This window comes from Pleuronectes platessa, chromosome 15 (genome assembly GCF_947347685.1).
Source record: "Pleuronectes platessa chromosome 15, fPlePla1.1, whole genome shotgun sequence".
Lineage (NCBI taxonomy): Eukaryota > Metazoa > Chordata > Actinopteri > Pleuronectiformes > Pleuronectidae > Pleuronectes > Pleuronectes platessa.
Window position 1 is genome coordinate 16661037 of NC_070640.1, and position 144179 is coordinate 16805215.

The following is a 144179-nucleotide window of genomic DNA, read 5'->3' on the forward strand; positions in this document are numbered from 1 at the left end:
AGTGGAGACTCTGAGCTAAAGGTAGAAATATTTGTTTGAATAAATGATGCATGTATTTAAGTTCTGTCCACCCCATGTTAGGCAGTTTCAGAGAGGTTCATTCCTGCTGCAGTACTTTTCTCCACAGGCAGCCTGCTGTGCACTGACAGTCATTTTCTTTAGACGGAATTTCTGTGCAAATTGGCCTGTTAGTTGTTACTTTCCAGCACGGTGAACAGTGAATGGCTAAAGCTACAGTATATGTAGATTTTTATTTCTGTTGCCGACATGATCCAGTTCCTAATCCGTTTTAATGTCCGTTAACAATGAGTGTGAGAAAGAGTGTCACTTTTTTCCCCTTTAAATTAGTTCCATCAGTGTCATTGTAATGTTCCACACAATGAGATGCACTATCAGCTTCAACCTTGCTATGACACCAAGAGTGTTTATTGTTTAATCCCACCTCTCCCTGTGAGGGAGAAAAAAAACCTCAAGGATTTTTAACAATAGAAGGACACAGAGTTCTCTTTTGTTTGGTTAAAAAAAAAGAAAAAAGAAATGTCCTATGAATATCAATGTGATGCTTTTATGCAAATTGTGATCTCTGTCGTGCGCTCGGTGTGAATGACCACCTCTGGGGTAAGAGCTGCCTTTTTGTAAGCCAAATAGGCTCATAGCCAATATATCACCAAAAAGCAAATATGCTTTTAGCCTAATACATCATCTTATTCAGGACTCTATATTCATCTTCTGTCATATAAAATTATATCAAATGTCTGAGACACTAAATACACTAAATATATTCTGCTCTCAAACTTGAACCTGTGCTAGACTGAAGTTTATAGTTAAAAATACATGATTTTAAATGCATTTTACACAGCAACAGTAACAATTACTCACACTTACAGATGCTGAGTAATGTTGGTTTTCACGCGTGTATTATGAATGTGACAAAAGTTAAAGATTTATGGGGAATAAAAAACAACACATTCAGCAAAGGAGTGTCTCAGACCTGCATGGCTTTTACAGATCTCAACAAACCTTGCTGCTGGTTGGTCTAACTAACAGGTTGCACTGTGGGATTCTGTTATATCTTCACCTTCACCTCCTTAACAGCGGGTTACGGACAAAACTCATATTGAGTCTCTCAGGATGCCAAGTCTGCAGCTGCTGCTGAAACTATGTGGCCTTCATCATCATGGTGAACTTATTTATCTCTATTTTGTCCCTATCTATCATTATTGCATTTATTTACTTATAGAGGCAAAGAGGGTTGTTTGCTTGGTAAGCTGATGGGTGTTAAGAAATAAAAAATGGTCTCATAAATGACTATTTCTCTTGCAACTCCCATCAATCTTATGATACAAGATTTTTCTTGTGAATGTACTGTATCACATTGACACCCATATTATACCTAAAAAAAAAACTACTACACCATATGGAGAAATTTAGAGTTCACAAACAGGTTAATTAGAAGGGAGTCCAATTTTATATTTGCAAAGAATCCGAAATGGCTTGATAACAATAATAATAAAAGTGACACCAAGTAAAACATAAATCTATAAAAAACTGCCTTAAAAATACATTTACTAATTGTTTGGCAAAATTTGAGCATGACCACCCAAGAATTAAATTACAATAATAAAAAAACTGAATTAGGTTAAATCAGGTGGATGAGGTAAGATTGAAGTAGGTTTTAAGGTTTGGATTAAAGGATACTGACTCAGCCTGCTGTATTTTTATTATAGTGTCAAAACACCAACACTTCATAAAGTATGCGGTTCTCTGGGCTGTGGATTTAAATAGACATACGTGTTGAGTGATCTGATGTGACACGGTTAATTTGTGTTGGTGTTAAACAGTTTTTAAGCTTCAAAGTTTTAACGAGATAATTTACCAGGCTCCATTTTCGGCACCAGCACAGTTTAGATTTAGAGTTGTATGTCTTCCTGTATAGTGGACGTATGAAATTAAGTCAAATATAAGACTTATCGTCAATCATTGCATATGACTAAATAGTGGTTTGCTATCAAACCATCACAAAAACAGTCTCTATTTGTCTGTTCTGGACAGTTAATATGCAACTAAACTAAATACAGAATCATGAGGCGGTCAGGATGACCTGAGACCGAAGTACGGTCGTCAAAAAAAAATGTAATACAGGCTTACATGAGGAACTGTTACCTCATTGGACAAACTACTACTGTTGCGTGAATGTGGCCAAACATTCAACAGCTTCATACGCACAGGATTTCAGTTCCCATGTCCGTATTTGTTTGTTTACTTCCGTTTTTCATAATTCATATTCTTTTTCTGCCGTTGTAGCCACCAAATATAAACACCCCTCCCCTTGAAGCTCTGCTGCCGGTTGGATTCACAGACAGAGACTAATGAGTCATTTTGACGTGAGGACTGGCTGGCAGTGGTCCTTTGGGGACGCGGAAGGGTTGAGGAGGGCAGATTAGGGTCTGCGCTCACTCCTCCTCTCAGGGTCGAGCTTCCTCCGGGGGGGGGGGGAGCAGTAATGCGTTGAGATGCGAGAGATTGGCTTCCCCGGGGATTTAGATGTAATATGACAGAGCACAGTGGAAGGGGAAGGCGAGGGCGCTGACTGCATTTCCCCACAAGAGAGCAGGGGATCGCCTCTGGCTTTCATATGGCCTTGAATGTGGTGAAATTTGGCTTGATAATCCCTTATAACACAAACAGCAATTTCCACTCCACTTCCATTATGGTCCCCGACTTCACTTTGTCATATTCAACACGGTGTGGCACTATTTTAGAAAGAATGACAAAGCGTTGATATAGCACTTCCTCTGCAGGAGATAACCTTGTTCTCCTCGAGATATATTAGGATCACACATGTTTGTCCAGAAACTCCTTGGAAACTTTGAATAATGCAAAGAAGAACACTATATCTGGTCATCAGTTCCTTTACTGCCCCAAGGTGGGCAATTCATTAGGCAGACAAGGATCCGGACAGGCAGAGTTACCACACACATACTGTACAAACACACAGAAGGCAAGCAAATGATGTGCAATACATCAACAATATGAAAATGTGAAATTTCACTCCATTAGATAAATAAATAGTGCAAAACCCATTAGCTGCAGTGGAGCTGTTTCTGCCGTTTCTGCCATATGCTGCCGCTCCATCATGATTTCAACTCTATTTTCCCCAGATCTTAAAGGTACATTGCAAAATTTGAATGAAAACAAGACTAATCCTACAGCAAATGTATCATTTCATAGTAGCTGTTATTTTAAAGCTTTGTTTAAAGTTGCATTACAGGAAGTTTTCCTAAGCCTTCTTCCTTAGATGTTAACGTTGCACATTTGATATGGTGTTGTCTTTATATTATTTGAAAAACTGCGTTAATACTGATTACCATGATCATTTTGGTATCTGTTATCGTGATATTGGCTGATGAAATAAACACAAGTGAGTTTTAGATACCAAATAGGACTTTTGATTTTTACTCTTTTAGAGTCTTACATGTTTTCTTTGTATCTAAATTAAAAATCTCGCCTCAATTACAACAGAACTTCATGCTCATAACCAGAAAAAGAATTACCGCCAAATGATGACTCAACCACCCAATTAGAAACTTCAAGTGACAATGTCTGTTTGAAGTTATAGGAATGAAAGAACGTCTCATTCGCTACAGTCTGTTTTTATTTTTATTTTGATCAAGACGACAGCTTTGATGACAGGAAACAGGGCGGGTTCAGAGGTGCGGAAACACAAAGCAGGTCAGCAGCCTTGAAAACAGCGAGGAACAGCTTGTTAGTCAGAAACATCACTTGAGGCTCCCTCTCATCTTGTTAGCGCGCCCATGTGAAGGAGGATGATTGGCAGCCTACACAGCTGGAAGTTGGTTTTAATTCCTGTTATCGGCCGAGAGGAGTTTTATTCCTACGGATAATCTGACACGGCTTGGTCGCCTCTGACGTGCTCAGATGAACACGTTTTTCACCGGTAGCTTCACAGAGTATCAGTGGTGTACAAACAAGTGGGAAGTGACAACAAGCGAGCAATAGCACCATCCTCGTGGAGGTCATTTGAGTGAACTGCAAAGTAAAAGCTGGAGCCCTGGGTGGGTTCATATTGCCATATAATATTATCCATACGGACATATGTAGATGTAACACACTGTAAAACTACATAATTACAGGTCAAAGTACAAACAAAAACTTTTAAAGATTTTTTGTTTGATTTTACCCGTGCTCTCAGATATAATGTCATCGATATCTTTTATTTTTCAATTAATAGGAAAAAATTACAAACCACAGCTGACTGTCTTCTCACTACAGTGCAATATTTTCTTCAAGAATGTAGTGGAATTAAAGGGATGCACTCAAGTATAGAGCACAACTGATTAGTGCATTAACCCATTAGTCAAAAGACAGAATAATGGAATGTATAAAAATAAATTCTCATGACTGCATGCTGAATATCTTTGGAGGATGTTGGTCAAACAGAATCAAGCACAATCATACATAAAGTGAAGTTAATGACACCTACAATACTGTTTTAATTGCAGTTTCTGTATATTTCTGTTACAGTATTGAAATGTATAATTTATTATATAAGCTAATGGATTTTGGTCTCTTATTAAAAAGGTTGCTTGATGACCTCACTTATAGTTCAATAGCCGGGACCAAACTGCAGTATCCATTTATGTCCAGCAGATGGAGGAAAAGAGTTGTTTGGATTTACTACAGTGTCACATTCAACAGTTTCCTCTGTGAAAACCATGGAAACTGTATCACGCTGTCATAATAATAATTTTTCATTACTAAGACAAACACCCACATATGTTTGTATCAGAACAATCCAATATGAGTTTTGATGAGATTTATTTGTGTCGGTTCTTGTGGTTGTGAGAAGTGATGTTTCTCTTTTGGCTGATGATATAAATACTGACTTTGAGATTTAAACTTGTCTCCACTTATCTGATTCATTGATTGAAATAGATAGATTTTTACTAGTACTGCAGAAGGTTTGTTTATGTAGCGTAACAGCAAACACTCTCTATCCATCATCATCATATTGCTAATGCCCACGTTGCTCCTCACTGAAGTCATTTGTCTCTGTCGCCCTCGCTGACCAGGTCCGTTTTATGGGGCATATTGTAGGCTGCTATTTCTAGTTGAACAAATATTCTTACCCGGCTCTGTGATTCTCTGGCCTTTCCCTCCTCCACAAACACACAGCTTTATGGCTCCCAGATGGATTCAGGATATTAACATTCCGATCAACATACACACTGATCTTCCTGTCTGCCAACCTTTTATAACTCATTCATTTAGAGCAACAAGTTTTTTTTTGTTATTTTTTAAAAGATGTTAAGTTTAAGAAACATAAAACGAAAGTATTCGGCTACTGTGCATGTGACTTCAGAGCCAGATGCCCTTCACTGAACTGCCTGAGGAGACTTTTGAAGGGTGATGACTTTCTCCCACATAAATCCAAACATTAGTGCGGCTGAGTGACACAACCTCTGAGTTAATCCTGTTATTGTCTAATCTCTTTAGTCGGCATGATGAAAGCTTTGTTTAATTCTTAACTGGTTTTCATTCAAGGAGAGGGAGGTAGTTTTGGCTGCTCGGAAGTGAACCGTACACTTTTATTTAAAAGAAACCATTGACTCATAGTATTGTCACGTGACAAATGTTTTGGAAGAGGGATTTTTACTGCAATGGCGGAGGACACAGTGACACAAGGTAAAACTTTGACCGAGTTGATGATCTATAGAGCCTCACAATAGTTGAGATATTAAAGCAATATTTCACACATGTTAGGGCCGTTTCTGTGGGTAATACACACTGATGTGATTTGGAAAGTTCCCAAAGCGATTACAGCAACAGCATCAGCTGCAGCAGGTCAAGTTACAGCATCACAAGAAAAGTGTCATGTAGATTAGATTTCATCATACCAGCTCAAATCACTCTTCTCTGTATGCTTCCACAACCTGCTTCAGTGTCTCTGGCGTTGGTATGTAGGGGGTGTGGGGCTGGAGAGTTCGGCAATCTGTGACTAACACCAACCATGTACTCACTGTACATCAAATACAAGAGGCTACAAAAACAACAGTGACAATGCTCATGCAGGTAATAGATTAATGAATGCACTGCAGCAGGACTAGGAAAACCATTTTCCTTTCAAGTCCCATTTCAACTTTTACAACATTCTTAGAAGGCCGCACATGTAGTCAATAGCAGAGAAACAAACTTCAGTGTGTCCTCAGTTAGGGAAAATCCTTTGTTTGTATAGAAGTCCAGTAGGATGTTGTCCCCACTGTGGCTTAATGTAGTATTTACCTGTCAGGCTTCCTCTTCTTAGCTTTTAGTCACTATATAGTCATAATCTACCTTCCTGCTCTATCACTTCCTCGTTAGTATAGTGGATAGTATCCCCGCCTGTCACGCGGGAGACCGGGGTTCAATTCCCCGACGGGGAGAGCATAATCTTTTTCAACATGGATGCCAGGATTAGGAAGAAAACCAATCAGATCATTAAAGACCCCTATACCAAAGGCATAAACTGTTTTGCCTGCTGCTGACTGGCCGATGGTACCGCAGCATCGGGGCCCGCACCCACAGGCTCAGAGACAGTTTCACCCCCATAAGACATGTAAACTCCTCCAATCTGCAATAACTCCACTAAACCAGCATCTTAGCATATTTGCACTATTGCACATAATTGCACAATTGTTTTTTCTTCAGGTGTATATATATATATATATTTAGATATATATGTATTTTATTTGCTATTTCGAAGTTTTGATACTCGTTTTGGTATTATTTTATTCAATATTTGTTTTTGCCTGTAAATATTCTGAGCATTGCTAGAAGAGAACCTGTGACCCAAGCATTCCATTGCCAGCGACTGCTTAATGGAATTGTTGTGCAATTGACAATAAACTTTTGAACTTGAAACTAGTGTGTCTTGCTGTGTCTTGAGAAAGCTGCTTGTTGGACTCAAAAACTCCCCTGAAGAGCTTTTACTTTAACCAAGACCATTTCCCCTTGTAACTATGGAGAACCATATTTTAAAAATAAAAAAAGAAATAAATGTATAAATAAATACAGAAATAAATAAATAAAAAAGGAAATAAATGAATTAATACAGAAATAAATAAAAAAATACCTTAATAATAACAGAAATGTCAAAATAAATGTCTTAAATATATTTGCACATTTATTTATTCCCTGATACATTTCCTTTTCATTTGCAGTGTCCTTATGCTAATGAGAAAGGCGGGCCTAACCTCAGTCTCGAGCAGGATTGGTCAACTGAGCTACACACACAGCCCCTGCGCTCCGCCACATACTCGCTCAGAGACACGGGCAGTGACTTGAGCTCTTCACCGTGAAAAAGCCGGTTAGTGACTTTGTAGAACAGTGGAAACAGTGGAAACACAGAGCTTCTCTGGTCACATCTGCTCAGAGATCAGCGGCTTCATGATCAGAGCAGAAGCTGCAGGTGGTTTGTACCGAGCTGGAGTTTCTGTTTCCTCCTTCTCCTCTCGGCTCGCTCCTTGTGCTCAGTACAACACGAGACGTGACACTCACAGTCAGGACTACCGACACCTAAATCATCCCAATAAAAAATAACCTTAACTAACCTGTGAACTTGAACTAGTTCATTTTAAGTGTGAACTGGCTCAACGCTGCAAACAGCTACTGGACACCAGTCAGCATTGAGAGGCAGACGTAGGGCTGGATCATTACACTCCTGTGACCAATCCTGCATGAGACTGCGGTTAGGCCCGCCTTTCTCATTAGCATAAGGACACTGCAAATGAAAAGGAAATGTATCAAGGAATAAATAAATGTGCAAATATATTTAAGACATTTCTTTTGACATTTCTTTTGTTATTAACATATTTATTCATTTATTTCTGTATTAATTAATTTCCTTTTTTTTTTTTTTTTTTTTTTTTTTTATTTCTGTATTTATTTATACATTTATTTATTTATTTATTTTTACTTAAGTCATGTATGGTCCTCCATAACCCTCATCGTAAAAAAAGGCGAACAAACACTGTCATTATTATACATCATATTTAGATTTATTTATTTATAATTTTTTCTTATTATACTATATATTTGAAAAACTGTGTTAATACTGATAACCGTGGTAATTTTGATATCTGTAATCATGATATGGGCTGACTAACACAAGTAAGTTTTAATTACCAAAAATTACTTTTGATTTTCACTCTTGTAGATCTTTTTGTTTCCTACATTTTTACTTTGTATCTAAATAAAAAATCAGAACTTTATGCTTATATCCAGAAAAGGAATCATCACCAAACGATGACTCAACCATCCAAATAGAAATTTCAAGTGAGAATAGTTATCTTACATCTCCTCGTTAGTATAGTGGATAGTATCCCCGCCTGTCACGCGGGAGACCGGGGTTCAATTCCCCGACGGGGAGTGCACGATACTTTTCAAAATGGATGCCAGGATTAGGAAGAAGACCAACCAGATCGTCCGGGACCACCCACCCGTTGGTTTCTCCAGAATGAGAATGAGGCTAGTATTGAATTTGTACATGGAGACAATAATCCTTATCGTAACAAAAAGCGTATGCACTGTTTTTATTATTCTTCATATTTAGATTTATTTATTTATTCTTTTTTCTTATCATGTTTGTCATTTGACTGATATTGAATAACATTAGATTCATATTTTATTCGATTGATCTTGCATTGTTAATTTGACTGCTCTGTCTATTTTGGGCTGATTGTCTAAATATTCCGCATATTTAGTACTTTTGCAAATTAGCCAGTGAAAACAATTATTCTGACTTTGGTGTGTTCATGTGCTTTGAAGCTGAATTTGAAAAACTTTTGACGTCTAAAAATGTGTTGTATTCTCAAAATCTCAACTCCTCTTTCCAACATTTGCTTCATAACAAAGAGAAAACAAAAAGGACCAGGTGTGACAGACGTATAAATAAATAAAAAAATACTTTAAAGTGCCCCGTCTCAATTGACTGTGGGGAGTTAGGGAATTGTGAGGGAATGACAAAAGTGCAACATTTGACAAGTTGACATAAAAGCAAATATTTAGAGCTTATGATTTTTTAGACGTTTTTAATTGTTTTGATTTAGTATGTATTTTTTTTTCAATTCAATCCCAAATATTCTCTTTGTTTTTCCAGTTACTTTAGATATATGTCCTTGGCAGAGACAGTTTATATGTGTATATCCTATACTGAAAAGTCATACAAAATAAAACAAATTCTGACTTGAGATGGGGTTAAAATGAATCTTCTCAGGTAGGAACACAGTTTTCAGATTATTTCCGACATCACACAAATAGTAAACAACGCTGTTATGAGTATTGTTTTAATGATGAGTACGTCATAGGCCCTAGATTCCCCGCTCGTACACTAGAGGGGGTGATAAGTGTTTATGTCGGCATATGTCTATGAGAGGAGGGAGGGAGGGAGGAGAGAAAGAAAGAGCGTGAGAAACACAGAAGTAAGTTCACACACACATAAGGAGGCTCTGAGGAAACACAGGAAGACATCAGTGATGTGGGAATAATAACCTGATGCCGGTCAACACAAACCATGTGAGGTGAGTGGACATCTTTGTTTTTTATGTGGAGAATTTAGACTGAATAATTTCATTTCACTGAGATGAAGCTTCATGCAAGAGCTGAGGTTTATTATATAGATGTGTGTATGTGTTGCTTGGAGATTCATCCCTGTGTTATTTTCTTTGGTTGCACATTCACAGAAGATTAGCAGGTAGGTAGGTGGGTGGTTTAGTCTGGACTCTGCAGCACTATGCTGCTCTATGCTGTTTGTTTAGCATTTCTGAAAGTTATTTGGACATTAATATACTTTTGGGTTTGAGATATGATGTAGTTTAAATGTTGTTATTGTGCATATTAGTATCTTATCATAAGTTTTAACCCAAAGTGAGGGTGCCAGGTTTTAACATACAGTAATGCTGGATGGAGAGTTTACTTAGGGTTTTCTTGTTTTCGTTTCATAAGGCAAATCTTTGTTTTATATATCTTAATTTATACGTATATTAAAATAGTATTATAATTGTTTGTATTTCCAAACCCAGTTCAGATAAAGGCCTTTCCTTTACTCCATGTGTGTGGTATAGTGCAAGAGCATAAGGCAAAGATATGAGTATACTGTGCACCAATCATGTAACTGGCCACAGAGGATTTACCATATACTGCTCTGAGCAGTTTTATTGTTCACGTTGTAACATGATTCATTTACATTACTCGGCCACCTCCTTTTGTCCTCCTGGGCCGGATGTATTGCCACAGTGATATCTCACACTGTTGACTCATTCAACTCACCGGCTACACTTAATTTGCTGCTCAATGCTCTGGGATTTTTCAGAACCCCTGACCGTCGCGGGCTGATATGTTCGTTTGATATTGCCGGGAGCTAAACAGAAACATGTCTTAGAATTAGATTAGATATGCAGATGCACTTCTCATATATACAACTAAGACACCCATCTATGATCGCACCCCAGAGACTGTCTCCCATCTGTTCTGGTCTCGGGATCTTACTTGAAATCTGTGGAAATGCATCAGTTGTTTTGTTTTGAACTATATTAATGATGCATTTATACTTTTAAATCATAAATATATATATGTAAGCGTGTGGCCCATATGGAAAGTGCCAAATTAGTCTTTAAATATGCTGTGAATTGCTAACACGTGACAACATACATTTTATAACACTTTCTCCTCATGCAAAATAAAACGCTGCTTATTTAATGTCTCTGGAAAACAAACATTGAATTAATTATGCAATGGTCTCAGGTTCTCATCATGGTGCGGCAGTGTTATGTTTCATCATCTGGTACCACACAGCAGCAACAGAGCAAAATGATGTGCAGAGGATTATTTGCTTTGCTTTTATTTGAGCTTCATATTATAAATAGTCTCTGGCTCTTCATGGCCTGCATGTGAAAACCTGCTGCCTTGCCCTTGGAGCACCGAGCGAGGGCAGCAGGAGGACTGGGGACCAGGCTCCATCTAAACTGTGAACAAAGTTGCCATGGAAACGAGAAGTGTTTAGCCCTGAGGTGGAATCTATTGACTTCATTAAGAAAATCAAAACCTTGAAAGTCTCACGCTGGATGGTCAGGCAGAGCTGAGACAATGGTTATAGTTTGACTAATTAACAGATTGCTTTAGGAATCATCATTTGAGATGAACTATTTTAACATTATACACAGCCACTCAATCAATATACACATTTGTTATCATTATCAGATGCGTTGTAGCAATTGTTCATGTATTGCAACATGGCGGAGGAATTTAGTCCAAAAAGAGAAGCAGGAATGTTGGAATGTTCTAATACTTCTTAAACTATAAAACGTGTGTAGAAATACAAAATACTGCAGAAAATGGAGAAACAGTTTCCAAGGAAGCAATAATTAGAGCGATTGATTCGATTAACAAAGCAAATGGATTGGATTAACTCAGTAAATCCGTTTTGAAGTGGGCTTGCTGCGGTTGTCATAACAAGTATAAAGTTGTGGTTCTTTTTGATTCATACTTCATCAAACTTTTAAATTTTAGAAATGGATGTTTTAACAAGTCCACTGTTTTTGACACAACTCTACATTGGTGGATCTTAATGTTGTCATACTTCATCTATTATTAGATCTGAGTCACAGTAATTGTCGGAAAACAAAAGATAAAGCAGATCCTGAAGGAAGCGGAAATCAATACTTTTGCTGCTGTTTACGGTTACTGTAAATTAGATTTTCTTTTTTTTTATTCTGGATTGAGGCACCATGGAGCGGCTTGGTGGTACAGAGGGCAGGATCTGTTTCACCCCACAGCAAGAGGGTTACCTGTTCAATTCCCACTTTGGTCCTGACTGCAGTCGGAAAGTCAAAATAATCTAATTTCCTAACAAGTATTCCTGGAAACTGATTGAGTTAGGAAAGGAGAAAATCTGACCCTACTTACACTCTGTGATTGTATTTATAACAGAAGAAGGTGAAGTGTGCTGTAAGCCGACAATTCAGGAAAAGTTTCCTGTTAAAAACTAAACGAGATATACTAATGAAAGATGTTTTCAGTTCATACAAAGGAAAACTTGAACCATCATTTACTCAAAAAAAAAAAAAAATGTTTAGAATAAAAACAAAACAAACTGAAATGTTGAAATGATCAGATAACATGACGATCAATATGAAAAAAAACGTACATGGTTGGAGAAAATGTTTATGTATGTGCATTTGACAATCAGGGGATTAAAATAAAATAATGTTTGTATTTAGTTCTAATGATGATATTTTGAACTATAAGTTCAAAATGCTTCCTGATCACTGTGACTCCTGACTGGACAGATATAGATGTCTGTTTTTCTGGTAGTCAGCAGGATTACGCAAAAAGTACCGGACAGATTATGACAAAACTTGTTGGAAGGAAGGGCCAGGGAAGAACCCATTACAGGGGGCAGATCCAGGATTTTTAACATTGTCAGATGGGACGTTTTTAACATTTACCTTGATTAAGTGAACTACTGGGCTTTGGTGAAAAGATCCACTAGAGGGCCATTCTAGTTTGTCTCTGTATGTGGGCCCTGTGATCCGCATCAACCTGTCCAGTGTGTGCACCGCGTCAGGTCAGCGGGGATTGGCTCCAGCTCCTTCCTCCTCAAAGGGAAACTGGTATTGGTGATGGATTGATGGATGTGACAACATTTACAACATAATAATATATTGTGGTATACAGAGGTATAATAATAAACTAGTTATAAAACCATGTCTGCTTCCTGTTATAAATACGCAATTGGCGAATTTAAAACAACACTCGCTCAAACACACCAAAATCAAACACACAATACAACGTGTATACAAGCAAGACATGAGACATAGAATGACATCAGTGAACTCTATAAGTGCATATTAGTTTAATTTGATTATTATTGAATCTGCATTTATCACTGTATCCTTGGTGCAAGAAGGATCAGCTATGGCTTAGAAAGAGCATCTCACACAAAAATCTAGGTTATTCATAATGAAAATCGTTTTTTAATAATTATATGCATTTAAGATTAGATTAGAGTGACATCTGAACTCAAATCAATCTTTCGAAACAATTGGTGTTTTTGTTTGTCTGTAACAATTGAGATGTGGTCAAATGTCATGTCGGGGTTGAATGCATGGGAATCTTTTTCTTGTTTTAGATTCATGGGTTTACTTTACTCCTCTGACAGAATGTTTTATGTGTGTTTTTAAGATCTTGTCGTATAATGGCCTGACAGTCATGCACATTATAGTCGTGCTTTTAGAGGTTGGTTTCTCAGTGTAGGTTTTTTTTGTAGTTACAGGGACCATTCTCCTCCAATCTATGTCTATACAAAGGTATACTTTCTCTATTTCTCTTTGTTGTTGACCAACCTGGCAGAGTGTCAAAAATGTGTGGACCTCGACGCCACTTACTGCCAAAGTCCTTCAGGAAAAAGAGTTAAATGTATAACCTACGGAATATAAATTAACTGTGCCTCGTGAAAAACAAGAATAACCTGCTGTACCATGAGAGGAATCAGGGAATGTCTATGAATCTGATTAAGTGTTTGAATGGACATCAGTAGATAGATGTGTTTTAACCCCTGTCCATTTGTTTATTTGTTGGTTGGTCAGCAGATTTCCACAAACCTTGGTTGAAAGATGACATTGTGCAAAGAAAGACAACATTTTGGAAAGATGGACAATGTTGGTGTTGTTTCTTTTCTTACATTTTCAGGAAATTATTCAGGGATGATGAAAAATATGTCTTTTTTGTCTGCTATATGATCTTAAATAGGCAGAGAAACCTGTAACTACAACATATGTGTAGCTGAGTTAATGTGGATTCAGATTGGAATCAACTTGTCTCAATAGTTTTTGAACAATGTCCAAACGAATGTGACTTGGTGCAGAGGTTAAGGGGCCTGTTTGGCCTAAGTGGCGAAGGTATGAGCTCTACCGAATACCATTCTATTTTTAACATGTAAACTGATTAGTGGGTTTATACCACATGGTAATGAGCTGGAAATGAAAGGCAAGAATGTCGCTGTTGTTTTGTTTAACTTGGCAGATGTATTGAAACTTAATGGTATTAAAATGAGGTATGTCAATATGTCCATAAGAGGCTAAAGGGTGAGTGTAATGTGTGAGTGCTGACGTGAATATTAACTTTATGTAGTATTTTAATAGTTTCTGGCATCAGGCAAGTTTACTTGGATTTCAACAACAAGGCAATTCAAAGTGCTCCACATAAAAACACAACATACACAGCATTTAAAAATAAATCATTAGTTCAAAATGAGTCAAATACAGAATAGAAAATAAATAAATAAAATAAGATATAAAACTGGTAAAATAAAGAAATTTGTAATTATTTGATTTGTTATAGGGCCATGGGAAACTGGAAAGTCTTCAACATTGATTTATTAAGAGTTGCAGCATACCTGCAGTTCTCTGGGAGCCTGTTCTACGTATATGTGGAGCATAGAAACTGAACGCTGCTTCTCTATGTTTAGATTGAAGTCATATTCTCAGAGAACATTTGTGTTAAATTGACCTTATTCAGGCAGCTGCATTTAGGTAATTTCATTAAATGAAAGGAGGAGAAGTCCTTTTCTTTTAAAACAGACAGGTCACATGCCTTATGAAGCAAATTGTGATTTTTAAATAGAGTATACAAATATTTGATTGATTAAATAGTGAATTATTCAGATGATGACAGTTCTTCTCCTTCTTCACCAGGGACATCTTTGCCTCAGAAATGGCTGGGAAGAGCTTTGAGCTCAGTGATCTACTTCTGAAAAGTTTGGAGATACTTGGATGAAGAAGTTATTACTTCTTTTTGTTTTACTGGGATTCGAACAGTAGCACTGTTTCTGTGGCCTGGTGCCTGAGGAGGAGCAGGAGGAGGAAGGCACCATGATCTCCACAGCCCTCCGCTGGTTTGTCCTGGTGTTGTTCATCATTCTGACCATCAGTGGGAACATGCTAGTGTGTTTGGCTGTCGGGCTCAGCCGTAGACTGCGGTGCATCGCCAACTGCTTTGTGGTGGCACTGGCACTGACGGACCTGCTACTGGGCCTGCTGGTGCTGCCCCTGACTGCTACCGTGGAGCTGCGTGGTGGGAAATGGCCCTTCGGGGGAGCCCTTTGTAACATCTACCTCTCGCTGGACGTCATGCTGTGTGCCTCCTCCATCCTGACCCTGATGGCGATCAGTGTGGACCGATACCTGGCCATTTCAGCTCCGCTCAGCTACTCCCGGAGGGTCACCCCACTGACGGTGACGCTGGCCCTCATTGCCATCTGGGCCGTGTCGCTGGCCGTGTCCTTTGTGCCCATCCACCTGGGCTTGAACACGGTGGACTACAAAGTGCAGCACTTGGACTGGGGCTTGGGGGATGAGGACAAAGAGGGACGCTACTGCCAGTTTGAATGGAATAACAACTACGTTCTCATTTATGCCTTCGGCTCATTTTACCTGCCTCTGCTGCTTATGAGTGGAATGTACCTTTGCATATTCAGAGTGGCACGAGAACAGGTCAGTGTTTATTAACATTCTGTAAAACATACTGAGGGGGGATGTGAAAGGTCATAACTCAATGCAGTGCATAACCTTTTTCATCAGTCTGAGGCTAAAATAATTTTTTGATTTTGTATTAATGATAAAACCTAAACATATGATTCACATATTTTCATATTCCTAAACTTTTTCTCCATTGATCCGTCCAGGTGCGGCGTATTCGTGCTGCCATGCCGTCATATCCACGCACAACGACGACCGCAGCCCTAGCCCACGAGCACAAAGCCACAGTGACCCTGGGAGCAGTACTGGGGGCCTTCATCATCTGCTGGTTCCCTTACTTTACTTTCCTAATCTGCATGAGCATAAAGGACAAGACAAATCCTCCCAACACGCTTCACTCTGTGATCCTGTGGCTGGGCTACTTCAATTCAGCCCTGAACCCCATCCTGTACCCAGCCTTCAACAGGGATTTCCGCAGGGCCTACGGAGACCTGCTTCGGTGCAGGGGACATTCTCGCAGAAAACTGTTGTTCACCCGCTTGTTCGTGCATAAAAGACTGAACTTAACTAACAGACAGAAGGTGATGCAGCAGTCGGAGACACGTACGGACAAAGTTATGAAAGGAAATGAGGGGAAGAGCCTCTCCCTTCATGAGAGAAACGGTATCCCTGATGAGCCGTGGTGAAATGCTGGACTGTAGACCTGCAGGAACTGTCAATACAAAGTCACTACTACTCACAGTCCGAGTCTAGCTGAGCATTTTTGGTGTTTAGTGTATCGTGCCAAAAGATGACACAGTTCATGTAAAACCCAACGCACAACATCATGAGTGTTTTTTAAGTGTATAAGCTGAATAAAAGCTTGTGTGTAATATAATAGGTGGCCACTATTTTCTTGATGACTTTTCCAGTAATGAAAAGTCACAGTTTTGAAGTGACTGCTTATTAGAATGTGTAAAAAGCAAAGTGTAGACAGAGCACAGCAGAGTGGAATGAATGGATGACCAAGTAAAAGTAACGGCAAACTGCGCAGAGGTTAAAATGTTGCATATTGTTTATTTTGCTCGGGTCCCAGCACTGCAGTGAAAGTGTGTTCCTGGAATGTTCAACACATTAACTGTAACTCAATAGAACATCCATTCTTCAAAATAAAGGTGTATTTTTTTGTTATTTATGTGTGCAACATGGTCCAGGGTTGTTGCACTGATAAAACACATACAGTTTTTCAAAATTGTTAACACACGTTTTTCAAAAGTATAACGGCTTTCTCAAAACTGCACACAGACAACTGAAAACCTCACACACAAAATGCTAAACCTGACACTCCCTTTGCAAGATGACTCTTTGACATCAAATCTCTTAACTGTTCACAAATTGGAACTCTTGTTTTCATTTGGTACACACAGCCATATTTTCAAATGACACACACATACCATTCATTGAGTACACACAACTAAGCATTTGCTTGCACACTACCAAGCATTTACAGCACACTGAAGTGCAAAATTGAAAACACAATCATCAAAATGGAACACACCATATGAATGACAATGACTCTGGAGAATGAGCCATTTCTCCTTTTGTAAAATGTCTCAGTGTAGGCTCCATGGCCTGGAGCAGTGGGACCCGGTCCTGTGGGTTCCGTTCATATACCTTCCACCTCCAGGCTGAAAATAATTCCTCAATGGGATTCAGGAAAGGAGAATAAGGTGGAAGGTATAGAACGGAAAAATGTGGGTGGTCCTGGAACCACTCACGCACTTGAGCAGCCCGGTGGGCTCACCTTGTCCCAGATGACAACGTGATTGATCCACTGTGGGTCATCTGTCTGGTCAGGTGGTACCAGCAGGTCATGCAGGCCATCCAGGAAGACGAGGAGACGGGCAGCGTTATAGGCCCCTAGGTGGGCATGACGGTGCAAGATCCCATGGGGATTCATTGCAGCACACATTGTGATGTTCCCACCCTGCTGGCCGGGGACCTCAACAATGGCCCGCTGGCCAATGACGTTTCTGCCCCGTCGCCTCCACTTCACCAGGTTGAATCCCACCTCATCAATAAAGATGTTCTGGTACAACACATGAGCTGTGTCATGCTCCTGGATCAGCTGACACAGACAGCATGAGAATGCAAGTTACAGTATGGACACAGAGAGGTCACCACAGTGGGCTACACTGAGACACTGTAGAAAAGGAACAATATTGGATACAGGTACAATACATGCATGTGTCAGTGCTGAATGTATGGTACTTACAAGCACAGCTCTCACCGTAACTCCTTGATGTGGTCTGTGTTCCGTTCAAATGGGACCCTGTACACTTGTTTCATCGACATGGCATTCCTATGAAGAATACAGTCCAATGTAGAGAGGCTGACGGTCTGGACGTTTCTAAATGTAGCATGGTCAGCCAGGATCCTAGTTTTTATTTGTCTGAGTGTGATAGCGTTGTTCTCACGAACCATATCTACAGTTTCAGTCTCCTGTTCGGCTGTGTAAATGCGGTGAAACTGCTCAACAGACCTGAATGTTTAGAGATTTGAGTATTTGTGTGTTGTAGGTTGATGCTTTGAGATTTTACTTGAGAAGTGTGTGCAACAACTGAACATATTGTGTAGTGTTTTGACAACAAGGTGATGTGTAATTGACATCAGAGTGTAAAGAATGAAAGTCAGAGTCTAATGCAGATAAGGGAGTGTGAAGTAGTGCCAAATTGGGTCGAGCGATTGGTACATGAAGTGAAGGTTGTGCAAATTGTGCAGAATTTTCACTTTTTGTGAGTTAACAACTGAGAAAAACTGTAAACAATCATGTGTTTGCACACCTGATGGCTGTGTTGAACCAATTGGCTCATAGGGGTGGTCATTTGACAGTCAGTGCTTAGGAATTGCAAGGAAGTGACATCTTGATATACTTCTGTATCTAATGTATACAAGTGTGTTTAGGGTTTTGCAGATCACTGTGTGTATTGTTTTGCAAAAAGTGTGAAGCTGACATTGTGCTTATAGTGGTGCAGATCTGGGCCCATGTTTTGCTCCTTGAGTGTCAGATTTTGATAATTGTGTAATTTTGATTGTAGTGTTTGTGCAATCGAAAAAAACTGTAATTGCTTTTATTTATTTTTGCATATTAATTTACAAATTCAGTAATTTCTTGCATAAGGCAGAATAATAAAATGTATTTGTTTAGTTTAGTTTGTAAAAAATAGTTTTGGGTAATTTGATCTAAATTGTTTGTATCTACTGATAATTTATAAATAATTTAATAAGCATTATGTACATTTATACATTTGATTTTTATTCTTTAAATTGAACGTTACATCAAAATGTACGTGTTATGTACAGTATATGGTAAAGACAGTGATAGAAAATAGAAATAAATGCTACTGAGATTATTATTCAACCAGTAAAAGGTCTGAAACTGGATGTGATCACACATTAGCATTAGGGACATGTGCAGGTCCATTGATATATATGATTAAAATGCAGCAGAATAATTTGAACTGAGGAGAAGGGATATTATAATTTTTTGGGGAATCACTTTCGGTACTGACTTCAGACCTAATATGAGCTGGAATCCATCAGCCGAGCCTCTGTGAATGGTTTTATTTAAGTGCACCAAGTCTGACTTTGTGCAGACATGGAAAAACAAATTAAAAGAGATTGGGATGTTTACACGCTGCTGTTACCACTGTACAGTGGGAAACATCACATAACTGTTGGCAAAGTGACTTTCCTGAGTCTCCATCGTTCTGTAATGTCAGTGACAAGACTCCAGGAAATCTCTCTGAGCCAAGAAGTAAGTGCAGCGCATGATTAACCACAACAGACTGTTGTCTCTGCACTGACCTGGACCTTCTGCCTCATGGCTCCACTAACAAGAACTCAGAGTTATGAGAGTGGTTTTAATTTCCATGCAGGACAAACAAAAGATTAACTTTTGCAGCCGCAGTGTGAATTTGCCTTATATCACGATGCCAAGCGATGCAATGCATTATACATTATAAGTCCTTATTCTAACAGACAAGACACCATTTAAACTTCATTGTGCTATTAGTGTTGTTTTTTTATTGACACTACACACACAATATTCAATATAATTAATTTCACAACATTTGCAAAATTTGTTTGGGATGTGCCCATGTTACAATGAATTAAAGAAGAGCATTCCCTTTCAAAAGACGACAAAATCAAACAGTATTTAAAAATGGTTGTCACAAAAAATTGAAAACAATACATTTCCATATTTTATTTGCGTAGTGCATTTAAAAACAATGCTTTTCACATAGTCTACATAAATCATTACAAACTTAAAAATAAAGAAAAATGATGTTAAGTCGAATGCATGCATAGGCTCTACCCATTTAAACCTTATCAAACTGGGTTATGTGCTTATGTAAATGTTTGGTAATGAACAGAGAACTGCAGCTGAACCTGGACTGATTGTAGAAAAAAAAAAGAACCAAACAGAAACACAATATGATAAAGGTGATTTCCCCCAAGATAATCAAGCTATTACCTTGTTTTACATTGTCATAATGTATGAATAATAACATCACATTTAAACAATAACCTGTTGACAGAGGTGCAGATCAACGTCGGGAACATTGAGCGTGCGTCATCACACTGTTTACAAGTGTGTTAATCTAATACTGTGATTTTTCCATTATGTAAAAGACCCAGGCTGCCGTCTGTGAGTCATTTTCATTCGGGTTATCTCAGTTTACTCTCACATTATCTATATTACCTATGTCACAATTCTTCAGCAATACAATAAACAAAGTCCCACCTGCTGCACAAAGGGCATAATGTTTTTATCTGAATGTCTCTGTAATTAAGGTATCATTGTTTTGGTGAGAGTGCGTGTGTGTGTATGAGTATATGATGGGTTATTTATGGCTGAGCACAGAGCCAGGTGTTCACAGGGTCGAGTGAGGGTGAGCGTTGATGCTGAATCAGTGTGATAATAGTATGAGGCTTTGTTCACCTTGAGGGTGGCTGTGGCGTAGTGGACAGAGCGGGCTGTCCACTTGCCAAAGGGTTAGTGGTTTGATCCCTGGCTCCTCCATCCTAAGGCAAGACACTGAACCCCAAACCGCCCCTGATGGTTATGTGACGGATATATGATAGAGCACAAAGTGGTTGCCCATAGATGCACTGTATAAATGTGAGTGTGAATGGTTGTATGGCAAAACTATGAAGCACTTTGAGTGGTAGTCAAGCATAGAAAGCACAATATATTAATATATATATACAGACTGTTTACCTTTTCTACACTATGTGCCATTAACATGAGAATTTAATCAATAAGCATCATGCAATGGAATAAAGACAGAAGAGAGCAGTGGTAACCTGAGCTAAACATAATGGATGTATTTATTCATTGAATCGGAATATGTATAGCAAGGCCTTTGACCAGCCTTGTTTACTGAACAAACAGATTCATGACTTTATTTAGGATGTACCCTGCAGGTAATAATGCATCATGCTGTTGTTGGTGTCTGAGCCCTCACCTGCAGGACACTGTTATATACAATCGATTGTAATATGATATATGCTTTTAAAAGCAACCTGATAAATGTATCAGACTATAGCAGCATTAGCCATTGGGTATTTCTTTTGTCTTTGAATGCAGAACACCAAACAAGACCAAATGAATCTGTTGATGTACAGATGTCAAAACAAAAACATATTGAATATTTTGTACTATTTATGTATTTAACTACTTTGTAGAGATGTTGCAATGACACCAAGTAGACTACATTTTGGTTTTAGTTCAAGTTAGCCATGAATGAACATCGGCCTAACCAACAATTTAGGATTTAGGAACCAAGAGGGGCTAGAATTAAAATATTTAATCATGAAAACGGTGAAGACATGAAGCCGAATGAGAAGGTGCACTGATGTGGGTCATAGTCTGAACTCAGAGGCAAATCACTGACAAAAAGCTCACTGCTGCCAACAAGTTCTGTAACAATGGTTATAGACTACTACTGCTGGGCCAGAGGCACGTCGGTGAGGCTCCTCGGCAACCGACTGGAGAAGCCATTGAAATGGAAAAGTGGAGAAACAAAGGAGTATTTCTCGAGGGGCCGCAGACCCCGAACAAACCCAGAGCTTTGGGTTGAGGTATTTTGTGAGAGTCCTGTCTTGATAATCTGACATTTGCAGTAGAGGAGACACTGGGCCCACAGCCCCTGAGTAGGTTCATCAGGCCAAGGTGGGGCTCAACTAAGAAGAACTTCTACATTTGAAGTGGTTCATCTCAACTGACTGATAGATCACATGAACATTTGTCAGTGAGTGTGTTCACAAAGATATGCAGCCCAGCCTGAGGTGTCCCTATGGGGTCGTACTGGAGCTTCCATCGAATAGAACAGTATGGTATTTGATGGTATTTATATGTCCACCAGATGGCAGTATAAAACTGGATTTGCACAGAAATGTTCTTCTCACGGCCTTTTTTCTAGCCTGGATGCCAGACGAATTTAGCCCCGCCCACAACAGATTTGGTCTGGCAGTTCGACCAAAAATGTTGTGGGCGGGGCTAAATTCGTCTGGCATCCAGGCTACCTTTTTTCCTCAATTGTCACCGACTGCATGGCCTCAAGGCCTGTTGACAGTGGTGGATTATTCTGATCATTCAGATTATAATACAGGATAAAAGGAAACTTAAAATAATGGGGGGGACAAGATCCACTGACATTATGTCTGGGTAATGACAACGATAAAGTCATTGTTGGAACATGTCATCAAATGTTTGGACTTGGAGTTTAAGAAGTTATTAATATTCATTAGAAACTAGTCAAGTCTAAAAGAAACGGAAGCGAAGTAAGCTTTGACATTTTGGACATTTTAGAAAAGGTTCTGAAAACCCCTTACATTTAATAAAAGTGTAATTTAAGGAGATAGTGGAGTTGAAATTTAAGGTTGAATACTCATCACCTCTGGTGGCCTTCAGGTTATGTAAAGATGCATTAAAGCTCTCTTTTAAAAATGCCAGTGTTTGGCACATAGACAAAGCCGGACGACTTAACAGCAACTCAAAAGTAAAGTCAAATTATCTTGATTGCCCCCTTGTAGCTGGCTGCCATATATATTGTTAACCCTGCTTCTTCCATGTGAGTGGAATGGACATGGACCAAACTAAAAAGTCAAAGTAGATGTTAAATTCATTTTACTCAATGATGGTCTCTACTTATTTAAGGTAGTTATTTATATATATATATATATTCCGCGGTGCGGTATAGCGGACTATGTATATAAAGACGGATGGATGGATGGATGGATATTCCATTTCCGTAAATATACATAGATCCAGCTAAATCCTTGACTGTGGACCTTTGAGATGCATATATAGGGAAAGGTGTTTAAGCAGAGCGGCAGACTTTTGAGGAACCTACTGATAAAATAAAATAAGAAGATGATTTAATTAGCTTAAGAAAATCCCTTCAATAATTTGGATTTTTGGAAGATGTACACGTGTCAGATTTGATTGAATAGAATTGATCAGAAATTACTCCTCTGGTCACTTCGGTTTGTGCATCTACACATTTATATACTGTAAGTATATATACTTCTTATCATAGGAATGTGATAAATGTTTTCACATCAGCAGCTGAGTAGGAGGTGAGGTGGGCAGTGAGGTTGAGAAGCTTTAATAAATATTATCTCCTTCTCTGGTTTTCTCCAAAGACATTTGCTCCTGCATCGAAGGGCCTTGAATATACCGTCTCTGTATGTAACTGACGGCTGGCTGGTGTCTGTGAAGTCACACATCCTAATCGTACCCAGTGGACCTGAACAGGTCTAGCATCTGCAATGGATAATTAAACAAATTTCTTCTGCAGACTGCACGGAAGCTAGTCTTGTGGAGCTTTGCCAGTTGGTTGGAAATAACAGGAGCGCGTATAAATCACGTTTCAAATTTTATTACAGTGGCTGTTGCCTTTTGCGTGTCAGGTCTCAGTTTTCTTGTCTTTGAGCTCAAACTCCTGTGGTGTATATCTTTGCCTTTAAGTCTGCTGCCATAAAGTCTTGCAAAAGTAACAGATACTTTACAAAACTCTTCAGTTTGAGAGAAGAGATCAGCGGTTTCACCTTGATATTTTGTATGGCTTGGTCTCAAAACCCTGAGCTCGCACTCTAATAACCCCTGCTTGTGCTTAGATTTGTTGTCTATCGCAGCGCTTGCACTCAGATTTCCTGCGCTCCTGCCACAGCTCTTCTCCTCGTGCTCTTGCCACTTCTGTGTGCGCGTGAAACCTCTGCTCTCAGATTTCTCCTCTGCTCTCAGATTTCTACGCTGCTCTTGTATTTTGTCAAAGTGTCAAATTCCCCAACCAATAGAATGCCAGGTGTGGATGAATGAAGTGGCCCCTCCCTCGTTGTGGGTGTGTTGGCTTTACTACAAGGTTGTTGTCTTTTTTTCCTCAAGCACACCAATGGGAAGCCTGGTTTTGAGTAAAATGTGCAAAAATTGACTGACGCCATAAATAATAGATCGACAAATTTATATCATCATGTTGAATTGTAGTAAGTTGGTGCTGCCTTAGTTTTTCATTGTGTTGTCGTCTCACAACTCAAAGCCAACCTCATCTCCGACGATCCATTTAAATGCGGTTTCCGCTCACAGCAGACCTCAACATCACTGCTCTCTGCTTGCTTAAATTTTTACTTGGTGAAAGGGTGAGGTATGGGCCAAGGTATGTGCTTTAATTAGTGCTCTTCTATAGTTTCAATTTGTAATATGCGACATGAAAAAATGTGTGGCCATGTAAGCTGAATATTACAGATAAACTTCCCTTTTACTAGACTTTATATTAGTTAGCAGATTCCACAAAATACACATTACTAACATTATGTTTGTGCCCTTATGTTGCTATAATTTTGATTATTGTGTTCCGACTGAAACCTAACATGTAGGTTTTGTCTCTTCCTACATTCAATTTAATCTACTCCAGTAAAAAAATTTACTGTTTGGTTTCAGCAGGAACATGTCCCTGTGTGTGGGTTGAGAAATACTGTCATACAAAAGCAACTTGTCACCTCTCATCGTTCCATGTGCAGATGACTTTTCTAAAAAAGAAGCTGCAGGAGCAGATTTGTGTGAGCGCGCTCGGTGCAGAGGCTCGATGAATGTAGGAGGCAACTCATGAGCTGTGTGCTGAGTGTGTGTGTGTGGGGGGGGGGGCAGCTTTGTGGCTGCCTGTTTTCTTTCTAACAGCACTGAGCAGTCGACCCTGGAGAAATCTAAGGCTTTTCTCAACAGGCTTATGCAAATGAGTGAATGAACTATGGGTATGGCTCCCAAAGCGAAGCAGTTACTATGATTAAAGACATGTAGCTTTTACTTGATTAATTCTCAAAGAACTCCTTCTTGTTTCTTCTACTCAGCTTCACTATGGCAACAACAATATTTGAAAGTAAGAGCCAAAGGATTTTTTTCTAAATTCAAATACCATGGTTACTGGACTTTTTCATATCGGCTAACTGCGCTTTATTTATTTTTTTCTTTCTACTTACCTTCTTTGGCTTCTCTATTAATATAACGACAAATGTGGCAGGATATTGATCCCAACATGATCATCAAGTTTGATTTAGCTATATAGTTACATCCTTCTCCAATTCTATCAAAAACATTGGTTATTGGAGACTCAAACTATCATAAGTTGTTCGACGATAGAGTTGCTGTACTGATTATTTGTTTTTGCTACTTTTTTCTTTGGTTTGGTTTGTCCAGTCTCTCTAATTGTTTTGTTTATGTTTGAGGATTTCATTTTAATCACGTTAATGTATTTATATTGTTTTAAGTGGTCATTTCTTTTTTGTCATCAAATCAAAGTGGATCTGTCACGATGAAATATCGAATGGATACGCTAGGACATATGTACTGATGGATGTATATCATGTTTGTAGGTGGCTCAGGATAAATATCTAATATGCTTAATGATATAATGACATGTAAATGCTTTGGGGGAAGCTTGCGACTGTACATGTGTGTTGACACTTACCATTCCTGCTAATGGTTTCTATAGAGAGTGGATATGGTTACATAGAGTAAGTGGTTGAGCAAATGGAAATGCCTTCTATTACAGTCTGGTGCACAAAGTGTGAAACATGTGTCATATTCAAGTACAGCTTTAATGTACATGGACTTTACTTGAATTTTTAATGCAGCTGAACAGTTCAGCTATATTACATACCAGGGAGATATAAACAAGCGTATAAGATACAATACATTGTGTTCGTTCACAGTTTAGACGTCTGTCTTCTAAAAAATGTTATCTGATCAAAATATTAAATTGTTCCAACTTGTAGAAGAAATTAATTTGTTCTCCTTTTTTCTCGCAATAATCATCAAACCTCAGATGTATCTTGTGACCCTTTTGGAGGAGGCCCGACTCCACTGCACTAAACTATATTGAACTTATAAACTAGCTCTTTTCTCAACAATCTAATAAAGTTATGCATTTGTTTGACACTTTTGACATCAAGTGCATTTTAAATGCAGGACTTTTCTTTATAAGTAAATACTTTCCATCAAGGTTTTCAGGTAGTACTTCAATTGTATTTTTAACTACTTCGATAGAGATAAAAATGATGAATGTCTCTTTTTCATTCTTCTTCCCTCGTCCATACCCACATCTCTTCATTGTCTATCCATCATTCCTATACCACATCCCTTCATCCTCCTTTCCTCAGCCAGCCACATCCCTTCTTGCATGTCATTGTATGCATTATCATGGAGGGGCCTGTAATAAGCTCGGCTGGATTGATGCCTGAGACAGAAACGCACTGAGTCTCCCTGCAATCCTCCCAGATCAGACACATCTTCACCTCAACCCCTTCCCTCAACCGACATTCAATATTCCTTAACATCCAATATACCAGTTTCCATTCAAACCTTTAAATCACATATTGTTGTGGTGTTGTCTCTGCTCTCAAGCCCTTATAAAATTCCAAAAACTGAGTCAATGTGCTGACACGATGAAAAACTGCTTTTCAACTGTTTCTATTCCCTCATTAACATTTATAATTTAACAGTAATTACTAATCCTGTACATACTTATATTGTTCTTGACAGTGAGGCCATGCTGCTATTTTTACTCCACCACTTTGTGAGTAAAGTGCTCCTCCCCTGGGTTCGGAACAGGATCGTGCCAACAACCACCTCAAGTCACGAAAGCTGTAAGCCGCGTTATTCCTCTTGCTTTTTTTTTGTATACTTTGTTTTACGTAACAGATTCATGACATTTAGGAAAGAACTATACTGCGTAGGACAGTGAGACTTCCTAAAATGCCACGGCGGCAGTGAGGAGATGAGCCTTTGACTATTAAATATGGACAAGACAGAGGGTGAGCAGGAGGAAATAGACAGGGGAAGCTCTGTGTCATGCTCTCCCGGAGCATCTCCCCCAGTTCAGTGGAGTGAGCAACAATCTCCTCGAGCAAACCGTGGGCTTATGTAACCTGATTTGACCTGCTGGTTTCGTGACGGAGCTGTCTTCAGATAGCGTATGAGAATCTGACACAGAGCCTCCGGTTCTCTTTCAAACACGATACCCTCTCGGTTATCTCATCACCATAGCGACAAAACTATTTACTCAGGAAAGCAGATGTACTTACCCAGTAGAGATGCACTGATAATAATGGCAGTGATTAATCACTAATGTGGAAAGAGGCTCATTCTAAATTCATTTCTGGAGTTCCCTTCGCTTTTTTGCTTTTTTTTCTATTTATTTCCATGAATATATTCCATGACATTACAATACATTTCATTTACAATAAGTGCATTCAACCATGAGGGTACAAGATCAACAAGTATCGAGGAAAGTACAATTTTCTTCAAGAAAGCCAAACTACCAAGTGCTATAAGTAAGTGCCATTTAAGTGCTACTAAATTGTTCATTTAAACTTTAATTCAAGGTAAAGACGGAAGAGGTGTGTTTTTAAAAGTTAGCAATATACTAAAATATAGGTCAACTTAATTTATAGGAGAGCAAATATTTAAATAATGTATTCATCCATAAGTCAGTCACTTGATGCACTGCAATATGAAAATAGTTGTATCAACTTAGAAGATAGTGTAACTTGTTAACTTTATGTTGAATCTAACAAAATTGCTTACTTTGTTTTTGAAATAACTTAAAGCAGTGATTTTTTAAGTTGGTTTGCATTAATTTACAAAAACAAAAAAAAAGACTTTGTGGCAAACAAAAATGAATCTTAAATAAACATAATAAATATATATTTCAAAAAAAGACTGAAATAGATAGATAAATAATTTATTGGATAAAGACAGTTTCTGATGATTCGCCATAACTTCTTGCAAGAGGAGATGGTGATTAATATTACTGCTGTAGACAGAGACATATTTAATAATGTATTCCATAAGTATACTCAGATATGGATTTTCATAGGTTATTAATGTATAAATATATAGATATAGATATAAACAAGAGAGAGCATTTATGAACTAAACTACGTTGTATAAAAATGCATATTCTAATCTTTTATTTGAACTCTCTATGAACTTACTTTCATTTGAGACAGATTATTGCATTAATGTACAATTGTAAAACTAGAATTCTGAATACCATCAGCAAAAATTGACCTTATACAAACAAAGCAATACAGTTGGAAAAAGAGTAACTCTTTCATAAGTGGAAAAAACATATTACAGTAAGTGAATACAGCCTTGAATTTTCAAGATGTACTGATTCAATACAGGTGCTTTTTCAATATGACTTCTTGCAAGAGGACATATTTTAATAATACCCTGTGATAATGTCTATGGATTGTAAAGTAAAACGCTGCAGGCCCTATGAACTTAAGAAATACATTTGCCACCAAGATGTGGGCTCCAGCTATAAACCATGAACCATCAACTTTAACCTGATCCTTTTTATCTCCTTTTAATGGTGTGTGGAATTGTGTAAAGGCTCTGGAATAAGGTAGAAGAAATAGCTTGAGACTGCCCGAGAGTGAGGAGGCACCAATGTACGACAGGAGGAGGGAACAGAGAGGAGAGAGGGCGGGCACGCGGTGGTGGTTGCTCTCTGCAGTACAGATCTGCTGAGAGCGCCTGAGCAGAGCTTCTCCACAGACCACAGCCGCAGGGCTCCCACTGCAGAGAACAAGAGGAAACGTACAGGCTGGGAGGAAGGAACTGATACCTCTCAAGACTACAAGACAGAAGAGGAGACAAAGAGCAGGGGAAGAAACGGTTGATCAGAAGAAAAACAACAGAGGAGGAGGAGAGAAAGAAGTGGACAAGGTTTTACTGCTTGTTTCTTGGACATTCAATAATTTATCGTCTGACTCATTTTGCCTTGTGGAACACAACTTTGCTTTTTTTTTGTTTGATTGACGTACAGGACGGTATTTTTCCTCCAACCTCTCCAACTATCTGACTCCTTTGGGCAGTTCAAGCAATACCTGCTTCTAAACTTCACAGATGTGCGTGTGATTTTGTGTCTTTGGGCGTGCGAGCATCCTATTCTGACTGAGTGACAGAAACGAGTGACTTCACAGGTGAATGTGGAGGTGAACTGTCTGTTTTTAATCTCCAGTTGAAACTTCACTTTGATCAACTATCCCAATTCTTTTTCACCTTCACCTTCATCATGACGTATGTCACAAAAACTACTGAGACCGACTCCTCTTCGCTTTAAGGATTGTGCTCCACACAATAGCAACTTTACATCCTGAAGGAGCATCTGCAAGTTCAACCCTTTATTTTGTTTTAAATACACTGGAGGAAGCATTTTTGTCTGTGGTGAAGCCCCTGCCCCATCTGCCCCATCTGCCCCATCGGCCCCTGCCTCTACCTCAGGATGGCTGGCTGTACCAGACGCTGCAGGCAGGGGGTGGTCAAGTTAATCCAGTCCCTGCGGAGATTGGTCTCAGGCACCCTCGTAAAAGGTACTGAGGCTTTTTACTCTGACACCCTTTCACTCAGATGTTCATATACACACTTCCCATCTTGTGATTTGATACTATATAGGGATGTGAGAGGACTACAGCTAACCTTAAATTAAGTATTAAGCTCTGCCGGTACAATCTACTGGTGTTGTCACACAGTGCAAAACTGCAGGTTATTGGTGCAGCCGAGTGGACAAGGTCAGGACTTAATTAAGAAAGTGTTGTAAAGTTTCCTTTGAGTTTATTTTACGTCGGCATGATTGCATCACTTCATTTCCTCAGATTTAGCTCATCTCCTGTTCTACCACATATCAACAGTGTTTTCCTGGATTCAGATCTTGTGACTGGGAAAGTCACTGAAGTTCAGCTTGACACAACTATTGGTGGGATACAGTGAATTGCAATGCTGGGAACAGCCAGTAGAAGATGGGTTAACTGTGGCCCAGACTCATAATGGGTCAGGGTTGTGGTTATTAGGATTGCTGACTGTGCAGGCCAGGGTCAGGAACAACTCTCACATTGATCGGTTCTGAGAGGGCCAAACTGTGCCAAGAAAATACTTCCCGTCATCACCACCGACACGTAGGTTGGGTCCGTGGATTCCTGCTGTTGATGCCAAACTCCTTACAGGTTCACAAGGATTGTCGACTTGGATTTGGGCTGAGAGAAAATGACTGCACATGCTTTTAAAAATTGTGAGTCAGTCTCCGTTTTTTAAACCATCAAAGAAGTAATTAAAATGAAAGTTATTGGAAAATAAGCCCTTGAACTAATATCAGTGTGATAAAAACAACCTGAAATGACAAGAACCGAAATTGTATTTGTAGTGACACTGCAGCCAAGAAAGTGGTGCTGACCAAAAACTGTAAACAGATGGACGGCACGGCAGCTCCCCAAATGTGAAGCCAAAGCATAAATTGGCCCCTGGTGGCAGGCTTGAGTATAGGTCATAAACCCCACCTCCTCCATGTTAGTGGATGGGGCATGGGCCAAAGTGAAATGTCACAGTAATTTTTCACAAAGCTGGTAATTTAAGGCCGCCCTTATCACACACTGATGTTTGTATAAGTGTTCATTTTTTCATTAAGTTTGGTTTTAATAAGTTATTTGATGATTAGCATACTAGTTAAATCATCAAGGAGTCACGATTGGTCAAGCAAGAGCACGGGCGGGGCCTCGTTGCTGCATCTTCATCCCCTGATCATTCTGTCTCTAAATGAGAAAGTCTCCATATACAGTCTGTTACAAACAAACTCACCTCTAACGCTTCAACCTCTTAGTTTGTGTGTGTGTTTGTATTGGTGTTTGTGTGTGTGTGGTGGGGGGGGGGGGGGGTAAAAGTTCATTTATGCAGTAAGTCATGTACTGTCCCATTTAAGATCTGGATGATAAGGTCATGTCCGCATCATCTGTATGAACCTCTTAAACATCATTTGTGACACACTCTCAGCCTCTCTTCAGGACAATGTTTGTGTTAAAGGCCTGAAGCCCGACTTTTTCCTCTTGACCTCTTCACCCTGTGGTTGAAAGTCTCTTTTCACCTGAGCAGCAAAAGAATAACTGCTGAGTCAGAGTGCGGCTGAGTGTCAGTCTCGACTGATAAAACACTGCAGAAAGCCCATCATGTCTTAAAATGTGAAAATGTACACACCCACACACACACACACACACACACACACACACACACACACTGTTCCAAAACACATAGTTGCTTACTTTCCATCTAGAAACATTTGGATCCTGTCACTATATAGCTGCAATCATTCAAAAGGCAGTCATATCCACTGACAGGAACTGATTTCTTACAGGGCCCAGCAGCCTAAGCACAGAGGCGGGCAAACCACCTTCAACAGAGAAAACAGCCAGGAAAACACATACAACCAGGGCTGTCATATTGTTTATTCAAAGGCAGTTAGGTAAGGTGGGCAGGGAGGTGGCAGGTCCTGTTCCATTGGTGGATGAGGGGGGCGTGAACGGAACTGGCAGGCAGGTGAGGCGACGGAAAGCAGGCCGGCAAAACGCTACAGGCTTAAAAGACATTACATTACACCACAGAAGTTAACTGAGAACTTAAATACACCATTCAAGAGGTCTACTCTAATGAGGTGAGCAGATGATCTGGCGAAGAGTGGATGAAAGGTGCAGGGTTTAAATACACTGCAGGGTAGCCTGTAGATGAGAAGCAGGTGCACAGCATGGAGGAGGAGGAGGAGGTGGAGGTGGAGAAGCTTAACCAGGTAATGAGGAGGCAGGACTAGAGACCGATCAGCTACGAGGCTGCAACCATGGCCGTAACATTATTTCCAGTGTAGCAAGCGATTTTGAAAGGGAAAGCTGAACCTGTTTTATTTTTAATGATCCTATTCACGCATTGCCTAGTTTCTGTCAAAAACATGAAACATGAATGCAACTGACAGTAGCAGCAATATCACCGCTTCACAGCCAAAGTCTTCCCCGTTTCATCTTCATACTGATGAAAGGAGCAGACTCTCGGACAATTGACACCTTGTTATGACTGTTAAAATCTATGGAACCTATAGGACACTTCTGGTAGTTGTCCAGTATTAATATTATATTGCATCATGCATTTTTCATCTGTTATTTCAAAGAATAAAAACAACAGAAAGGAAAGTGCGGTGAAAGCGAAGTGAGAGTGAAACTACAGTAGACACTCTGAACAGGAGAAGTTGTCTACTGTGCTATTCTGAAAGTAATGCTGCCTACTCATGGCTGCACGGGTTGACAATCTAGGTCATGCAACGCATCTGTAATGTCTAAAAACTGAGGGACTGTGCACCCGCCATCCTTTTACATTACAGATTATAATCTTTCTTGACTTTCTGCAAGGTGACTCGTTTTAAATAATTTGGGCTTTTTACCAAAGTAAAATTCCTTTAGAAGGAGAAAGAGGGAAACTGCTCTTCACCGTGACCTCCGCCTCTCTGGCGTTATTTGTGGACGGCTGCAGTTTTGTCCTCTGTGTTCTCAGAGGATGAGCAGTTTGTGAAATGAAGTGTGAATTTTATTGAACGTCTGGTCTCTTCACCCCCTAAATGTTTTTTTGTGCTTTGCTGATCACAGTTCATGGGCCTGACCTGTTTTTACTTCAGGATAAGATGGATTTTGCAGCACAGTGGCCATATCTTTATTTAACACTATAATTAAATTTCACTGAGTTATTGTCCTCTTGTCAAAATACCAAAATAGAAGCAGTGTAAAATGGGGCCTATTGACATTCTTTAAAGGTTTACAATTCATAAGGTGAAAAGAAATGTGTGTAGTTTTATAACAAAGCAAAAGTACACAGTGTATTGTACAGTTTGTGTTTCAAAGTGGGAAATGTAGTATTGTAGCTTCCTGTTGTAATGTATTTCTGATATATCTCCGATTACCTTGCTCAAGCTTTTATTTTTATTTCATTTAAAATGGATTGACACACAAACAGGAAAGCTTACAATACATTAAATATTAAAGTCCAAAAAGGCCTCAAGAAGCAACCTGAAAAAATATAAATTAACATAAACATAAATTAAAAATATTATATAGATACGCATAAGATATAATATATTTATTTTAAGGCTTTTGTGTTTTATTGTGTCATAATCTACTGATGGCAGTCTAATTGTTTCCATAAATGCAAAGAAACCCATTAAAGAACTAGAATTCCATCTTAAAAGTAAACTAATATGACAATTAGATGCATAACGTGAGGATATGAAGGCTCAAATAATAATTTCTGTTCCCCGTGAATATAAGAAGTTTGAGTTAAACAACAGCTTATTAGAAAATCTATATTTACATTGATGTTTTGTTAAACCAATGTTCAGGCCTGCTGATTAATGATGAATGACCCTGAGTCTAATGTAAAACAAAACATGCCAAAAGTTACAAACCCAGATTCTATGATGTTCGATAATAAGTTCACATGCTGAAAGATCTGGGAGTCACTGTGTATAATGAAATCTTGCAAGTTTTTGTTTGTTTATGTTGGATCATATAGATTGAGCCCTTAACCTGTGTTATAAGTACATTTTAACTATGTTCTTAATCAGATAAAAAACAAAAACTATGCTTGATTTATGTGATAAACAATCCATTTAATTGCAGTGGTCTTGTAAAGCAATATGCACCATGGACACTATTATGTAATCGTTGGGCACATTAAAGACAGATTCAAACTAGGGCTCTCAGTAGAGCAGAGTGTACCTCTGAAAGTCCCCTGAAATACTGCACCGAGCTTTACACACTCATAGATATCAGTCACCTAAATGTGCAGGGTTATTTTCTGCTGATTTGTGAATCATTCTTGGAGAAATTGGTGAAAACATCATACAACAAAAATCCCAATCTTGCAGATTTTCATAGTTTTTGCATAATCTTGCCGACAAACAAATCAACAAACCAACGGAGAGGGGTGAAAACCTCACCTCCTTCGCTGAGGTAACAACAGAATAGAAAAGAGTTGATTTCACACTGTACGAGTAGAGTGTGAGACGTGGCCTTTGTTCTCTCAGTGTGCAGTGGTTGCATTCCTGATAAAAAACCTTTCTTTGCACCATTTAATCCTAATTGTGTCTCCGAGCATCATCTCTGCACATTGCAGCAGCTATTGTATATGCATGGAAGAAGACGTGACGATATGCACATACATGCATACTGAGTTTTGCACACGCGAGCTATGTCAGGTAAGCCCCTCATCTCCAGCACCGATGTATCTGCAGTAGTTTGGTTTGTCGTGCACACTTGCCTGCACACACTTACAGTACATGCATATACATGAAGCGTGAAACTATGCGTGTTAACCTTTAAAAGGCTATTCTTACAAACTCTGAAACATGCACTGCATATGCATGTCCTATTAGTCATTATTCTGTCCTTTACACTTCTGTTTCACATTGTTGCTTTGAAAAAAAGAGAAGTATGTTAGTGGAGAGAGATTCGTTATGATCTGTAAGAATATAACAAACTGAGATATAATGAGAAACCATTTTTGTGGGGTTGTCTATGTTAAACGAGACGGATCCCAGTTCAAATCCCAGCTTGGCCGTGGTCGTTCTGTGTGAAGTTTGCATGTTTTCTCCGGACGCTCCGGCTTCCTCCCACAGTCAAACACATGCAGATTGTGGCCTGGTTGAATGGAGACTCTAAACTGTATGTTGGTGTAATGTGAGAGTGAATTATTGTTTTTCCTGTCATACACTGGCGACCTGTTCAGGGTGTGTACCAACTCTCCCCAAATGTCAGCTGACATAGGCTCCTGGTACTCCCGCCCCTTAAAGGATAGTAGAGTAATAGTAGATAAAGGAGGGAGGGATGGAGGGATTGATGGAGGGACGGAGGGACGATAGGACAAATTGAAAAAAAGTGTTTCCGGATTAAATTTCTTCTCTGCATTTGGATATTTTTCTTCTGTGCTTTGATTGTTTTTGTCAGAATGAGTTAGCGCGTAGCGTTAACGTAGTGTTGACCAATGAAATGATCTTGCCCCTAGAAAGAAAAAAAGTAAAAGCTCTATGAAACGTCGCTTTTAGAGGCTAATCCTACTAAACGTTAGCAAGCTTTAGGTACATTACCACACTGTGTAAGTGCATGGATTTTATCTTCTCCACATGAGCTGTCGCAATAGCGTTGGGTTTTTAGAAAAATGCTAGAATCTGGTCAAGCGTTTAACCAGGGCTTGGCGATATGCAAAGAATTGTACGACTTTTCAAATATCCATCAGTATTGATATATACAACGGTATAAATCAAAAGCTATTTTGGTCATTTCTGCTCCACTCTGTAAAAAATAATTTTGTCAGTCTGTAAGCAGCCACAGTATCTCCACACTACCAAACTCCTCAGACCCTTCTTCTCAACGATGACCTCTTCTTGGGCTGTGTCCGTTGGGTTGTCTTCTTCGTTACGCTGTCGCTCAAGTTTTCGTTAACATTACCTGTCATTTTATGTTTTATCTCGCTCCTGACGTGCTGGTGTGCACGGCTGCTGTAGCCCAAACATTAGCATGTATTCTGCTGCTGGGTGCTGCTCCTACACTCTGTGCTGTGTCCGTCAACCTTACCTGCCGTGGCTGTAACTCTATTTCAGCCACATGATTGGTTCGGGGCGGCGCTATTCTCATTATCATTGTATGTACGTGGCGTCTGTCCAAAAATGGATGGAATTAATTATTTCAACGTTGTATCGATCATGTCGAGGAAAGGTTATTTCGCGATAACTATCTTCATCATTTTGTCGCCCAGCCCTATGTTTAAATTAAAAATTGGAATTCGTGACCTTACCTTAATGTTGGTTTGAAACCAAAAGTTATTTTGCTCAATGCACCATCTTTCCTGTCGACTCATCGGAAACAGCAGGAGCGAAAGGTGAAGGCAGGAACCCACTCATCCGGACTCCTGCTGTACCTGTCTCTCGCTGTTACAAGTCACATGTGTCCTCTAAGTGCATAACCTTGCAGCAGGAGTCACAGCGTCCCACGCTGCAGCGGCAGGGTCACAACTCAACTCCTGCAGTACCACCATAAAAGTAATGTTCTGACCAAAACTAAGGCAGAATTTGTCCCATGCGCTACGCTGCATTTGTGAACCCAACTCGCTCCTTTCATTCTCTCTCCCCCCCCCCACCCTTCTTTCTTTCTGCAGCTGTAAAAGCAGCACAAGGAGCTGAAAGTATGTGTCCCTGCTTTTAATTTTTTACATCGCCTCTCTACATTCTTTTACGTAACCGCCTCCTTCTAGATTTATTTTTACCTCTTGCCTCCTGTCTCTCCCGGGGTTTTATTCCACACAGTAATTCATTCCAGCCTCATTGTTTTACTGGTCTGACACAGAATCCCCTGTTGATACGGTACAGGTGAGGCTATTTGATGCAGTGGACAATGTGTTGACAGCTGAGTTGTGTGGCACTGAACTAAAGATTCTGCCCAGATCTCCATGTTGTTGCACTTTGTTAATTTTTTCCCCATGATGTATTTAGTCCAGAGAAAATTGTGCCCTAAAGGCTCGAGCAGCTGGTTTATTAGTAAGACTATACTCTGCTGCCACCTGCTGTCCAAAGACTCGCACTACAAGCTAATGATAAAGCAGTGAGAGCTGGATAAGTGCTCTGCAGCTTTGTCTGCACAGTGTTTCCTCAGCGTGCTTACTCAGAACTTGCTACCTTTTCCCTCTGTGCTCTGGGCGGCTTAGGAGAAGCAGGAGGGGGGGGTGGTCCACAAACCAAAAGGTCGGTGGTTCGATCCCCTTCTCCTCTATTCTGCATTGTCTTGTTAAAAGCTTTCAGTGGTCGATAAGACTGAAGAGCAAAGTGCTATATAAATACTGTGCATTTATAATTTACCATTTAAATATAATCACACGAGTCACTGGTATATTTTTTTCTCTGAGAATATGTGTTTTTTGTAACACGTATGTGCAAACGTTTGTAGACAGTGTGGGGAGATAACTGCACTTTTTTTTATTGAATATTGAATATTGAATATTTTATATTTTAATGTAACATATTAGGTTATTTTTTATTAAAAAAACCTAATAAAATTTGAGATTTATTTTAAACTATCCTATTCACATTACCCACTACTGATAGAAATGTATTTGTGATGACACATATTTAAAAATGTCCAAATATTATATTATTTTGTCCAACCAAAAATGTCCAAAATAATAACAATAGAAAACAAGGAAAAGTAGCCCAAGATGGTGACTTATTTATTTATTTTATCTGTGAATTTTCTTTAGTTATCTATTTGTGATGGTGGTGCAGTGGTTTGCACTGTCACCTCAGAAACAGAAGTTCTGAGTTTGAACCCTGGGCCCTGCATTTTCGTCCCACAGTCCAAAGTCAAGCAGATTTCATTATTTGCACATTCAAGGTCACATTTATTGCTGAGCTGCAATGACCCAAATGCAAACAATACCAGGAAGTGCAGAAAATCCAAGAATGTTAAACTCTGGTAAGAAAATAGGTCTTCTGACGAAGGAGAGAGAGACTAAATACTCAGTTGGAGATAAGGAGGCACAGGTGAAACACACACTAGAAGGGAGGCAGGAAACCAGACAAAAACAGAAAAACACACAAGGCAATGTAAGACAGGAACAAATATAATCAAAAATCAAACAACTGAAAAACAATCTTCAAGACTATCAAAAAAGAAATTAGTCCCTCCCCAAAAAAAGTTAATCAAAGGTCTAAAAAAGTCTTATACTGGAACATAATCTAGGCGTTTTGTTGCTCGTAGCTGTCAGTGTGAATTGTTGTATATCAGACTTGTGATACGCTGGTAAATAGTTCTAATATGGAGTGTGCAGATGATAGAGAAATGTCAAGGTGAAGAAGAGAGTTGTGGTGACCTAATGAATCTAATGGAAACTCTTATATAGACCAAGAAACAATGCTCAGCCCTGGAAGAGCCAGCTCCTGTCAGAGAGGAAGGAGAGATCATTTTACTTTATTTCAAATTATAAACCTTTACTTCTAATTGAAAGAATGGTTGATGTTCTCTGAAGGAAGTGCTCAAACGTTTTACTGAAGTAAATAAAAAATGTATTGAGATACAAGTGCAACATTAGCTTTTCTACTCGAGTAGAAGTAACTACTTGCTTGTGAATATATTTTTAGAATAAAAACTACTTGCTGAGCGTAGCCTATTCCCTAATGTCTAGTACATCATCATGGCTGAGTCTCTTCCGAAGGGGTTTCCTCAGTGATGCTGTTGCAGTGGGGTCTTATTTAGCAAAATGCAAAAAATATATACAACAAATTTATGTGAAACGTAAAGTAATGATGTACAAAAATATAGTGTCACAGAGTAGTACAGATATTTGCTGTTATATGTGGAATAAATTCTATGCTCCTTCTCTACGCCTGGCTGTTTGGAGAAAAACTATCTACCAAAGTAAAGAAAAGATACAAGAAAAATCTACTTTAGTATAGAAACCAAATAAATGTACTACATTCCATCACAGATTTCTTCACCTCTACCGGAATAATGAAATGAATGAAAGATGATCAAAGATGCAGGAGAGTGAGAGGATGTAAGAAATCCTGATGTCAGTGAATAAGAAAGTCATGCAGCACGTCTGACACACTTTTCACTTGTCTGATGGGAGCTGGCGTGTGAAGCTCAAGCACTTGGGACAAGAAGAGGGATTATCAAGTCAGACTCCAGCTCGGTGTCCTTGATGCATGTCACAGTACAGACTGATACGGTGCAGTAAGGCAGTTCCAGATGGTACACATCTGTCACATCTGGGATTACATGGGGTTTCTTCTTTAATCCTGTGTGTGTTTGTGAATGTGTGTCTATTTTTGTCATAGGGAGACAAATTTCAGATTAAATACCAATTAATTGGGGATGGCTTATGCTTTTTGGGACAAAAGTTATGTCCCCGGTGAAAGTTAGGATTAGGGCTATAGGGTGTGGGTCAGACTTTTCATGTTGAATGGAAGAGGATGTAATGCAAAAACTTGGATAAACTGTGGGGAGATTGTTTGAATTGAACTAAAGTGTAATTAATATTTTGTTGAAAAATTTAGGGAGAATACCTAAATGAGATGCATGTGGGTTAAAGGATCTGAGGTGGTGAAAGCCTATTTAAAAAATATATATATTTGATTCATGTGAATGTATTAGAATGGGGGGAAATTGATCCAAAAAGAAAAAGTGGTATGTGAAACTGGACACAAATACTTTGTGTCTTTATTAGAATGATCCATTATTATTAAATTATTAAATTACGTTTGATCAATCGGTGCAAAACAAGTTCTTACCTCAACTCCACGTTTGCAGCAACAGGACGACTTTATCCCTAACCTTGATCATGAACAATTCATGCCAAACCCTAACCTGACCACGTAACCTTAACCTCAGAAATGATGTTTTGCCTCATTAGGATCAGGCTTTGGTCCCCATGAGGTCCACTGGTCCTGACCTCATCTGTGTTTATGCTGGAAAAGACTTAACAAACAGGACATTACATTGATTTCATAAAGACTAACTAACCTTAATCATTCTGGCCTAACCATTTAACCTTAAAATAACCCTAAACCTTAACTTAACCTGAAACTAAAACTTACTTAAGCTAAACCGGTCTTTACCTCGAAATATAAGGATTCACATTATGAGGACTTATTCTCTCCCTATTCAAACAGCATTCATTAGACCAGGCTTAACTATGAGGTAATAAATATTCAACTTTTGAATGACTACAGAGTTCAAGCTCTTAAACCCATGATCTAACAACTCTTATGTCTGATATACTGTTATGCCACTTTACTCCTTTTACATGGCTGCTCTTGTAACGGCTCATGCTAAGGGATGAACGCAATTTTTAAGAAACAAGAACGCTGAAACAGCATTTTGGTTTTTCTAAAAGGCAGCGCATAAATGTTTTAAACCAAGAGAGGAGCCGTCACTTACACACATATAGACGGAGCGATGCAGAGAGAGCATTTACATTTCTGGTCTGCAGCCGGTGAATACTTATAAAGACATTCCCATCTTCTTTGTGTTCCACTCCATGCACCTCACACAGACCATAGCGGTTACTTTTATAGGAGCATCCCAGACACATTTTATCATCAGCTTCTGTTTACAGCTGTGAGTAATATTGTTTAAGCAGAAAACAACACTCATAAACACTTACCTCTTTTTCCAAACAGCCCTGTCTGATTCTTACTACCGAGCACTTGCAGGCTAATAAACATTAGTCGCGCCCACAGCTTTCCTTCCCCCAATCCACACAGTCGTACCATGAATATTCATTGACACATAATGTTCTTGTTTGTACCACAGTAATTCTCCATTGACCACATTAAGAGAGATGCTAGTAAAGATCGAGCACACACACACACACAGACAAGTGGGCAGCCTATACAAATATCTACATGCTCATTATGGTACAGATCATGCTTGACAAGGCAGAGGACGTATTTGAAATGGTAACGGACTATAGGACCCGTTATCACATTGTGCCGGGTGTGTGTACTTGTGTTAGTGGAAATGAAAAGACGAGTCATGATTAGGAGCAGGAAATAAGGATGAAAGACTGAATTGTGGAGCTCTGAGATGTGTCAGCTTTAAATGAATGTCCTTCATCTGATACCATTCACCTGTCACTGTTGTTATTACTGAATTAGTTACGAGCACTCCCCCATAACACGAGGGCACGAGCAGGAAGGGAGCTGGAAAGAGGGGGGGAAGGCTGACAGATGAGTAGAGTGAGGCACAGAAGAGAGGGAGTGGCGCAGAAAGGCAGGAGCAGCTCGTGTGTTTGGAGAGAGCAATCAGAAACCAAGAGAATCGGCTCAACGACGAGAAGCGTCCTCCAGTGAAAGATCTGAAGCCAGTGAGGAGATACAACCGGGGCAAAGCCCCTTTAAGATACAGAGCGGCGGAGGCAGAAGAAGACAGGACGACGACAGGAAAACTAAATCCTGAAAAAACAGCGGACTGTTACTCTCTGGGTTGTTTGACCAGGGCTGGTTTCCACGGTGACAACATGGGTGCAGTGGTGGGCACTCTGACCATGCAAACCAAGCAGAGGACAACGTCCAGAGGTACGTCGACACTGGTCACAGAGAGATGGAGAGAGGACAAAAGAGCCACAGAAAGACTAAACTGAGAGAAAAAGAAAGAAAGAAAACAGTCTCAACATAATAATTAAGATCAATTGATGTGTGTTTGTTTTTGTCTTTTTCTGTGTTGTTTATATGCACATTAAAAAACAACATTTACATGGATGTAACCAGTTGATACCAAACTGAATGTAAATGTAAAGTGCTGTAACCAACCGCATCAATGCAACATTCTATATCTTAGGTATAAAAAAAAAAGCTAATTTTTTTACTAGGAAAAAATATTTCCTCAAGGGAAGAGGCAGCAGGATTGTGATGAAGAGATCCAAGTCGTCCACTGACACTGAGCTGTGAGGTAGAGCGTGTGCTGTGGTCACGATGGAGAAATGACAGTGCCACGGAGTTGGATGTCCTTGAGAACCAAAGCAAAATCACTGACCCTGACTCTATCATTATGGTTGTGTGTGTGTGTGTGTGTGTGTGTTTGTGTGTGTGTCTTGTTTGCATGCGTGGGTGCCTGTTGGACGTGATAGGCGAGTGAGCGAGCGAATGCGAAACGGGAGGCGAACGGAGGGGTCCAGGCGAGAGCGTGCAAATTAACAGGCAGCTCACATATCATACCTCCCTGGCCTTATGCTTGAGGAGCCTGTTGTCATGGAGACTGGGTTGTAGGTGGGGGGGGGGGGGGGAGAGACATGATAGGAGAGTGTGAACAATACTCAGCCAGGATGAATGATGAATTTATAGCAGCGTGAGATAGAGATAAAATAGATGAGGCAGAAAACACAGCGATTAGTCTCTGACACCGTTGCAAGGGGGGGGGGGGGGCGATGCTTTGTGTTTGTTTTTACTCATCCTTGCTCTGATAAGAGTGTCTCGAAAAGCTATTGAGGAAAAAAAGGTATGCACAGGGGTCAACTTGTTTCTTTTTTTATCTCCATTAATGTTTGTGTTACGGTGCCAAGCGAGGAGAGGTATATGGCAAGATTCCCAGGAGGAAAAATGAGTATGGCAGCGCAGGAGAGTGGTTAGAAGGGTAGATCAAAGCCTGATACAAGTAACAACGTGTCTGTAAGATATAAAATAGTATACTGCAAACCCTTATGTGAAGAAAAAAGCCTTAATTCTCTTCTAAATGAAAAGATTTCTATCTGGATTCAGCGTATATGTCACCAGGTAAAGACTGCGGCTTCAGAATCAAAACACAAGTTTGAATGTCACAGAATAAAGTCCCTGCCATGAGCTCAACTGGTGTTGTTTCATTAAATGAAAGAAGGAAAATCATCTGTTTCATTTGCAGCTACAATTTATGTAGAGAAGAATATTGTCAGATATAGAAGGAGTAGTTTGACTTTTTGGGTAAATAAATTTATTCAAGTTAGCTTGGATTAGGACCAGAAATAAGTGGAAACCGCCCGGATTTGTCCATATCTCTCAAAATCGATTTAGTGACTGTCAGGGAATCTGTGACTTACATCTTTTGATGCCTTTAATATGCAGGAATATGTTTCTTATGTGTTTGGTGTTTTGGGTTGGAAGTTGCGATCATGTCTCTGGTAAACCTTGAGAGTTTGGGGGCGGCCTGACATGATTTATGGTGACCTACACTGCTTTCTGCTCACTCCCATTTCCTATAAACACTGAAATGCATCTATTGTACTTCAGGGTTTTGGGTTTTACTGCTCGCTGTACTGCTCTTCACAGCCAACAGAGCTATGTAGTAAATCAAGTGAATTAAACGTATTCACCACTGAGCACTTATTAGACATTCAGCCATCTTTCATTAAACATCAAGATTTGTCTTCATCAGGACGAGACTAGCGCCATGTGCACAATGTTTTCTTGTGTGAACACCAATTTGTAATATTTGGCCATATAAGTAAATACAATTTGACATAGGAAGGTCCATGAATTTATTGGATCAAACAAAGATAATATTATTAGGGTTAGTGGTTAGTTATCAATTACTGAGCTTTAATCATGCTTGAAGGTGGATCTTCTTTCCTTAAGACAGAGTCAGACCAGCTGTTCCTCCGTTTGCAGTATATCTTCTCAGCTAAGCAAGGAAGGTGTCACTTCACCATGCAGTGAGTGTAAGGTCAATCTTAATTAACTCTCAACAAGAAAGCAGATGAGAGCCCAGTACTTCAAGGTGAGGTAGCAAATACATCTTTGACTGCATGGACACCAATATTCGACTATTGACCCTATTCTGAATAAGACATTATTTTGATCAGGGTCTTTACATAAGCTGCTTATAGAATATTCCATTCATATACCTGTTTACGTGTTACAGAGCATAGTGCGACTATGACCCCCATCATTGTGTCTACTATTTCATTACGTCCGTCTACATTCCACACGTTTTAAACCACCAGCCTGAAATAGTTTAATGTATGATGCTATCCCTTTTTATTTTTCAATCTTTGTAACGCTAAGGACATGTGTCATCAAGCAGTTGGTAGCTTCAGTATGTTGATTTGGCAAAATGCAGTTTAATCTCCAACAGGATGTTATAATACAATTTAGACTTATACATGTATACAGAAAATGCAGTCAACATGGAAATGTCTTATTCAGTCTTATCAGGTTATTTTTTAATGCTGAATTTTGCACCAACAAAGTTGTGTTCATGCAAGTTGGTGTCCACTACCACCCATTTTATTAACTTCCCTTATGTCTGTATTGTTCTGAAAACCAACATGTCGATAACAGTCGAAAAACACCTTGTCTCTGGCGTAGCTTGGGGCGGGCCTTCGCGGCCGCACACCAGATGAGCGCGCTGAATCCAATCTGTTCCAGGAGCAGTTGGGCCTGCGGCGCTGGTGTTTTGTTGTCGACAGAGCCGTAACAGAGCTGTGGAGAAGCAGCACCTGACACACTCCTCTCATTATCTCCTTCATGTCATGGCGGGACACTTCCCTTCTGGCTCGTGTTGATGAGTGTTTGTGTGCAGAGCAGCTGTTGCACCATTTACGTCAGGGCTCCTGCCTTCAACACTGGATCTGTATCATCCCTTAGTTTTAATCAGAATTGACTGGTGGGATCCAAAGCTTGTTGCCATTAGGGTTTCAATTAAATCACGGATTCAAATACACTTCTCGTTTGCATGTTTTTCCATTAATCCCACATGATTTCCTATTTTCTCCAGACATATTGCAATATATTTCTGTCATGTGTTGTCTCCTCTCTTTTTTCTTCACACTCTGTCACCTCCATATCTCACTCCTCCTCTGATCAACACCTCTGGCTCTTTCTTTTCCTCACCTCCATTTGATTTCATCTGTTTCCGATCACACTGCTGCGTTTGGAGGAAAGCAAAGTTTTCCGGGCACAAAGAATACAGAGCACTTTTGTTTTTGTTTTTTGCAGTCATGTGATGATGTTTTTATTCCCAGGGCCAAAAATAAATGTAGATATAGTGTTTGACACCTTTTTTTCCCCTCCTCATCGAGTTCACCTAATTCACTTAGCACTGCTCTCATTTATCCTGTCTATCCATTTCCATGACAACAACCGTCAAGGAGCTTGCACCAGGAGCTCAGAGGAAGATGGAGGACGGATTGAGAGAAAGCAATTGACGTATGATCAGATGATTAATGTCAGTAAGCACTGTATTGAAAAACAACATATCTCTATATCTGTTGGGATATAATAATATTCTCATTAAAATGGCTGTGTGGGTATTAACATACATTTGGAGATATTAATTATGTCATTATTTCTAAATAAGCATAAAGCTGTAGCTTCAGAGAGAAGAAACATTGTTGAGCTATCACGAGATATACATCCCACAGAGAGACGTTTGTGGAATTAGTTTTATAGAGAGTATGTGTCTACATTCAAGTTTTTTTATATATGTAGAATATATCTATAATTATTCTAATTATGGCAAATTATCTCTAAATAATGGTAAAGCTATAGAGAAGCTTTAGAAGGAGCAAAGCTGTGCTTGTGATACTTGAGACCAATGTGCATGAATTGAATCTTGAACAATCACAGTAATTATTCCCCCACAAGGAAACAAATGAATCTAATTGCATCCTACTGTACAGAAATGATCGTTGCATTAGGTTCCGGCTGCATCAGGCTTCTGGGAACTGCTAAAGAGCGGATGATGGATCCCAAGTTCAGATTAAGATTGTCTCTGGCAGGTGATGCATGATTCAGGAGACAGTTTCAGTGTCAAGGATTAATCCTGACACCTGAATGAGTCATCGCCTACATCCAACTGGCAGGAGTATTACATTATATTTAATCTGCAGCTTTTCTTTTCTTTTTTTACTTTTTAAGGTTGACTGAGCCGCGGCCATGCGGACACAACTGGCCTTGCATGCATGTGAACATCTGTCAAGTCGTCGATGCGTCGCTGGTCAGCTGCGACAGTGGATTTAATGGGGTTTTGATTTATTATAAGAATTCGTCCAAGGATAAATCATAGTATATAGTTTGGATTTAAAAGCGACCACAGACCAAGTGTAAATCTGAAGCTCGGCCTCACCAATATAAGAGTTGACACTTTCATTTCATTTCTTCATCATCTGTGGCCTCTGTGAGGACAACTAAGTGTTTTCCAGCTAGGGTCATGTGGCTGTTTCCTCTCCGACATTTGCTCATGTTTGTGTACTCAGTCGTGTTTGTGTGCGTGTGTGTGTGTGTGTCTGTGTGGACTGTGTGCACGCAGCCGGATGTCAGTGATTTTAGTGCTGCCCCGCGGCTGGAGACAGTCACAGAGACGAAACCTTGCCCACAGCCCAACCATGACTCTTCACATCATTAACCATCATCTGTCTCCACAGCGCCCGACACTTAGCACTGTGTTGCCATTAATAAAGTCCCTCAACTCCTAAGGGGGGGATCTATTTGTCGAGCACACGCATACTCCTCTCGATTCCACTTTTGTCTCCCTATCTACCTTTTTGGCCGCTTCACTCGCCTGTGTTTCCGCGGCCTAATCAATTTCTTGATACATGTTTCCTGCCGGTCTAATTTTTTTTTGCTTTTGTTGAGTTTTTTCACTTTCCTGCATATTACAGTTTTTAAAGGTTGGGAAGAGCACAAGTTTAACAACGATTAAAGATGTCGTGACGTGTTTCTAAGTTATAAATATCTCCTGCTATTTCTATTTCGCCCTCTCGCTCCCCTGTAGATAGCATCGATGATGAGCTGGAGATGACGATGGTGTCTCACAGACCAGAGGGTCTCGAGCAACTGGAGGCCCAGACCAACTTCTCCAAACAGGAGCTGCAGATCCTATATCGTGGATTCAAGAATGTAATCACACACTCTCGGATTTGATAAGGAGATTACGCTTGAGATTACACACGAAAGAAAAAATTATACCTCGTGGTGTTAAATGTAAAGTCTGGTGATAACAAAGGTCACAGATATTCGTCATCTATGTCTGTACATCATTTGAATCCATCTAATATGTCAATCTAAACCAAGACAAACTATCCACAAAGTATTATTCACCTCATATGACTGAAAATTCAGACAAAACATGTCTTACCTTAAACTGGAATGTAGTACTTCAAGTTACAAGACTAACTGCCAACACAAGATTAAATACTGAAGTAAGAGATAATGAGACAAAGGTGTGACACATAAGGCTGCAGGCATAGGAAGCAGGACACAAGTGAAAGACCAGAGGAGAATTACAAAGTGCAACGAACGAGCCAACAAACCAGGAATGAGAAGAAAGTATCTTTACTTGGTAGAAAACTACCAAGACGCAAATCCAAAAAAACGAACTCAAGGAAAACAAAGTAAAAGTCCTTGAACACAAAAAGCTATGTCGGCCGACGAAGGTGCCCCTGCCTAGACTGTCCCATTTTGAAAAGCTCCAACGGGGGTGGCTCCTTCCTGGCCCGGCATATCCTCGGATTCGTTGCATGTCAGTGACGAATAGTTTTTCAAAAATGAAAAGAGTGCAAGGACAATTAAAACTTTCTCGGTGTGTCTAATGTCTGCTCAGTTGCTAAGAAACAGTGATAAGGGCAGGACATTTCAGTTTGGCCTTCGCGGTCCATCCCTCCCACAACTGAAGGATGCAGCCCCTGCATTGAGACACAGCCGAATAGTCCAACTAAATATCCAATGTACGAATAAAAAAACATGCTATGAATGAACACAATAACTTTTTATCTTTTGCAGCAGCTAAAAAAGATTAATTTGTGTCAGAGTAACATTCAAATATAATGCGATAAACAAAAGGTGGTAGTCCAGTGCTGGCTAAAGGGTCCAGTCACTTGGACTAAATAATTGTGGTATAGTAACAAACAGTAAAAAGTATAACAGTCACTGAATAATGTTTTAATCTTCTCCTCCACAGGAATGTCCGAGCGGAATGGTGAATGAGGAGACGTTCAAACACATTTATGCACAGTTCTTCCCTCATGGAGGTAAAGTCCGATGCTCTTGATCTGTCTTTGCTCTCTGAAGCTTTTTGAGAGCAGAAACCATCACACCCTTATGTTTCTTGTGGCTTTCAGACGCAAGCATGTATGCACATTATCTCTTCAACGCATTCGACACCACAAACAATGGCTCCATTAAATTTAAGGTAAGAAAAATGTGTTACCGTACCGTATGTTTTGAGAAGCTGGTTCCATTCCGTCTCACTGTTCTTTTTCTGTCGCTGCCAGGACTTTGTAATGGGCTTGTCTACACTGCTGCGGGGGACTCTGAGGGAGAAGCTGGAGTGGACGTTTCACCTGTATGACATTAACAATGATGGATACATAAACAGAGAGGTGAGACCGCGTTGTCACAGCGAATACAGAGTTTAGTCTCTGTGTCCCGCCGTTATGTCAACCATTCTTCTTTTCTTTCAGGAGATGACTGAGATTGTGAGGGCCATTTATAACATGATGGGAAAGTACACCTACCCTGCACTAAAAGGGGATGTCCCACAGCAGCACGTGGACGCCTTCTTTCAGGTTCAAAATGAAGTTAATCTTTGAAATGTCATATATTTGTGAACAGTGACAGGTTATTGTCTATCATCACACTCTAGTACCTTCTGTTATGAACCTGTCTGCCTTTTTTGAGACACTTTGCCTGGTTCTTAGATAAAGCTTATGAAGTTTTATGTCATTATTAGTCCGTAGTGTTTTGTTTCTGTGGCAAATTGACACACTGCCACAACAGCAGAATTACAACTCGTTGAATTAACATTTTGGAGAAGATTCACGTTTTGTTCTGTCACATTTTTTTTCCAGAAAATGGACAAAAACAAAGATGGAGTGTTGACTTTAGAGGAGTTCGTTATAGCCTGTCAGGAGGTACGTATTGTCCTTCATCTGTGATTCCCTTAATTTCCTATGTAACATGGAAAAGTTATTTAACCATGTGCTGCCAACTTTAAAGAGTCAATATTAAGTTACACTGAGGACTGTTCCCAGTAGTAGTAATTTTTTATGTAAAAAAAACATTGCATCTAATAGACGTTCATTCTTGATCTTTGAGAAAAAGTATATGCGACAAAATATTCTACTAAACTCAAACATTCACTTACCAGCTTTTGGAGCTGTCGAGCTCATCTCATTGTCTTCATTAGGTGAATTGATCACACAGTATTTCCACTCATTTCAAACTGGAATTTAATGCACATTTACATCATAAGAACATTATGTACATGTTAAAGAATTTGGAATATGTTTCAAATGTATATAATTATACAGTTCAAAAAAAACATTTAACTCACACACAATCAGGAACTAGTATTCGGCCCTTACTTTTATTACATTATATATTTATTGAAATAATGTCCTCGTAATTACTGTTATTATATTACTATTGTCTATTTCTACTTGTATTACTGCCTTACTCTATATACCTTACTGTATAGATAATGTTCAATATGTATAACTGGTGGGACAACACATCTTGCATGTTGCATCTTGAATGTTGAATATATCATGTTCACATGTGCAAGTTTAAACGAATATCAAATGACGTGAGAAATCAACGAAAATGGACTTAAACATTAAAACATTAACACCTCCTCCAGACACAGTCCTGTTCAACGGGAAAAGAGAAATGACTGATTTTGTTGAACATATATCTGCTGTCCTCGTGCAGTATTGCAGTGTCAAAAGAGCAGTATGAGTCAATTCCATCATTCTGTCACGATGACTCGTCTTCACTCTCTGCAGGATGAGACCATGATGAGATCCATGCAGCTGTTTGAGAACGTGATGTAGGCCTGAGACGATGGGAGACGCAGACGTGGCCAACGAAAAGGGGCTCGGTGTGGGTGCATGTGTGTGGATGCATATGTGCAATGCATCCGGTCCCTCCTCCTCTCCCCGCATCTCATCCAGCTGTCGTCTGGATACACACAGCCGGGGTAAAACCTTGCACACACGTGAATAAAGGGACTGGACTTGAATGCTTTTAAAAAGGGGGCTTTCCTATGGAGTTCCACCACACAATACAATACAGAGTGGCTGAGAGGCCTCGGACATAAACACATCACTCTTCTCGATTCCGTCTGGAAGATTGAAAATTGACCTGTTGCAGATGCATTACGAGGCTGCTCCCGACCAGCAAAAAGCTATTTGTTCAACCAGCAGAACTATTTGTTTCCTTTTTTCTTGTGGCCAAAAAATAAATGCATGCTTTTGCAAGAGCTTTTGATTTATCTTCAAATCTTTAGCCCTGAGGACTTTAGCCACGAGTGATATGGCATATTTCCTAATGTCATGTATTGGTTCCACCGCTGCAGTGACCTACCCTGTACTGTTTGTTTTGGCCTGGCTTTTGCTTTCTTGCTGAGTCAAATCAATGCTTGTTGTTACTAGTCTGTCTAATGCTTTCGGTAGAAAATAGTACGATTTCGAAAGCAGCACATTTCGTTGGGTCTTATTTGGTGTGTGAGTGTGTCTGTCCATCTCTGTTTGATCTAAGGTTTTAGTGAAAAAGAAGGAAAGAAGAAGTGGATCCATTCTTTTATATTTTCACCTGCTCTTTTGCTTCTTGTGAAGAACTCGATGTGTTGTCTAATAAAAGGTATTGCTGAAAAGTGTATAAACATTCGATGACAATGTGCAATTCTAAGATGTTAAATAATAGTGAAGAATCTTAAATCAGAAAAACCAATGACTTAGTTTTGCACTTGGAGACGGAAACAGGGATGTGAATAACATTTGTATATCATACCGATCTCTCGATGGTGGTCGCTGGAATGGAAACAAGCTTTGAGAAAAGTCGTGAGAAAGTTGCAAGGAAACACGAGTTATAGTCAGCTTTGGAATGTGATATTTGGAAGACGCTGAGGACGGCTCCATCTGTACATGTGAACAGGTTGTGCTGCTACCTCCCATCCGAACCGAATCTGTGATGTCACGCTGATGTATACAGGCGCTTGCAGCTCCATGCAGATGGTTTGCTGTGAGTCACGGTGCATCTGAAAGCACGACTGTGATAGAAAACTCACAAGGCTATAGTAGTTTAAGCTTTGAAATATGAATTGCTGTTCTTTTCGCCATCGGTGGAGCAGCTCAGAGTTGTTATATCTCACAATCTAAATGATGCTAAGCCATAAGATAATAAATATGTAAATTCTCAAACTGAGTTCTCTCCTTTATGCAAACGTGTATGCTTGTGTGTCCATTGGTCTATGGCCGTGTGTATTTATTCTGTGAGCTCTTAAGAAACTAGCTTTTCTGACCCTACAACATATAAAGTGATGATAATCATCATAGGAAAAAACAAATAAAAAAGTGGAGAAACATGAATGCTGATACTTCTGTAGAGGGATTACTTTTACCAGTATAAATGGTTTGATAGATATGAAAATTATGTGAATTATTGTAGTCCAATCACAACGTATAAGTTCTCCACTGACAGGCTTTCCTTTAATTCCATTTAATCCATATATCTGTACACATTAATGTCTGGTCAGCTATTCAAAGAGAAAGCCTACCAAACCATAACACCCCATATGCAGTCTACGAACAGAGACTCGAACTGGATGAAGCCGTTGCATTTAGTCTCTAAAAAACTACACCTTTTTCAGGGTACACATTTTCTAACATCAACAAGTGAGGGACAGAGCATATATCTGCCAAGGCCTATACAGTCCCCTTATGAAACCACATTTAAAGTCAAAAGATCTGGAATTTTATTTGGATCTGCACCAAATTGCACACACTCATAAATATCAGTCCCTCAAACATGTCATATTTTATTTTTCATTAAGATCAATGAATCAAGATAAACGTGTGTGTGTTTTGTGTGCTTTTCGTTTAGCAAAAATAGTGTGACTTTAGAAACTGCAGTAAAAAGTGGTGTATCTAATCTATCTACAGTATTTATCCATCTATCTGTCTGTCTGCCTATCTATGTATCTGTATATCTGTCTATATATTTATATATATAATATATATATAAGAAAATAAATAATGGCATAAAGATAAAATTGTAAAGTAAATATTGATAAAATAGATAGATAGATAGATAGATAGATATAGATAAAAAGCTATCAGATACTACAGTGCATATTATATATAAGTGCACATGTGGACTGTGCAGTGGCTTTCCCACACTTCCGCCCGCAGGGTGTCGCTGTGAGTCTCCGGCCTCTGCACTCAGCGGCAGCCGAAGAAGACAGGAGGCGGGACACGTGGGTTGGGTGATTAGCTAGTAACTAGTAGCTGTAGTAGTCGGTTACTCCTCCACCTCTGAGCAGCAGTACCAGACCGACTCTATATCACTATCCACATCCACAATGAACGGGTTAGACGAGGAAACCATGGCGCCACAGACCTTCCTTTACGGTGAGAATAATGTGTCTGTGTGTAGAGTTAGAGAGAGAGAGACAGTAAGATAGACAGAGCGAGCGTGTCCTCATCTGACTCCTGCTGCGAACACACACACACACACAGTCAGAACACGTGGGATGTAGCTGCGCATGTTTCTGTAACATGCCTGTTTTCATTTTAACACATGTATGATATTAACATATGTGCTTAATAGTACGTGTCAGTAACGTGTGTGTCCGTGTAGCCCCAGGTCCGCTCAGTCCCGCTCAACAACGCGGTCGAACACGTGTTCGATATCAACATGGCGGCGCCCGTCTCTCTTCCACATTGTTGATATTTCACACGTTTCTCTCCACCAGAATCTAAATCGTGTGTCTGTGGTTTCACCACCGTGTTCGTGTGATCGAGGTCGAGCTCGGGCTGAAGTATGAGCTGGTGTTTTTTTGGCTCGTCAGGTTAAAATCATCTCCGCATGGTTGAAACTCGCGAGGACCACGTTGACGTCTCCTCTCAAACGTCACTTTCTTTAGCTTGAACTCAATCCAGTCAGTGAAATCAGTGTTCAACCAACGAGTCAAATCTCCATAAAGCTGCAGGAGGATTGGATTGGCTCGATCATCTCCCAGTCTGACCTTATATGATGGGTTTTAACCAGAGGAGAATAATACGATTTAAAAACGCATACAATGTGTTTTTAAAACATCTGCTATGTTATAAATCATTTCCAAGCCTTGTTTAAAATGTATTTAATTTAAATATAAAGTAAATCGGGAACCTCATTTTGACAATTGTCTCCCAGGAGGAATATAGAATATTTTGAGACACGTGCTGAAACTGATGTATAGCAAAGTACTCGTTATACCTTTACTTCATATGTCATTCCATTAGACATACATTTCTTGTGAATTGACCTAGATACATATGTACCAGCATGAGTAGAGTCCAATTAAATGGTGTTTATATGCCATTGTTAAAACAGTAAAAACGTATTTTTCATGAAGCATCTTCAGTCTAACACAGTTGAATTTTCACCACACAGACGTGGTTTGCTGTGAAACGATTTTAAAGATGTTTCTCCTGACTTCCTTTTGACCGGGCCATGTGGAGATATTCATTATCAGTCATTTGTATGGCGCCCCCCTGTGTGCACTAGCAATACAGCACCTTACACTCGCCTACAGAAAAGTTTTTAAGACCGTGACGAATCCATCAGATTCATATGCCTCCACTTTCTGTTGTTGGGAAACTTTGTGTTCATTCATTAACTATTGTTTGAAATCTTTGTAACAGGCTGTGTGCTGGAAGCTGGAAAAGAAGTGTTGTTCAATCCCGAGGATGATGACTTTGAGCACCAGTTAGATCTGAGGATGGTAAGTACCCGGACATCCAATGTGGGAGACTTTCATAAGAAGAACAAACTAGAAAGACACTCAGTAGAGCGCATCGGTCTGCCAAGGCTCAACATGAATTAATGAAAACCACTGATTATTCCCTGGGAAAACCAAGAAGACAGGAAAAACTCCCTATCTCCCAATGATTAAGAAAGATAAGAGAATTTCTTCTCCAAGTTTCATGAGAACCTGTTTTGTGTTGAAATTATTAGTCGATTGGAATTGTAGGCTTAACCGGCAACTGTTTTGCAAATTGATAAATTCTCTTAACGATTATTTAAGAAAATATTCTGTTTCTGCCTATTTTTAAGTATTCTGAAGAATTTTCTTCTTTTCGTTATTTTATATGAAACCTGTTGTCTTTGTTTTGACATGTTGAAGGTCAACGACTGTCTTGTCTTCTAGAATATTGTGATGGTCATTTTTGTAGACCAGTCAAATAAAAAAAAAAGTGTACAGTGGCACCCTTTTTTTTTTTTACACAAAAACACCTGTTTTCTAAAGTATCAACAATTGATGCCCATAATGCAAGATCCAAAATGAGAGGGTGGTACTTAAGAAGATTGCTTTAGCACTTGTTGATCATGAGATAGCCTCTGGCCATAGAATCACAGTTCGTTCTTGTCGTCCGTAGGCCTGCGTTGACCCCGCCACAAAAGACGTACTTCACATGGTGGAGGTGGAAGGACAAGACGCAGAGGGTCAGAAAATTAAGGCAGCACTGGTTTCACTGAAGCCCTCGACCCTGCCCAGCGTGAGTAAAAGCCTTCTTGTCTGCGTTTGTGTACAGGCGCACTAAACAGACTCAACTGCGATTGGGGGGGAATAAAGTATATACAAAAATCTGAATTCTCGTTGCAGGTTTGTCTTGGTGGTTTCACAATCACACCTCCAGCGGTTTTCCGTCTCAAGGCAGGTTCTGGTCCGATCCACATCAGTGGACAGCACCTCGTCAGTGAGTATTTGTGACAAGAATATCAGGGTGTTTGACGTGTTTAGGAACGTGCACAGCCAAACCATTCTTCACCTCATCTATTCTTTTGTGTCTAAAGTGATGGAATCTGAGCAGTCTTTTGATGAAGACAGTGATGTAGAGGAAGAGGAGGAAGAAAATGAAGTCGCAACATCAAAGAAGAGACCTGCTTCCTCTCCTGCGGTCAAGTCTCAGGTTTGTTTTACAGCTTTTACAATCTAATTGTAGCTTCAGTTTCAAATCTGTCTCAGTTGAAATGACCACAACTCGTATTTTACCTCCTTCCAGAAAAAGATGAAAATGGAGATTGAGGAGGATGATGACGATGAAGATGAGGATGATGATGAGTGAGTGCCAGGGTTTCACATATTTGGTCAAATCTATTACAAACACAATGGGGTGCGCTATGGAAGATTAAAAACTCTCGCAGTTTTTGCCTGTGATAATAATACTTTAAATCAGAGTTTTATCATCAGATAATATTTTATATACATTTTGCCTGAACATCTTGACCCCCGGCAACAATTTAAGATTTTGGATCAATCTCTCAAAGTTTCTAACTGCATGTTGAAGTCGCTCCTCTTGGAACATTCAGCTGATCAGCTCCTCTTGAAGCCAACAGGTGTAACTGATATCAAGAGCTTCACCTTAAAGCATCTTTCAGCGTTTCTAACAGCAGCTGATTGTTGTTTCATGACTGACTTTGGCACTAAACTTGGTCGTCTTTGTTCATGCGAGCATTAATGGAATTCTGATGAGTTCAACTTTCCATTGAATCTGTTAAGACTGTGATACTTGATTAATTGGGGCCTGTTTTCTCTCAATGAAAACGAAACATGAATCTGAGTTATACCTGTGACAGGTTGTGGTGCAGCACTGGGGACAATAATTTGAACCAGTTCTGTTTCAAATTTCTGTTTTAAAGAAAACAGTTCACATTGAAGAGCATCTTGTCATGTGTACAGAGGATATTGTAGCCTCCTACATATGAATCACAGCCGCTTTAGAGAACTTCTCAAACATACACTTTTTATAATTGGTCAGACATTTAAGTGTGACTGTCCTTTTGCGCAGCTTTTCATTTTTTTTATCCTTATTGTTTTTTTCTCTCTTTCAGGGATGGTGATGATGAGGAGGATGATGAGAGCGAGGAGGAAGAATCGCCTGTTAAGGTAAATGAACAGATTTTAAAGTCACTTAGTAGCAGCTGAATAAACCGAAGTGTTCTCCCATTAAAGCTGCATGTGGTCTTTTTACAGGCCAAGGCAACACCATCCAAAAAAAAGACCCCTGCTCAGAATGGCAAGAGTCCCAAACCCACCACTCCAGCTAAGACACAGGTAACAATTCATACACATTAACTTATTATTATCTACTGAATAGTTAGTGTCTTATGAAATAAATGTTATATGTTCTCAGCAGGATAAGACCCCTAAAGGAAAAGGTACCAGGACACCTAAAACGCCAACAACTCCAAAGGTTATTCTCACAGTTCCTGAGATTAAAGCCAAGATTATGGAGGCAGTTAACAAGGTTGGTGTCGTTGTGCTTTTTTTTTATTAAAGTTAAACTAGTTTGATTACTGTGTGTAGAAGTGTTGAATTTAAATCCGTTCATGAATTGTAATGGTTTTCTTACAGGGAGTGACATTACCCAAAGCTCAGCCCAAGTTTGAGAACTTCGTGAAGCACGGCTACAAAGTCTCTGAAGCCAAGGTATGGTACTGAGTTAAAGTTGCTTCAAACTCTTCTTCCCTACTTATAAGGAACCCACTTGTTAACATTAATATATTTGGCATAACTACTACTCCCCACTCCTATCTATTAATATTTTGTCAATAGAGTAATAATAAACTATTTCTTTACAACTATTCACCACCAGGGTTACAATGTTTGTCATAAAATCTAGGTGCAAAGTTGGCAAATTATAGAAAAGCCACAGATCCCTTGTACACAGTTGTTAACTATCCAGTGTGTTCTGCTTTATAGACCATGTAGTTGTTCTTACCACCAGGGACCCACCTAATATATAATTCTCACAGTTGTAGAAACAAATTAAATACCCTAAATTATTTCATTGTGCAGATTTGGATTTTATTTTATATTGCCAACTCCACTCCAATCAACAGCCTTTTTTCAATGTGTTTATTTTGATTGTTTTCCCTTAGGACGTCGCGGATCTGTGGAAGTGGAGACAGACGGTGGCGGATGCTAAATAACAACCTACACAACAGTTTTATTAACTCTTTTTATGACTCGTTTATATCATCGCATCTCTGTAGCCAAACTCAGTCCCAACTCGTCGTCATGAATCCATAAAAAGTCTAATCCAGCCTCCGTCTGCCCTCCTGCATGAAGAGACTGTACAGGTAGTGATGTGGCTGGCGAGCGTGCCCGGTGATGTTGCATCATGTTTCCACCTCCATATTACTCACTGGGGCAGAGATATTATTTGGTTTGTTGAATAAACCCTGAGAGGAGAGACGTACAAATTAGCATCTTTGTAGATGTGTAAATAAATTTCTCGGTAGATAATTTTGTTTTTCTGGCAGCATTGAATGCAAAAACGATAATAAAAAAAACACATTTCCTAAAATGAAAGACTTGAAACCGGGCAGTTCAAAATAACTTCTTTTCAGTCAGTAAAACATCAGCTTTGGTGAATTATCACCAAGCACTTCAGTGAAAACTGCACTTTTTGAAATGTGTTGATTGTTTATGCTGCTGTGAGATTCCTGTAGTAAAGACCCCTTCACTTGCTTTTTTTAAGTTGGAAGATTTTGTCTGAATTCAAAGGTTCTTGCCATTTTCCTACATTTTACCGTCCGTCCATGGTTCACCATTTGGATTAAAACTCCCATCAACCGTTTTAGAGCCAAGAGAAACCAGAGCAGCACCTTCCACCTCTGCTCTCTTGGTTTATCTGCCATGACTACCGATATCCAACAGGCTAAAGTTTAAGTATTTGCTCATCAGGTGACAGACTGCATGAAAGAGTTTGTTTTTTGCATTGCTAAATCTTTTCAAACCAGATATTGCAGATGTGGAGATGTTCTATACAATACAAAAAATACACCTGACGTTATAATTAGCCCATTTCACTTGATCGTTTGAAGTTTAATTGATGGTGTAAGTGTTTGCATTTGGCCTGTTAGAAGCAGCTCATTCCATGTTTGCAAAAATCTAATGCTTTTGTTTGATTTAAATATGCTGTGGGTGTAAGCTCGCCGTCAATGAGATTGATTAAATAAAGGATCTGGCTTCATTACAACTGTTCTGTTTCTGTGCAGCGAGAATAAAAAGCTGTGGACATGTTGAAGACAAATCTGTTTATCATTTTACTGAACGCCTCCTTTTTAAAATTTCGAGAAGTTTCAATTCAACTTTTGATCCATCCAGTACCTTGATTTTGGGATTATATATGGTTATGTCCACCTACATATTTTGAGATACTATATACATAATTGTCCTTTTGCTTGTAGACAGAAGGCAACAGAATTTGTAGATTGAGAACCACGTGGACAATTGTGCTGTAGATTATGTACTGATATTCCACGTACAAGTACACATGAAATTAGTCCATCTTAAATTATTTGTATAGCCTTTGAGCTTGTATTATAACTTGTATGATTTGTCATCTCTGAGCTGTGAGTGTGTTTAGGGATTTAAAGGCTTCCAGTACTTATCCCTTTATTAAGTATCATGTTCTCGCAGGTTTGGGTTAGTCGACTGCAGATCAAGGGAGAGTGGCAGAGTAGGTCAGTAAGACCTCAGTTAACCCAGTTTCCCTGAAGGCATCGTGCTGTGTCACCCATAACACAACCCAGGAATGATGGAAATAAATAACTATCAAAAGTTAAGAAACTGCAAATCTACTAGGATTCTTATACAAACATACAAGACAATTTTTATTTAGCTCATACTGCACCCTTTTATATTCCGATATGAAGACATTTTTACAATATTACCAAGGATTTATTTAGTGTCAGAACATTAGAAACATTGACTGAAAACACCTTGCCTGAAAACAGGCAAGGTGTTTATTTTTATACAAACTGGATCTGCTTTGATTAGAGGAAGGGTTGCCTATTGCAGACTGGCACACAGTGTTAATGTGCAGGTTGTTTGCACTATGTGACCCTTGATCGAATGTTTTTTATCGCTGTGCAGTCATGTGACAACTGAACGGTCCTGTACTGTGTTAGACAGAGATACAGAGAGAGTGCTTGAGGTGGGAGAGGGTTGTTTTTAAATGCTCAGAAACTGCAGGTGTTTACCCATTGAAGAAAATCTAAAGATGTGTTTGCTAAGAGAATTTATTTCATTTTAATACCCTTGTGGAAGTGTTGTTCCTCAGTAAGATTATATAACAAAGATAATGCCTTTCTTTGCATAGGACTTTTAAAAACTGTTGTTACAGAGTGCTTCAAGAAGAAGACAATAAGTAACCATTCAATTTTGGTGATTCTTCAGAGATTCTTCATTGATCTTGATTTAAAAAAAATCTGAAATGTTGAGGGGAATGATATTCATGACTTTGTGCAATTTGGTGAAAATCTGAATAAAGGTCAGTTAGTACGTAAAATAATTGTCATAAAGGGACTGTTGTGCCTTGGAAGAAGTTAACATCAAGGACAGTATCTTTCCGTATTGCAATATTGTATATTGTTGCGTTTTTATATATATACATTTGCCTAATTAAAATCTGTATATAGGCACATTTTGCAATTTTGCAGTGTAACAATAGAGTTCCTGAATAATGAATTTATCACAATATAGATACAACCACAGAGTTACAAGGAAGAAGAAGATATTCTCTAAGTTTTTATGACAGTGGCAGAGACTTTTGGAAGAAACCATTAGCTTTACGACCTTTGTGATCTGGCCTGACAGGATGAAAGAGTAATGATTCATGAGTGGCAGGCAGAATGAGAATAAAGCAAAGGCAGAACTAGAGCAAGACATCCCTGAGTCTAATAAATCACGAGTATCCTAACCCAGCCTAGAGACACATGATGACAAAGTGAGTGGAGACGAGACACTGTGAAAAGACAAGGGAATACAAACACTTCTCTGTGATGAAATAGTACTATAACCCACATTGTGCAAGATCTTTAAAATGCTTTTGAGAGCAACATGAAACATACTATAGATAAACGTGCATCATATGAATGTGTCCATGCGCTCCATATATCGTCAATGGATGTCCAACTAAAAACAGTAACCTGTATCTACCACAAGGTGGCAATAAAACCATAGAAACTTTCATTTTGTTGCCAATATAAAGCTGCGTCTCATTCACTTACAGGAACATGGCTTCCAGCCAGAGAGAGTGGCTGTGAGGATTTCAGACTCCTGACTGAATATGATTTGTTGTCTGCTCAATTTCTAAATGCCAATAAACCTTTAGTTTGAAGAAAATGTGTTTGACGTAATGTTAAGACTGTCAGCTGTTCGAGTTCCAGAATGAGTTCGTGGATCTGTTTTCTTCAGCAATGTCGAGGACCAAAATTACGTAATGTATTAAAGGGATTTCTGTGTAATGCATCTGAGTGCAATAAATAAATACTTCAAGTCTCCATAGCTGACCATTAAGTTTTTGGTCACCAAGGGGAAATTTGATCCATGTACTTATTGTAGCCTCTTATTTACCTTTTCAACTGCAACACATACCTCCAACCTCCTAATTAACTTAAAATACATTTTATGAATTGTTTATTGTAAATCAGGCCAGATTTAAATAATTTCTTGTAAAGCTCCTTGAGTGGCATGGTGTATGAAACAAGATTAACTCTTGAATTAAGGACCAAAACCAAAAAACAGTGTATTTTTCACTTTTATTTTATGTACAACAAAAAGACAAGAAACACAACAAATCACATGTTACAAAGTTTTAAAAACTGAGAATTTGATGGGTGCAGTGAGAGTTATTGTAAATAAAATAAAAATTTTACACAAACAGTAATCATTGCAAAAGGAGTGGAGAAATGGCTTACATCATTTGTCACGCTGTTTGATATTGGCAATAAAATGGAATCAGTAAGTTGCAATTTATATATTCAAAGTTTCACGGCAGCATTTGGATTATAAAAAAAAATTGTCTGAACTTGTGAATGTCTTGTTCATATAAAGAGGGCACCAACATGGGAATAAATGGGAGCACATTGTTAGGCATGTAGCCTAAACAGGAATAAAATGGCTGTAGAGTTCACCACTGACGTATCTGATCTCTGGTCAGTGCATGCAAACTATTTTCCTAACACATTGCATTCTCCATTAATGCAGAGCACACTCTAGCATGCAGCATGTGAAAATATGTACTGCATACCGGTTGAACAACTTAGAGCATTACAGGGGTTAGCTGGATTGTGTCACTCTGCAGTTCCGGAAAAGGCAAAGACAGTGAGCGCATTTTTAGAAGTAAACTGCTTATATATTTAAAAACTTGAATGAGTCTGTTAAAATAATATTTCAGTAACATCACAGGGTAGCCTTGAAGAAACTAAAATACAAATTAAAAACAAACGGTACTGATTGCCACCTGCTGGATACATATTTTTCGACGTTGTTAAAATCTCAGAGTTGGTCAAGCACAAATGTCAAAGTGTCCTTTCATTGAATCCCAGTCCCGTTCAAACGTATTCCTTGCTGCTGGGGGGTCTGGAGATGGGATACTTCGGAGATGTGGATTTGCCCCGTGGGCAAGACGCTGCCAGCATGGCACCTCCAATTAGGGCCAGGAAAGCTCCAGCCCAGGCGATGAAGATGGCAGATCCAAACTCGTACCTTGAAAGAGATGTACAAGCATTAAAAAAAAAAAAAAATCAAAGCAAGTGGACGCAAATATTTAGATAGAAGGGATAGACTAGCATGTATGGACATGCTTTGCTCCCAGAACCACTGTTGTTACCATAGAGCAAAAAGCTAAATCGTGAATATACCCTTCCACTCACGGATTCTGTTCTGTGCAATCGATGAGCAGGCTTTTTTATGTGGGCGGATTTTGAGACTAAATAACCGCACAGAGTACACAACAACGAACTTGTTGCCATTGACTTACTTGGTATTGACAGGGGTGAAAGGGTTGTAGAAGGCCTGGATGATGTCGTGAGCGTACCAAGAGCAGGCAACAACGGAACACAAAGCTGTAAGAGTGAAGAACATTAGGACTGAAGCGCTTACAAATCAAGGGATAAAACACAAAAAGGAAATGATTAAATGACTTCTTACATCCAATCAGGACGATGATGCCTCCAGTCATGGCGATCTTGGACTTGCGCGCTTTGTCATCTCCTCCACAGTTGGTGCACTTCATTCCCATGCATGCTACACCCAGACCAGCCAGCGAAACGATGATGGCGATGATCATGAGGGCGCGGGTTGCCTGGAGGGCACCTGGAAAGGAGGGCGGGAGACGGTTATTCTGTTTTTCTGACAAATAAACAATCAACAACAGTCAGTTCATTGAGCCGGGGTGGGGCAAGTCTTAACAGGTTTTACTAGGCTAAATAAACTACAACACAACTATTGGCGTTTGAGTTCAAATCTACCATGATTTGTGACGACGACACTTGTATGTATCTAAAAGCCTTAATATTGTTGCAGAGTCGCTTTCATGCCCTTATAAACAGTCAGTGTTTGTGTGAAACAGACTAGCTTCTGTCTCTTGGGTCTCTTCGCCGCTCCCTTTGACAACGCAACACAGAAACTGGCTCTAACAGGAAGGCCAAAGAAACTGCAGCAGGGGGAGGAGGAGGGAAAGGGGGAGGGTAGAGGGGAGTGGGTGTGTGGGTTTGCAATGCGTGCAAGTCAGAAACCGGTTTAACCAGGTTTCAGGTTTCATTACAAGGAAGACACTCCCAATTTCAGGTGCACACAGGCCGCTTTTCAGCAGGTGGAAGTTTCCGAAATCGAAGCTAGGCTAGAATGTGAAGAATGTCCAAATGTGACTTTTAAATGCAAAAGCAGCAGTTCAGGGGTTTCGTTGTTGTAAACATTTTTTCAACCATTGTCCTGCGCTTTTAAAACTACAGGTGTGGGTTAGTAGATCCGGAGCAGGTATTTTTCTGAGTAGTGAGTCATTATTTGTGCACTTGCTCCATATCTTTACAAAAGCTTTACTCACACAATGTTTATCAGAGTTGTTTGTGTTCTTATTTGAAGAGGCGATAAAGACTCATTGTGCTGTAGATATTCTATCAGATGTTTTGATAAGCAAGATAAAAAAGAATATTAACAAAAACGACACTATTTGGGGAAAATGTCCATTTTGTGAGCTACGCCCCCATAGCCAACATTTTCTTTAGAGCAGTAAATGTTGATAATCAAATGTTGAATCGAGAGGAATCTGTATACAAAACTGTAAAAAAAAGGCACGTTATGCCTGAGGGCTCTCTACCAGTCATCTGAATTTGAAAACAACCAACCGTCGTGCTACTAGTGACCCATTTAACCACTGGTTTTACGATAGCAGACAGGAAGATAAAGAGTTATAAACAGTTGATGTTCCGTGTGCTTTTTCTTTTTAGTTCCTGGCCCACAATGAGTGTGCACTTAATGTTCAATTCTACTTCTGCACCTGAACAACCCACACTACCACATAAGCAGGAAGTACAGCCGACTGAACTCGTTTAAACTTTTCATTATGTGTTGCGCTCAAACATTTAGATTAATTCAACTAAATGCAATATATTGTATTTCATTGTGAAATACAAAGTTGAATATTTTCAACTCGTGAACCAATGCAACGAACGAATGGGTTTGTGGCCTGCAGGCCAAAGACAAAGCAACTGTCTGTTGAGGGGGGAGGCTGTGTTGACTATACAGTGATCCATACTGGTATTGGTTAACCTCCACCTGTGTAATTTAAGTCCCACAATGAGGTTAGCCACACATGCAGGAGGAGGAAGAGGAGGAGGGGTGGTGACTTTACTGGCTACAGGATAATCATTGTCCAGGTGTAAGAGTGATACACCCATTTCCACATTAAAGAGGAAATGGGTTCAAATTGAACATTAGTCTATATTTAAAAGCCGATATCCTGCAGTGACATGTTGGCGATCTGCTGCTCTGTGAAGGTGAGGCCCGATTGTGCGGCTTCAACAAAGTTAGCTGCACTTTCCGAGGGAATAAAAAGGGGAGTTAATATGTGACAAAACCGGTTAGTCAGAGCCACAGTGATCTGGTGCCACCATCACCATCTGTAGAAAATGGCCTCAAGAACAACACGTTACTGCGGTCTCTGGCCTGCCACACGCTAACTGGAGGCACACCTCATACAGGAAGCACAGTTTAAAGAAATCTGAAAGCAAAATAAAAAGGGATACAAAATATCCCGGAGTAAAAAGTAATAGATTAAAAGAGGCTGATGGATTAAGAAAAAAGAAAAAAAAATGTATGAAAGCTGAAAACAATAAGTTAAGGGAGTGAAATAATTTGATTTTGTAGAATTAATGCAACGAGAACTTTAGAGTTTGAACTACAGACTTTGGTCTTTAAAATCTGCCATGATAAGTTTCTCTTAGACAGAACATGTAAGACGAAGGCGCTCATTCAACAGGCCTGTCCACGACCTGCAATCCGGACAGTCTCCGTTTGGGACTTTCTGCTCCAGAGGACACAACTCTTTGAAAACCACTTGGACGAGCGGAGTTACTGACCGTTGAGCTGCAGTATGGAGTCGTACACCTTGCACTGGATCTGCCCGGTGCTCTGGAAGGCGCAGCTCATCCACAGCCCCTCGTACATGGCTATCGCCGTGATGATGTTGTCCCCGGCATAGGAGGACATCTTCCACTGCGGCAGAATGGTCCCAATGATCAGTCCAATGATTCCCAGCAGGGCCAGGGCGAAGCCCAGCATCTGCAGACCGGAATTTGCCATTTTCCTCTTCTTCCTCTGCTGCTTATTCTTCTTCTTCGAAAGGGAGTCGCTCACCTGCTGTGAAGGTTAAAACCCCCCACTCCTCTCTGGCTGTAGTTAAAGTCGCTGGGCTGCTCACTTGTTTACTTACTACTTACTACTCGTCTCTCTGAATCAAGTTAAAAGTTAAGATAGTTTTTATTCTCTTCCTCTCGGGAGCTCCTCGCGCACCTGTTCCTCTGCCGCACCTTGAATGGTTAGGAAGCAGCGGGGACGAGCTTTTTTAGGCGGTTTGTGTTGCTGGTGGGCGGGGACGCGCACGTAGTTTCGACTCATCAGGTCGTGGCGTCGAACACCTGAAGTATCATGATGTCAGAGTTAACTGAAACTGAACCATTCGAGACACCGTACACTCGGAGATACGTGTTCATCACATACAGCCTGTGGTTCATCATAACAAAAAGCAAAAACCACACTGTCTACAATAATAGCTTAATTTATACTGCACCTGGCAAAATAGCCGTCATTCTTTAATAAGATAATATTTATAGTATGTACATCAATTATAAAAACAATAACTTCAGTTAATAACTACTTAAATATGGTTTATAGTTTATAGTTAATTTGATTTTAAATGATGATGTTATATGGACAATAAAATCTCATAATGTATATAGTTATATATATAGTCATTCTCTGTCCATAGATACGAGTTTAAAACCGGGACCTTTACTTAGGAGCTAACATCTGTATTTAAACGAAACAAGAATAATAATGTGGCATTAATTGTGATAATTATCCATATCAACTGATATAAAGGTTTTTTATCTTTTATATTATATTCTGTCATTTTTTATCATACCGTCCTGGTAAAATATTTCCCAAATAAAAGTGGACACTTGAGCCAGTATTAGTAATTCACTGTAATGATTGTGAGATATATAGTAAGGAGAAAGTTTAAAGACATTGCACTACACATTATTTTTCAACAGTTACAAAAAAAACCTGTATATGTCAACGATATTAATGACACAGTACATATTATATTCAGGCTATTATAAGTTCAACCATAAGATAGAGATCAACAAGTGTTTTTAATGCTTTTATCTGTAGTACATGCATTTTCATAAATACAGCTTCGTGATTTCTCTATTTAGCTGCAGGCCAGTTATATTGCAGGTAAGCAGAGGCATATTAACCTGTTTCCCTAAAAATAAGTGGAGCTGCACAGAAGAGGAGCATAAGCAATTGTGTAGAATGGGAAATTACATTAACATAAACGAAAGTGGGATGTTACTTTTTGTATAAATATTTAATTCTGGGCAAAACACTGCATGATTGCAAAAGTATACTAAGCATTTTACTCATGTGAACTACTGACCTCAGACTTATAGGCTACTTTTAATTATACACAAACTGAGCAATAAGTATTTAACATGTTACTAAGGTCACAGGCTGACACAGGTATCCCTGTGTACAACAAAACTGAAAATGTATAGGCCATTTGGATATATTATATATTTAATAATTATCTAATTCATTTAAAGTGTTTCATCCTAAAATAATCTGTTACCCCATATTACCTATTTTGTCTTAAAGTTAAATGTGAACATTTTATGCAAATATCACATTTGCATTAATCTTACATTTGGTCAAACAATTTTTTTTAATCTTCAGTATAGTTCAGCGGAGGTGAACTGAACTACACTCTGCCATGTAGGAGGTACAGTACATTTTAAAGTGAGGGAAATGAACAAACGAAGCAGGATTGTCTCACGGACAGTGCAACACAATTCAGAAGCTGAATGTAAACTAAGGTTCAAGCTGCAGTTTTGAGTTTAAATCCGGTGTATTGATGAATTCTGTTTACATGACAGCATACAATACATCCAATTAATAATTAGTATGTGTAGGAGTACCGTAGAGTACTAAACAAAACTATCACTAGTTACCATTATTACTTGGGAAGAAGATTATGAGTCACGGTTTCCTGCTGATCCCTGATACTCCACTCACTAGTGAATGTATGCATGAAATGAATGGAACACAGACCACTTCCTTATACATGTGCTTCCCATTACATTTGCACTGTGGTCAGGACAATGAGCAATGTGTCTGTTACAGTCAGCTCCCACTTCTTACTGTGTTCATTGTCCTTTACTCAACACTTCCCGTAACACTTTTATGGTCTATAGCAGTCAACAAAAAAGAAAAAAAAGCAAAGAACTTCTTCTCCTTCAATCTTTACTGTAAATAATAAATCGGTTTTGTTACCAGTATTTTCCATTTGTTCATATTTTGCCTATACTTATTACTATCTATATATGTGAGCCAATGAAGCCATCTCCATTCTCACTACAACCACATATTATGCGATCTACACAAGGTGGAGCTCCAAGAAGAATTCCCGGAAGCCCACACTTGGAGCTTTCATTTCAGGAGCACTGTAATCTGAGGGCGAAGTGTGATCAGATTACGTCACTGGGCTATACAACATGACAACACAAGAGCAAACAAGGAAAACTTGGCACTTTGGCACTTTTTTGTCAGATAGAGATAATTTTTTTTAATCTTATTTCTGATTTCTCTCTGATTTTGTGTCTTAAGATTGTCTTTTCAAATTAAGTCTTTGTTAAATCTTTGACTGTGTAACACGGTTAATGTCAATCGAGTTGTGTCGTGTATGTAAGAATCATTTATTGTGTGCTGTACAGGTACGTTATGGTGGCAATTTTAGCCTCTGTTTTACAGTGAGAATCAATTCAGTTATTTTAACCAGTCAAAACAGTTTGTTATTGACCGACTGCTGCTGTCTTAGAAAACTTGAATTATGCCACAAGAAACAATTTGCATACACAAGCCTCGTAAACAAGGGCATGTGATTTTCTCACACTCGTTATACATTGCATGATCATGTCTCAATGTTTTCACTTGAGTTCAGGTTTTGAAATTACTATGAGACTTGCGCAACAAGGTTCATTTTTAGATTGATACCAACAGTCACTCTCTGAGTCATAGTAGAGGTAGGACACTGGAATTACATTGGAAAGATGTTTTTTACTTGCACATGTTTCTTGGCCAATCAGATGACTCATCTGAGGATGAAACAGATGACACTGACTCACGCGACTTCAGTGTTTGCACCGCTTCCCAAGGCGTGTCCGCACAGGTATTTGTTTATACTTCTGTTAAAGGTAAATCTTGAGTTTCAATGAAACATTTAACAGGAGACTTATTTTCATGGTCTGGACTGTAACACTTGATCTGAGAGGGCCCACAATCAGAGGAGTAGTAGAGGATGGTAAAAGTACAATTAAATAGATCAAAAATATACTCAAGTACAGGGTAAAAGTACATGAAAAATGTATTTAAGTTAAAAATACTTATGCAGCTTATTCCCTCATGTAACATCCAACTACATCATTACCTCTACCTACTTTATAGTCTGTTTAATAAAAGAATAGTACAAACTCTGTCATATTAATGAAGAATTCTGCAGATGATGCTTCTGAAAACACTGCATTCTCATTGTTATAAATGTCTGACCCTCGGTGGTGGCCTGTTCTGAAGCTTTTTCAGGAGTTTCTTCTTCAGTTGTGATGCTGCTTCTGCAAGAGGCGGGGTCTAATGTTATCATCTTTTCCCTGCCCACTCTGATTGGATCATTCGACCAACTCCCCTCTCATTATTTATTACTTTGAAAAATATTTAAAAAACAAACAAAACTATGTGAATATGTAGATGCAATGCATTGTTAAAAGAATGAAGTGTAGTAAAAAGTACATATATTTGCATATATATTTAATGGATTAAATGTGAAGAGTACCTAGAAAAATGACTAGGTACAGTAACATAGTAAATATACATTCCACTACATCTAAAGAACATTTGTTTTTAGGGAGGATTATGTACTGTATGTGTATTGGCAATGTCACTTTGTAAAATGATCAGTAATAATCAATCTTTTCACCCTGAAACTTAAAGTTATTACCTAATTAAAAGTCCCCCCATTTAATTTCTTTGATATTTGAGTAATGAATTTTAGCTTAACAGATTTTTTGCTCTGATCATGTTATTCAAGCCTCATCACTTCACTCTGGTTAAGTAATGAGTATCCTTTCCCCCTTTGTGCATTTGGTACCCATACAGTCGATGGTGGTACCGTCGGAAGGAATCAGGAAGCAGGATATAGGAGGAAAGTTTACATTAGAGATGACGGCCACTCTGAAACCCAATGCTGCCACCTACTGGTTAGTGTGAACAAGGGCCCATGCAGCAAACAGCCATTTTAGCTCCTGCTCAGTGACTGTAACAGAAGCACCAGCACTTTATGATATTTACTCCTGTGCATTTTATCAACTTATGTCAACAGTGCATGGTTACCATCTTATTGTCTTGTTTGAAATAATAACAATATTAAAAGAAGATTTAACAGAACAATTTGATACTGTATTGGAGGCAATATTGAATTTTATTATGGTTATAATGTTGACTAATGTACCTACATTATTCAAAATGTTACCAGTAATGTTCAAATCCAAATAAATTCTGAATTTTATTAAAGGTAATAGGATGCTTTATCTCGGTTGCTTTTAGTGTTATGTTGTATCTGCTTCACCTTTGGCCTTGCCTTTCTCTGCAGGAGCTCCAGAACGATGTATGACGAAGGAAAATCACACCGTTGGTCAGTTGGTTGTTTTTTCCTTCAGCTGTTTCTATTGGTCACTCGTACTGGATCTGGAATATTCATTGTAGTTTGCCTCTATAGATGTCCATTCACAATGGTGGAGAAGACATCAACTCACATGATCCCACGTTGCCTCACAACAAACTGTCTTTTATTATATTTCTGATTAAGAAACTCCTTGTGGCCAAAGCTATATATTGAACGTTTAATAAGAAAGTAATTATTGTAAATGGTCCTTTTCATGGCAAACATGTTTCTCGAATTAGCCTTAGCCATGACAACGTGTTATGAACAACAAATTAATTCTGTTCCCTATATTTTTAAGTTATTTTACTTAATACTACAATCGCTTTTCACTGTTATCTTTTGGTAGGAATTATTGATACTGAGGCAACATTTTTCATATTTCTTGACTTCCCTCAGCTGCACTTCTGGTGACTTTGTTAATCGTTTCACGGTTAATTCCCTCCATCTGATGCTGGTGTCAGTCAAAGAAAGATCCGTAGAATTGCGTGAAGCGAGGAGAACACTGGCAGTCAGTCATTGCTCAGAAAACCAAAATTAACATGCAAATGCTAATAAAGACTCCAAGGTTGAGATTTTCCCATATTTGTTCACATTTAGTATGTAAAGACGCCTGTAACGGAAACATGCGCATGCTGAGGGTAATTGGCTCCTCAAGCTATCGTGAGAACAACATTTGGCTTAATGCTTTAATCCTTATTTGCTGCATTAAGAAATATAAAGCTCCATTCAGTCTGAGTGCCGACTGCTCCGCTCTGTGTGGGTTTACTGAGAATAATCTTATATAAATGCATGCGTCATGCTTCCATGAGATTTGAGATGCCCCAGTAAAGCTCAGGGAGGATCAGAGTGTGGGAGAGAGGGCTGTCTGACCCTGACCGGGGTCACGTCACACAGGGGAACGGGTTGTGAAAGTCAGTGACAGCCCACAGCGCACCATAATCTGCCAGATCAGATGCTGCTCGACTCAGCTCGTTCCACAGTGCGACTCGTAGCTTAATTATCCCTTTCTGTGGGATATGAGCCCTTATCCATTTACCATGGTTATCACAGAGATATTGTGATGCCTAATTGACTGCTGGGTTGTGTATGAGAAATAATTGCGACTATTTATCCATCTGATAGGTTTTGGTTGAAAATAATCTTGGATCTTTGAAAAGAGAAGCTGCTTCTTTAGGAGATCAGACTGTTTTTCAGTTGGTTCTTCTCAGACCAAATAAATGACTGTCTAGGCTGAATGTGTTTGAAGTTTGTTTTCATGTTTTTCAACTCTGCATCTAGTTACCAACATAGTGTCCGCCTTATAAGATGTATGTATGTTTTACAAAATGTCAAGTATGCATTTGCAGCTTTCACTTTCATTGTGACATGCTCAGGTATTTGAGCACTTTTTCCTCCACCAAGGAGGTTTCGTTTTCACCCCTGTCCATTTGTCTGTTTGTTGGTTGCTTTGTATTGATTCTAAGAAAGATTACATGAAGACTACTGGAAAGATTACGACAAAACAGAAAGATGCAGAATGAGTCGAGGAAGAACCCATTCAAATTTGGTTAGGAACCGGATCATGCAGCAGATCCAGAATGTTTTATGTCAATTTGTTTAACATTATGTTTTCCAATAATTGCACTGAGAATAATTAATGGGTGGAAAATCTGGTATATTTAGTACACTGATATCTGCTGTTTAATTTGGTGAGGCGGATTTTATCAGCAGAGCTGTTGAAGTTTGTCTTTAAAGAGGGAACTTCGATTTCAGACTTTGTTTTATTTACCAAATCGAAATCAATGTTTTTTTTATTTTTCTCTTCTAGAGATTCTTTAATTCCATCACACTGCAGTGGCTTATAGAGAGGGTCCTCCACTTATCGGGTTTGATGGCTCCTTGGGCAAATGCTGAACTCTGCATGGGCCCTGGTGGATGTGCTGTCAGTGCAGACATGGTATGTGAATGGGTGAATGCAACTTGTGGGCTGTAAAATTTCTTGTAAAATTTGTAAAATCTTTCAGTAGTGTTGAGTAGTTGATAAGAATAGAAAAGTGTTATATAATTAGGGTCCATTTGATAATTTCCATTCACACTCTCTGTTTCTCTCTCAACCAGACGTGCTCTCAGGAACCGCCATTTAATTTCAAATGGAATCGGTACTCTGTAATGTCAAAGCTATTTAGTTCTGAGGTTGGTCCGAAACCTAATTGAACTTGTGAGCAGTAGTGTCAAAGGCCTTTAAAAATTGAAAGAGACCTTATCTTCCTCTTCATATTGCAGACGATTTTTACTCTGCTGCCTTTATTAGTTCCAAAATTCCATGTCTCGCTATTTGCTCCGAAGGCCCATTGGTCATTGTCCAGGAAGTTATAACCTCCTGCTCAATAAACATTAAAACTCCCATTAGTTACATTTTCTAATGTATTCAAACTTGTCTGCAGGGTATTTAAATTGGGGCGTTATCTTTTTTCATTTAATCTCAATTTATTTAAGTTTATTTACATTTATCTCTCTCTTTAACAATCTTTTATTAAATCTTCACTGCGTTTGAAAAATATAGTTTTTATATCAGTCCACCAAAGATGACAGTCCTCCTGAGGTGACAGGCAAAATCTATTAAAGTGCATATTTTGTAATTGTTTGCACGATTATTATAAACTACATCTACAGAGGCTGAAGGCAGAGTTCCTCGTCTTAATGGTCTGGGGGGCAAAACTTTTTCTCTACGTGTGGAACTTGTGACTAATGAGACGATTGTGTGAGTGAGTGTAGAGGGTGGAATAGTTCACTGCAGAGGTGGTGAGGATCCCTCATAATCCCACTGGCTCTGGCTCTGCTCGTTCTGATACCGAGGTCGAGCAGAGTGGTTGCATTCAGTTGGGGGTATAAGCCCATTACTCAGACAGTGAATGCACACCCCTGCTTTGGCCTCCAGGCTTCTCCTGGTTTCCAGGCGATTCGTACCAGACAGGGGCCTCTCACAAGCTTCAGGAGCCTATTTGAGGGGGTGTTACAAATAACTACTCACCTCTCCTCGCCTATTTTTCCTTCACATTTACATAGAAAGGAGAGCACACTGCTGTTTTGGTGGAGGATGAAAAGCACTGAGCCGCGGAGACTTCCCACTACTCTGACGGTTCCAGCCCTTATATACAGTCTATGGTTTCAGCACATAATGTAACCGCCTCGGTTTGAGGAAGCTTACACGCTTCTTTCTGTGCTAGCAGCCTGCATAGGACCCACATAGTCCTATATATGTTAGGAATATCTTACATGCAGCTCAGTGGAAGCCCTGCATATGTGTTAAGTGCCTAAAGTTTGCACACTGACTCATCAAAGATGCCTTTCCTGTGGGACCGGTACTGTGGGCGTTTTATTACCGCGCTGATGAAGTTAATTCCTTAATTATACCAGTTTCAAGCTTAGCTGAGCCAGGGTTTTTCGATAGACTGTCTTCAACCTTCAAAATGAAATATGTTGTGCTTTTTTTTTAAGATTCTTTGCACTACACATTTGGAATGAGCTACCACATAATCTCAAGCTTGATACCGTGACTCAGGGGCGTTGTTAGACCTGTTTAAGGGGGGCTGAAGCCCCCCTAAAATGTTCTTCAGCCCCCCCATATAATTATTGGGATTTTTTTGATGTTTTTTTATAAACTATTGTTTTACACATGGACAAGTTATTTATAACTCTAACATGCTACATATGTAAGTGCGATTCGTGTTTGTATGTTTTCTCCCCCTTCAAATTACAATCCAATAGCCTCTCATCATACTTAACAATAAAAGACCAGGCACTAGGACCTTGGGGAGTCTGCATCGCTGCTGCGCTGGCTTTCTCACTCTGCCAAGTAACGTCTCTCATCAAGACAGCAGGATTACAGCCAAGGAGTTTAGCTCATAGTAAATGATGCACGGAGTGAAATTGTAACTACAGGTAGTTACAGAATGTGGCTAACTGTAGTTGTTAACGATTGTTACCTGCTTCAATTTAGGTTTACTTGAGGCAAATGAAAGGGAATATTGTAATGAGCTATGTTAACACTAAGCTAGCTAGCTAGCTATTTTGTTAGAAAATGTCTCCAGTGAGCAAGAGTGTGAACGAGCAAAATTGAAATGTAAGAAATAACTATCGACAGCTCTCTATTCTTTGCATTAATATATATATCTCTAGTATTTTAAAACAATAATATCAGTGCCTATAGAATGTTGTTGTTTATAATCAGTTCATATTTGTGTTGTCAAATTTCACAATGACCCTGAAATTCTGTCTTTTTTGTTATCTTATACTGAATGAATGCAAGCAAAGATACAGAGAAAAATCACACTCTTTCTGATTGAACCAATCCATGAACTGTATGAAACATGGATATCTGCTGCGAGCGCAAACATTCAGCATCCTTAGGGGCTAAGCCCCCCCTTTCTTTCAATCCTAGAAACGCCCCTGCCGTGACTCCAAAGGGTAAGGTTAAGAATCTAGCAACAAACGTGACTACTTTTAACTGTCATTGTTTTTAACTTGTATCACCATTCTTTTTATTCTTTTTGTGCTGTAAGGATGTATATCTAAAATTAAACGATTTGTTCCATGATGCCCTAATGGAATCCAGTCTTCCTGGAAAATGAGCTCTTGATCTCAATGGGACTTATCGGTTTAAATAAAGGTTTGAATGGAAACAGCGCGGAATTAGTTTGTTACTTGCGTCATCTGTTTAATTGTACATTGAACACAAGCGTAGCGTGCTCTTATTGTCTTCGCCTCAGGGTGGCGCTCTCACACTCACACACCCACACACACCTGTATCCTGTCAGTCAGATTTTGGGTAGCGGGGCTACCTGCCCTGAAGATGGTGGGAAAACGCAACAGAGACATAAACAGAGGAAGAACAAGCCATCTACAGCCGAGGAGGATGGAGGAAACACCCGGGGAACCAGAGGGAGCAAATACACGGAGTGACCTGGAGTCATGGAGCTTCTTTGACCCTTCTAACACATGAGGACACTACAGAAGTAAGCAGCTAGCTTAACTTGACTTGAGTTCACCAAGTAAACTTCTCACTGCACAGAGGGAATGCAAAGAAGCAGCAGCGTGAGGGAGGTAAGACAGTTTCCTCTGCTGTCTGCTAACCTGTGTGTCTTCACACACTGTCTTTGGTTCATATTGTATTAGCATTAAACAGGTTGTTTGGCCAGTGACAGTTCGTGTCAGGTTTGGATTCTAAACATCAATTTTAATCTCAGCTGACCTGATTCTCCCCTAAGAGCCCCTGTCCTATCTTATTTTGAAATAAACCAGTCCCTCAGATACAATACTAACAATAAAAATGACAATTTATTCAGAGGTTTTGTTTAATAAGCTTTTTTTTATGCTTGCAGAAGAAACAATTTTCCAAATATATTCAGTGATGCTCGGTTTTCCCTCAAAGCTACATAGCTAACAGTAAGCAAGGATTGACTTTCTGAATCAGGGAATGTGCATGGCTGTTGGACAGACAATTGACTTAGAAGAACTCCTGACCACTTGCTCCTGTTAATTATTATTAAAAAAAAATCCTTAACAGGTGACAAAGAATTTTCACCTCACTCTTGTCCATGTAAACTCCCACATGTCTGCATGTGAAGTTTCAAGATATTTTACTGGAGAAAATTCAAGGGAAAGTCAGGTCATTTTTCATTATAGCTCTCAAATCTGGCTCATAAATATTATTATTATTTATTATTTAAATCGGTTGAGGTCCAGATACTGAGGTCACCATGAAAATTCAGATTAACCTTTCAAGGATTATTTTAAAATAACATTTTATATGAGCAGGTGTTATAATGCAAACGTAGCTGACCTTCCCTTTTTAAATCTCTTTAAAAAAGTTATTGCTGGAAAATAGCATTAATTGTCCACAGGCTAGTGAGGCTACTGGCATCGAGTGTTCTATGCACGTCTTTCATCTGTTGTTGATCACACCTCTCACATCCACCTCTAAGAGGAAGTGGACATTAGAGGAGCTGAGGTTTGTGTGTTTCTGCTGTAGCTGTGTGTGGAAGCAGACCCTCCTGCTTGGATTAGACTGATTAGCAAATACACTTTGTTGAGAGGAGCTATATGAGCATCAGTGTGTGTCACTGAGAGACTGGATTCGTTTGTAACAAGCATTGAGTATGGCAAAAGAATACAAATATCGCAGGATTTAAAAGAGTTGACATACACTTAGGAAACGCAGATCTCAACTCCGAAAGACAAGATTTGAGAAATTTTGGGCGACATCGGTGTTGAAAAGTTTGAGTAATGTCCGCGGCCAATTGTCCGAAGTTTATGTCTGTATCTCTGACTTTTTATTCAAAAATCTAACAAGTATTTTTACATGGGGAGGAAAAGTTCTTATTCGACCTGTAAAGACTAGTAAATATTCTAAATAAACAGTCTAGTGGCGCATCAGACCATTTGAAGTAGTTTGTCTCCTGATCCAGCAAAGGGCGATCACTGTCATCTTGACCTATTGTATGTCCCCTTACCCTATCAGTAAAGTTGCTAAAAAAATTGAGGACGCTAGCAAGCCAAGTCAACCACAGCGTACATAGAACAGTAACGATCAAAAGTGACGTATTAGTCGTCTTTGTATGATGCAGCTGCCGCATCACAAATCTGTGGGTTCACCTGTTTGCAGCACTTGGGGGCACCTCAGACAAGCGGAGCAACGTCGTGTGTGTGTGTGTGTGTGTGTGTGTGTGTGGATATTTGAATATATTCAAACTAGAAATTGTGTGTCAGTGAAAAACTCGCAGCCCTATTATTCACACAATTCTTCACTACAAAACGAATCCATCAAAGATAGGGAAAAGAGAAACTGGTCTGTAGGTTCAGTCTGCCACCGCTGGGAACAGCCAAGCCACTGGTTGAATGGCTCCTCGAGTCATTTGGTTTAAAACACTGACATAGCAGTCATGGCTTCAACTTGGATAAAGTAACTTTTTAACAATACCTTCCCTTATATTCTTGAATATGTATTTCTGTGACATATATCTCCACCAGCATACAGCTCATTAGGTGACTGTTAAAGAAAGAGGATGGACAAAAATGATTAGAAGCATCCTGACATGCAACATCTTTAAATAAATCTGAAAAAGAAGTCCAAAAATGGGCACGGCTTACAATCATACAAATATATGTTATTTTATTGAATAATATTCCAGAATAAGACTTCTCCCTTCAATTCATGTAGGAGGTATCGTAGAAATGTACACAGGTCTGATGGCAAACACAGAGCGAGGGTGAATCCAGGGCTTGATACTGAGAGGGAGTTGTCCTTAAAGAGCCACATGACGGTGACGTATGCATGCTCTGCAAAAAAATAAATCCCCATGTCAGTCCAGACGATTATTAATTATTGCGACCACTGATTGCCTTTATGGCCTGCAAATCCTGATTGTAGTTCGTTAACCTTGCGGAATTTGTCTCAACTCCTTGAGCGCTGCAGGCCGTTAGCTCTCATTGCATATTGCAGGTCTTCTTTACCTGCTGTGCTGCTGTGGTCAAAAAAAGTCATTATGTTCCTGCTGCTTCATTTGGCTCTTTTTGTAAGGAGTCCAGCATACGTCCAAATCCCTGGTAACACTCGGGAGCTGCCTGAGGATTCAGGCCTTCTCTCTGTGGCTCGTCAGTGCCAGGGCCCATTTTTATTTATGGCTTCTTTTTTTTCTTTTTTTTTTTCTTTCTTTTCTTTTTTTCGGAAGACAAGATTGGCTTGAAAGAAATCGAAGTCCTTAACAGTGAGAGAGAGAGAGAGAGAGGTTGGGGGGAACTTTCTGGAAGACTTGCGTGACCGTAACTCGAGAGACCACCAAGGTCAGTGTGTGGGTACGAGAGGACACATGTTGGCTGTAGATGCTGATGTCCGGCCGTTTCCACTCCAACGCATCGCATCTTTCACAAACAAAAAAACTCAGGTGCACAGTGGGATTCCGTTTCGGCTGAAGTTCACTCTGGAGACCGGTGTGGATATAAATGTCCACCAAAGGAAAAAAACACACACACCAAAGGGAGGAACATTCAGGGACGAGGCATGACATGGCAGAATTAAAATACAATACAAAAACATCAACAACGATTATTTAAGTACATTTCTGAGCAAAAGAAAATAGATCTGACATCCGATATACAGCGTATTATTGACACAACACACATGTAAACTGGTAGCATTTTGAACATTTAGGTCATCCACATCAACAGGAGAAATATCAGCCCGCAGGAGCAAAACATACACATACAAAATAAATGGCTTCTGAGGAATGCCCTTTAAAAAAAAGCGGCTGCTTATTTGATTAGACCTATTCAAACAGTGTTGCAGCCAAGACTCAACCTGGTCAGGCAGTATTTAATCAGTATCTAACACTGAACAACAGTGAGCATTGCACATTTACATTTAGCAATGTGATTTAAGGACATTAATACTAATATTTTGATGGGGTTTGCAATAATCGGTTGTCATAGAATTAGATTTATATATTATTACCGGATTAATCTTTCTTCTTTTTTTTTTTTACCCTTGATTAAGTTTGTTACCTTTTTAGCTCCCAACTTCTTCCATTAGAGGGAGCTAGTTATACATAGATTTTCCCTGTTTGACGACACACCTTTCAGTAGACATGTTTTAATTACTAATAATAAAACAAATAAAAGCATTGATAGAAAGCAGTTTAATCACATTTGTCTGCAGTTCAGCTCTTTTTTTTAATGTGAAATAATTAAAAAATTCCTTCATATTCCTAAGACAGAAACAAAAAGCTCCATAGAAAATAACTTGAGATGCATAGCTCAGAATGGTTGCATTTCACAGATGCTACTGTGTGGTATTGTTGCTGCGCTCAGTGCGATCAAAATGTGTTATTGGTTCTTAATATACACCTGAAAACAAATGGTACCAGTATTTTTTCCAGAGATTTCCCCTGGATGTTGGTTCCTTGTGCAGTGCAATGGAAGCTTAAACACAGGTGACCGCTGAGCTGCAGTTGAATATTCATTATTGCCTGTTAGTCCCACTAATGGGGATGAATTGATTCCCTGGTTGTATACGACCATAACCTTTATAAGAACCTCCTTGTGACTTCACATTGAAATGCATTAGGCAATGCCCGGTGCTTGTAAGGTGCAACGTGCCTCCAGTTTTCTAATGAGTTAAGGTCTTTGCAGAACAAGTCCGTGTTTTTCATGAATTTTTTCAAATCTGTCATCCAGGAAAAATCTTCACGCACAGGACAAAGAAAATGTCATCTGCTGATCGAGGAGCTGTGAAATTATCCGGATCACTTCCAAGTCCAGTTCAGGATGTCAGTGGTCCCGTTTGATACATTACCAGCACTGAGACTGCATATTAAAACAAATTAAACAAATTTCTGTGATTGATTTGATCCTGAACACATCAAATAAAGTCCCTGGAAACGTTTTTGACAGATGCAAAAAAATTGAGAAGAAACAATTTGGACTTGATGTGCAAGGACCTTTACTCGCCTCAAAGTCTTATATTTGGGGAGAAGGTTTATGTTTATGAACCTGCACTACCTTTACAGATCTGTATGGACAGTGTGGCTGCTGCAAATCACAGCCTTTCAAACAAGAGGAAGCTATTTGTCCAGGGTCCAGTGTCATGGCCTCAAGAAATAAGCAAAACCCTTTCCTTCTGTTGTCGTCGAGTTGGCGTCTCCATTTTTTAGTTTTTAGTTCACAGATCCTTATCAAACAACAGCTCTCCGAGTTCATTATGAAGAAATAGATTTCCCTGTCTCTGGCTGACCTTGGGGAGATTTCCGCACCTATCTCAGGGTGGCTGTTCTCTCGTTTATGTTTTATTGAGTCTATCGATCACTGTTTCAGTCTCATGCCCTTTCTTTTTCTCCTTGCCTCTGTCTTGTCTTACCTGACTCTTAATCACAGATACCCACACACACACAAACACACACACACACACACACAGACCTTATAAACACCCTGTAAGTATACACCCACGCAGGCGACAGTGTTTAAAAGATAGTTGAAATAAAATATGGGGATGTGGGTAAAGAGATGTGTGTAGGAAAGGGATTACGACTTTAAATGTCTTACGTGTGGGCACACATAATACATCTGCTCTATTGTAACACCCCGCAGTCAAGACCTGACGTCACATACTTGTTTTCCCACTGGCAAAGTGGAGGACTTTCTGACTCCTTCAATCAGCAAAAACAGAGGTAATTTTAGTTGCTGTTCTACCTCTCTCTCTTTGGACCTGCGGCTGCCATCTTCTCACATGACTTTTACATTCAAGAGCGTCACTTAACAACTGCATTCTGTTTGCTTTCATTGCACCTACTTGCTTTCTCAGTCTCTCTAACATTCATTGTACAAACTCTGTTTACCACCTCCTGTTTACATTCTACCTCTACTTTACTTTTTCACATTCAATGTCAGATTACTTCTACTCATCAGACTACTTCATGTTACTCTAATCTCGGTTCTACTTGCAGTATCACTGTCTGACAACCTACTGTGGCATTCTTTAGCATCAGTACAGTAAAGAATGTCTCTTTTTTGGAGGATTTAAAAGGTCTATGGAGGAATTTTGATCTATCTTATATGTACACAAAACCAAGACACGGATTTCTATTAAACGTGTTGGAAAGAGGTGAAATAGTACAGGAAAGTATCCATACATTTCTTTCTTTAACATTGTGAGATGGGGCATTTAAATATTTTCCTTGACTACGCAGAGAAGGATTTTATGAATCTTGAGGGAAAACAATCAGGCATGTTTAGGGGACTAATATTTTCTTAATGTCCAGATCTAAATAAATATATGGATCTAGTGAATTTAAATGTGGTTTCATTTATTCCAGGGTTAAAGTTATTATATAAATATTCTAGAGATGAAAAACAAAAGTGAAAGTAAGAATTTGTCATAGCCCAAAGGAAAAAATGCCATGATGTCTTATTTTGGCTTGCAAAATTCCCTTGCTGTCACTTTGTCACTGCTTTGCACCTCCAAGTGCTTATGGAGTGAACTTATGATCAACTCCGGAGTGGCACGAAGCAGCTTCACACGGAATACACAAACACTGAAGACTGTGGGAGTACTGGCTGCTAAAATAAGCCCATAACGTTGTACGCTACATGCTGCGCTCACGCTTTGATATCATACAGTAGTTAGTAACGCACAGTTAGAAACCGTACCAGGATGTACCAAATCCACCGGGGAGAGGGGGAGTTGGCTCATCAAAAATAGATTTGTAATTCTACAATGCAAAATCAGGGTTAAAGGATAAAATATCTAAAATTGAAGCGAATGATTTCCCCCCTGGAAAAACCCAGAAAATTAAAAGGCGTCGTGGAAAAAAATGCTAAAGCCCTCCAACTAATTTCCTCCATAGACCCCCTTTCATAAAGAGCGCACAGTGCCTTACATGCCCCTTTGTCTCGCGTTCATTATCATATCTTCATGCTGCACATAAAACCCTGCCAAGAATCTTGCTTACTTCACTGCAGAAATTCCTTATCAACATTCCTCAAGAATACACCTGCTAATCCCTCACTCTCACAAAATAACTGCCTCCGTGTGCTGACCTCTTTACGATTCAACGCACAATTTCAGACTTCCTTTTCGCCCTCGGTACAGCACATTCACGAAGCCACCGCTTCACCTCCTGTAACCCATCTGCACATTATTTCACCCTTAAAATGAGATAACCTCCCTGCTGCATTGAAGCTGAGCTTGAGCTCCCATAATGAGCATTGCTCCGGCATCAACACTGCTTTTCCTGACATAGCGAGGGACTGCTACTGCTGTTGTTGGTGGTATCCATGCGTATTCACTTTGACGGAACATTGTGGTGACATTTTTTTTTCCCTTCAGTGGCTTAGCAGAGCCGACAGCACCCGGCAGCCGACAGCACTGAAATAACCTGACAGCTCCCATTTAGTAGCCTCAGCTTCCATCAGGCCATGGCTTATTTTGTCTAACAGTCGTCCCTGCTTAAAAAAATCCAGTGTAAATAAAAACACAAGGTAATAGCATCTAAACAAATATGATAACTTAAGGAATTATTTCCTGTTGGTTCATCCCCATAAGATAAAGTGTTCGGTCCTGACACTAACCATATACAGAAAAATGGACTACATGAATCCAAAGTGTCTCGATCGACCCCTGGTGGCTGGCTGACGTATAGGTCATAAACCCCACATCCTCCATATTAGTGGATGGGACATGTACCAAAATAAAAAGTCAAATTAACGCTTACACTTACCCTCATAATAACACAAGAGATCTACCCTTTGCTCGTGTGCAACCTCAAGCTACAGTGTGCTCACGCAATGGTTCATAACGGTTTTGCTGTCCGTGCAGACAGTCAGACCCCATAGCTTCAGCAGTGGCATGCAATGCAGTTTTTTTCTCTCACGTGAGGACTTATCTTTCAGTCTCTAGTCTTGTATCATCTGTGCATGACCCCTGTCATGACCCCTGTTACCGTCATAGATTGAATTCATTCTGTGGGAAACTGGTCAAGTACGTTTATCGATGGGATTTTGCGGATCTTTCCCTTGATTGCTGCTGTGCAGTCTCTGGCTCCAAATTTGCTTGGGTACATAATTTTTTGGTTTCAGGATTGTGGCAAGAAGTGATAACCCAGCAGCCCATGTTTAAATACAGTCTGTGAAGCAAAAAGGCAGAGGTTACACCTCTATCTAACCTCTACATGCGTGGGCTCATTCACACAAAGAATCTTCCAGGGGCGTCCACACCACAGAAGACATCCACACGCGGGGGTTAAAACACAATCACACAGAGACATTCGCTCAGACAACTGCATTTTTGAGGGAGATTCTTCCAAGGTGAATTGATAAAGCTAGTGCGTGGATAAGCTGCCAGACATCCTCGGAATAACAAGTGCTCCAGCGCAGAGGCTCCTCTGGCTTTGATGTTTGGCTTCAAACCTGGCTTTATGCTGACAGCAGATGCTGAGTGAAGTATACACTACAGCTCCTTCTTCAGGTGACTGAGTTCAGAAGCACCCTGGGTTTTAAAACATGACCCACTTGCTCATTTGTTGCCTTTGATGAGATGCTGCCTTGATAAGTGGCTCTCACTCATTCACACACTGACTATTATTTCTTTCCTAGCAGAATAATCTGTTGCCTTGTTGGTACAAATATTGCACAGGCCTTTTGATCCTATAACTATGAGGCTGGATTAAGACCTAGACATTTAAAATCTATTTTATGGCTCATCTTTCCTGGAAGAATAGTTATTTTATTGTATTTCATAATTTTGCAGGCAGCACCTCTCTTGTTAGCTTCATGAAATATTCACAACATAATTTCCAGCCTTATCACCACTGTTCCGTTGTCTTGTTGTTTTCGTTCTTATCGTGTTTATCGTGTTAATCGTGTTAACAGTTACCATATCCATTTCCATCTGGCTGACATTAATCCAAAATAGTTTGAAAGGTTCAAACCCAAACCCCAAAACAAAACAAAAACAAAAATTTGTTTGAATGTCATAATCTTAATTTTCTGTTCACAATCTCTCATCCACTCATCTAGCTCCGCTGACCTGACCAGACCCAGGCTTCCTGCAGAGATCTTTACCCCTCTGGGCTGTTTAATCTCAATGAGCTTTAGTTGACCTTGGTGATTAGCTTAGCTGGTCGGCAGATGGTGGGTGGAAAAGCTGGCGGCGCCACACTGTCACCAACTTTAGGGCTCAAGAGGGGGCCCATGGGTGAGGATTATGGCGCAGAGTCGGCGCTGGAAGTGCGCGAGCGGTGAATATACAGTACAATAGAGCCAACGGGTGGGTAGGCGTGTGTGTGAGAAAAGATGGAATTGTCAGCGAGACAAAGAAGTTGGAGTATGACAGAGAAATGAAAGAGACTGTGCATTAAGAAGTCATTGGGGGCAGAGAACAGTGGAAGGGGGAGGTGGTAGTAGTTCTGGCTGGGGCGCTGGACTTTTCTTTCTGTGGGGACAGGTGAGGGGGGGACTCCTCTCTCAGGCCTTCTCGGCTGCTGATGGACGGCTGACCCTTTGTCCCTCAGCATCATGTAGTGCACTTCAGGAACGTGATGGCCATTCCCTCAGCCACCCTCAGCATATTTTAGTGACTGTGTTCCAAGTGTCACTGCTCTCTGTCCCACCCTCAGTCTCCTGTGCTATGAGGCGTCAGCCTTGGGGGCTTCTTTCCGTCCATTCTTTAGAGAAGGCGAATCAGACGTCTTGACCGTCTTTCGAGGAGGGCTCACCGGTTCAGCGGCGAGCTCGTGTAGAGACGGCTCCTTATACATCGCAACTGTGAGACAAAGACAGACGCTGTTGGTTAATAATCAAGGAGTTGATTAGAGGAGACGTATTATGCTTTTTCAGTGTGTTATGTTTTTGTGTTAGAGATCTGCAAAGTTTAAAAGCCCAAAGTCTGCGGTAAAGTGAGATCCTCTACCCCTCAGAAAACTCTGCTCGATCAGTAGTGCAGACGATGCTTCCTGCACGTCATGATGTCACGTTGCATCACGTTGACCTACATTTGCATAATGCACACCTAGCGGCTACTTTTGCCCGCTGCATAACAATGCCAGGTAAAGCGAGAGCAGAGGCCAACATTTTCCACACGTGCAGGAAGGGGTTGACCAGTTACCACAGAGTGGGCCATTAGCCAATCAAAGCAGACTGGGCTTTATTGGGAGGGGGGGGGCATTAAAGAGACTAAAATTAAGCTCTTCAGAAAAAGGCTGAAAAGAGGAGCTGCAGAAATGAACAGTATGAGGTAAGCATTTCCTGAACATTAAAACATGTCAACTTTTTAAAGTAAAATTAAAGTGATGAACCTGAAAATTTGTATAATCTGTCTCCTTTAATAACTGAGAAACAGATTTAAAATTGTGCTCAAGTGGCATAAAGGACACTAACCCTCTATAACTTTAGGCAGGAAGTGTGCAGCTCCTTTGTTCTTCTTTACCCGGTTGCCTTTCATGACCTGGCCGTCACGATTGATACCGATATACCAGGAGCGGCCAGACTGGGTCTGGCGGTACAGCATGGAGGAGTATGTAACATAGTAGTTCTCAAACACGCTCTCCTTGAACTTACACTCTGGAGTGAAGTGCTCCTGGAAAGCAGAAGGGGAGAGGTGCATTCGTATTACAAACAAACAAAGAACAATGATCAAATGTCACAGGAAAACCATTATATGATTCTTCGAACATGAACTCCAGTGCCTGTCAGTCCACACAAGAAGAACAAGTACACGGAAACAGGCAGTGAAAAACATTAATGAGGTGACTTTTTCCTGAGGGAAACGAATGATATAATTATATCTGGACTTCTGTGTCTTTAAAAGCATGAACATTCCTGGTCCTTGGGGAACAACAAGACAGAGCATACAATATGATGAACAACAGAATTAACATCTCTACTAAACACAACACATCCCCCAAGGAAAAGAGAAGGGAAGATGAAAGCACTGAAATAATGACACCTATACACTAACATACTAATAAATAAAACCCACACACATACAGTACATTACATACTGTACATACAAAAGACTGATTCTGACATCAAACTGTTTACTGCTTCAGTGGCAAGTTCAGAAAATAGACCTGCCTATAATAAAGAAAAAAAGAAAGCCCTGAAGATGTACAATATAGGAATAATCTTTTGTGTGCAACATGCATATGTGTAAGACTACATTTATCAGTATTGACTTTAAGATTTTCATATTTTATTGTTTTGCTTAGGAAAACATCATGGACCTCATATTCTCAATCATTGTGGTTAAAATAAGGTTATGGAACAATCATGGTCATGCTTAAATCATAATGCCAGTTGCTTCATAAACATGCGGTTTTGCGGCACTAACTGAAACACCCGTTCCCATCCTAATGATTGATGAGATGGAAAATAATAATATTCCAATATAAATATCTGAAATTGGTCTCCTGACCCTGAAACAATTAAAAAAAATTCACATGATTTGACAATCTGAAAGTTTAAAGGAGATGGAGGAGGAAAAAAAAAAGAATATGTTAAAAAATGCACAGACGAAAGCTACATTAAAAGTACGGCTGATTATGAGTTATTCTGCTCGTCACTACCTCTCCAAAGAGGCCATGTCTGTTTGATTGTAAGCAAGATTTCACTCAACCTAGTTCCACATAACTTGGTAGAAAGATGCAGTGTATGTCAGGAAATAACTTTATTTAATTAAAATTTTCAGGGGACAGGTCCAGGTCCATAATTTCTTTTCACTTTCTTGAACATTTATGGAAATAAATCTGAGAATTATTTGGTCTTTAATATGTCACAAATCTGGAAAAAGCCCAGCGTGATTTCCCAAAGGCCACACGATAAGGCAAATTGCTCATTTTACCAGACTCACATTGAGAACCATAAGACCGACAAGGCTATATAATATAGAGGAATAAGACAACAATATTAGCCCTACATTGGAGAAGTTTAACAAGTTGCAATGAATAAATAAATAAATAAATAAATATTCAATTAACAGATTTCTTATGGATCAATTTATTGTACTATCAGCTGTTTCAGCTTGAGAATAGGACTGCAGTCGAGTGTATTGGTTAATAAACAAGATCCTAATCAGGGTGTAAAAAGATTTATCAGAAAAATGTCTGTTGATGGAAAATGATTAGGGGTTTTAACTACATATCAGTATATTTAAAGGCGTCTAGACTAAAAAAGGGCGAAAACCATGCACTGAAAGAAAGAGAATGATCCGTTTAATATAGACTACTCTCACTGCTGTCAATCGTCCACAACTGCCTAAATCAAAATAGACATTAGAAAATCTAATTATCCAAACCTGGATCAAATCCAACAGTTCAGCTAGTAGTTGTAATTGATCACGTTCTCACAGCACGACCCCTCCCTCTCTGTCCTCAACATAAGGACTACTGAACCCTGCATAATGTTATCGGGTGATATTAACCAATACCGACAGATATACATCTCTCTTAGTCTCCATCAGGGTCTCGGCAGGGTCCTTCCCCTGTCAGAGAGCAAAGCCAATCTGCCGGATTGATTAAGTGGGAGCAGCAGGGCAGAAATGGCTGAGTGGAGGATTTCTCCGAGACTCGGGATGAGAGAACAGGGCCAAGGGATCAAAACTTGGCATAGACAAGCTTTAATAAAGTGCCAAAGGTAGATTGAGAAGGTGTAGGAGACCTCTAGTTTCACACTTATCGCAGATCATCACCTTTCTCTCTCGCGGGGAGGCGTCATCTTTAGCTGAAACAAAAATGACTCCCTCCCCCCCCCTGCTCCGCCACAGTTTATGCCTGTGCAACTGCGCTCTTAGATCTCTAAAGACAAACAAACAACAAGCCCCTACTTAATGCAACAAACTTTTTCTTTCATCGCCACCACATCACAGAGCTATTTTAAGATCCTCTGACTGGTTTGATATCTTCTGCTGTGCTAACACAAAGAGGATGGATCGATAGATGATCCGCTTCATTCATTATTAATCAGGGCAGAGAGCAAGAGGGGTGGGAAGTGTGGGAGACAGAAGGAGAAAGGTAGGAGAGACAGGAAAGGAGAGTGGGAGATCACTCGGAGAGGACAGAGAGGTTGCTGGGTAATAAGGAGATTAGTGGGGAGAAGAGAGGGAGAGTGATGCTTCTTTGCATCTCCCCCAGGGCCAAAACACTGCATGGCCACCACCAGGGCTTTAGTTGCCGGCACCCCATGATCTGACACTTGCGTTCCTCTGGGAAGAGTAACCATCAATCCAGTAAAATACCCGTCAGCTCAACCTCTGAAATGACACCAGCGATAACCCCTCTCCCAAGTCCTCCTTGATTACCCTTCATAATCAGTCCCCTGGAATTAGCCCAATGATAGAACCCACAACTTCTGTATTTCATCCAAGCAGTCTCCTAAGGTCTGGAGAGAAAAATGTAACTGAGGCTAGACAATGAAATAAATGTCCTTATAATAAAGAGTTTTTGTAGTAACTAAATACAATGGTCAATTTACCCATCCCTAACTTGACAGAACTATAATTCTTTAACAAGCTTTTCCCAGAGAATTTATTTAATCTATGGCAACAACTGATAGTGTGACAGGTACGAAGACTAAAGAGTGAAAGATAAGTTATATTGTGACATATAGAACTGCATTGCATGCCACAACTGCAGAAACGATGTGGTCTGACTGCCTGCATGGTCAGCGGAAGAAATTAGAATATGGCAGACGGTCATAGACTAGATGATTAATAAGAAACAGTGCTTTAACAATCCACGTCTCTGGACCTGACCTTGAGGTAACCTCCAGACCTCCTGCAGAACCACAGGGACAACCCAGCGTGCTCTCACTGAAGACATCACCCCAACCATCACATTTACCTTTGAAGTAGAATAATTGCTGGAGATGTGTTTGAGTGTCGCACATTTTTAAGAGTGATTTCATATCTCCACCTAAACGACAGGGTGCTCAGACTTAAAATGAAATAAAAACCTCCTTCTCCATGACTTTTTGAAAGACCTGGGCAGCTTCCCCTTCCATTTGTCTCAAGCCAAAAGTGAATTTAAATGAAAGCATATGAGAAAGGTAATAAGTAGCGTCCGTGCTGAGAATCCTCAAGATGGGAAGAACCTTTTTATGATGCAGAGCGCCGTCCCAACTTCCCCCCCGCCCACACACACAGCGCCTCCCTCCCCTACCCTCGTTCCTGATTACATCTCTTCTACCTGCTTCAGGAAGCTCCTCCATGCCACCATATACTGGGATTGCACTCCATACCAAATAAGGACGGTGAAGTACTGATAACACACTCTAGCACTCACCAGGCACAGTTTCTCCAAATCTGACTAATGTCTCACCCTGCATATAATTAGGATGTAAGAACAGGAATGATAGTTGTGACTAAAAGGATAGAGAATCCATGAATAACATTTAATATCTTGTTTACTTTCATTTCATCATGCGTACACAAGCATGAAATCAGAAATAATGCCCCTGAAAATGTAGCTCTCTTTCTGAAATTCACCAAAACTATTTGAAGAATTTCTGACACGCAGTTATTTGCAGTCCCCTGTTTGGACACCAGGGGTCACAGTGTCAACTATTGACTGTCCCATCAGCTCCTTGGATAATCTATGGGAAGATGTGAAATCTGCCCAGCTGCAGTTATCCCAACATATTCCTACTTTACTGCATTACTGCTGCAGCGAGCCGTCAAAATATAAAGCCCATGCACAGCAATCCTCTGATGCACATGCACATAATCTGTGTGCATGAGTGTTTCCAGTGCAGGGCAACCATGTTGCTGATGTTGCCCAGCCAGATGTAGATGCACAATGACACGTTACGTAAGTCGATAGGGCACAGACCTGCTTATTAAGAGGGCTTTGCGGGGGATGAGATTGGCAGTTAATACTGTCTAACACCACATGTGTATGGCATGTCTCTGATGCTTTATGATAGCCCAGGGAAGCATGATACTCACATGACAAGAGCATGAGTGGATGATAATGTGCTGGGACTCTTGCCCCTGCCGAGTTGATTGACAGCTTGAAGGCTCCTGTCAATATAAAGCAGCTGACAGAGGAGTGGTAGCTGACGTCCCCTCTCTTGACCCTCAGTGGCAGAGGTGACCGGCTGCACGTGGCCTCTGCTTTAAATTTTCTGGGACACCGAATAATAGTGATTGATTATGTGTCATCATCAGCACCACCATTATATCTGTGCACATCACAAGAGCTACACTCTAAAAACATCCCCAATTTTTTTTGAAAGGAGAGAGCTTGTACGAGGTAGATGACGAGTCTGTGAGAATGAATAGGTTTTGCCTTCACTAAGTGCTCCTTATTGGCTGCCAAGCACAAAGTCTCCTTATATTCTTCAACAATTCTACACCTCATCTCTTTTTTTTTCTTGCTCTGTCCATTCTCTCAGCCACTCTTCCTAATGTCCAGGTTTCCTGCCGTCCGGTGATAAAAGGGATGTTATCTGGCCACTGGTGTTGTCCTGCATCTCAATGCAGTCCTCTGTCCGCGATGACAATCCCTTTCATACCCTCTGTTCTTGCAAACGTTCACACACAAGGGTCACCGGGCTTCGCAGATCCCTATTCAATCCGTAAATGTTCCTTTATTCTCTGTGACAAACATGGTGAACCTATGTTATTACTTTTATTACATGTGATTTGGCTGACGCTTTTGTCCAAAGCAACTTATAATTAGTACACTCAATATTTATGAGGGGCCATTTAGGGGTTCAGTATCTTGCCAAGGACACTTTGGCATGCAGATGGGGAAGAGTGGGGATTGAACCAGCAACCTTCTTGTTGGAGAACGACCACTCTACCCCCTAGGCCACACCGCCCCCAGAGAGGTCCAATTGAAAAAGGATTTTAGATGTCACTGTGAATGTTGGAGCCTTTGCTCCCTGTCTCCTGGAGGTCAGGGTTCGCTTTTAAGTTCATAAGTTGATCACGTCACTGACGTTGTGATCAACAAGAGCTCGTTCACAAAGGCAGCGACAACGGATTCCCCAATTTGGTAAATTTGAACTTTCTATTCTAAACAGGCCGGTTTAGAACAGGCACTGCACTAGTAAACTTTTATTGTTTAATTTATTATTTAAAATTACAGATCTTAAATAAATGATTTTGGTGTTTGTTAAAAACACTAACTTCCAATTATATTGAATTTAATTTCTCATAAGACAATGAATTGTAGTATAGCCGCACAAATGACGAATTGGAACTATATTCTGTTTAAGATGTCTTTATTTTGCTGTTGATCGACAAATCAATGAATCATCCAACCATTGCAGCTTGGCACTACAGAAGCACTCCACTTGCAGTCTGCTCTCACAAATAATCTTTGAACATTCATTTGTGACAGGTGATCGGATCTGCTGGCGGCAACGTTTATCATTTTAACCAGTGAAAGTGACGGACATCACCGAGTGAGAAATAAGAACCTGCTACCAGAGTGTTTTCTACACTGCTCTATGCTAATAAGAAAGATCCATTAGTGTACTTGCATCTTTACCATCTGTTTGTCTGATCACAGTCACTCACTGGTGCACCCAAATTATTTTGTTCTCACGTCACACACTCTAATTTTCACTTGGGTATGCAGCGTAGTGCTCGCTCTGTTCAGAAGCTGTGGTAATGGAGAGCAGCTCTTAGGGGAGCAAAGAAAAAATACTGTAGATAAAGAAAGGACTAGATTTGATCAGCTTTGAACGTTCATCATGGTCACAGACATTTAGGATATAAAATGATTGAAATATGAAAAGCTCATGTCTCAACTTAAACTGGCACAAAAATGTGAAACTTGTCAATAGTCATGTCAGTCTCCTTACACACACACACACACACACACACACACACACACACGCACACGCACAGAGCACATAGATTATAAAATGGGGGCAGGAACGAGCCAAGCTCTATTTTTGTATCAGGATCAGCCATTTCCTGTTGTTACCTACAGGTAGTGAGGCTTGTGAGATTTATGTTTGAGACGAGGGAGCAGTGAACTTCCTCTGCTTGTTGCAGAGCCGGGCCCAACAACCCCATCACTTTGTGTGTCTGTGTGTGTTGTGTGTGGTGTGTGTGTGGCAGGAGAGTGGGATTCAAGAGAAAACTGTCAGCTTTCTTTCTCTCTTTATTAGGATCCCCATTAGCATCCGCATTACTTTTGGCTTTTTTTTCAGAAGGGTCCACAACACATAAACAAGCAGTTACCATGAAAGACTCAACAAACAAAAACAGCTCATCTCATTGAACTAACAGTGATGTGAATATTACAGTGACTGAGACGTCTCACACAAGCGCACTAATGGAAAAAATAAAAATAGCAATAACAGAAACAACCACAGAGGAAGTAAGAGACAACAGATGTTAACAATGAAATGAGCAGAGTCACGTTATGTGGTCAAGTTACGGATGTTTGAGTCAAGCCAACATTTGTGAAAACCAGTCCAGCCGCCATTTAAGATGAGATGATTGTACATTTGACGGTACAGGTGCTTGATGCATTTCAAAAAGATAAGCTTGACCACAGAATGTAACCCTGCTCGTTTCATTGTCGTTTCTGTTGTTCACCTCCGTTGTGGTTGTGTGTTCGCCTTGTGTCTTTCGCAGTTGTGTTATCAACCCCCGTAACACAAATTGTCATCCTTTCAACGGTCATGAAGTCAAACACAGAATTTGTTTGATCATTTTAATTCTCAAAGAATTTATAAGAAACCTGACTGTTCTTCATTCAAATAAATGAATAATAATTGCAATCACAAATCTTTGTCTCAATGACCTTCTATTTATCCATCCTGCTCTTTCACTCATTTAATCTCATAAAAAAACACAGAAAACTGGCTTTCATGAGAAAGCAACATAATAACCGTCAGTAAGCAGAAGCAGAGGCAGTATATGCCAGAAGATAATAAAATGGCTGGAGGGAAGCAATGAGTCTCTGTCAGTCTTCTCGGTTTCTCTGAGACTGACAGTGATGTGCTTATTTATCACAAGTGAAAACATTCCTAGTCGTTGACATGCACTAGCTTGGCTTGCTTTTAAATGTAACTGCGAATATGAACATGCCCTCACAGCGCAGACATATGGATAAAGGACCATATCACGCCATTTGCACTCCCTGGTACTCTAGCAAATTAGAACATCACACACACTATAGAAAATAACACAAGGCCATAAAACCAAACATCCATAATATTGTACAAGAAGGCAGCTGTTATACAGGACCTATTGCAAATCCTTCCTGTAAATGTGTGTGTGTGTGTGTCATGGAGAGGAAACTCTGTGAAAGAGGTCAGCATGGGATTCACTGCAGCTATTGACTGCTGCTGAGGAAATCCCTTTTCCTTGCTGTTCACAGAGGCGAGGCACCGGAGTCTAATGCATGCTAATCAAGGGCTCAGAAGATAATAGCAGATGGTGTATATGCCATAAATCAAGATTTAACTCACACATGTACAGACAACGCTCGCTCCTTTATATCTCATATGCATAAAACCATATGCCATATTGCAGATTTTGCATACAACTTTCCATACGCCCAAATATCCACAGAGGAGACTTATTTAAATCAAATTTATCTCACAGCACTGACATTCATTTTTACATATGTGTGCAGTAAACTGTGAAATAGTGACATCCTCTTTGATATTTTATTTTCATTTATGCAAAACTGGGGAAAACCTTAAAATACACTTCATCCAACTTACAGGTACTCTGGCATTTCAGGTATAAGGATATGCTGTTATTTATAGAACACATGTCTAACTTTATAACTCTTGTGCTGTTATCTTTTACAGAACTGGAAAGATAACAGTAAGATAAGAATAGTAAAATGTCCCTGTAATAACCACGTACTATTCACCATGTCATGTAGCCATGGTTTGGTGATTTGTATCTGATAACATGTAAATGTATAAATGTGATGTGATCAGACTACATGGTTTGAGACTATGACACTAACTCTGTTTAGGCTGCTTATTGAACTGATCAACCTTGAAGTTTGGATCTTGGTTAAAAAAGGAAAGTCTGTGGACCGAGATGAATCTTCTTCTAGGACCCTCAACCAAACCGCGGGTCTAAATCGGTGCCAGATGATTTTTACGATTTGATGTGTTTTTTATTTCAACGAAGCAGACATATACAGACATTCACGGGTGGCGTTGGTACCTCATCATGGCAAATCACTTCCATTTTAGCAATGATTCTTCAAAGTAAAAGGACCTCATTCGTTTTGTTTTTGCAACATTTTGTATTGGGATGAATTTCAGAGCTTTTATTTTGAAAAGCTGTGAATTTTAATCTGAAGACTGTTAATTCCTTAACAAACCTCTGAAATAGCTGCTGTACAATGTATGAAAAACACCAGTTATGTAAATCCGTCAAGCTTATATCAAAGATACTTGTGAACAGTAATAGAGTAAATTCAGTTTAATTTTATGAAAAACATTGACTATAGATTCTTCATTGCAGATAAACCAGGTAGGATGAACACAACATTTTCTAACTTCACCCTGTACCTTAGAATGTTTCTTTAAAGCTCTGCAAACAACAAACACACAATTTAAAAGTGACAGTATATTGTAGGAGGACTGTTTGAGGAGGACTCACTAACGACGAGGAATAATTCTGAAGTAGCTCCTGAGCAGGTTTAGAACGGGCACTGAACTAGTAATTATAATACCGGCAACATAAGCAAGCTAAAGAAATGTTAAAAAGCACTGTCCAAGGTGCTGATTAGACTGCACACTAGAACTACCATGTGTCCAGGAGCTAATGGTTATTGAAGAGAATTCCTGCTGCTAATAAAGCAGCCTATCTCCCCGTTTTTAAGTTGTAGATTTCATCTAATTTGCAACTTAACTGAATGAAGCCCTTATGGCTACTTACTAATACCCCTCTGACACTTTATTTGGCATAATTGAAATTATGCATAGGGGCTAATGAAGTGCTTTGCAGAATTAAATATATGAGAAAAAACAAGTTGTGATACTAACACTGTGCCATGGGTATTACACTTCAAAGAGGTTCTCCATCTCTCTTTTCAGCCTCCTGCTACTGCTTCATCTGTGTTTTCTACCTGTGTAATATTATCTAATAGACCGAAAAGTCACCTGAGACTAATATATGTTGATCTAATAAATCAATCGGAACAGTTTGTATCTGCATCTGATTGCCTCTCTATTTGCCTGCAACATCAGAGACACATAATCTAGTGCATTAATTAATGAATAACTGCAGAGCTACAACCTGACCAGACACAGTCATGATGTCAACATGCTTTCTATCATCTAGTCTTGTTTTGCCCCTAAAGGCACCTCGCAGCTTAATATTTAGCATATGCATCAAAGGTTAATGAAAGTAAAATAAGTTTACAGGGCTGTAAAAACTTTAAATATACAAACCTAAACCATCAAACACAAGATAAAAAAAACCATAATGTGCATAACTGTCACTTGTACACACACACACATACCGAGGTGTAGAGGTATCCTTCACTATTCATGGCGAGGTACAGCCCTGTCTTTGCCCCCTGGATAGCCACGATCCGCAGTCCCACTGGAATCAAGTTGAACTGTGCTAAATTGGGGAATAAAGTAGGAAGGAGAGATATAGAGTACAGCAAAGAGAGAGAGAGAGAGAGAGAGAGCGGGACGGAGAGAAAAAATAGAGAGTCAAGAGAAGATTGTGAAATCAAACTGCAGTACTGAAGCTGTAGCGGGCTGAACGGCTGAAGCCTCCCTGCCGCATGCTATAGCTCTCTTAAAGCCAAATGCTGTGGCCTCTCAGAGTTTATGTTTGTGTAAACACAACACCATGTCACCTTCACTGTGCTTTTCACTGCCTCTAAACCTGGGTAATAATGGAGATGCTCTGCGACACCAAATAGAGCCTAGAGCAAAGACAGATAAAAGTGGGCAGGTGAAGGATAATGTCGGTTGTAGAATGGATAAAAAATGTAAATTCTTTTAAATACAGTTTGAAAAAGGGCTTACGTCTGAGTGTGGAAGGTCAAATAGGAATCACAAAGAATGATACCCGGAAAAGAACACTATTTTCTGGTCTGAAAACCAAATTTAGACAGCTAAAGGTCACGGTGAACATTCATCTCAGCTACTCAGAAGCACTTTTAACTCAAAGTTGTAGATTCAGTTACAGTTTAGATGGATGTGAGGGATGAGAACCAAGCATTTCTGAGAGTGAGCAAGGACACGTTAAATTAGCAGGTTTGACGTGATGTTCCTTCCCATTAAAAGACAAAAATAACATTACAAATTGGAGCAAATTTGACAGATGAGCTGACAAAACCCTAATTTCAGCTGCAGGGATATAGTACAGTGCGTCTGTTTAGCTCAGTGAATACAGGGCAGCACTTTGCCAAAGCTGGATTTTGTGCTCCCAGTGAGGGTATCAGCTGCTCCAAACTCAAGCAGAAAACTGAGGGTTCCCCTGCTTAGTTCCTCTAACTGCTGCTATAGAGACTAGACTGTGAATAATTTGATTAAACATGTCAGAAAACGACCACAAGCAAAGACATGGAGCCTACAGACAGAGACACTCACAAAATGAGCTGCTTTCATCCCTCGTGCTGTCCATGGTGCCGTCAGGCTGCATCTGCAGGTAGTATCCGTGTTGGCTGTATAGCCGGGTAACAATGCCTTTCAGCTGCGGATCTGCAAGGGAGCACAGGAGAACAACATTGTACTTGACAGGTTTTTGCGATGAGATGTCGAGAGCAGAAATTATGTTCACAGAACCTGGAAAGGTAATAGGTTAGTCAAACATATCTGAGTTTAGAGCATTGACGTTATATTGAGATGGACGACACGTCTCCAACTCCTCTCATTGTCCAAAAATGAAGGCAAAATATACTGAATAAGGGTGGATTGTGGTTTTGACATAATTAGGAGCCAGAGTCTTTGTATTGGAACCGATACACATGCTCAACGAGTCAGTGGATCATGATATTTCACATCTATTTTATATCATCAATTGACCAACTAAAGACAGACTTACTGGAAAAATGAGAATTTGAACATTTGTCAGTGTGACAAAAATAACCTAATATATAAACCGTCTTGAGCAAAAGTTATTTGACGGGTACTTTTTGGTTTGGTCCATGTCCCGTCTGCCAACATGGAGGGCAGGGTTTATGACCTGTACTGCAGCCAACCACCAGGGTGCAGATGAGGTTTGCTGAAGAGGTTTGAAGCTAGATAATGTTCTATATGTATAAATGTAGGTTTATGTGTAACTATTGGATAGATTGTAGTGTAGTGTAAACATGCATCTTGTCATTGTGAGCGTGTTAACAAGTTGATGCTGACATTTAGCACAGATCAGTGCAATGCTTAAGTACAGCAAGCATGGCTGTGTTAAAGGGGTAGTTCACCCAGAAATGACACCACACGAGCAGTAGGGAGGCAGGTTATGTTTTTTCTGTTGGCTTCATTGGTTCTGAAGATAGGTCACTAATATCTTCCATTGAATTGTATTCAGTTGCAACACTGTTTACTCCAGCAGTTCACCCACCCCTCCATTGGCATAGGGGTGAGTAGATAATGAGTGAATTTTCATTTCTAGGTGAAATATCCCTTTAAACAGGTCTAGATACATTACATATAAGGCTTTTTAACTCCCACTCTTCTGCTCTTTTATTTCAACCACATTAACAATAAAAGCATAAATGACCTTGCACACTTTAAAGTCATGAGAAAAGCCCATTGGACATAGGTCTAATGGCTCAAAGTAGAATGATGCCTGGCAAAACAGGTTATGATTGATCCCTTACATCAATACCATAATAGAGGAACACTTATCCATTCTTATACACACTTCACGATTCTGCTGAAAAAAATGAATACATCCATTTATGTTTTGTATTTGTTGGCTTTACGGAGAGAAAATATAAAGATATTTAGCACTAAAATGAGGGTTCAGGCGTTCATTATTCAATAACAATTTCCTAGTTAATATGTGTGCCCATTGTTGAGCTAATTCATATAACACTGGGCCTATATAGCGTACAGTGAATCTGAAATGCTGTCAGCAAAGTGGTGAATAAAGAGCATGTATAACTTAAGCAAACACATCTGCCCACAGTCTTGTTACCAGTATTTTTAGTGAGCTAAGGGGCCATCAGAGGGTGAAGTCAAGTGAAAGAGCAACTCTGTGTCCCGCTAAATAAAATATATATAATCAAGCGGCCTGTGTGGTGGTGGAAGAGAGGGGATGGAAGGTGAGGAGAACGGTTGAATGTTTCATGAGTGGAGTCCCTGCAGCCTACTTTGCGTTCATTTAAGAAACAGACAGAATCCTCGCATGCAGAAGCTCTCAGGCATCACCAGTGCCCCACTTAGTCCGGTCAGGCCCAGCGAAGTGACCAGTCTCCTTCAATGCAGCATTAACGAGAGCAATGAGACGTGGACGGAGGAGCTGTTTATAAAGCGGGCCTCCCGGAGGAGCGCGGGGCCATCGGGGAGTTCCCCCTCCGCTCAACTCCACCCATGCCCTCGCGCACCCCCTCCAGGGAGGGACTGAGGGCACTGCGCAATCTACCTGTCGTCTCCGGACTAGCACGGGGAGCAAGAGAGTGGCAGAGGATGCAGGAACAAGATCTGTAGGACAATTTCCCACAGGAAGTGTGCCAGGGTTGAAACATCAGTGGAAGTGTGACCTACTCCCATTGTTCCATGCATATACATCTGCAGCACTCACCCACCCTCTCTCTTTCAAAGCTGCTTGTCAAAACATTTCAGTATCTCTTGCTCTTGCAACTTCTTCCTCCTCTTCTTTTCTCCCCTTTTCCATTTCATATCCTTTGAGTTATGCACGCTTTCATCCCACCTAATAACATCATACATCATCCAATCAGAGCGGGAAAGCCGTTCATTACTTGTCCCCACAGATGCGAAAGAAAGGGATGAGAGAGGGAGAGGGAAAGAAAGGGGGAATGGGAGAGCAGAGGGACAGCGAGGAAACAGTGAATGAGATGATACTGTCATTTCATTAAGAGCGACGGTTGTACGTGCTCGGGAAACAAAAAACACATTCGGGCAGAAACTCAATAGACAGCTTTTGCAATATGGCTGCAATCATACCCCCTTGCTCTGTGTCAGGGACACTAAAACTAATGTTTCACTTAGCGGATCCGGCTCCGACTTCAAACGGCTCATCCCACCATCCCAATGCACGATAAATTCTGGTCCCAAATAATGAAAGTGTGCTCCGAGCAAAACCCACAACAGTCGAGTTTTACTGCAAGTGCATCAGAGGTAACAACACTTTTCTTCTTTGGACTCTCTGCACCTTATTTTCATACAAATATTCACATTTGATCTAATTAGGCACAAACTTAAGTCGGAACTTATTATTCTGCTTCTTTGGACAACACCGGTTTTGCCTTGACCATAGGTTTATTGTCACAGTCGTTTTAAACCAAAGTGTCACATTTTCTAAATGTAAAGTTTCATGCTCATAAACTAGGGCTGCGCCTACCGATTATTTTGTTATCAATTAATCTAGCGATACATTTTTGGATGAATCTAACGATCATTTTGTATTACTTGATTAATATGTTAATGAATTTGTGAAAATACAAATTTAAAAACTTGAGTCTTGTCATCTTCTCTTAAAATATGTTTTAAAGGCCTTATTCCACAACAAAAATTCACCCATTCTGAACAGCCTTTTTACAGTTCCATAACAAAATCTCTCCAAAATAAAATAAGTGCAAGAGTTTGTTCCAGTCAAATAAAAGGATTATATCAAACTATATTTAGCCGTCCAGCAATTAAATAAATGCAAACCAAAATAAAATACAAGTAAGTTTCTGGAGGAATATCAAAACACTGTTTAAATTCAATAATACTAAATATTATAAATAAACAAAGTGCTTAATTTTACATCAAAACTTTACTTTTTGTTTGTTTGAGTTTCCCCTTTGCCTTTTTAAAAATATATAACATCATTACACATATAAGCAATCTCGAAATATTAACAACTAAACAGCTTTACCTTTCCTCTTTGTTCCCACTTCCTCTTAATTCAGTTGTGTGCCTCTGCCCTATCATAAACTCAAGATTTGGGGATTTTAGACCGGTGGTTTGACAAAACAGGACGTTTGAAGATGTGACCTTGGGCTTCTGGTTTTGGGGGAAGGTCATATTCCTTTGACAGCATCTCGCACTAACACCAGTCACAATGAAGAGACATAGACATTATGTCATAATCAAACAATTTGCTGAACTTGGAGATTTGCCAGTTTCGTTTGGCATATGAGCAGACTTTTTCCACATCTTGCAAAGAGCATATTCATTTGATGGCTGTTAGGTGGTCACATTCTTTGTCTTCCCACAAACATAAACTCTGAGAGGTCCCAGCATTTGGGTTTAAGAAAGCTATCGCATGTGGCAGTGACAGTGCAGCCATTCAGCTTGCTACATCTTCAGCATTGCAGTTTGATTTCATAATCTGCTCTGACTCTATTTTTTCTCTCTCTCTGTCTTTGCCATACCTTATCTTTCTCCTTCCTACTTTATTCCTCACGCATTTCACAAGCTACATATTGACTTAACTATAATTTTTCACACAATCATTATTAGCAACCATTTGATCAGCAGCTGCATTTGCCTGTACAACCAATAATACATGTAGGTTTGACTCTCCTGAAATAAATGATGACATCATCTGCTGTATGACTGATTTTATAAGACGTTATTCTTGATTTTGGTTCTGGCAGCTTTTAAGAATTGTGATCTTATGGAAGAAAGATGTGTAAAACTAAAATATTCAAATTCCCAAAGATATTTTATGCCATTCTGTCCGTATTTGCGTCGGCCATAAACTCGTGAGTCTCCTCTTTTTGCCTCTAATAGTTCAGTGCTGCATCAAGGCTTTTAACAACATGCAAATTAACAAAACTGTGCATAATCATAACACTGACTCAACTCGGTGTCATCAAATAGCAGAGATGCACTACATCCCCATGTGTATTGTGCAAACTGCTCCCCTCTCACTGTTCTGACAGCACGTGTCTGCATAATGCAGTCGCACACACACAAACACTCACACACACACAGACACTCACCAGACACCATTTTTCTCTGCCTTTGTCGTTAATGTTGCAGTATGGAGGTATTTGGATATATCCATGAGTGCTCCAACCAAACATGTTACATGGTCACCTGTGTTACATATAGCTTTCATCATATTCATTCATTCATCATCAAATACAGAGTAAAATATAGAACACATTACACCAAGGTCAGATTTGTCTTTTGAAGGAGTTGTGAGAATACATCTCTTCTACAAACCTGACCCACCACTGATGATTTGTGTAAACCTGGATATTCTTTGCCCTTTCAAAATGTAAAAAAACACATTCATTTTCCTTTGCTAAGGGGGTTTTCACCCTTTAACTTTTTTGTTGTTGGTGTCTTGTAAGCAACATTTTGGAAAAACTACAAAACGGATTACCGAAAAACCTAGAGGAAGGATGTGGTAGTGGTCAGGGAAGAACTCATTAAATCTTTCTGCGGCTCTGGATCAGGAGGCAGATTTGTGTTGGCTATTGAGCCTTGGCGTAGGTATGCACTCTGCTGAGCCAAGGTGCGGTTTACATCCACATCTGTCTAGATTAACAAGATATATGTGAATGTGATAAAGGAATTTAAGATAAGCTATTGTGGATGGTTTCATAGTAAGCAAAGCAGGGATTGAGTGATGGCTAAAACCATGTTTGGTAAGGTCACAGTGACCTTGAAAAAATGTAAGAAATTCCAACCAGCATTATTGAGGTTACAGGTTCTTGAGATTGGGGCAGACGGATGGAAAGATGTACGAGTTGAGTCATAACAATGTTTGTCATTTTCATTAAAGCACTGAATACCACTTTGATAAAGATGGGGAACTTGCAAGAGACACATTTTTAAAAAGAATGACAAAACCTTGACTTTTAGAAGAGTCTATCTACTAATTACAGAAATTTGTCTCTCCGTCTGTCTGGTGGAAAGCATATCTTGAGAACCGTTCATCTAAGGGTGCTGATCTCTGTCATGGCAACAACATTCATTGAGTCAGTTATTTTTGGGCTATTTGTCTACAAAGTAAATAATGTTCATTTTGTCACAGAAATGCTCTATACTTAATATAATTTTTATTCTGTAGAGTTGTGAACCTTGATCCGAATATTATGCTGAATGCCTGAGAGACCTTTGAAATAGACGACATACAATGTATGAAAAATGACACCTGTTAAATAAACCATTCAGGCTTGCATATAAGAAAAACACATGGGCAGTGATGAAGCAAATTTAGTATTTTATGAAAAACATTGTCCATAAAATAGGTGCAAGACATTTTATTGATAATAGGTCACTTTTACAATTTCATTCAGAAATCTCCAACTAACATCACCACAGGCCAAGCAAACAGCCCACTCCGAACAGACAGGTTTAGAATGTACATTAGTATGAACACATTAGTAATTCTAAACTACACAAGTAACAACAGAAACACTTTACAAAATTGCATGCATAAAAGTGCTGCAGTGCCAGTGGCCCCTTTTAAACTTATCTGCTTGTGTCCGTGCCTCATAAGAGTGAGCATGCATTACAAAGCATGCCAACCCCCCCCCCCCCTGTCCTTCATAAGCCCTGGAGAAGTACACTGACAGATACTGACACACTGTGACAGCAGTCTACCTCTGGTTGGATTAGCAAAGCACACAGGGTTGTTCGTGAGCAGAGAGCCTGTGTTTGTATCATGAGGCTGCACCGAGTGCGCATGGAGCCTCGACTGCTCCACAGGGGTAAACAGAAAAAGAAAAACTCTCCAGACTCAAAGGTCATGTTTGCCGATTTGGTTATGTTAAAGCGTGCTTGTATTCAAACAGTATATCACAGGGGGCCAAAGGCAATCATAGGTTTAAATAATGTATAAATGCATTGTTTGAAGTGGAGCATAAATTCACTGGTTGAAAGTACCTGATGATTCAGTTGTGTACTACAGTTGAGTATTAACATTTCATGTGTTCTTCTAATGCTAAACACCAGAGGGAAATATTGTACTGCATTTATCTGACAGCTGTAGTTACTTTTCAGATTAACGTTTCACAAAAAGCAAAAACATGATAAGCTTAGAAAATTAAATGCTTTGATACAGATTAAATCAGCGGCTCAATCTTTTTTTAGCCTGTGACCCATTACAAAAAAGCATGTGTGTCTAGCAGAGGCCTATTATCACATTTCAGATGTCTGAGATCTCAGCAGTTCCACTTAAACGACTGTTAAAGGCAAACAAAAGTAAAACTCACTGATACTTTACAAAGATCAGAGAAGATCCAAAGAATCAAATAAATGCATGTAGAAGTACTTCATTTTTTCTTCATTTTTTTTTATCAACTCATGAGCCCCCAGATCTATTTGGCAGTCTTTGAAGTGATCCCGTTGGGAGCCAGTGGCCTAAAGTTTCAACTTCTACACAAAGAAGTAACTGACTGGGGTAAATCTAGCACTTACAACAGAGAAATGATATTCAGATTTACATCTTTGAATCAGTCTTAACAATAATTATGTCACATAATGATTATCAGTCATAGAGGACATTTCTCTATTGAACTAATACTTTTACTTCAGATTATTTTAGATGCATTTGATAATACCTTGCACACAGTACGAATCATTCCTATTAATGATTTATCTGTAAGGTGCTTTCTCGAGATATGTTTGCTGCAGAGAACATGATATACCCTCATGTAGTGCATGTGGTAAAAATAGACTGTTCATTAGTCCATCGTTTGTACTCGTGTATTGTGTTACTTATTTTCAATTTTGTCTTTATTATATTAACTACTTGGTATGGTTTAATGTAAGCTGAAAGCAGAAATATAAATGTCTACCGTGTATTACTGATAACTTTGGCATACTTTGAATTCTGATCTAGTCCCGGACCACTGCTGCAACAGATGCTCAAAATCATTTCTGATTTCTCGCCAAAAAAACTTCATATCTATGCCAATAAATCCACACCATACCCTACATATTCTTTAGCTGCTAAAAAATCTTTTTTGCTCGTTGGAACCCACAACTTCTGTGGGTTGGCAATGGATGCCAGACCTTAGTCCAAGTCAAATTGTAAATAATTTAATGCAGTGATGTTAAATTAAGTGACAAACTTGTAGTTAGACCTAACAGTGCTAACCAAACGTAGAGAAATGGGTATATAGCCTCCATCGTTATTGTTGTAGCTGGTGCATGCCCATTACACAGAGCAACTGTGGGCTTACGTGAAGTAAACTGTGATGTCATCATTTTACCATTTTACAAGCCCACGCAGATACAACCAAAGTTTGAGAAAAATCTGCTATTTTAAAGACGTTTGTAAAAAATCTCATTTTAAGTGACTTACAATTTCTCTTGAAAAGTGGGTGAGATGCTGTAACATCAAGTACATTTTTTGTTTTGTTAAATCTGTGGTCAGATTGTATGACTGTGTATAATCATGATTCTTACCATTTGTATTCTATCATCTCTCTGGGGAGGTGCATCCCAAGCTCAGCAGAGCCTGTACATTATCTCTCGGGCTGAGCACACCTAAATCTGCCCTGGCAGAACTTTCCAATAAATATGCCAGCAACGCAACCTGCAGCCTCGACTGTCCTGGGTATTTCCCGTGGAGAGGAGGCGTGTGACTACATCCATCACTCCGGGGACACATGTGGGCTTGAGTGACAGAAAACATTCCCTGATCCAGGTCAGTGGAGTGTGGGTCAAAGGGAGCTCGCCGTCTGTGTATGTGCATCAGCACACAGGTGTTGTCAGCACAGCCAACAACATGTCGACTTATCAGCAGGCCTTTTCATTCCAAGTGACCTCTCCACACCAAGAACAAAGCAGGTGTGTAGATATGGAGGGTTTTAAGTTTAATAGATTGCGTATGTCTTGTGAGCTGTTAGTTACATTTTCCTATTATCTGATGCTGAAAATTGCCAGTTGCTCAAAGATGCGTAAAGTTAAATTCAAAACCAAGCCCTTATTCGATGAACCAACACAAGGAGGTGTTTCTTTCGGTTCTGTATAAATTTTGCAAAAGCATCAGACAGAGTCACAGGAGCATTTTGTTTATTAAATTTGGTTTGTCTCTAATCCCAGCTGTAGCCGCAGCTCGGTCTTCGCAGGGATGCCCCTCATCAATTTACATTTGGAGATGATAATCATTTTGAAAATACCATTGGGGAGTCCGCAGCTTAGACCTACAGTAAACCCATTCATACAGCAATTATGTATGTGTCTGTATAAATGAGGTCAGTGCACATAAGAACCCAAGGTAATCACTTCATGCATCACGCCTGCTATCAAGGACATTTAAACCCTTAGCTGCGGTGTAATTGCTCTGGAAAAATAAGCGTTGGTTGAGGTTTATCGCTAATCAGCATAGTGTATAGCTATAGGTGTTGGTTATCATTACACTAATGTATTTATCTGGCCTGATTTGAGCTCAGTATGTCGTTTCTGATCTCCCTCCTGCCGCGCTGCTCTTGATAAGGGTGGAGGTAATTACTGGGGGGCTGCCTGACTGAGCAGCCAAGGGCATTTCTTCTCCAGCTCCGACCAAACCAAACAACAGGGGTTTTCCTCTCAGCTTAGATTTTCAGGACTCCCTGACTCCCCCTGTTTTCTCCCATCATGCTCACTTTCACTTTCAGCCGCTCTCTATGTCTCCCCTCTCCCTCTTTGTGTATGCATGCATGCATGCGCCTAGATGCATGTGCACTGCATGCATGCATGCATGCAAGAAAGTGGGATTCTGTCTCTTGTGTGGTGTTTGACTCTGCTTCTAATAAAAGGAGAACATGGTTCTTTTTTTCTCCTTTCCTAAACTGGGCCATGTGCTCCACAGTGCTGCTAGTAATTATCAATCTTGTGGGAAGATAGAGGGCGAGAGGAGAGGAGTGAGGAAGAAAGAAAGTCAGAAACGCTGGTTAACAACAGGGAGGAAAGACTGAATGCTTCACAATTTTCCAGTAATACAGGAGGAAAGGATTGGGAGAGCAAAAGAAAAGGGCAATGTTAGAACGAGAGAAGGACACAAAGATATAGAGTGTGACAAGCATGAGAGGGAGGGAGAGGAGATAGGGGAAGACAGCTTGAAAAAGGATGATGTAGAGGAGGAAGAAGAGGGATTGCGGGACAGGGGGCGAGGTTAAAAGAGGAATGAGAGCGAATGAGGTGCATCATGTCACCTGCAACTCCAACAACGGCCTCTTCATTTACATCCAAGGCTCCATAAATCATTTCTCGTGACAATGGCAGCGGTTCACCTAAGTGAAAGCGAGTTAGTGCCGCTTATTAACGGTGCTGACAGGAGCATGTCAAACACGGGCAGAAGCAAATAGGACTCGCACTGCCTCCCTGGCAGACATTCAGTATTCACATATGTGAATCATTAACATATGACAGGAACATATCAGTGGCAGTTAACAACATGCTAAACTCAGGGGGATTGAGAGTGATGTGGTGTGGCCTCGCAGCCTCATCAATAACATAGTGTACTATACAGAGGCACAGGATCAGGACCAATGTGCCGAACAGCTCCCCAACACAACTCACCTATCCTTTTTTTTCTCATGGACCCTCCAGCAAGGACACAAATAGGCCCTTTAATATATTCGGAACAAACAAACACAAACATTCCACTACACTCCCAAAGGGGTCCGGACCTCTGTCAGATCGTGTGATGATCACACAAGTAAACACACAACTGAGCTTAAACTGCACAGCAGACGGATCAAGAGACGACTCGGTATTTGAACCTGCATTGGTTTTTCTTGCTGAAACTGTTTTCATATAGTCCTCACACGGAACGATTTTCCCACACAGAAGAGGAGGAAGAAGGAGAAGGAGGAAGTAGACCTCGAGTAGAGACGCTTAAGAGCAGCCTGGCACCAGAGGAGGGAATCCATTGAAGGATTGAAGCCAAACATTGTCTGAGATTAAGTTTAGCTGACACAGTTTCAATACTCATGCAGCTGTATTTGAATAGATACAGCCAGCAAAAGCCTGAATGATAGGTTTCATCAAACTCAACAGGATTACACAAAGATTATGTTTTAAATGATACACTGTTTTACAGGCAAAAATAGAGAAGACATTTTTAAGGCTGAGTGTTAGAACCTTCTATTCGTAGCCTGCATTAATGTCTCCCCTGTTTGTGCACGTCTGAATAGATAATACGAACCAGTACCACTGTAAAAATCATGGGGGGCAGTTTGGTCAATAGTTCGAGCAAGACGATCATTGAATAGATTTCAACAATAGCATAACTTCGAGAGGCGTGGATATATGTCGGCAGTGACGGTTACATCTTTTTAAACATCTCCATTTCTTCACGTACGTAAGGGCAGCATTAATGAGCCTTCAGAATGTTTGCTTTTGTCTCCAGGGACTTTTCTCTGCTTTCTCAGTCAATTCCTAAACTGAAATTCTGAGTACTGAGTAAGATAATGTAGGTCAGGACGTGTGATTAAATAAGCCCTGAAAAGAAATTTGACGTGGTTTGGTAACACACTTGTCCATTTAAACTATAGATTGTGTTCACAATGCTGCGGAGTTTGTTTGTAGTTCGTTTATTTACCTCTAAGAATTATATTTCCAAATTCACATGTCTTCTTATTTTCTCTCCTGTAGTAATTGTGCTGTACAAGCCAAATCATCTTGACCCACCTCCCACATGTTAGTGGATGGGACATGTCTAGAAATGTCCCACACTTGTGTTTCGGGAAGTGCAATACTTGGGACAATTCTAGCTTCTAGCTACCATGATATGTGCCTATAAGTGTCCCAAGTATTTTATTTCCCTAATCAAAAGAGTGGGACATTTCTAGGCATTTTGCCTGAATGATAAGTGCCTAGAAGTGTCCGGCTCATTCTGATTGGTCGGGACATTTCTAGGCATTTTTCTATAATGATAAGTGCCACAAGTGTCCGACCCACCCTGATTGATCGGGACATTTCTAGGCATTTTTGCTATAATGTAAAGTGCCTACAATTGTCCCATGTATTGTATTTCCCTAACCAAAAGTGTGGGACATTTCTAGGCATTTTGCCTGAATGATAAGTGCCTAGAAGTGTCCGGCTCATTCTGATTGGTCGGGACATTTCTAGGCATTGTTGCTATAATGTTAAGTGCCTACAAGTGTCCCCCGTATATTGTACATCCCTAACTACAAGTGTGGGACAATTCAAGGCATTTTGCTATAATAAGTGCCTAGAAGTGTCCGGCTCATTCTGATTGGTCGGGACATTTCTAGGCATTTTGCTATTATGATAAATGCCTAGAAGTCTCCCAAGTATTGCACATCCGTAACCACTAGTGTGGGACATTTCTAGGCATTTTGCTTTAATGTGCCTAAAAGTGTCAAACCTTTTTTTTTTGTTATAGGTAGTCATTATCACCCTGCCGTACACTCAAGGGTCAATTTATTCATTATTTTATTCTATAAAAATGGGGTTAAACATCCTGATTGACAGCTGACAATGACTCATGATTGGTCAAGCATGTGTTTCGACCTGGATAAAAGGGACCTTCCCGACGCCATTTTGCACAATATGGCAGCGTTTGTATTCAGGATAATTTGGCTTCATTTTTGGATGGTGGGAGGAAGCTGAGACGCATTCTTCATTTTAATTTACAATCTAAGTTTCAGAAATGATTACACTGTCTGATTCTCTCCATCACTTTCTGTTGTCAGATTCAGGACGGAATTGAGCAGCACGATGAGTTTTTTCTTTCGACTGTGGAGCGGAGAGAGAACAGGACCAGCAGCTGCAGGTGTTCCGAATGATGTGGACCTCCAACTACAGGTGAGAGTATTTATATCGATTTAACAAATCTTATTTCTAAAAGTCATCACATGTAAATGTTTAAGGTAAAATTCATAGTAGCATCATTTTTCAGCTTGTCTCAATGTCAGTTGGATGATAAAAATTGACTGATAAGAACCTTTAACAGACACATGGTGTTTATGTTTGCTGATATACACCAAAATAAAAAGTTACATTTCGATTACATTTCTTTGTCATAAGGGTTAGAAAATGACATCTTGGGAATGTATAATGTATAATATTTAAGCCAATATATCTGTATCAGAAATATTTTACACTTGCCATTTGCCCCCAAAAATCCACCATCCGTTCAGGCTCTTTTCCTTATAAACACGGAATGTTCTGAAAAGGTAAAAACTAGAACTGTGTAATGTGAGATTTTAATTAGGTATTTCAAAAATGTAATGATTACATTTTCATAGTAGTGCCTTTTTTTGTCCATGTGCACTCATATCTTTTGGCTATTAAAAGTGGTCTATGCTTCTGCTTCTCTGACAGCCGTTTTGCCATTACCTCTCGTCCTCCGTCCTCGCTCTCCTCCCCTTGTTAAAGGTAAATTCAATCTGTCCTTGTCTGCGTTAATCAAAGCGCCCGCAGATTCAATTTAGCAGGTATGTGTGGGAGATTAAGGTGCCATCCTCCGGACGACAAGAAACAAAAGGATGCTCTTTGTACACACATTCCTCCGCCGCCTTGCTCTGAGTAAGACTTAAGGCCATTGTCAACAGCCTCTCTATGGCTGAATATCTTTTCACAGGCCAACTCTAAACTCTGACTGCAGTAATACTCGCCGAGAAAGAAACTGATCCCTCTGATCCCCTCGTGTCTACCGTCTTTATTTGCAGAGTGTCTGAGGAGCTTCTCCAACCCAGAGACACAAAGTCAGATAAACCTTTAAAACTAAAATAATATCTAAGTGCGTACCTTAATCTTGTATGGATTTTTGCATCATATAACAGACTTTAGGAGATTAGAGCCCAAACTTTGATGTTTCACTGTGGATTAATCTGGGTATATCTTGGACAAAGTTTAAGCAATAAACTAGATCGCCTACTTCTTAACGCGTGAACAGCTGCTTCACCATCCTGCCATCCTCATCAACACCATTTGGGACCAGACATTTTAAATCCGACCGATGAAACGAGGGTTGTTCAAGACGCCCAGACATCGCTGACCCCAGCAGCAGTCGAGCACTAATCTTTTGTTTGTCCTGACTAGATGTTCACAAAACAGAAATCTGTTATTTGGAAACTGTTCAGAATTCGTTTAACACTGGATATTATTTGAAAATGTTTAGTACTTGTGCTTTTATAATAACCTATTTCATCACCGTTAACACAAAGATACTTTTTCAGTATTTTACGAAAAGCTTTACACTCAACACCCAAAAACTTGGTTTATTCTCCTCATTGGGACTGTATGGGTGTGGTTTGATCAGGGTTGATTGACCTCCTACTCACTAAGCCCTGCCCACTACAAACCAGTGCTCAGACAGGAAACGAATATGGGTGTTCGTTTGTTATGAGGCAGTGTATGTAATTCTTGGACTCTGATATTCCCTCATATCCGCCGTACTTGACGTAGGTCTGACATTTGACTCTTTACAGTCTTGAAAAGGTCTTAAACCTGCAATAACCATGATAAATCTCTTCTGTGAAGTCAACAAAACCTCTGCGGGAAGTCGTAGGAGCCCGTCTCTTACTATGAGGTAAATGAGATTATGTGTTTCAGGTCCTGTAATGCAAACGCAGGTCTCAAGTGTTGAGAGTCCTTAAAGATAACCTAACACTTTCAGGCCTCCAATAAACAAACCAAGAAAAACCTAGTACAAATTTGTAACTAGAAGGTGACTATGAGTTCATACCTCCACTAAGGCTTAACATTCCTCTTACGGAACCTCATTCAAATTCTCCAGTTACAGAAATTTGTTTGGATGTGCAACAAATCACACACACTCATATATATCAGTCCCCTAAACATGCCTGATTTCTTTCATAAAGATCAATGAATTTTCCTCAAATTCAGTGACAAAGTAAAATAAAAAAACGCCTTACAATATTAAAGAAAGTGGAAAAAAGTGCTGGATCCGCCCCCATTGACAAGCATCTGCACCAAAGTGGATTCTTCCCAGTCCCACATCACATCCTTCCACCAAGTTATCGTGGAAATCTGTCCAGTACTTATTGCATAATCCTAGGAAATAACAAACCAACGAATGCAGACGAAAACACATTCTTCTCGGTTAATGCGATCAAAATCACACTAAAAATACTTTCCAAGTTTTCATTTTGTAGTGATATGAAAAATATCAATCCCTGCCTTAACCTACTCACCAGACTGTATTCAACATAAACAGTAGCAACATTCTCAACCCTCAGTTGAGAACTATCCGTGTTCTTGGACAGATTATTAAACAAGAGAAGTTCATGTCTGGAGGAAGCTGTTTAAAAGTGACGCCTCACATCCATCCCCACGGTTTCACATCTCATCTTCTTCTCCACATGCTGCCTCCATGACGGGCTGACTCACAGCTCTCTTCATTTCCACCCATCGGCCCTTTAATCTCCGACGGTATCTCTCAACGCTTTGCTCTCTGCATTTATGATTATCTCTTCATCTGTGTCCACCCCCGTGATTGCCCCCCCGCCTCCACCTTATGATACAGTTTTCCCTGACATCAGTGTGATATCTTTACTTTTTCCTTAAGCCTGTGTTTACCTTCACTAGCTCCCCCTCCCTCCCTCTTTCCCTCTCCCTCTCTCTCTCTCTCTCCCCGTCGCTCTCTCTGACCCCTGTCACAGTCAGTGAAGTTCTGATGAGAAGCTACCTAACACTGCATTGTCTGATCAGGTGTTGTCGAGTAAGCAAGTTAGCGGCCCCGATCTCTTGGGGTCAGCTTAATGCTATCCTCCGTTGGATCTCGCCTTGTAACCTGGTCTGCTATTCCTCAGACGGGGGCCTACCCTAGTGCTCCGACAGTGGACTGGCCCCTCGGATGCTTACACCTACAACATACTACAGTGCACCTCCACGCCAAACAGCCCACTCGATTCTACAAGGTGTCTAGGTCTGCACTATATTTGAACGCAGTCGTTTCTAATGACTCAGCCCTCTTAGGTGTGTTATATGGTATTACTACCATGAGTGGCATTTCCAGACAGCTCTTAAAATGATGTACTCACATATGTGGCAAATTTAAAATCTAAATATCTGCTGTATATTTTTCAGTGGCTGACAGTAACTTAGTAAATTTACTCAAATACTGCACTGTATTACACATGTTGTGCTTTACAATCGTATTGGCATTTGTGCATCTTTCTACTTCTACTTCACTACATCTCAAGGGGAAATGTTTAACAGTTTACTCCACTACATTTTTCAGGAATTAGCTGGGAAATTCACCATCACAAAAATGAAAACAGGTTAAGCAGAAGACACAAGGTTCTCACAGAGATATGACAATCTTATAGAATATGATGCATTGCTTTAGATGAATCTACCCAACGGTATATAAATGAGCTCAATCTTTAACATCAGCAGCAGTAATATGCAACATAATGCAGCAGTAATATTAATCTGAAAAATATCAGATAGAATAGTAAAGGTTTAAAGTTTATTACACTATAATAACCTTTACCTGACTAAGTACATTTTGTCAAAAATACTGACTTAATTTCACCTTAAAGTTTTGAATGCAGGGCTTTTTCTTTTGATATTATTACTTTTACTTGAGTAAATGATCTGAATAACTCTTCGACCACTATTACTTTAATGTTTCTTCAGTTCCATGTACTCGTGAATTGTGTTTAAGATTCCTTTGCTCTAACCTAGAGAAAGGTATTAAAGGTGATACACAGGGCAGGCGGCTCGATATCGCTCCCTTTTCAAGTCAGATTCCACCTTGAACAAACCGGGAGGGTGATTATTGATTAATCGCTATACATTAATTAGCTGGATTGATCTGAAAAGAGGGCAACAGTGCAGATTACTGACAGTGGGAGAGTTTTTTTTTCCCACCGGTCAGGTCAGCTCTTGAAGGGGTCACCGGTAAGGTAGGCTGATGAAGTGGAGAAAGAGGCAGGTTGAAATGCTGCGGTTTGCTGTGGAACTCGTCCAGTGTGAGATTTGGGCCGGCCACATGTTTAAGCAGCATGGCTTATGTCCGTCTCTATCGCTCGAGTAGGCTTTATTACAGTTGTAAATATAGCTTATGTGTGGTGTTAATTCGACAGCTGAGAACTCTCCTCTCAAAATCCACACATCTACAGAATCCTGCGGCGATGTTGAAATGGAAATGTACCTGCTTCCCGCTAACAAGGCATTAACTCGAGCAAATGACAAACTGCAATGTGCAAATATTGAAAAAAAGTATTGCCCTTGTGATGAATAAATGTGGAGGTATAATCTCTAATCTCTAAGCCTGTATCAAACCCACAGACCTTTTCAAAGTAAATATTTTCTCAAAGTCTGAGAAAGTCTTTCAGACGATACTGTAAAAAAAAGTATAATAATAAAAGATGATTAAATGGATTTTTCTTTGTCCCAATTTGAAACCAAATAAGAAGAATAACACTCACCGCCGGTATTTTAACTACAGCAGATATTTATGTACATGCCTATAGGTGGCAGCATTAACAGCTATACATTACAACTGTACGATAAATGACCAAAATATATTTTTGGGATAGAATTCTTTTCATAATCAGATAATGATGCATATCGGGATAAAGCTAAAATGTTATGTCAAGTTTACTGCAGCAGTTATCTCCTACCATCTTAGAAAACCATTTTAAACGCTTCTTTCAATGTCCGATTTAGGGGATTTTTTCAAGCACTCGACTGTTCTGTGGTGGATCCGACTCTCCTGTTTGACATAATTATTACGTCCAGATTATGATTTTGTCTGTGTTATTTAGCACGATTACAAATAATCAAAAATCCATAGATTTCCATTAAATGTTGTGGAGGGATAGAGCATGACCTCAGGAAGAACCCATTACATTTTGGTGCAGATGTCGATCAGGAGGTGGATCAAAGAGTTTCTTTTACCCCTCATTTACTTCAACATTGCAAGATTTTCAGGCGTTTTTAAAAATTTTCAGAGGGGAATAATTCACAGAGGTTCATGAAAAATCTGGCATATTGAGGGGATTTATATTGGTGGCTTGGTGCAGATTATAAAATAATTCGGATCTAGTGGAGTTAAATGTTGATTTATATTGTGCAATTCCAGCTGCATATGTGGTAAAAGAGGATGGTTGTTGTGACTGGTCTGCAGCATCATTTTTAAGGTTATGACATTCTATGTAAGGTGCCTTGAGATAATGTATATTATGGTTTGGCGCTATACAAATACAATACCCTCTCCTGTTGGGAATTTTTCAGCTATTTGTGTCACGTTCACTCTCCTACGTGGTTATTTGTGCTGCAAAAATCCCTGAATGCAAAGCGACATCCAAATGACAAAAAATATTGCCGTAGAGAGTTGTGTAGCAAATTTGCATATGTAGAAGAGGACTAACAGTACCTGAAAACCACTCCTCCTTGAGGAGAGAGAACTGACTGCCCAGAGTGAGTAAGAAGATTTGTGAGTTTGCGAGTGAGTTGGTGAACCTTACAGAGCGTTATGGCTCAGGCAACAAATCTCAGGGGAGGCCAACTCACTTATACCATTCTCATGAAATCATGATAATACTGTGAACACAGAGCCTATCATCTCTTCCCCCCCCCCCCCCCCCCCCCCCCCCATTGCTAGCGCAACACCAGACCAACATCTGGTATCATTATGTCAACAACCTAACTTTTACGAGAAAAAAATAATACATGAACTAAACACAACAGATGCAAAATAATGGCTCTACACATTTTTTTTCCCCAAGAAATAAAGCTGCGGTTACACAGTATGTTGTCATGGTTATGTCACATTATTGAAGTCACCAAATCCGGTTGTGTGCAACAGAGAGATGGAGGTTTCTGTGCCATTGACGTGCAGGGACCTGATTGGCAGGAAGCGATTCTCCTTTTAATGACAGAGGAACTTAAATGCACTGAGCCAAACATTCTTTAAATGAGAGTCTATTCTGTTACAACTCTACAAACTGCCACTTAGCATGTGTCAGGACTTGAAGCAGTCACCGACAGAGCAGATTCAGTTGATAAATAGTCGACGGTATCATCTTCCGGCCATGTGGTGTATCTAAATTCAAAGTTTTTGACTCCCAGAGTGTTATGGAGTGGTGCAGAATGAAACGAAAGTCCTCACCAAGCACAAAGCTCTGCTCATCACTCATCATTCTCACGTTCAAACTGCTCAGATGCTGTCTTTACCCCCGCAGGGAACAACAACAACAACAAAATACAACTCTAAATAAACTGTTCCTGCCTCAATCAGCCATGAAAGTATTTGGCCTCTGGTTTGTTCAGTGGTATTTCTATTATATGCATAATTTAACCAAAGCATTACCAAACTTATCAATTGTGCATGAATAAAGCAAAACACTTCTCATTGTGAATTAAAAAATGAAGCAGTCACACCAAAGGAGAGAAGAATAATGTGAAAAAATGTTTGGGGGGGGGGGGGGGGGGGGGGGGATTACTCTGTTTTGTCTCCTGAATTAGTTCATTTAGAAACAAAAGAGCAGTTATGAGAAGCAACACAGGGGCTTTTACATGTCAAGAAGTTCTGATGAGAGAGAGTGAGTTTTGGCAACACATCACATACTTCTCTTTTCAGAGGCTCCGGGTTGAAGTTGTGCTTTCAAAGAGAAACACATCAGAGAAGCTGACATAGTTACACAGCACAGCACTTGTTTACACACAGTTAGTTGTGTTGCAGGTGTGGATGTCTTATTTGACTGTGAGATGTTGTCCATTCCACCAGAGTCAAACGATTTAGTTGTATTTGATCAAATATTACAGGTATATCATTACACAACAGTATCTTCATTAATTTCCAAGTTAGAATCTTATTAACCAATGGATTGTCTCCCTCACCCACATGTTGTGCTTGTATTAGTGTGGATGCTCAATGAATACATTCAAATCAGAATTCTGCACATGTGCACCTCTATACATCCAACTGCTGACATTTATTTAACATTTCAAGTTTGTGAGCCCATGCATGAGAATATTCTTCACTGCGAAACTGCACGTCTTGTGTGCATGATAACTGGAAATTGCAAATTCTGCTGCATGTGGAAAAAATAGTACAATTGATTTTGCATGCATCTGCAGTTATGCATACAACTGCAGGAAGTACTTAGAGAATACATCTGCAATTGTGTTTTTTTAAGCTAATTGCAGAGTTGATTGTTTCTGCAGCTCCATGAGGTGCATCTAAAGTCAAGTCAGCTTAATTTTTCATTTGTTCAACTGCAAGATTGAGCTGCACGGAAAAGCACTGCTAATAGGGAAATATTAAGGTTTATGATTTATGGCAGCAACAGATATAAAATATATGATATAAATTGTGAAGTGAATGATCGGAAAAAAAACATTGACTAAATAAAACAAATAAAATTTGTTTTAAGAGGAAAATTTACTTTTTACTCCAATAAAATACAATCATTATAAAATTAATTGAATCATGGAAATATCTAATGTAGATAAATGTTCTTCATTAAATTAATTGAAAAATTGGTTAAGACCAAATGTCCCAACATAGGATCAAGAGAATGAACAAGCAGAGGAAGATGACAGCGGTGACTCACCCGGTCTTTTGTCAGTTCGACTCTTTCGACCCCCACATAGTCGAACTTTGGAGATCAGGACCAGGATCTGTTTCTGGCACAGGGACTTGTTGCTCTTGGGACAGGGCTTTCGCTTGTTGGCTACCGGTCGGTTGCCTGGGTCCTCCTTGACCGCCCGTTTCTGTCTAATGAGAGAGCTGGCGAGAGCTGCCATCTTCCCCCCCTCTCACCTTTGGGAGGGGGGGTGCCTTCCTTCCCTGTGCCCCCTTTTTGCTGGTTTAGCTCTTGTGTTCCTCAGAAAAAAAAAATAAAAAAAATAAAAGAACTAGAGTAGGACGGTTGTTTCAGAGAAGCCCCCACAGGGGAGATTGAGCGTCTAAGTGGGTTAACTGGGAAGAGTAGTTTGCGGCTCCCCTTTGGAGAGGGATGGACTGGTAGAGATGCAAGTTCACCTGCAGTCCAACATGGAGCCTCCACTCTGACCAGAAATAAAGAAGTCGGGCACTAACAGAGCACACAGAGGAAAGTGCTACAGTTACATTTTCAGTTTTAATAAAGGATATTTCTACACCTCTTCCCCAATCACATCAAAACGTGCCTAAAGAGCCAATTTTACAAATGTTCTATTGCAAAATAAGTCACCTACTTTATATCGACAGCACCGACGAGGAGGAGCTCAAACGGTTTTACATATAAAAACTCCCTGAAGAAAAGTGGGATCACTTGGAACGCTAAGGATCTTCTAAAAGCAGGAGAGGAATCAAACTGTTTGTCACCATTTTTTCGTGCAGTCCACAGAGGTCCAACTTTGCCTCCCATTTAAATGTGGCAGGGTGGAATAATGAGCGGAGGGTCCGGGCGGTAATCCAGCCGACTCAGATCCAGAGGTGGAGCAGCGAGTGGGACGCTGGCCGTCTCTGCGGGGAGGCAGCCGGGAACACAGCGGAGACATGGACACAGACGGACAGACATTCTTCATCTGCCTCCGAAGGCACGCTCCTTTCCCACAGTCCTCACCGAACCCCCTCCTCCTCCTCCTCCTCCTCCTACTCCTCACCCTCCACCTCCACCACCTCCCCCTCCTCCTCCTCCCATCCAAAGTCAGCGAGCGGTTGTTGAGAGTGTGTGCGCGTGAATTCCAGCAGCCACCATCAGTAGAGGTGACATTCATGGGAGAGAGAGAGAGAGAGAGAAAGAGAGAGAGACAGGGAGAGAGAGGGAGCGGGTGGTGGGGGGAGCAAAAAAAAGAGCGAGGGAGACAGGAGGGAGGGAGGCACAGGGGCTGTGATGTGTGAGAATGAGCTTGGTTGGAGAGAAAGGGAGGCAAATGTGTAACAGCCACTTCACAGAGGATATAGTTTTGTTATTTTTCTTTTTTTTACAGCGACATCTCCTCCTCTCAAAAAGCCCAAAAGAAAAAGCTCAATCATTTTAACTGCGATAGAGAGACAGAGCCAGAGGGAGGGAGAGGGAGTGCTTAAGATGCAGATTATGACAGTTCTCTGTCTCCTCCAGAGGGAGAGCATCACCCATGTGCTACCTTCCAGTCACACACACACATTTGTACATCTATCTAATTGAGGACACAAATTGGCATAATGCATTCCCCAGCCACTTACCCTGACCTTAACCAACTAAATGCCTAAACCTAATTCTAACCCAACCCTAAAACCAAGTCCTAACCTTCAAACAAGCCTTTGAATGGTCCTCACAATGACGGTATTAACCCTAAATTGGTCCTGATAACTATTGATAGACATGCACACACAGCACATCAGCACGTTTTCCCCACTCTAATTGTGCATCTCCAGTCATTCCTCCCTGACATCCCCCCCGCACAGTCGTAACCTCCCCAGTCTCTCCCTGATTTGTTTCATTCGGCTCTTGAACATATGAATTGAAAAGAAATTAAAAAAAATTGACTTTGTTCCCAACCCAAAAAAGGCACTTAGCGTCTGACATAGCCGACTGCTGGCTTAACGCTAAACCTGACAGAAACACGAGGTCGAACAGATTGAGTTAGACAGCTTAACCTGCCAACACACACACACACATACACACACACACACCTGCTCTCTCATCACCTGCATCCTTCTGGAAGTGCATGCAGTCTTTTTGCCTCCATTTGGATACGTGTTCAAGGGCTGACATAAGAGATTTTTAAATATTTGGGTAAAACAAACCAAACTTCCACAAGTATCAATGGAGAGCACGTATTATGCCAGCGTGCTTTTGCAAAGTGGGCGCTGGTAAATGACAGTGCCCTGCAGTCAAGCATTCCGGATCCTGTCGAGTTGCAACTAAAGCAAGGTTTGTGCTTACCTTACTCATTCTGTGACGTCCTCATGTAAAAACAAACGGGGCAAGGAAAAAAAAAAAAAGAAAACGAGGCAGGTCTAAAACAATCACATTTGAATCTGTGGAATGAAACAAACGTCCTGCGCTCTTTTGGCTTCATGTGTCCGCGTGCGCTCGATGTTAATGTCCACCGGTACATTACAGTGCATTAACATGATAAATCACGGCCATTATGTGAAGGGCTTGTTATGTCTCCACCTCGAATCTGTAATACAACTGCACATACAGTAAGAAACACTATCATCTGTCATCTGGTCCCGCCGACTCCAAGCCAATGAATCAACTTATCTGAGAGCCAATCAATCCAATTTTATTTGGCATGGCACCTCTTTTACAGGCCAATTTCCAGGGAAAACCAGCAGCGGAAGCAACTTGAAAATGCGAGGTCGATCCAAATCGTTTCTAACAATGCCGAGCAAGGTCACTGTCTGTCAGGGCTTGATTGACAGGTGACAGCCGGATGTTTGGTCTCCGCGGAGGGACAGGGATGGAGGGGGGGGCTTGCGGTGGAGGCGAAGGCGGAGGCGGAGGAGAAGGGAAACACAGATGAGATAATGCACTTTGTATTGACGAGAAAACAGAAAAGAGATTCTCTTTTTTATTTCTAGTGGTTCGTTCCTCCGCTGCATCGTCTGCATGCTCCTAACGAATCCGTCTCCAGACGAACGGGAACATTACACACGCTTGCCAAAGGTTGATCTACGTTTTGCTTTGTCCAATCACAAGCACGTGCCAAGTTATACCAAAAGAGAGATTAGTGGTGATTCATGGGAGATTACAGTGTCTCAAGGTCAATAAATATTTCCATCATTATAATGAAATTTCCTGCCCCCCCAAAAAAGTGGACTCATTCAGACGAGGACAATTTGATATCTTTATAAGAGCTCTCACCTGTATTAACAGCAAAATTAACAACTAGACACCCACTATGACAGGAATCTGAGTTATGTCCAATATATTACCATATAAATTCAATTTTTTCTTAATATAGAGATTAAGCACACCCATAGTTTCACTTCTCAACAAGGCTCTTTCACTCACATCTAATCATATTCAGGATTTAGTGTGCGAGCTACCTCGGTGCCAGTGTCATTATTGACATCTCTGTGGTAAAGTGGAGGGAAATAATAACGCTGCATGAAAATCAAAGAAAGGAGAATTAAAAATAGCAAAGAAGCCTATACGGTTACGTAACCGTATATGAATCCTCATCATCTGAACACGCCACAAAAGGGGATTAAATGTAGATGTTTTGCTGAAAACAATCCATAGCACAATCCCTGCGTGCAAATCCATTTACATGTGAGCCGTGGGCATTAACAGCACATCTGGTTAAGTGCTTTAGGTTAAAATGGTTTTTCTTGGGTCCCCAGGATAATGGTTCTCAGGTTGGATTGCATTCGGTGTTACCTAAGAAAGTCGTTGGATAATCTTTGCGAGATGAGATGAGTTTATGACTTAAGGTTAGAGGTTGAAATTTGAGAGCTTTTGCTTTAAGGATTATACATCTCTATTTCTGTCAGTGGTGGTTGTTTTCAATAACAAGTAATTTTCCATTTCAATTTCATAAGATATTTTTGTAATTATTTGAGTAATTGGAAAATAAACTGATCTAATATTTCACAAAGCAAAATTAAGTGAAATCAGTTCAATTAATTATGTTCCAATCTTTATCTTTGATCTTTTTTTGTGACCCTCTGGATGCACCCTGACCCACAGGTTATGAAGCTAAAGATGACACTTCCAAACTGTATAAAAGAAGGACCAGCAGTAAAATTTAACTTATGCAACAGTAATCTAATCGTGTTATATAAAATGCACCTTTTCTCATGTAGGCTTTCAAATCCAAGAGTTTTCCTTTATGTAAAGCCCCCACAAGGAACTTTTCATTTTTGTTGATTTTGGCAGCTCTGTGGACAAAAGTGGTACTGTTTCCATCGTCTCCTGTAGTAAATATAAAAGCATGTACATCTGTTTTGGAAGGAGTGAAAAAAGACACCCGTATGTTTGCAGGATGAACAGCGAGGAGTTAATATATACTTGTGTTGCTGTATGATTGATAAGTGTAATATGGCATCTTGTTTTTAGTCCCGTTACACTAACCCTAACCCTGCTGTGAAACATTTAGCCTGACGACTGGTGGTCCGACACAACCACAGACATTGAGAATAGTTGATAGAAAAACAAAATGTTCTTCCTGATCATCTTATTTGCTTTTGTAGGTCATAAAGAGGCATCAATATTTAAATTAGACAGTTCCATAACCAGTTAAATACTCATTCATAATATAAAAATAATTAAAATTAATTAATTAATTAAAAACTTCAGCAAAAACTATTTTAATAATTGCTGGTCTAAGACCTACAGAAACAAATATCTTCAGCTTTTGACTTATTTATATGATAAATGATCGAATATCATTATTGGCTCGTTATTTGGACAAAACCAGATATTTCGGTTTTCCCACAGAGGAACTTCGGGCCTTTGGGAAAATGAAGATCATTGTTATTGTTGTATAGTGTCGTCAGAAAGAGTCACAGACTAACTTGTAAGGCAAATGATTGTTGTTTACAGCCCAAATAAATACAATACCAATTAACCAGAATGTCTCTTCACCATTGTCTTCCTCCCTCAGTCCAAGCAGTGATGTAGCAGTGTGATTAGATGTCTTAAGCGTGTCAGCCCAGACTGCAATGATGCAGAGTGGCTATGCTGAATAGTCACAGACTTACAGGCATGTGTACACAAACACACAGGCCAGGAAGAGTTAAGCACATCACAACAATTGGCCTAGTTCTGTCTCTTTCTCCCTCCTCTTTTTATCACTCTCTCTCTCTCTCTCTCTCTCTCTCTCTCTCTCTCTCTCTCTCTCTCTCTCTCCTTCAATCCCCCGCTCAGCTCATCACGCAGTCCACAGATGACAGGAGGTATTCTTCGTTAATCCCCCCCCCTCCCCTCCTCCATTATGCGACCATGTGCAATCTGAAGCCAGCTCCTTGCACACAGAAGTAATATTTCCAATGTCCATGACCCGTGGGTGAGTTGCTCATTAGCTGTGAGTAGCACATATCATTCCGAGCTCCATTCTTTATTTAGCCCGGTTCAGATCAGTCCCTGGTAATTAGGTTTTAATCGTGAGAATTAGCTGGTGGCTGAGACAGATGCAGATTCTTCTGTTTCCTGTGTACACTATCTCCTGATTCCCTCTCGCTGGGAGTCTGGCTTTTCTACAACAATGCATGGCTGAAATGCTTTAGCTTTTGAGCGTTGCATTGAGTTATGTGGAATTTTTCCACTAAATGCAGTACTCATTCAATGTATTGTTGTGTTGTCTGGTGAATCAGAAACGTTCATCTATTACCAGTATTTTACCCATTTCACTGATGTTAAAAACACATAATTCAAAAAAGTTTGAGATCGTCTTCATATTTCCGAGCCCTAAATATATATGCATATGCACAAACAAACACAGTAAGAGCCCGACTCTGCGAAAGTTTACTTTGTTGAACATGTATTTGCTTAACTTGTCTGTAAGTAGACTTGCACCACGATTTCTTCTTGGTTTTTAAACAGAGTCGTGCTGCCTCCGTTATCCACCTACCTGTTTGGAATGGGCTGTTTCCTTGGCCTGTGGTAATGGTGGTTGCAGCTTTCTAACTGAAGCTGAACACGTGGCCTGCATTAACTGAGTCGGGTCAAGTAAAGACAATGAGTTGCCAGTGTTGACTATGCATGTTGTCATGAATGCGTGTGATCAACAACGTCACTTGAGTCCCAAGCACCACTTCTACAAAGCCTGCTCGCCAGTTTATTCAAAGTTTATTTATTTCTAACAAATCAAGTATCCAAATCTCTCAACAATACAACAAGTGTGTAGCTGATAAGATGAACTGTTCTCCAGAGCCAGAACACTTATTTAAAATTGACAGATGCCAGATATTCATGAAAATGTCAGAAGAGATTGAATATCTAAGAGCCTGTCAGCCAAGTGCTATTCTGTTTAAACCAACTATCTGCTGTGAGCCACTTTTCAAATCTCACCTGAGATTTAAAACTCAAGAGTTTGATGACAGAGACACATCAGTGCTCCTCTACTGCTTCCTGAATAATTCAGCTCCAGAACTTGTGGCAGGATCGTCCACTATGACATCAGAGCTCAGCCGTGTGCGTCTGTGTGCTCTGCAGGCCGCCGAGGGTGTTCACTTCTCCAAGTCTCAAAAGGTCAACTGCATATGAGTCATGAGCCTATATGGCGTCATGAGCCATGTTCAGCCCATAAATGTAGATTTTATTTCTAACTTGGTGAGTGATATTAAAGCCAACATCAATGTATTTCATTAAAGAATCGTCAAACACTGAAGTGTTTGCATGTTAGTTACAATATGTGGACTTAAAATGATCATTTGAGATTAATGAAAGATGTTGGTGGGGATTAATTCTGCAAAACCTTGTGCCCATTGTCTATAACCGAATCTATCCTCTGTGCATCACATACACAATAACATTTATAACAATAGAGATATTTGATTCCCAGTTTTGTTTGTTTTCCCGATTTTTGAGGGCAGTGCCTGAAATCTCTTACCACTGTTTACACAGTGCGCTTCACTCACTGTTGGCTGAGGGGGTGTTTTTATCCACTATGTACTACAGACAGAGATTACACAACGGAATGAGAAAAAGGAAATCACGCATGCACACTACTTTCTGTTTACAATCCCACAATGCAATGCTATGCTTTTTATAGATGCAAAAATTACTGTTGTTCTTTTGGGTTTTCTTTGAAATACAAATGTTTTGTTTCATTGTTCTATATTTAACCACACCCACGATGTCTCTGGAGTGAAAGGTTGTGGCAGTTTACTGTTTGCTTTTCTTTTATCTGGTTGTAAATTAATTATTTCCCAGGCTTTGATCTGTGTCTGTCGAGAACCCATCCTTCATGGGCCCCGTGCTTCACCACATCATTGATGTTTTTCAGGTTATCTACAGAGTAAATTACTTGCTGTTGCTGCATATCAGTGAAAAGGGATGCACGTTTTATCTGCCGGTGCTTTTATTTCGACATGAATAATGTTATCATTGCTGTCACGGCTGTGTTTTTCACAGCGAGTGTTTCAGATGATGGAAGTTTGCCTAATTTGTTAAATAAGCAATATGCTCATATAGAGGATTTTCTGCTTCTCCATTTTTTCTGTCAGTGAGCGAGGCTTCATCAAAAATGTATGTGTGTAGTTAAGATACAGCAGTCACTTAAAACCTCTTACGTTTGAGTCTGAGATTAGTAATTTCTGAAAATGATATTATATTAAAATGTATAGTGGAATGCCTATCGTTTGGAATGGGCTGCAGTAAGTTAAAGACAGAACAGAGAGCTGAATTCACCACTTACCCCGCTGCTGCACATAGAGCTGTTAACTTCGAATCAAGGAGGCTTTTTTCATCAGCATTTATTGGCAGGATTATACAAAAAACGACAGAACAAGTTTTCATGAAATTTTGCAGCTTCTGCCACAGTGTAACAGCTCTGCACACAACTATTCAATAGCGGAGCAAAACCACAAGTTTGAGATCTCTTACATTATCATTAGAAATGTCAGTTTTTAGTTCATTATGAAACTATGGCAGGACAAAGTAAAATATGGATAACCGCCACAGTCCAAACAATAAATGGGAATCACAAACCAAAAAATGGAACCCAACTCTTCCAGTTTCTATTCGTATGCAGGATATTGTCTTGTCTCTTTGCCTTTATCTTCATCATTGCCTCAGGTAATGTCTCAACAGGTAAATCCAGAAGATTAGACCTTCCTCTCGCTCAGTAAATTCAGATGAAACTTGATGAGTGCAGCTTCTAGAAGGCCTCTGTGTCTGTTCTTGTAAAAACCACGGTCACCCCAGCTGCTTCAGCTACCACCACTCTAACATTATCACTCTCTCCTGTCAGATCTGAACTCTGTTCACTTTTACTTTATTCACCAGCTTCCTTAAAATTTTACACTCACTTAATTTAACAGTCTTTGCAAAAAAATTTTTTTTCATATCTTGTGTTGTTTGAATGACTATTATCAACACACTCTAAACAAAATTCCAGTAAAACAGAAAATTTGAATAATTTTAAATTCACCAGTGGACACCATCGGCGGATGTGGAAAATATGAGTTTGCCTAAACACCATGGTCAGCATGAAATAAATTGTTGCATCATTTTATCCTCTAAATGTAACTGTCAGTCACTTGGCATTTAATGTTGTTGAATTATGATATCAATTTCAGACCACTTGGCATGTCACATAGAAAACTGCAGCTAACCTTCCAAATCCTTTCAAATGTTTTGTTTCATGTCACCGGCTGCAGGTAGAGGAGACGTTTCACTGTCAAGTCAGACGCAGCAGTAATATTTTAGTCTGATTAATGCGAGCCGGGATCTCTGCTGTTCAATCCTCAATCTCTTTTGCACCGCTCCACAATCTTCATCCCCCTCCATTTAAGAAGCTGAATAAAAACAGAAATAGGCCTGTATGTCAGATTAGGATGACCTTTCATTCCGCGGATTAGAAATGAAGATGAAATGTTGGGGCGGCAAATAATGACTCCTGATTTATGAATTAATCTCGCTAGAACCGAATCTCATCATCCCTCTTAGAATACTCTCAGCAAACACAAACAGTGCAGAGAAACGTAGAAATCAAAGTGTGTTTACGTGTGTGTGCCTATGTTAATACTGCAGCTTTCATTATTTACCGTGGTGTATTCATGCATATATGAAGAGGATCCACAGAGAATCAGAGCTCAGCTGGAATGCAGGAACAATAGAGTTTTGTGCTACAAAATCAGGTCACATAAGTGAGTTTTGGGATCAGCTATGTATTCAGTATAAATAATGATCTTGTGTTTCCAGAGGTCTCACGAGTGTCCCAACTGTCTCTCCAGCATCTTACCGCTCGACAACTTATCGCAGATTATAAGAATTATTCATTTAGAGTAACTCGTTTTTTGTCACCGTGACACTTTCAGAAAACTGAATTTGATGACACCTTCCAACTTCATAATAAGTGAGCCTATATATAAAAAAAAAACATCTCATTCTGTAGGTGGTATGTTGCCAGAAGTTATTTACACCCGGTGATATAACTGACATGATATCACCTCAGGGAGGAGAGTGGGATGCCGAATTGCAGGGTATGGATGATGGGGGAGAGAGGCGGTGGGTGAAAGCTTGTATGTGTCCTTGGGGTTATCAGATAGGTTCCTCCCCTCACAGATGTTCTGCTGAATTAGGATCATAACACCTCAGCTCAGAAATACTGTCTAGCACCCAAACCACTCCACCTGCTCTCAACACTGGGCACTTTCTGTACATTTTTACCATTTGTTTTATTTCTTTTGCAAATATGTCCAGAAATCTAGAACGAGCGTGTGCAATGTGGTGCATCTTGATTGAATTTAGGAGGACTGCTGGGCCTTGAGTGCTGTTCTGGTTTATATTGAAACAATGCCATTTGAAAATGATGCGGCCATGATGTAATTTATACAATACGATGATGAATGATTGGTTCATCTAAATTGTGTCCCTAATCGTATTCGTAATGTGATTTTGATTTTCCTGACTTCGTAGTGACAGGATGATGTAATTCCTACCATATAATGTCCCATAGGCCTAAGCTTTAAGTAATGTATAGAGATAACTTAATTCTTGTATTTTTAAAATATGCATGCACCTATTCATGATGTCATTTATCATATGACATCATGTGATGGGGAAATCCTTTTCTGATCAATATTTCTAGCATCAGGATATCCCTGAATGTTTCTCAGTGAACGTACCTTTTTCTTGTGTAAGTCCTCTTTCATGTGGGGGACAGACATGTTCTCCATTGGGAACGCCTTTGTACTCATTAGCCTAGTATTAATGTTTTTAAGAAAAAGCTTTCCTGCATACATGCCAAGTCTGTGACACGATTCTGAGGCTTAGTGAAACAACAAAACAAGCCGACTGAGGAGCGCAGCAAACTCCCCCTCATAACAAGTAAGATCAGCGATTTAAAACAGGTTTTTCTCTTGAAGCTGTTTACCTCAGAATACAGATAATACTAAACAAACTTGAAAGAACAAATGTTTGTACAAAATACCTCTTAGCCTTGAGGTTTGACTTTAAGGAAATAATTACTGGTGTTTCAGGCAGATGGTCTATACCTCTTTTGTCCACACTGCAATATTCCAAATACAGCCCCATAGAGTAGTATGCACAGACTTAGCGTTGCCAGTAGGGATGGGTATTTTTATTTTTTTTCGATAACGGTGCTTAACCGATACTTTTAAAACGATACTGGTTTCTGAACCGATACTTTAAAAAAAAAAAGATTATTATTATTATATATTATTTATAAAGATTATAAATAAATACAAACCACTTTTTAACTTAAGACTATGAATAATATATGAACTGTTAACAAAAGTTTACACTATACTTAAATAAATAAAAATACAAAACACAAACACACTTTGACTCGTGACTTTGGTGCCTGAGCCAATTGAAGACTGAGGGTCGCTTTTCCATCACTCGGAGACCCCCGTGTCTCCGCGGCTGGGACTGACGCAGGCAGGCTTCGGACCGCCTTCGTCCCCCCAACATGCAGATGCTTTTGTGAAACCTTTCTCGGCGTGGTCTTCGTTCCTCCCGCCCCCAGCTTTTCCAAGCCGACCCAGAGCCGGTCGCGGCGAACCGCCACGGAGGAAATGTGCCCGGCGGGGGCCAGCCAGCGCCGGGGAGAGGTCTCGCGAGGAGATCCTCCAACACCTGCACGGAAGCCCTGATGCACGCGCGGAAACAAGAGTTTGTCCACCGGCAGCTGCGCCTTTCATGCGGGGCCCGACGGGAGGCGGGAGGAACGAAGACCTCAGTCTGTAATTTACTCAGGCACCGAAATGAAGCACCGAAATCTGCTTTGCATTTCGGTCTGAGTAGGTACAGGAACCGGTGCCATATTGGAACCGGTTCTCGGTACCCAACCCTAGTTGCCAGATGGGATTGTTGGAGTATCGTACCAGAAACTTAAAATGATCGCAGAGTAAGGGTGGGAAACTCTATATCGACATTTCGATTCGGTGTACAGAAATTATTCTTTTCAAGGCACAAGGCTTAATTTTGAAACATGAGTCAGGAAGGTGCAAGTCCATGTCACAAGCATGATTGGCTGAAAAGATGTCACGTGAGAAGAGGTGCGTAAACACAGACGTGATCCATATTTTACTATCCAGAGTACAACTGATAATACTAAGTGTCACAACAATATACAATTATGATACATCGTACAGAGGTCAAAATGATCGTACAAATAGGATAATTATTGTACATCTGGCAAAACTGCTGTCAGGTTTAATTAACTTTTTAGTGAGCAGCTCTTTAGTGTTTCAGTGTTTACATCTGACGGTAAAATGAATCCCAAATGTGCCTTGTGTGTCCATTTATGCCTGGATGTCACCTCCCCGATCTAAAGAAACGAGCTGTGTTAGGGGGAACTCAATGAATGAATGTGCAGCTGTGAAGAAAGGCTTCTGCCATTTAAGTAAGTATATCAGTCATTATGCAGTGATCAGTGTTGATGGCAGTGGCCACAAACAAATCAATATATGGACACTAAGAAGCATAAAAATATCTTTAAACCACACCAGTCAGAGGAGGTCAGTTGAGTAGGCTGTCCTTCATATGTGGCCCAGGACGGATTTGCATCCACACTGTGAAAAGAATGAGGCCACATGCATCCCACGCCACCTCTGAATGTGAGTGATTAAATCTCAAGACGCGTTCAGGGGCGTGCAGACCTGAGCGCTGAGCGGATCACTCAGGACGGATGTTAATACCAGCTCTGAACGGGGTCTTAGTGAGGTGGTCTCGAATGAGGCTCCAAAGAGCAGCTATGGCTGTAGACTGCCAGATGTCATCTGTGCTTTGCTGTTTACTCTACTTGAATATGTCAAACCTTGTATTTCACGTTGCTGCGTGAATGTTTCATAGTCTCAGCTCCATTCAGGCAAACACTGCAACATGGCTCTGTGAGATTTGGGCTCTGTAGGCTAAGCGTGACGTTATTTCAACCATCAACAACAAGCGCTGAAAGACAGGGGTAAATGTGAGTGGACAGTGCTACTGGAAAACAATGCGGTTTTTACATCTCTGTGTGATCCTTGTCAAGAGGTACTTCAGTTCAGCTACAGTCTGACACATTGTTTTTCTCGTTTCCCAGTCTTGCTATAGGTTTTTCTTTCTACCTCTGATCTCCGTCCAGGACACACATGTCCTCTGTGACATTGATACTGCTGCCAAGCCTCTTTTTATGGTCACTAAAGAGTCCACGTCCAGCTGTTATTCTCATCTGTCACATTTATCAGGCAGCAGCCATTCAATAAAATCCACTTAAAGACTTCCATAACCATATAATTAATCCTAAAGTATGCTTTAATTTTTTTAATTTTTTTAATTAAATGTACATTTGAGAGCTTTATATTAAAGCTTGAGTGGTTCGGCACAGTGGATATTTTTTGTCAGAATACAGCTCGAGACAATGGGCTCTATTTTAATGATTGAAGCTCAGGGTGCAAGTGTGTTTAGTTTGTCTAAATACACTTATGCTTGTTTACTGGCAGTAAAAAAAAGTTGGCAAAGAGTCTATTATAATTATAGGTGTGTTGTAGTGACATAAAATAAACCAATCAGAGTACCATCTTTCAAGCCAGGTACGTTTGTACATTTGCAGATTGATATTTTAACAGTGTATTTTCCAGGTAGAAAGAGAGAGAGAGTGCTTCCCTGCAGCTGAAACAATTTCCAGGTGAGCAGATCATCAGTGAGTGTAACAGACAGAGTATATGCATGTCCATCCGCCTGTATTACTATTATTACACGGTCTTAAAATAATAAGGGAAATACTGTGCTGTGGACTTCAGCTCAGGTTTTAGTCGTTCAAGAGTTCAATTGCTTTCCGCTGCCTTGTAGCAAGGCACCAACAAGGCACCTGACCATGCAGTCAGATGGGTGCAAGTGCATTTACTATTTAAACAACATGGGTGACAACTGTATTGGTCTAAAACCAGTACAGGCACCGGTGTGGTGCTTGGCGCCACTTTTTTCCGTGTGTAAGATAGAGGGCCATTAGGGTTCACAGTGGGATGGCACATGCCCAGGGGCAGATCCAGGGGGGGCACTGGCTCTAGCTGTGTTTGGCCCCTGAGGTGCCCCATTTCCTGTCAGTAGTCTTGAAGTACATATGCTTGAACCAGGATATATATTTTTTTATATATTGAATGATGTTTGGCTTTGCCTCAAGCTATAGAGCTAACAGTGAAAAAGGGATGACTTATGTGCACCTTACTGACTGCACGGAGTTGGACTGGATAATTAGTCCCTTTGTGTAAATCGTGGCCCATTTAAGGCCCCTGCTTAGAAAAATCCTAAATCCATCTCTGCACCTGCAGGAATGGGATAGATGATGTAACTCAAGACTCAAGAAACTCCTTGAAACACACACGACCTTTACCGATGTGGAGATCTATAAGGTCAAGGCAATGAAAGGAAAAGATAAAACTAAGAGGAAAACAAATGTGCCTGACCTTTTAAACGACAAGACAGAATGAATGGCAAAAATGGTTTATTAAATTCTCCTCACAGCATCACAGTTCTCAGGTGTCTAAATGGATATTTTACATAATTGTTTTTGTGTCAAGAGGCTGTAAGTGGGTTGATACTTTAATATTATATTATATTGTGATCTTTAATTCTAGTTTCTCTAATTTAACCCTGAGTGGTCACAATTCAAGTTAATTTTATCCACAAATCTACACTGACTAGTTAAAACTTAATTTTAGGTATCTTAAATTGATGTGAATTAAAGATATCTTGACTACTCAGAATTAATTGTGATAACTGAATCTGGAATTATCATCATAATTAAGTTGCAGATGCCTGTTATACATATAAAAACAACATTGTAGAAGAAGATAAAGTTACTTTTCGAATAAACTACTGGAAAGGGTTAAATGTAGCTTTTGTCTTTTCAAAAAAGTATTCGACTGATTCATCGTTTATCAAAATAATCAATAGTTGCAACCCCACTATTATTACACTCTTATATAGGGCTGCGTAATTAACCGAAAAATATATCGAAACTTACATTTCAAACCTCTAACCGACTTCTTGAATGTCTGCTTGTGTAAATAGCAACACCGACGAGCAGACATAATAATCGCCCATTAGTCGTAATCGATGTAAAAGTTTAAAATAATCGTCATATTGATTTGAATTCATATCGCCCAGCCCTATTGTGTGATTTGATTAAACAGCTGAAGATGCAACCGTGTGCATAAAAATTTAAATTTTTACAAGATACATCCCATATTACATGTATTCCACACTTGATGGATCATTCTTGTTGAGAAAACTAATAGTAGAATCTGCAGCTTTACCTCTTCCACTCCTCCTGAAACTTTGGGGCAAAAACCCATGCATGAATAAGGTATTGACAGAGAGAACGCCCCTTAAGGTTTCTTGCCTAAGTGTCAAAAACGTTCTAGGCAATTGAGAAACAGAGCAGGGGGCCCTTGAAGTCAGTAAAATTTAAAAAATGTGTTCATCTAAAAGAAAAAAAAAGTTTCAGAATAAATAACTGTGGCTTCACCTATACAGGTTGAGGAAAGTTTGGGGCCTTAACCACACGGTTACTGAAACCTGTCTAAAATATGATTCAGAGAGCACAAAGCATAATCAATCCACAGTTTTTGGCTCTAAAACATAGACAGATGGTAACCAAATGATATTCTGAGACAACAGCTGTAATCAGTATTTTTATGTTAACAATAAATCAAATGACCATGTAAAAAACCGAATTGTCCCCTGAAACTCAGCATGTCTCTGCTTTACAGTTATGCATCGATATTCAGCTCATTGTTCAGCTGTGCGGCCCAAATGTCACCTCTTTGTTTCCCTCTCACTGCTCTATTAGTGCCACTTTCACCCGCAGCAGGCAGCCGTGCCCTCACAGGACTGATGATATCATTAGAGGGCTAGAATCAGAAGCAGCTGTTTCTCTTCACCTTCTGCACGTCGCCAACGCAGAGGTCATTTCAATTAAAAACCCAACCTTCATTGCACTTCCTGGTGAATCCCAGAGACTCCTCTGCAGCATGGTAGATAGCTGGGCCGAGACTTCCTCATTTCAGTGCTACCCTTCACAAGAGAGTGCTCTTTGAAGTTGCACAGCACTGCTGCAAGACAGCCTTTGAACCAGTGGGAAACCGCTGTGGATTAATGGATACTGCAGTCAAGTCTTTTGCTATAGGGCCTGCTCGTGCTATTGTGAGCGGACCGTGCAGATCTTTGTTATTATCAACTCACCACAAGTCATGCCCTACATATGGCCCAGTCACAGGCAGCGCCACAGGCTGTCATGTTTGTTTTTATGATGTAAAAAAAAAAGGGCGGACATGACACAGCCATGCTCGGGGCAGGTGTAAGCAGGACGACACAGTCATTCACGCTTCAGACTCCATGACAGCTGGAGTCCAAATGGGCAATGGATTCATAACACAAACTGTAACATGCTCCGGATTCTACTTCAGAATTATTATTTTTCATAAGTGAGTCCTCCTCAAACAAAATACTGTCACTTTTATTGTTTGTGTGCAGAGTGAAATTAGAAAACCGTTTCTTCATCCTTCCTGGTTTATCTGCAATGAAGATTTGATAGTAATTTTTTGTGCTTAAAAACAGTTCATGTGTGTGGCTAATGCGTAAATTTGAATGATTAACTGAACTGCTGTTTTTTCTCTTACATTGCATGACGGCTATTTCAGAGGTCAGTTAATCAACCGACACAATCTTCAGACCAAAGCTCATAAGTTTTTGAAAGAAACAATCCTTAATTCAGCTCGTTATAAGGTATTACAGCATGATAAAGTGAACGTGATTATATCAATGTTGCTTAGAATGTTTTTGTCAGTTTGATACAGTGAATTAAAAAACAACAAAATGACCTGAGGGTGATTTTTTTCACCTGAGGTATAGCGACCGCTGCTGTAGTTTATCGAAGAGATGTAAAAAGATGTAAAAGAAGACAGGTGCAGCTTGGTCCACAGACTAACTGTTAGCACACTGCCCCCACTGACTAAGTGCTGGTCGCCTATTTTTAAAATTGATTTAATTGAACGTATCGTGTTTCCAAATCGCACTAAATTCAACACTGCATTAAGAATACACATGTCAAATGTGAAGCCGATAACTGCATGTTTTTCCGTTGAGCTCAGCTGTTGCACCGTATAGACACATCTCCTTTACTGTCATCCAGATTGAGTTCATTGGTTTTAATGTCGTGCTTTGGAATACTGAAACTCTATCAATGACACCTGGGATGCATGAACGTTCAGATGGTAAATTATCTTGCATATGATATTTCATAACCTGCTCTGATATGAAAACAAGCATGCATGCACTGTCTCCCTCCCTGTCCCTCTCTACTACATCCGCTAGCATCGCCACGTCCGAATGTCATCGCACAAACAGTATGTTAGAGTAGATTATGAGTGAATTTTAACATTTTACCTATAAATGAGATGCGAGAGTAAACGTAAAAAAGTGCCGCAACATATCCGAAAAGCAAACTGATGTCTTCTACGAGAATCACCTTTTCTGGTGCATGTCTAGATCAGGGGGCTGATCAAGGATATTTTGGCTTTTTCACAGATTTCCTAGGTTAATATGATGGGTCTGGATGACAACAGTCAAGTATATTTAAGTAACTGATTTCTATATATTTTGAGTGTGCAATTTGGTGGAGCTTTAGTATCTTTTCTCTATTAAACAAGAGAATGGTTATTGTTTTTGACTCCACGTGCCGCTTCTCGTGTAATTCAAGAAGATTAGATTAAAAAAGTGGGATCATGACATGCTACCTTCCACCACACCGAGGGTGAGAGCTTATCCCAGCATGCATTAGGCCGCCTGGCAGTTCATCACAAGGTTTACACAGATTAACACGATCACAGTCCCATTCTCACCCATGAGGAAGCGGCACATTCATGCTGTGAGGCAACCGAGCGAGTCACTGACCCGCCAGGATGTTCAAATTGTTTAAAAAGCGGCTTCATTAGAACCTGTCCCACGTGGCCGGCTGATGGGAAACACACTGAGCAGGATACTGTGGCTACAGCTGCATTTTCCCTCCAATGATACTGAATTTAACACAGTTTGTGTGTGCGATTGTTGGTTGGAAATGTGACACTGGATATCAGAGATCATGGCAAACGAGTACACAGTGTCCAAGCCCTTGGATTTGCATCCCTGCCGCCACAGGCCAGGTGCCTTTCAGCCCAAACTGCAGTTTAATCCACCAACTCTGTCCTCTCAGTAACCGTGGAGCGCAGCCAAAATCCTTGTTTACCCCTAACCCTCGTCTGTCGCCACATTAAGCCTGTCTCTCAACAGCAGCCTAGACACTGACTGCAATTAAAATATTAATGTGATACCTTTTACTCTCGCCATTAGATACACAGAAATATCCCCACAGATGCTCCACTCCCACATTAACACAAGTGGATGTGCGGGGAGTGAATCCAGAGTCCAGATGTGCTGTTGTGCGCTCACACACACACACACAAACACACCTACACACACACACACCTACACACACACACACACACACACATTGCTATGTCAGCTAATCAGAAGAGACTGTGGATTTGGTTGTCTCTCTTTGACTCTTATAAATGTAAATATGGAAATAATCAATCCTCTGTACTTATGCATTTTCTTTGTAATGTTACCTCTACTAAGAAGGTTATGTTTTCACTTCTGTCCATTTATTTGTTGGTTGGTTTGTATGTTTGTGTAGGATTATGTAAATGCACCAGGACACATTACCACAAAACTCTGTGCAAGGATGCGGTATATATGAGAAAAAGTCATTTGAATTTTTTCATCACTTTCCTTAACATTGCAGCAATTTCCAAAATGCTCTTAGATATTTATGGGAATTATTCATGGATCTTGATAATCAGGCATGTTTAGGGGACCGATATATACAGTGCCTTGCATAAGTACTCACCCCCCTTGGACTTTTTCCCATTATGTACTGTTACTAGCTGGAATTCAAATAGACTTAAATAAACTTTTTCCCGTTTGATCAACAAAACATGCATAGTACTTTGGAGGTGCAAAATAAATGTTATTGTGACACAAACAATAATGAGAACAAAAAAGTTGACATCTGTTGGGTGCATAAGTATTCACCCCCCTGTGTCAATACTTGGTAGAACCCCCTTTCGCTGCAATTACAGCTGCAAGTCTTTTGGGGTATGTCTCTACCAGCTTTGCACATCTAGAGATGGAAAGGTTTGTCCATTCTTCTTGGCAAAAAAGATGAAGCTCAGTCAGATTGGATGGAGACCGTCTGTGAACCGCAATCTTCAAGTCTTGCCATAGATTCTCTATTGGTTTGAGGTCTGGGCTTTGACTGGGCCATTTTAAGACATTAACATTCTTTAATCCAAACCATTCCTTTGTAGCTCTGGCTGTATGTTTAGGGTCATTGTCCTGCTGGAAGATGAACCTCCGCCCCAGTCTCAAGTCTTTTGCAGACTGCATCAGATTTTCTTCAAGGATTTCCCTGTATTTGGCTCCATCCATCTTTCCCTCTATTCTGACCAGTTTCCCTGTACCTGCTGAAGAGAAGCATCCCCACAGCATGATGCTACCACCACCATGTTTCACTGTTGGGATGGTGTGCTCAGGGTGATGGGCAGTGTTGGGTTTTCGCCACACATAGCGTTTTGCATTGAGGCCAAAAAGTTCAATTTTGGTCTCATCTGACCAGAGCACCTTCTTCCACATGTTTGCTGTGTCTCCCACATGGCTTCTGGCAAACTCCAAACAGGATTTTTTATGGATCCCTTTCAACAATGGCTTTCTTCTTGCCACTCTTCCATAAAGGCCAGATTTGTGGAGTAGACGACTAATAGTTGTCCTGTGGACAGATTCTCCCACCTCAGCTGTGGATCTCTGCAACTCCTCCAGAGTAACCATGGGCCTCCTGGTTGCTTCTCTGATTCATTTTCTCCTTGTCCGACTCTTCAGTTTGGGTGGACGGCCTCCTCTTGGTAGGTTTGCGGTTGTGCCATATTCTTTCCATTTTCTTATGATGGATTTTATGGTGCTCAGAGAGATGTTCAAAGCTCTGGATATTTTTTTATAACCTAACCCTGCTTCATATTTCTCCACAACTTTATCCCTGACCTGTTTGGTGAGCTCCTTGGTCTTCATGATGCTGTTTGTTCAGTAATGATCTCCAACAAACTCTGAGTCCGTCACAGAACAGGTGTATTTATACTGAGATTAAATTGCAGACAGGTGGACCCTATTTACTAATTATGTGACTTGCAAATGTGACTTGTGAATGCAATTGGTCGCACCAGATCTTTGTTAGGGGTTTCACAGTAAAGGGGGTGAATACATATGCACTCAACACTTTTCAGATTTTTATTTGTAAATAATTGTGAAATCCATGTAATATTTCCCCCCACTTCCAAATGATGCACTATTTTGTGTTGGTCCATTACATAAACTCACGATGAAATAAATTTTAATCTGTGGTTATACCATGACAAAATGTAGAAAAGTCCAAAGGGGGTGAATACTTATGCAAGGCACTGTATGTGTGCATTATGTGCAGCTTGGTACAATTTGTTGGGTCTTGGTTGCGGTATGTATTCTTCTAAGGACTGTTCTAGTTTTAACATTTAACTTGAGCATTATTGACATACACAATACGACGGGCAATTTTTCATGCAATGCACTGAGGATTTAAAAAGGGGATTGGAACTAATTCAAAGAAATAAGGTGCACTATGAGAGTGCACATTAGTAGATGCGGCGACCAGCATGGTCTCAATGCTAACTGTTAGCAGGTATGATATTTGACACTATCTTCATTTTAATGTTATTAACATATTCCAGTCAGTACTAAACAAAGATAGAATTGAGGCAGATATTTCAGGTATTTGTTAATACATTCAGTTGTGGGAAAAATTGAATTTCTTTACGTCTTTACCAAAGTGCATGACATTCTTTCCAATAGTCTGTGAAACATTTTAACTTAGGATCCTCCGAAGGCCCTCCTTTCTATTCGAATGGGTCTAATGTTGCAAATATTGACTCAGGAAAATCAATACACATCCACTGGTATGATAATGGCTAATGACTTAAACCCTCCTCAGAGAATTCTCCTCACTGATTATTAGTCTTCATTTAGCCGCTGTGGCAGATGAAATGTAAAGCACCAGAACTCCACAGTGTTCAAACTGATACCTTGAAACTCGGGGCATTATTACAGAGAGCTGTTTGTTTCTGCATCTGTGGAACAGAAGCTTTTGTTTGAGGAGCGGCATATATTGTAGCTCTTGCTATAAAATTGAGCAGTAAAAATTTACATCCTAGTAAGATGGGGGTTTAATAGCCCACTGAATCTGCCTCTAAAGTAGACCTCATAAGCTTTTGGCAGTAAGTATTATAAATTGAGATGAATCTCAAGTCACAGACGGTTGGAAAGAGGAGCCGTAAAAAGCACCGCACTCAAGACTTGTACAGTAGACTTAATAAACCTGAGGACTGGACGTCCAGTGTCCATTAAAACTGACAGTAAACTGTTTATTTGTATTACAAATACCTATGTACTCTAATGTTGTACTTTTGTTTCTTTTTTTTTGTTCTTCCCACTTATTCCTACACTGCTCTTATTTGACCATGCGGTAGCGCTCCGGTTTGAGAGGGCTTCCTCGTCTAATTACTTCTCTGGCTTTCGGACTGCGGCTCATCTCGTGCGTCATGGCTTAAGGAGTAATTTGTCACACCCCACTACGAGTCTCTTTTCTTCTCTCGAGCGTTCTGTCTCTCTCCGTCTGTCTATGCGTCATCCGCTGTGTGCGTGTGCATGTCTGTGTGTCTTTCATTCAAGGATGCCACCAATTGAGAGCTAATGAACATTTTATATTCACTTCTTTCATTTCGTTCTCGGAGTCACCGTGCGACTCCTTTTGTGATCACAAATCTTAGCAATAAACTCAATACATTGGCCCATGCTTCTTTTTGGTTGGGTGCTTAATTTTGTAGGGTGAACCATATGTGAAGGTCTCCTGATAGAGCTGCTCAAGTAGGAATACATAAAGCGGCGCTGACCGCAGGAGTGAAGACGCCGAACAGAGTAAAGATGGTTGACTCATCCAGAGAAGGAGAGTGGAAGTCTAACGAGAGCAAGAGAGTGAAACTTGATTGAGGATAGAAAACTGATTACTTATTACCCCCTTGACTCTTAATCCAGTTTACAATAGTCGACTTCACCCAGGCAATTTTACTTCAAAGGTTCTGAGCCACGGCCAATTATATTGCATCCAAGAGTTTCTTTTCGACTGAAAAAAAAAAAAAGAAATGTAGTCAAAGGGAATACTAATTAATATCAAGTCAGAGCCAGAAAATAAATCTTTTAGCCAGTTAGCAAACCTGAATGTGTACTATTTACTGTCAGCCTTGCAAAGAATTGACAGATTAGGCTGTTGAAAAATTACTAGCTAGAATTATCATTACAATTTATTTTCATTTTATCTCATCAAAACCAAGGATTCTGGCAGGAAATTCTGCTTGATAGTCAAGATGACTAAATATGCCAAGTTATTCTTCTTATTTTGGCATTTGTGTATTACTTAAGATATCAGTTTTAGTGGAATAGACTTGAGAGTCATGCCAAAAAATTGGATTTCATTATTTTCATCTTGAGGGCACTTCAATCCTGTTCTTTTGAGCAACACAATAAATGTCCCACTGAGCATAAACTTAACACAATGTCCACAGCTTGCATGTTTTCGGAGTTTTTACAAGCGACTTGGTTTTGCTTCTCTTCTGACATGAATGTAGTCCTGATAATGTCACACAACAATAATGACAGAGGCAGAACATTAGTTAATTCTAGTTGCTTTTTCCTCTATGGAATTAATACAATATTTGCCACTGCCACAAGGTGTTGCAGTAGAGCTCCAGTGTCTTTGAGCAAAGCAAATCTTTTGTTGCCCCCTCCTTTGGGTTTTCAGCAACATGTGCAAGCAGACCAAACCACAATTGAATAAAGTTACCCTGTGTACAGGAGGCCCTCAAACAAACAAAGTCCACCCACAGAAAACTGCAGCTAAACCATTTACTGACCGCTGTAATCTGCCCCCTTCCGACGCCCCAAATGCTCCCTCTTTTTATTCTCTCCCCAGAAACTATTAATACTCTCACTGCTTTAATGGAGATTAATGGGCGCAGGGAACAAACAGACGAGGAAGAGCAGAAGAAAAACCATTGTGAGCGTTGCAGGAGGGGGTTCTGCACCTTGCGAGTGAGTAGAAACAAGGACGGACTGAAAGATGGATTGATTTCATTAGGAGGGGGAAAAGGAAACACTCGGTTCGAGGTGAAAAACACCTTCATACGTCTGTACAAAGGCCCTCCCCCCTCAGAGCAAAGTGTTCTACATATAATTGCGGTTTATTTCCCTTCTTCTCAGCGTCAGAGGGTGATTGTCCCGTGGAGTGCAGCACTTTATAGAACAACAAAAAGCTTCTTCATGCTACACGGAATTAGAGAAAAAGATCAGAAGCAGCCAGGAGGTACAAGCTTTTTCTGGATTTGCGTTGTTCACAGTTAGCAAACGCTGGCTGTGTAAGGCTGATAAAGCAAATAAGATGGTGTTAAAGATGTCGTACGGGGCTAACTGACTGCAAACAGACTCTCCCTGCAGGCTGGGCAACGTCAGGCTGGTGGAAACGGCGCCAGAGCGACTGAGTCTGGGCCGGTGCGCTCAGTGGGCAGCTTTGGGGACACGGGGGAGGACGGGGCCACGCTTATATAACTGCAGCCGTGGAAGATCGGGGCATCCGAGCCTGAGTCCTACACCACAGCCTGGAGAGGGAGAGCTGGAGACAGGGACAGACAGTGTTTTGTGTGGGTGGGGGAGGGGCGGTGGTAGTTGAGGGGGTACAGCAGAGAACATTCCAGGCATAATCTTCTTATCCGCAGCAGATTGGTTCAATGTGCAATGTGGTGCGAGTGTGCACGTGTGTGCGCGTGCGTCCATGTTTGTGCATGAGAAGGTTTGTTCCCCCCTGCCCCCGCCATTAGCATTACTTCTTCTTTGACCTTCACTCGCTTCCTTTTTCTTCCACTGACCCTAACTTTTTCCACCCTTCCACATATGCAATACACTCTCATCACATTTCATGGCACACACAGGACCGGAATTCGCTCATCTGCTTTTTTCATCCTCATTAGTGCCTCTTCTTCCTCCGTGTCGGTTTGTTCTTTCCGTGCGATCAGAAGATGAAAGTGACCCCGTGTAGAAGGGTTCTCCCTGAGACTGCTGGTGTTCATCTGCCCCTGGCCATGGTGGAGAATCGTGTGAGGAGAGGGATGGATGGAGGAAGGGCGAGTTTGTGTGTGTGTGTGTTTGTGTGTGTGCTGTGGACCAGATACTGCTGATTGTTGGAAATCATACCCTCTAATTTCACCTGCAACTCCAAGAGACAAAGGCCTCAGGGAGAGAATAGGATAAGGAAGTATTTCACAGACTGATAAGAAGAAAACAGAGACAGAGAGAGGGGGAGAGATGATTAGAGGGAGAGAAATGGACATGGGGGTGCATGGGAGGGAGGGTGTAACACTAGAACAAAGATTGGTCTGGGGCCAGTCAGGGAAGACGGAGGAAGAGGACAGAAAGAAGAGAGGGGGTCACTCAGATGAAAACAGGCTTTGCCCAACCCAACCAAAGCATAACCAGAAAGTTCATCCAACCAGCTGTAGCACAGGCAGACCCCCACCCCAGACACACAAACACACACAAACACGCGCACACAAACCTTATTTGGTGCAGCTACCCTTGTAAGGACATTATGGTGTCTGCCCACAAATTTAAACCAGGACCTTTACTGTTTCACCTCATAAGGACCAGGACTTGGTGCCCATGAGCAGGGTTTTCTCCAGCTTTCTGGAGAGTATATGCTTTCAGAAGTGGGAGAGAGGTTGGTTGTGTGGGGGATTTGTGATGTTTTTTTTGTGCATAATTTTGGGCCGTTATGATTAATACAATATTTAGACATACATTATGCAACCTTGCTATAACATTACTAAAACCCATTTTCACTTTTATGGGAATGGATGCAATCAGCATTCAACTCACGGGTCCAGCTCTGATTGGCAGTGATGGAAATATGACACCTGGTTTAACGCGCCCATTTAGCGAGATGGCGAGGTGAGAGAGCCCCTCGGTTTTCGAGCATTTGTGACGTCGGACAGGACACGTCATACTCCAGTATTCTGTCAATGGGAGAGGAGTCAATCACCTTTTTAGCGGTATAGAGGTATAACAGTGAATGGATTTGTTTAACAACTTTCTTCTCCTCCAATAGACATTTGACAGCTTAACTGCGTTTGTCTGCAGAGACCAAACGTTTGGTTGAACCTCTGTAGACTGACTGTAGACCACTCACTGTCCCAGTGGCCACTAGTCTGCTGACTGACTGTGTCATCTCACTGACCGGAGTTAGTGTGGTGGGTCGATTCCACTCTCACTCCTCTGCGTGATTATTGTCCCTCGGTTAATATTTTTCAGACTTTCTGTATATTCCTGAGCAAACACTTGACCTTGAAGGGCTGATCTCCAGACTACCTGATCTCCAAAGTGGATAAAGCATTTGAGGAGGAGACGGTGAGAAAGATGTTTTCGCTTGGTGACATCAAAGCTCTGTGGGCCAAAGTCGAGGGGGTGCCAGAAATGGAGGCAATTCTGCGCATGAGTAGAAATGCTTGAATGATGAACCGACAGGCAGACGGGACTGAGTTTAACCAGTACCAACCCAGCCTGTGGGCCTCCCTGAGAATGGAGTATCCGGTTGTGTTTGACAACAAAGCTCTAGAGGGCGAGCCGATCTCTCTATACAGGTTAAACTGGACCAACTACTTGATTCAGAGGATGCACATGAATGTGAGCACTGTTTGTGCTGCCTCACAGCAAAAAGGTTTTTGGTTTGAATCCCAGGTTCGGACGGTGTCTTTCTATGTGGAGTTTTCCTGTTCTCCCAGTCTAAACACATGCAGATAGGAGAGAAATCGTTTTCTGTTTCTCTCTATATGTTGGCCCTGTGATACACTGGCGACTTGTGCAGGGCATTACCTGCCTCCCCCTCAAAGTCAGCTGGGATTGGCTGTGACCGTCAAAGGACAAAGCAGTATTGATAATGGTTGGTTGGATGGATGGATACGCTCAAAGACACTGATTAGCATAGCAATACAAATAGAAACATAAGGCAACCTCCTTTTTTCAAAAATCAAATAGTCAGAAATATGATATTTCCTCTTTCTTCTCTTCATTTGGTTTTGGCGCTGCATCTATGGCAGGGAAACCCTGTCCCTAAGGACAACTGGTCCTGACAAGGTCGGTGCATATACTGTAGAGGTCCCGAAGACCTAACAAAAATGGGTAGACACACACACACACACACATGTTTTCTCTTTTACCCACCCATCCCCACCTCTCATCTTAACACCTGACTAAAGCCCTATTTGCCTTGCCGCTCCCTGTGTATCCTCCCATCTTCCTCTTTCGATCCTGGTTTCCCTCTCCTCCTTGATAGTCTTACCCACAGACCGTGACTATCTCCCACTGACAGAGCCACTACAGGATTACAGGGACATGGAGAAAAACCGAGTGCAGTCAGCCAGCACCTCCTGCTGTACAGGAAACGCAACTGACTCACAGGTCTGCTGCATCCTTGGAGAACACGACAAGGGCATTTCTTGATTCAGACGCTGGCTTTCCATCTTTCAATTAGCAAATGGAAAGGAAAATGATTTGAAGAAAAAGGAATAATACTTTTATATTTGTGAATGATTTTTTCTACTTGTCTGTATTAAGATAAAATATCATACAATTATTCTGTGTTATGAATTAATACATCTGATTTGGAGTCTTGAATCATTGAACTATTGTCAATCATATAATGAGATTATTTGTCGCATCACTTCTGAACAAAGTGAGATTTAATACTGGAAATAAGTAGGTGATCAATTACCCTTATCGACAGACCACTAATCGTCTATTTTCTTAATTGATTGAATGTTTGAGTCACTTCTTGAGCAAAATTAATATCTCCTGACATCAGCTTCAGAAATCTGATGATAAGATTATTTTATTTGTTCCATGACGTGTGTTATATTACTTGAGGGTTTGGGCTGTTGGTCGGTCAGAATGAACGATCTGAATACATCACCTTGACCCCTGGATGATGAATCAATAACGATATTTGTTGCCCATATGGAAGAGTGTGACCCAAACATGCCATTATTAAATCTCTTCATTGTGGAAACAGATTTTACTGAAGGCAAGTAAAGTAAATATTTTAATCAAATCTACGTCACTAAATACTGTAGACGGATGATGACCCACGTGGCCTTTGTGTCCATCTGTGTTATATTTAAACAACTGCTAAATAGAACAAATCGCTCTTTCCAGAACATTTAACTGTGCAGTCATGTCAGTATTTAATCCACTCAAATTGGATTTCCACTGATTTGAAAAGGTCTTTGGTAAAATTTGGACACAATGAAGAAACTGGGGCATGGCTGCACATGCAGTACCCTCTGTCTCACCATTCAGATTCCAACTGCAGCCTCAAGTCGTGCTCGTCCAAACTGGATCGTTTTTTGTTTTTTTTCAATCCAGAGATTGGGACAGCAGCAGAGTCTTCTCTCCCAATATTTAATGGTACAAATGATTTTTGCAGCAGAGACCTCTGATCTGTTCAACTTTTCAAGTTGACCACACTGTACACACTTTGGAAACACACACACAGACATTTACTACTCTACCGCGTCCCAGTGGGGGAGTCTCTGGGAGTGAACACTGTGAGCCAGTGCTAAGTAATTCAGATGGACGAGAGTGTTTGAGGAGAAACACAGAATGAGGAGCTGAGCGACAGAGAGCGAGCTTGGCAGAGCTACAGCGTCTCATTGCAGAGGTTTTAAATCCGTTAACATGATTTCCCTCATCCTATTAAAGACATAGCTGTGTATAGGGAGACTGGAAAGTGTTGCATGGAGAGGGGGACTGAGCGAGAGAGAGAGAAAGGGAGCGCGAGAGGGAGGGAGATTAAATGGTTGTTAAATATAGGGAGCGAATCATTGCAGTCCCATTTTCTATCTCCAATCAGGTTCGAAATGTTCCCTGTCTGATCTGTTGTAGATTGAGCAGGATGACGTTTCACTCGTTTGCTCTCCTAAATGCTCGTTCTTCACATGGACATCAAAATAAACCCCCGTCAGATTCAACACAAAGGCACATGTGGCGATTTGCTTCCCTGCAAACCATGAGGAAACTAGAAATGGATGAAAACACAACCTCATTGGCACATGTACAAATATAATGTCATGTTTGTAGTTAATCCCCTTTTGAATGTTTGTCATAAAATGAGTCATCAGGAAACATTCTAAACCTCCTGCACAGCTGCTATATGGAAGGGTACAGTGTCTTGCCCAAGGACACTTCAGTATGTATTGGAGGAACCGGGGATTGAACCACTGACCTTCTGTTTGGTGAACGACCCACTTTACCTCCTGTGCAGGGTATTCAGCAAACACATTGATATGTCATGAGCTTTATCAGTTAGCTGATAAAATCGGTCACAAAGTGCTATAGCAACAGTTGTCATCTCAGCTCAAACACGTTCATTTAACAGGCTATAAATGTGAATAATGTTTTTCTATATTGTACTCTGAAATCAAGGACTCGTCAAACATTTCAAACAGTAAAATTATATATAAATGAACAATATCTGCAGGATGACAACACAAAGTGTCAGAGGGGGATTTATTTGATCATTTTGTCGTTTACTGTATCGTACGCCATTATGCAATTCCTCCTTCCTGTAAATTGTAACGATAATATAAACAACATTTTAAACACAGCACAGGGAGGGTGAGACTGCAGCGATTTTGTGCTAATAAAATAAACCATATTGTCATTTATTTATTTCTTACCTCTGCCAGGGAGGTTGTACTCTTTGTTTGATGGTTTGTTTGATTTTGAGCAAGATAATTCACAAACTGCCTGACAGATCAGAACGGAAGTTGCTGGAAGGATGTGCTCTGAGTCAGGGGAGGAGCCCATTCAATTTTGGTGTTGATTCGGATCAGGGGGTGGATCCAGGATTTTTTTTCTTTAATTTCTTTATCATGGCGAGATAGTTGATCATTGATTTCTCAGAGAATAATTCATCGATCTTGATGAGAAAAATCCGGCTTGTTTAGGGACTGATATTTATGAATGTGTGCAATTTAGTGGAGATCCCCAAAAATTTGAATCTAGTGGCGGAGTTATGTGGCTACTGCCTGGGAGGCATTCTATTGTTAAGTAGTGTGTTTTCACTGAGAGTCGAGGTTGAGGAAGAGCACAAGCTCAGTGTGTTGCAATACCTTGTCCTCTGCTATTGCAAAACTGACCTACAGTCAAGGTTACCTTGACTCTATGGCACTGTCACGGTAAATCAGGTCAGAGCAAATGGATAGATCAGTCATTAGCAGCTGGCCATAGAAAATCGAACAGCTAAAAAAGGGAACGAGTGTAGCTCATGAGTGAGGACTGTATCAGACCCAACGATGCACTGGCAACCTAACGGCCTCAAAATAAGATAGTTCAAAATAGATGCTCCAATGACGTGATTGGACATCTGCTCAGAGTGAGACAGAAATAAAAGCATTGCACCTTCAACTTTCATCACACCATCTTTACAGAATCATATCAGCTGTTATGTTGATGGAAGTAGATATGATGTATTTATCTTTCGAGTTAAATTGTGTGAAACCTAAACATTTTAATGGACTGTTTAATGGTTTGAATTATTTGTTGTTTCTGGCATGGTTTCCTAAGTTGTTTCATATAAAGAACGAT

The 144179-nt window shown here is 40.2% G+C and overlaps 5 protein-coding genes and 2 non-coding genes across 12 annotated transcripts; 5 read left to right on the forward strand and 2 right to left on the reverse strand.

Annotated features, from left to right (window-relative positions):
* The first annotated feature begins 6371 nt into the window (after nucleotides 1-6371).
* On the forward strand, nucleotides 6372-6443 carry trnad-guc (transfer RNA aspartic acid (anticodon GUC)). The gene has a single exon. It is a non-coding gene; the product is annotated as a tRNA-Asp (tRNA).
* Nucleotides 6444-8356: 1913 nt separating this feature from the next.
* On the forward strand, nucleotides 8357-8428 carry trnad-guc (transfer RNA aspartic acid (anticodon GUC)). The gene has a single exon. It is a non-coding gene; the product is annotated as a tRNA-Asp (tRNA).
* A 1056-nt stretch (nucleotides 8429-9484) lies between these two features.
* hrh2b (histamine receptor H2b) lies at nucleotides 9485-16219 on the forward strand. Its single transcript, XM_053442127.1, has 3 exons — nucleotides 9485-9578; nucleotides 14751-15548; nucleotides 15740-16219. The coding sequence occupies exons 2-3, from the start codon at nucleotides 14928-14930 to the stop codon at nucleotides 16217-16219; spliced, it is 1101 nt and encodes a 366-aa protein (XP_053298102.1). The 5' UTR covers nucleotides 9485-9578; nucleotides 14751-14927.
* A 12398-nt stretch (nucleotides 16220-28617) lies between these two features.
* kcnip1b (Kv channel interacting protein 1 b) lies at nucleotides 28618-50571 on the forward strand. 2 transcript variants are annotated; one of them, XM_053441407.1, is made up of 8 exons: nucleotides 28618-29456; nucleotides 46179-46303; nucleotides 47364-47433; nucleotides 47524-47594; nucleotides 47677-47784; nucleotides 47866-47970; nucleotides 48253-48315; nucleotides 49189-50571. In XM_053441407.1, the coding sequence occupies exons 1-8, from the start codon at nucleotides 29369-29371 to the stop codon at nucleotides 49234-49236; spliced, it is 678 nt and encodes a 225-aa protein (XP_053297382.1). In that variant the 5' UTR covers nucleotides 28618-29368; the 3' UTR covers nucleotides 49237-50571. The 2 variants fall into 2 exon arrangements, with proteins under 2 accessions (XP_053297382.1, XP_053297383.1); XM_053441408.1 differs by lacking the exon at nucleotides 28618-29456 and adding an exon at nucleotides 40679-41011.
* A 1072-nt stretch (nucleotides 50572-51643) lies between these two features.
* Nucleotides 51644-57486, forward strand: npm1a (nucleophosmin 1a). Of its 2 annotated transcripts, none has more exons than XM_053441614.1 (11): nucleotides 51644-51813; nucleotides 53089-53168; nucleotides 53824-53943; nucleotides 54051-54144; nucleotides 54242-54357; nucleotides 54451-54509; nucleotides 55280-55334; nucleotides 55422-55502; nucleotides 55582-55695; nucleotides 55803-55877; nucleotides 56330-57486. In XM_053441614.1, exons 1-11 carry the CDS (start codon nucleotides 51765-51767, stop codon nucleotides 56378-56380), a joined length of 894 nt encoding a protein of 297 aa, XP_053297589.1. In that variant the 5' UTR covers nucleotides 51644-51764; the 3' UTR covers nucleotides 56381-57486. The 2 variants fall into 2 exon arrangements, with proteins under 2 accessions (XP_053297589.1, XP_053297590.1); XM_053441615.1 differs by having other exon boundaries at nucleotides 55585-55695.
* A 2493-nt stretch (nucleotides 57487-59979) lies between these two features.
* On the reverse strand, nucleotides 59980-64215 carry LOC128457529 (claudin-7-B). Its single transcript, XM_053442262.1, has 4 exons — nucleotides 63821-64215; nucleotides 61392-61556; nucleotides 61222-61306; nucleotides 59980-60947 (listed from the first exon to the last, which is right to left on the reverse strand). Exons 1-4 carry the CDS (start codon nucleotides 64041-64043, stop codon nucleotides 60794-60796), a joined length of 627 nt encoding a protein of 208 aa, XP_053298237.1. The 5' UTR covers nucleotides 64044-64215; the 3' UTR covers nucleotides 59980-60793.
* Nucleotides 64216-82889: 18674 nt separating this feature from the next.
* fgf11b (fibroblast growth factor 11b) lies at nucleotides 82890-115026 on the reverse strand. 4 transcript variants are annotated; one of them, XM_053441559.1, is made up of 9 exons: nucleotides 114834-115026; nucleotides 114098-114108; nucleotides 113082-113097; nucleotides 105003-105006; nucleotides 102879-102895; nucleotides 94804-94914; nucleotides 93717-93820; nucleotides 83641-83839; nucleotides 82890-83026 (listed from the first exon to the last, which is right to left on the reverse strand). In XM_053441559.1, the coding sequence occupies exons 1-9, from the start codon at nucleotides 115024-115026 to the stop codon at nucleotides 82890-82892; spliced, it is 792 nt and encodes a 263-aa protein (XP_053297534.1). The 4 variants fall into 4 exon arrangements, with proteins under 4 accessions (XP_053297534.1, XP_053297533.1, XP_053297535.1 ...); XM_053441558.1 differs by lacking the exons at nucleotides 105003-105006; nucleotides 113082-113097; nucleotides 114098-114108 and adding an exon at nucleotides 108794-108819 and having other exon boundaries at nucleotides 102879-102890; nucleotides 114821-115026; XM_053441560.1 differs by lacking the exons at nucleotides 102879-102895; nucleotides 105003-105006; nucleotides 113082-113097; nucleotides 114098-114108.
* Between the last annotated feature and the right edge of the window lie 29153 nt (nucleotides 115027-144179).

Bases quoted from the DNA above. Each gene is read 5' to 3' on its own strand.
- hrh2b (XM_053442127.1), top strand. From the start codon at position 14,928: ATGATCTCCACAGCCCTCCGCTGGTTTGTCCTGGTGTTGTTCATCATT. The intron at 15,549-15,739 runs GTCAGTGTTTAT...TGATCCGTCCAG, and splicing joins TCAGAGTGGCACGAGAACAG to GTGCGGCGTATTCGTGCTGC.
- kcnip1b (XM_053441407.1), top strand. From the start codon at position 29,369: ATGGCTGGCTGTACCAGACGCTGCAGGCAGGGGGTGGTCAAGTTAATC. The intron at 47,595-47,676 runs GTAAGAAAAATG...TGTCGCTGCCAG, and splicing joins ATGGCTCCATTAAATTTAAG to GACTTTGTAATGGGCTTGTC. The intron at 47,971-48,252 runs GTTCAAAATGAA...TTTTTTTTCCAG, and splicing joins ACGTGGACGCCTTCTTTCAG to AAAATGGACAAAAACAAAGA.
- npm1a (XM_053441614.1), top strand. From the start codon at position 51,765: ATGAACGGGTTAGACGAGGAAACCATGGCGCCACAGACCTTCCTTTAC. The intron at 55,335-55,421 runs GTAAATGAACAG...GTCTTTTTACAG, and splicing joins AGGAAGAATCGCCTGTTAAG to GCCAAGGCAACACCATCCAA. The intron at 55,878-56,329 runs GTATGGTACTGA...GTTTTCCCTTAG, and splicing joins ACAAAGTCTCTGAAGCCAAG to GACGTCGCGGATCTGTGGAA.
- LOC128457529 (XM_053442262.1), bottom strand. From the start codon at position 64,043: ATGGCAAATTCCGGTCTGCAGATGCTGGGCTTCGCCCTGGCCCTGCTG. The intron at 61,307-61,391 runs GTAAGAAGTCAT...TCACTCTTACAG, and splicing joins CATCATCGTCCTGATTGGAT to CTTTGTGTTCCGTTGTTGCC. The intron at 60,948-61,221 runs GTAAGTCAATGG...ATCTCTTTCAAG, and splicing joins TTCACCCCTGTCAATACCAA to GTACGAGTTTGGATCTGCCA.
- fgf11b (XM_053441558.1), bottom strand. From the start codon at position 115,026: ATGGCAGCTCTCGCCAGCTCTCTCATTAGACAGAAACGGGCGGTCAAG. The intron at 83,840-93,716 runs GTATGTGTGTGT...TCTGCTTTCCAG, and splicing joins AAGGATACCTCTACACCTCG to GAGCACTTCACTCCAGAGTG. The intron at 83,027-83,640 runs GTTAGTGTCCTT...TTTGTCTCACAG, and splicing joins CCTGCCTAAAGTTATAGAGG to TTGCGATGTATAAGGAGCCG.